Source organism: Podarcis pityusensis (genome assembly GCF_964106645.2).
Source record: "Podarcis pityusensis genome assembly, chromosome: 5".
In the NCBI taxonomy this organism is placed as follows: Eukaryota; Metazoa; Chordata; class Lepidosauria; order Squamata; family Lacertidae; genus Podarcis; species Podarcis pityusensis.
The window spans coordinates 62,611,917-62,756,095 of NC_138032.1; the positions used below are offsets into that span (position 1 = coordinate 62,611,917).

The 144,179-nt window shown below is 41.2% G+C and overlaps 1 protein-coding gene across 1 annotated transcript; it reads right to left on the reverse strand.

The window, feature by feature from the left end:
* Positions 1 to 26,173: 26,173 nt before the first annotated feature.
* DNTT (DNA nucleotidylexotransferase) lies at positions 26,174 to 120,444 on the reverse strand (the record flags this gene model as incomplete). Its single annotated transcript, XM_081006375.1, has 11 exons — positions 26,174 to 26,362; positions 42,796 to 42,879; positions 45,193 to 45,456; positions 55,282 to 55,384; positions 84,633 to 84,765; positions 87,694 to 87,817; positions 93,717 to 93,788; positions 94,457 to 94,627; positions 107,147 to 107,275; positions 115,358 to 115,526; positions 120,413 to 120,444. 11 exons carry the CDS (start codon positions 120,442 to 120,444, stop codon positions 26,276 to 26,278), a joined length of 1,368 nt encoding a protein of 455 aa, XP_080862501.1. The 3' UTR covers positions 26,174 to 26,275.
* Positions 120,445 to 144,179: the final 23,735 nt, after the last annotated feature.

The following is a 144,179-nucleotide window of genomic DNA, read 5'->3' on the forward strand; positions in this document are numbered from 1 at the left end:
ATGTGAGCCTTTAAACGTTTTTACTAAAAAGTAGCCTTTCAGCTACAAATCAAAATACAGTTACTCTCCCTTCCTCCTGCTGCATACTGGCCAACACCCCAAGACCACCTGCTCTGTGCATTTCTTTGCATGTCTGTGTCATGCAAGCAGCTCCATTTGCTTATAGAAATGCTAGCAGACACACTCAGGTGACAGCTCCTCTCACCACTGCCTTGGGATTTAACCTGTGATCCAAACATAAGACTCAGTGGCATGCCACACCTTTGAGTGGAAAAACATCAGCCGTATGGGGGGGAAATGGCTGCTCAATGCATTCTTTATAGCAATTTGACTACAATGCAACTAAAAACATTAAACACAATTCCAACAATTACAGCATAGGCTGAAATTTGACAGCCCTCCCTACGTGCTGCGATCCCAATCCTGGTCCCACTAGCCAAGAGCTTTTGATCATAACAGCCTAGGTCAGCTTTCACAAACCTGGACCCCTTCAGATGTTTTGAATGTCAACTCCCATCAGCCCCAGCCAACCTGACTAATGGGAAGGCTGGTCTAGGTTTTAAAAAAATGCTAGAAGTTATTACAGAATTACAGTGCTATGCAGTTAAATGCAGTTTCCTAAGGGACCATGTTGCTCCATATAACCCTGCCTGGCAATTACACTCCTCAGATGGGGCATTGCTGAGAGTATTGCATGTCCCAGAGGTGTACTTGTTTGTACTAGTAGCCAGGCTTTTAAAGTTGCAGCCCTCTGGAATCAGCAACCAGCTGAAATTATATAGGTACATCACGATGTTTAGGCAGCTCTTGAACATGTTTTTGTTTAAGAAGGCTTTCCCTGATGTGTGACCCAGTCATTTATGGAATGTTAATTGGTCTAATTTTAAAGTCTGCATCTTTAGTAATTTATATTGCTATTGGAATCTGTATCTTTGGGGTATTTTGCCCCATTTAATCTTATTGCACAATTGCTTCTGACAATGAAGCAGTTTATAAGTCATCATCATCATCTTTATTGAAACCCAAATATTCAGCAAAAGTTGAAGATAGAGGGGGATGTCGATTTTTTGTTTCCAATAAGCAGATTGCACTTTTCTCTCTACTGCCCATGGGTTCCATTGGAAGCTTGTGAGAGATGTTTATTTAATAGTTCGCAGACAGCGGGAAAACTAAACATTGCTTTGTTCAAACTGCATTAGCTCACACATTCCCTTCACACCTCATGGAGTCAGTTTCAAGACAGTTGTATGTGGCAAGCTTTCTAAATTACCTGTCAAAAGGAAGAAGGGAGATGTTACAGCGAAAGCCAAAATACATGATGTGACGTGACACAACTGGAGTGTTGTGCAGTGCTTGGTAGAAGACTGAGGGCCAAACAGCAAACATATCTATTATCTGGATTAAATAAAATATTGGTGGTGCAATCTCTATTCCTCCCATCTCAGTAAATTGGAAAATAAAGAGTGTGTCATACTGATGGCACAATTTATGTTCCTTCCATCTTAGTGACTTGAAAAACAAAGGGTACTATAGATGATCAAAACCTGAAAATCAGCAAGCCAGAAATGCCTTTAAAAATACATTGTACAATGTTGCAAGTGTATTTTATGAATGGCAGTGCTGGATAGAGGTATGCATCTACTAAAGAATTAGGGACAGCTAGTACTTCATCGTCAAGCTAGCAAGCCGTTTGTGACACCCCTCTCTCCCAAAACAAGAAATCCAGTGTGACATAGTGAGGGTGCTGGACTGGGATTGGGGAGCCCCAGATTCAAATCTATGCTTAGCCAGGAAGGTCACTGGTGACCTTGGGCCAGTCATGCTCTCTTAGCCTAGCCTGCCTCACAGGATAACAAGGGGAAGAACCAGGGCCGTCTTACCCATAGGCAATAGGGGTGCGGGGCACCCGGGCGCCAGGCTCTCAGGGTGCCAGGCCAAGAGTCCAGGGCCCGAGAGTTGAGTCCAGGAAAGAGTCCACCCATCGGTCAGAGCGCCGTGGTGGGCTCTTCTGCTGTGGGTGGCTCTGCGCCACGAGTTTGGGGGCGACTGAGCCAGTGAGACACTGAGGCGGCCGGCTGGCCAGTTCCGCCCTCCTTTGTGCCTGGGACTGGACAACCTGGGGGTGGAGCGCCGGGCAGATCTTTGCACCCCGGCACCACATATGCTTAAGACAGCCCTGGGAAGAACTGTGTATGCTACCTTGAGTTCCTTGGAAGAAAAGTGGGTTGGGGATTAATGATAAAATAAATGAGCAATAACTTGTATAAAAGATCATATTTGTCCATATAGTCCTGTCTATCTGAGCTGACTCTTCAGAGATTGAAGCAGACGTCTTTCACATCACCTGTTACTCAGTCCTTCTAAATGGAGATGTCAGGTATCGAATATATTACTTTTTTCATGTTGTAAGCCACCTTGAACATGGTTTGAACTGTTGAAAGGCAGCATACAAATAAAATTATGCATGTATAGTGGTACCTTGGTTCCCGAACAACTTAGCTGTTGAACAAATTGGCTCCAAAACGCCGCAAACACGGAAGTAAGTGTTCCGTTTTGCGAATGTTTTTCAGAAGTCGAATATCCGACGGGGCTTCCATGGCTTCTGATTGAGTGCAGGAAGTTCTTGCAGCCAATCGGAAGCCGCACCTGGGTTTTTGAATGGTTTTGGGAGTCAAACGGACTCACAGAACGGATTAAGTTTGAGAACCAAGGTACCCTCGTATTATAAACCAGGGACTGTCTGCATAAAAGGCACATGCTAAGACTCAGCTGTGGTTCGTCTCCCAAACATTGTACTGCTGTGAACTATTTGTCCATGAGAATCTTATTAAAGTCTGGCCTTTTCCATCTTCTCTTAATATGTCTCTGTCTACCTCAGAAAGTACAGAAAGAAAGTAGCAGAGCACATGCTTAAGGTTCAGTCCCCAGGCTCCAGGTGGGAGTAGGAAAGGTTCCTATGTGAAACCCTGGACAGCTACTGCCAGTCAGTGTAAACTATACTGAAGTAGATGTACCAATCATCTGGATCAGTCAGCTTCCTATGTTCTTAAGTACTATTTCTCCTCCAGAGGGCAGAACAGAACTCTGGGCTATTGTCACATGACTACCAGTTATGATAGTTTTGTGAGGAACATAATTCTGTGCATAAAACAAGTGTTTTGGATGGTACTGGAGTACAAAAGTAAGAGACTTGCTCTGTTTAAAAACAAATAAGCACCTGCTATCCCTCTTAATCCAACTATCCCAACTAAGACTCAGGACATATAACAAAAATATCAGGCACAATTCAGCCAAAGTTAAGCACTTTGTACAAGTAAGTACATAAATATTTGCTTAATTTTTCTGTTAGAGTCAAGCAGCCTTGGACTTATTTTTCTATGGCTGATCATGCCCAGTACAGTGGTACCTCGGGTTAAGAACTTAATTTGTTCTGGAGGTTCGTTCTTAACTTGAAACTGTTCTTAACCTGAGGTACCACTTTAGCTAATGGGGCCTCCCGCTGCTGCCGCACCACAATTTCTGTTCTCATCCTGAAGCAAAGTTCTTAACCCAAGGTACTATTTCTGGGTTAGCAGAGTCTGTAACCTGAAGCGTCTGTAACCCAAGGTACCACTGTATATGATAAAAGTCAAATTAATGCAATGGGAAAATGTAGGGACTGTTTTAGACCTTCCTTTAGTGGCCAGTAGGTGAAGACCTTTTGCAGTAATTTTGTTCCCTCTGGTAACAAAATAATGCCTTCTCGATAGAAAGATTCACACAAACACAACCACCAAGGCCTCGTTATTGATATATGTTTGTTCTGCAAAATGTTCCACATTACACTTGTGGCTAAAGGGAATCTTTCCCATGATTGTTTGGAATACTTTTGTGCACACTTCACTATGAAAAACATTACCATATAGTACCCAGATTTATGTGTCAAATTAAAAAAAGAAATGGAGGAAGAAAACAGCTACACCAAATAACCAAAGCACACATACACAGAAAGATCATTTAATCAATTATATTTCCCTCCTTTATGGTACACTTGTGAATTATGTTCCTTTTGCATTTATAGTTAGGAACCACAGAGCAGATGGTGAAAGCTTAGCTGAAAGTGATGCATCTATTAAAATAACCTCTGCTGCCAAGTGATCATTCATCTGAGCTGGAGGTTTTCTCTCCCCCCCCCCCATGCCTTTCTTTCTCTCTCATTAAGCTGTGTTGTGACTACATTCTAATACACTGGGCAGTAATGACACTTTAAAAATATTACTCTCAAATGATGCATTATAATAAGGTTGGCTGCAAAGAATTATGGAACAGGGACAGAAGACAGAGGGCCCTTTATTCTGAACACACTTTCCCCTTTCACCCAGCTAAGGATAGGGGAGACGTCAGTTCATGTTTAAAGGCAAACATGCAGAATTTGCAACTGAACTGGAACACAGTCATCCTTCAAAATTTGCATTTTTCTCAATTTTGCAAGGGATTTCTCCATCCAAGTAACTGATACAAGAATGCATATATATATCCAGCTAAATGCATGGGTTGGTGAAAATAACGTACAAGCATGTGTTTTACAGTTTGGGAATTCCTCCTAATGTTTAAATGTTACTTCATACTCTCAAACAGTAAGTTCTGACTGTAGCCTCACATTGCAGTAAATAATAGTTGATAATTGTCTTCTCCTTTGAGGACAGACTTAGCAATTCCCTATTTGAGATTATTTTTAGTTTTTGAAATAATAATAATAATAATAATAATAATAATAATAATTTATTTATACTCCACCCATCTGGCTGGGTTTTCCCAGCCACTCTGGGCAGCTCCCAACAGAATATTAAAAACACGATAAAAGATCAAACATTAAAAACCTCCCTAAACAGCCCTAAATAGCGCTGCCTTCAGGGGTCTTCTAAAAGTCAGATAGTTGTTTATTTCCTTGACATCTGTTGGGAGGGCGTTCCATGGGGCGGGGGCCACCACCAAGAAGGCCCTCTGCCTGGTTCCCTGTAACCTCACTTCTCGCAGGGAGGGAACCACCAGAAGGCTCTTGAGTTGGACCTCAGTGTCTGCCTACATCCAGTTGCTTTAGACCACGCCCTCATAAGATTTGTGTCCTCAGACCTTCCTTTTGATAGCTCTCTTCTCTTTTCCAAGATGCATTTCCAGAGAGGAAGATTGAAGGAGCATAGAGAAAAAAACATCAAGGCAGCAGCTGGGAGGAACTCGTTTTATGCACACAACATAACATAACACAACACAAGAGATGGAGCTAATGAGGCCTTCATCACTGAGCAGACTCTCGTGGCAGAGAACTCCCAAGGTAAATTCTACCAACTAGGATTTTCATAGGTCTTCAGTGCAATGACACAATGTTTACGTGTTACCTCTGTATGCCTTTTACATGACATGATTATCTGTTGAGGGGTTGTACCACAGCCGAAAGCAGAAAATTTGCGAACTCACTACTGTAGTTTCTTTAAAATATGTTACTTAACTGTTTTCACCCGAGCTAATTGCATGTCAGTCTGAGGTAGAGATTTTTAGCTAAAAAAAGGAATGCAACCTTCCAGCGTAGCCCACAGCAGGCAATGCTGGAATAAATGAGGTTCTGCAATACCAAGGAGGAGTTGGTTGACCCCATTGTTGGTAATATATTTAAACTAATTCCAATTCCTTCTACAAAGGGAATCTATATTAAGTAGGCTGGAGCATAAGTGGGCCTCCCTTTATTGCTAAATAGCTCGTGCCTGTGAAAAGAGGCACCTCTATTTTGTTGATTTGTTGGAGGGCAAAGAAACAGGAGCAAAAGTCTTTGCCTCCTTCAGGGTGACTGTTGCTACTTTAAAGGAAGCCATCAACATCTCTCTGTGTGTGTAGCACAGTCTTGCCCATCTCAGTCTTGACAAGTGAGAAGGGATGTGTGCTTTGGATTCACTCCCCTGAAGCAGCTGCTGCAACTATTCCCAATGTCACCTCTGGATGCAGAAAACATAACCTACCAAAAGAATAAGAAATCAAGATAAACTTTTTATAAAAGAATGGAAATGGTTTACTGGATATTTACAGATAAATTGTAAACAGATAAGAAAATTGGCAAGATCTTTGTAATAACCTGCAATTTCATAAGAGTATATATTTAAAGTAGATGAATAAATGAGCAAATTAATTTGGATATGCAGAAGATATTGAAAATAAATTTAAGGAACCACAGAAAGAGGGGGAAAGAAGTCAAGTTTTGAAATGTTAAAATGATTGTAAAATTAGTGAAATGTATAAACCTGAAAAGCATAAGTAAAACTTTTTGAATAGAAAAACAAAACTTATGAAAAATTGGCTCAGACATACAATTAAGCAATCTCTGCAAATATAAACATTCACTGGGGGGGAATATCATGCCTTGTAATTTGAAGTCACTCACAGACAGCACAAAGGTGGTGTCACTCAAATGTGAGAGAACATGTGACCATAAATAGCAAATGAATCCATTAAGGACATCACTTTCCCATAGCATAAAGGATCTTTACTCTCCATGATGTGCGCTCAGGAGTCATTCACTTAGGAGGACATGACAGAGGTAAGCTTGTTTGATTGTTCCCTCCTTAATCTGTACTGGCTGATGAAGCCCTCAAATGGGAAGACCACTTACCAGTTTTCTTCCATGGAGAAAATCTCTCAGCATAAGCAGTAATACTCCAAAATTTAGCTCCTGCTTTTGAAAATGTCAGTTTTGCCAGAACTCTTCCCCCCCAAAAGATAATTCCTCAAATCAGAAACAAAGGTGGGATCACCAGTGGCGTAGCGTGGGGGGTTCAGGGGGGGCCGGCCGCACCGGGCGCAACATCTGGGGGGGGCGCGCTCGCACTCGCAGCTCTCTGCCCCTACCTGGCTCACTCACTCTCTCTCACTGCAGTGCTGGCTGTGCGAATCCGATCCGAGCCGCTGGGTCGCCGCCCACTGTGGAGGGGGTGGGTGCCAGGCGTGCGGTGCGGAGAGAGAGCGAGGAACTATCTGGGGGAGGGACAGTGCAGCAGCCGCCCAGCGCAGCGCTGAGCACGGGAGAGAACCACACCAGACCAGACCAGGCAGCAGCAAGAAGAAGCTGGCAGCGGCGGCAGGTTAGGGGTTAGGGGGCGCAAATTACTTGCCTTGCCCCGGGTTAGGGGGCGCAAATTACTTGCCTTGCCCCGGGTTAGGGGGTGCAAATTACTTGCCTTGCCCCGGGTGCTGACAACCCACGCTACGCCGCTGGGGATCACTGGCTTTAACATCAGATAAAACATAAAGATTCACAAGAGATAGATGTGTATCAGCTGATTGCCCGGCAAGCTGCAAGGCATTTGTAGCTTAGAAAAAAGGTAAGGAGGTCTATAAAATTATGCATGTGTGGACAAGGGGATAGGTAGATACTGTTCTGGCTCTCTCATCACATTAGAATTTAAGGCCATCCCATGAAGCTGAAAGAGGAAGTGCTTCTCCATGCAGTGCCTAGTTAACCTCTGGAACTCACAGCAAGATGTGGTGGTGGCCACCAATTTGCATGGCTTTAAAAGGAGGTTAGGCAAATTCAAATAAGGCTTCCAGTGGCTACCAGCCAGGGTGGTTATGGTCTGTCTCTGGTATCAGAGGAAGTCTGTCTCCTTATACCAGCTGCTATGCACCAAATGGCATAACCCAACATTAGGGAATGCAGGGAGACACTCTAAAAGCCGAGCACAATGGAACAGCAAGCAGGTTTCTTGGTGGCTTGGTAGCCCATTTCTGATGTTGGAGTGGAAGCCTAAGCTCTCATCCTCATGCTGTCAAGGAAACTTCTTCTGGCCTAAGGGCTCTCTTTGCTGTCACAGTTAACTACAGGTAAGAAAATGGCCGCCATAATTGTTAAAATCCACCTGCCTTTCATTTCATGGACGCTTCTCTTTTATATATAGTTTGTTGAACTTTGCACCAACTTCTTTCTTTACAAAATATTATTTTTCCAGGGCCATGTTCCTCCAGCCCTTTTAGGTTTTTGGCTCTCCTGCCCTCAGGCACAGAAGCCAGGCACTTCTCTCGGTCTGTCAACCGCCAGCACTTCTTCAGTCTCCCAGGAGAGCAAAGCTCTTCTCTTCAGACATTCTGTTACTTCTCCCAACCTCCCAACCCCTTTCTGATTCTGCCTTCTAAAGCTCCATTTCTTTGCCTGGCTTATCAAGTATCCTTGTCTTTTATCCTAATGGCTGTCAAGCAAGATTTGTAAAAAAAAAACGGGGGGTTGCCAAAAAATTTAAATGAACCTGCTCTATTTCACAGTTGCAATGACCTATTCCCTGCACTGACTAGAAATCCTTCCAGAAAAACTGTCATAAAGAATGTTTGAAGCATTTCTGAAATTTCATCATGCACTATTTAGTAAGGGAGACACAAAATCTTTTTTTTTTTGAGGGCGAAGTAATTACAAGATAAAAGATGAGTGTAAAGTAACCATAAAGACATACATAACTATGACACCTCGTACGAAGGGATGTCAGAGAATTCCAACGCTATTCCTCCACAGCTGACAGAGAGATAAATAATGTAGTTTTGGGCAGAAGATGAACTGCAGCGGCGCAGAAACAGTGCTACATGCAACAAATACAGGAATCAAAAACGATGCCTTCTTATATCAGAGAGAGAGAGAGAGAAGAACCTACAATGGTACAAGCAAATAAGGTGAATTTGTAAATTGGGATGGTGAACACAGGGACCTCTTCATGTTACAGGATTACAGTTCCCATCATCCCTGACCATTGGCCATAGCAACTAGGATTGATTGGCGTTAGGAACCAACAACATCTTTTGTAAATGCTTCAGAGAATTTTAATTTTGAAATTTTTGGCAGGAAATCCCATCGGCCCCCATGATCGGCTGATGATGACGTCAACCAGGTGCACTGACAGGAGACTCTCCCCCCAGGTTTCCCATGGCAACACCAGGCTACAACGGCCCCTGCTGTTGAAAACGGTAAGCAGTTTTATGCTGATTGCATGAGTTATTTCACTGGCTTCTCAGCAAGGCCAGTATCGTCTGAAAATGTCCTGAAAAGAAGCCCATTTCTGAAGCATATTTCAGAGGGGATACTACACACAGAGGTCTGAACTTACACAGAGAACAAATTTTCTTTAAATTAATTGCATTGTCCAAAAGCCAAAGAAGGCCAGATTTAGTCTGATGAGGCCCTAAGCTACTGAAGGTAATGGGGCCCTTTATATATCCAGCTGTTCTTTGTCAACAACAAATTGTCACTGTTTTTTGTGTTGAATGTATGCTATATGGTAATTTATGGACCTACACAACACAAAACACTGTTGCTGTATGTAGGTTTTATTTTATTTGTTTTTTATCTTATATTTTGGAAACGTACATCCAGTTGTTGTTTTTCCTTTAAAGTTTTTTGGGGGGCCCAAGAGAGTGTGGCCCTAAGCTATAGCTTGTTTAGCTTATACATAAATCCAGCACTGGCCAAAGAGCTATGTTATACTCCCCAGAAGCTTGGGTACACAAAGTGGGGTTTTTTGTTTTATATTTTTTTCCATTGAACACTAGTTGGCCCTCTTAGCTGCCCTTTGGCATGGAGGCTTTCTGAGAAAGACAAGTTTCCTTGGGCCATAGAACCAGTTGCAAGCTGACAATGTTCAACAAATAAATAACAAAATGCAAAAACACAGTAAAAGAGAATACGACAAATAAATCAGCAATGTTAAAATCATATCAGATATTAAACCGTTCTTTTTTCCCATCTCATAAAGTAGTTCCATGATTTATGGTGCTTTGACCCTGCTAAACATCAAACAGGACAAAATGAAAGCATAGAAACATAGAAAGCAGCCCTTTGGCTGTATTTTCTACACTGACTGGCAGCAGCTCTCCAGGGTTTCAGACAGGAATTCTCTCCCAGCCCCACCTGGTGAGGCTGGGGATTAAACCTGTGACCTTCTGCATGCAAAGCAGATGCTCAACCCCTGAGCTACATCCCTTCCCCATAAAGAACCTATTGTCACACAACCATCTCAGTCCATGGAACCATCTAATGTTCCCACTTGTGCCCAAGGCCAATGCTGCTGAATTCCATGCAGGTCTCCCTCTTCACAGAAACATGTCTATACAATGCAATGAACTATGGTGGCCATGGACCAGGGTGGCCATATCTCCAAAGAGCTACCATCGGCTGAGATTATTAATATACAGTGGTACCTCAGGTTACAGATGCTTCAGGTTACAGACGCTTCAGGTTACAGACATGCCAAAGCATGCAGCTTTGCCACTGACTAGGTCTATACCTGGAAGCAGCTATTCAAAACACAGCACCTGGTGGCTTTACAGAGCTTTATACTGGAACACGGTAGGGTTTATTGAAATTGTATGGCCCAATGGCACATATGGCACCAAGTGGGGAAATCTCTTTGAAAAATTATACTTACGGTAATCTTAGCAAACAGTACGCAGACTACAGATGATGAGAAACATTTGATCTGCTAACATCTAGAATCTCCACTTAGTGTGTGCTCAGGAAATTAGACCGTAAGCAATTCCAGGAGTGACACAAAGGCCTTTGGAGTTTCTGTATTGTCTTGCTCTACTACAGACCACTGATGTCTTTGAACACTGAGTAGTTTTGTATAGCTACATTGCATGCCACTGGTGCTACACTGGGCTTGCTGTGTTTTAATCTGCAGCAGAGTGGTCAGTTTTTTGACCTTGGGCTATTTTTTCTTCCATTTCCTGAGCATTACGCTTAGCTCTGATGGTCCCCAGAGGCGTCTTTTCTGGGCCCAGCATTTTCCCTAATTTATATGCTGGCACTCAGAAGGCTAATTTGCTGGAAATGTACATGATGCTGATACTCTGCTATATCTTTCTGGAACAGCTTCTGTCCCTCAGGCATTCACAGTGATACCTCATTGTTCATCTGATCAGCGCTACAAGATGGGTTGAAATATTTTGGATTTAATTTTGAGAAAGGGTTTGGGCAGGAGGGTGAACCTGCCAGTCCAACCATACTTATTAGTGCCACACAACATTCCTAGCCTTCATTCAGTTAAAATGTGAAAAGGGGAGGGCGAATGAAAGAGGGGGGTGAATTGAGCATGCTGCCTTGAGGCTCATAGCCCAGCTTTGAGCAAGAAACTACCCACCAACACCAACCAGAAAAAAACCTGGACATGTCATAATACTACATGAACATATGATGCTACTTTATACTTGAGACAGATCACTGGTACATCTGACCCAATGTTTTCTGTACTGCCTAGAGGCATCTCTCCAGGGTTTCTGCCAAGGTGTTTCTAACATCTGCTTTTTAAAACTAAACACCCCCAAACAAATCTAACATGGTTGTGCAAAGGGTGTTCTCATTTACAATTCCTTAGGGGTGGAAGCAGTGCTTTTCCTGTAAAAGAAAAAGGTGCCAGTACGCACCATGAAGTTGTTACAGTAAGTCCCATACTTTTCACCAGTGCTTTTCTTCTAGGGGGAAAAAGATGCCAGTGTTGAGTACCTTGAGTATCCCCAGAAAAAAGGCACTGGATGGAAGGATCTGATTCACTTAGTTTCTAATTTTCCTAATTTTCAATCCAGTTCTTCACAATTTTGTCCTCAGAAATTTGTTTTTATTTTAAATCCTCTTGAAAATTCATCAGCATTTCAATGCAAATCTCCCCTGATAAACACATTTTATACACAGTTTTGATGAATGCAACACATTTTTGTTTCCCCTAATATATTAACTTAAATGCACACCTTCTCCTATTTGGTTTTTTGTTTGTTTGTAAACATTATTAGAGCACTGCATCTCAATGTTCGGATAAGTACTTCAGTTATGTGTTTCAGTTCACAGATAGTTTGGGAATGTTCAAACTTGATAGATTCAACTTTAAATGCCCGCTGAATCACATTTCTCCTCTGTCACATCTCCTCCCTATACACTGGTCTTTCTGAGTGTCAAACTGTAAAGCTGGAACTTCTTATTTTCCCATCTAGGCATACTTTTTAATATAAATGATTTTAGATCCCAGACCCCTTGGCTAAGAGCAGGAGTGAATGTGGCCCCCCAGGCCTCTCTATTTGGTCCTCAGAAATCTCTCCAGGCCCCACACTTCCCTGAAGACCCCCACCCCTCACTAGACCTTATGTCACACCTTGAGTGTTTTTTGCCTGGCTGGAATGTGTCCTTTAACTCTGATGATGCCTCTTGCTTATCGAGATGCGCAGTAGGGACGGTTGTGGGACCATGAGGAGAAACTAGGTTACTGTACAAAGGTAACATTTGCGTTTGTTGCTCCTCCCACTTTTGCCTCTGGTCCTGCCTACTCCTTGAATTCAAATGAATGTAATGCCTTGATTCTCTTTTTCATTATTAACTTCATTTCTCTCTTTTTGGATTAGCATCCCACCCCGGCTTGTGACTCTTGGAAGGTTGCTCAGAAGGGAATGCTGAAAAAAGGCTTCTGGCGCCTTGCTGAGAGCCACAGCATCTGTGGCAAAGGTACAAGACTTGGCTCCCTCATAAGCATTCAGCTGATGCTCATTTGCTAACAAACCGCACAACTGTTTGGCTATACTACAAATGCTGTCCCCTAAATTTGGACTTACCTGGAATGTGTCTGGCTAATCAACCAGTCCACACTCTTAACTGTTGCTATTCATCATGGACAGCTCTGACTTGAAGGCATGCGTCCCTTTCAAACTCCTATCTCCATTTTATTCCCTTCAGGCCACTTGGAGATGCCATTTTTTTGGGGGGGGGGAGTGTCTTTGTGCATGCACAATCACACCAGATTATTCTCACTTCCCTTCTTACCACTATGCAGTAACCACTTCCTGGCTAGTAAATATTAAGAGGTCTGTAAAAACACAAACCCACGTTCTTCTCAGAACCCACCTCGCTGGCTGAAACGGCGGGTCTCTCTAGTTCAGAGTGGCATCATTTTTCACCTCAGAACTGAGGCAGAGCTTGGCCTCGTTTTTCTGAAGACTCTGATATCATCTCTATTACTAGAATGGGGATATCAAACATTTTTTTTCCTTTTGCAGACTCAGTGAGATTTGTGGGCCTGGTTAGCCCCTTCTGGGTAAATGGAGCACACCAAATTTCAAGAAGGGGTAATTGTGCAAGGACAATTTTTAAAAAAGGATTCCTTTGTCCTTTGTAGTTTTGTAGGCCATTTGCTCTATCCTTCTGCCACCTCCATTCACTTCATGGTGTCTTGCACTGCCTGCATGGTATACTGTTTTGCTCTCTCTTATTTCACTTAAACTTTTTTAAAAAGCATGCTACCCATAAGTTATTGTCCCCTTTACGCCAACAGTAAATCTTCCACTTTGGTCCTTGAGGGTAGGCACATGTATCAGTAGTCACCCCTTGCAGAGCTGTAACACTTTCTACAAGCAGAATCATTTCTCCAGGTGAACTTAAAGAAAGCCATAATGTCCTCTTCAGTCATATTTATTAAAGCAAGGTAGCTTTTTTTAAAAAAAGAAGTATATTGTCAAATGCTACTTCTGAGGACTATTAGCAACAGCACATGAGCTAAAACTCTAGTGGAAAATATATTTTTTCCTGTATAGGAAAGTAAAATCAGGTATTTAGGGTTCATGGCATACTTTTTTTTTAATCATTTCCATTTCAACATAAAGTTCTGCCTAAGTTGCCAGCAGCTGCTCTAGGCAAGCCCAAGGGCTGGCAGACACCAGTGAAATTTTTGATTTTCTCCCTCCTTTGAACAGCAGACACCACCTGATGCCACATTACATACTGATTTTGAAACTCTCTGCAATTACATAAGTGGCTTGCTGTGAAGTGTGGCAGTGGAGGAGACGGCTGTCCAGGAAACAAGAGTCCAAAGTCGCAAGCATCCTGGCCACTGTCTTCAAAATCTCTTTCTCTCTCTCCCTCTCTCTCTCTCACACACACCCCAAGGCACACTAGATGTGGAGCAGCTGTGGACCTCAGCAGACTTGCTTTTTTCCAAGCAGGCACTTCTACAACCCAGGGATTTGAAGTTCAAGATTAAGATTAGCCCTTGAATTCAAATGGATATAATGCCTTGATTCTCTTTTTTGGATTAGCTTCAGGCGATAAGACACAGGTGTGAGTTGGGGATGTTGGCGAGAATGGCATTCCTTTTATTTGTGTTTCTCCTGTCGCTTGCAACATAAGGTGGTATTCAGCTATCAGCCTAAGGATTCCCACTTTTGCAACAGGACTTTCTCTCTTTCCCACGCCTGTGCCTCCTGTCCTCCCTGCAATTCTGCTAGGCTTTGAAGGAACCCCCTAGAACAGATTTAGGGGTTGGGGGGGGAGAGAGAAAAGGGAAGAACATTCCTTCGTGCAAGCAGAAATCCTTGCACAGACAGGAATGTCTATGTAGCAGTACTTGCATACAACCTATGTGGGAATACTCACTTCCATGGCATGCTACCATCATCTTGTGCATTTCCCTGCACCTCTCAGTGGCAGCCAATGAAGTGGGACAGGAGGTAAAGAAATGTGATACTGCCCAACCTGGGGAAACCAATCCTATGTGCTTCAAGGGAGAAGACAAGATGGTACCATGGAGGTGTCATTTTCAATGGCATCCCCATGTCATATATAACACATTGTTCCACTCTCAGCAAGCCAGAATCTTCAGTGGTTCCAGCCCAGGTTTTATTGCTCGCATTCCTCATGGACATTCTAGGCAGACATTCATACAAGATTTTGATGGCCTCTAGGATCACATTGCGTGGACAGGTGGAGTCCCCAGATCCCGCGTGGTCCCCCCGTCATGTGGAATAATGACTCATGACAACGTGCTATGGGATTAAATTGGCCACAACTTTATTAAATTTCAAATGTGGGTAGACCTTGGCTCAGGCATTGGGCGTTCTCCCTCCCCAGTCCCCAGCCAGGGACCTAGGGAGCATCAGGGTTATCCAGTGGGGGGGGGATGGGCCGGCTCTAGAGAACATATGTTCAAGCAGAGAAAGCCGCCCCCGTTACGCCGCCGCCGCAGGGGAGAGCAATGACGACCTTTCGGCGTACGGTCAAAGCCTCCCTTCAGAAACCCCTTTAACGGGGAACCCTGGTATCGCCGCCGCAAAGAGGAAGATGAACTAAAGGATTCCGCCCAAGGCCTGATACCGCCAAAGTTGTGACGTTTTGCTACGGGAAAGGCGAAACCTGCCAATGCAGGGAAATTCCTTTTCGGCCCTTTAACAGCGACCTTAACGTAGCAGCGCCCGCATACCTGCGAAGAAAAGTTAACCTGCAAAACCTGTGAAGAAAAGTTAACCTGCAAATAAGACATTAACTGAGGGTGGGTAGGGTGGGAGAAGCTCTGGAGCCAAGTGAGGATTCCCAGGTAAGATCCTCCCTCTATTGTGTGGGCCGGTAATCCCTCCCCTACCTGGCCTGGTCTCCTTGGCAACGCTTCCCCCAGGTGGGATTGGACAACTGACTGAGGTAGGCGGAGACCTCCAGGTATCCCACCTGAGGGAAGGCAAACCAAGCCTATGCTGTTGGAGCCGCTCCAGATCTAGGGGCTGCACGTGTCCACGCAAAGGGCGCCCCCCCTTTTAAGCGGGGAGCGGTCATTCTGGTGATAGCACTTCCCATGCCTCTCTGTGTAGCAACTTTACTCCTCCCTTTGCATGAGTGATCAAACAAGCCAGGAAGTCTTCGGTTAATTATAGCTTCCCATGAAGTTGGAACTGAAAAACTTTGTTTAATGACTTCCAAAGAAGCCAGGGTAGGAAACAATGGTATGAAAGAAGCCCCAACTTCCTGCTTCCATACACACTCAAGGGTGCACATGACTCATCCACCTCTTGGCTTAATAAACCCAAATATGAATATCCAAGCATGGTCATTTTTTATACTCCTGCTGGAAATGCTTCAATAGCATATTCCTTTGCACTGAAACCTCTCTGCACCTTTGCATGAAACAAGACAAAATTATTAAACTGCACATGTGATTCCATTCATGTTGCTTCTTAGAGGCTGAGAGTAGCACCCAAAAACATTTGCATGACTCAAAAGGGCCGCAGTTTAGTGGTAGGTTGTAAGGTTGGGCTGTGAAGAACTCCCACCTGAAACCCCGAGGAGCTGCTGCCAGTTAGTGAGCAAGATGGACAAGTGGTCTGACTCAGTATAAAGCAATTTCCTACATTCCTAAGACTCAAGCAGTAGTAAAAGGCACACTCACCTTTCCTCCCTCCAGCTGAGTTCCTGCTATATACCGGGATAAGAAAGGTGAGGCAGTAGGGGGTTGGTGAGGTGCAAATGTGGTGGCAGGAATGCTGGATTGGTTCCACAGGTGCAACTGCACTGCACCAACCTTGCCCCTGCTCCCCTCGATCCTAAAATGCAGCAGCAACTGAAACATAGGGTGGTCAGGTGAGTGGCACAGTCCCACCATGTCATCTGCTGTTGAGCTAAAGGTTTGCTGAACTATTCCGTCTCTTTTCTTACCTTGCTCATTCATTTATTCATTCATTTATTCATTCATTCATTCATTCATTCATTCATTGCACCCAACCATGTTCAGCTAGCTCAACTCCTAATTTGGCTACGAGATCCTGACTCTTGGTTTCAGCTCTGAAACCCTGCTTTGGGTTCACCACCACAACACTACAAGTGAACTCACCTGCCAATTAATTCCAAAGGTATTTGGAGGAATATTAACTGCAAATTATATGAGCCAGGGGTCAGCAAATTTTTTCAGCAGGGGACCGGTCCATTGTCCCTAAGACCTTGTGGGGGGCCGGACTATATTTGGGGGGGGGGTGCAAGAGCACCACAAGCCCCGGTGGCTGCTTACCTGTGTCTTGCGAGCGGCAGGGGCTGGCGGCGGTGGAGGGATGATGAGTGGTGTGCTAAAGGGCTCTGAAGAGGGGCTGCTTAAAATGGTGGCCACTCAAGCACTGCTGCTGCTGGCACCAACAAAGCCCAGCCCCCTTCCTCCTCTAGGCAGGGCGGGAAGAAGCCAAGAGGAGGGAGGAAGGAGGCGCCACCGCTGACGTCATGTGAGGGAGAGGGAAAGAACATGCGTGCTGGCAATCCACAAGGCGATTCCTGGACCGTCCATGGGCCAGATCCAGAAGAAGAAGAAGAGTTTGGATTTGATATCCCGCCTTTCACTCCCTTTAAGGAGTCTCAAAGCGGCTAACATTCTCCTTTCCCTTCCTCCCCCACAACAAACACTCTGTGAGGTGAGTGGGGCTGAGAGACTTCAAAGAAGTGTGACTGGCCCAAGGTCACCCAGCAGCTGCATGTGGAGGAGCGGAGACGCGAACCCGGTTCCCCAGATTACGAGACTACCGCTCTTAACCACTACACCACACTGGCTCTTGGCAATTGGGCCTGATCCAGCCCGCGGTCCTTAGTTTGCCGACCCATGGAGTAGCCTGCCAAGGACTGCCTTGAGAAAAAGCCATCTGGTCAGGATGTTGCATTGCAATTTCCTCTGCTATCTCAAAACTGCTTGCAGCTGAGTGCTTCCCTTTTCTGCAAACTTTTAAAAAAGCAGATGAATAATTTTTAACACAATATATCGTCAACATCGAACTGATTTATTCCATACAGTATCTGAGCATATTGCATACCACGTCAACTCTGCAACTTACATTTACCAACAGCTGTTTTTCTTTTTGGAGCAGATGGTATGTTGAGTGTACCGTGACATAATTCACATTTGCATTATCAGTCACAAATGCTAATGTGTTTGAGGAAACTGGATTTTTGTGTTGAGCTAAGATATTTTTAGTAGCCACAGCACTTTTTAGCATCTTTCTGAAATCTATTAGTTTGTTAGTGCAATCATCAGTGAAGTCCAACTTCTGCTTAAATTTTGTTGGTAAAAATTAGTTATTTTATTACACTATCTGTAATAAAGTAACACATTCGTTCGTTATTCCATTTAGGTCTGCTGCTGTTGCTGTTCACACATTGGCTTAAGTGGTCAGTATTCCTTTATCAGCAAATTGGAGCTGATCCAGCAGGAACATGCAGAAACTGTGTTTCTTTGCCACCACCTTACAGAAAACTGTGGTGCTAATTTGTTTCTCCAGCCTATACTTGCTTAACTATAATTGTATGGGACAGCACACTACTAAGTCGTCATTTACAGAGTAAATGCCACCTCTATTCCTGGCTTTCGTGATATCTGAGCACAGGAAACTTGTGCTGGTTTGGATCTTGTCCCTTCAACAAACTTCTCCATTCTTTCAGCATTCTAAAAGCTTTTGCCCTCCAGATGTTTCGAACTCCAAACTCCCATCAGCACCAGTGAACATGGTCAAATGGTCAGGCATTATGGAAGCTATAGTCCCAAACATCTTGTGGGTTCCATGTTGCAGAAAGCTGATCCGGGAACTCCAGATTTACTATTCTGAACTTTTTGAATATATATCCATGTAGTGTTTCTCCCCTTCTGTCATAGCTCATGCAAGCCAGCAGGGCTTAGGATGTGACACCAGTTGGGGTTAGGATTGCTCTATTTAAATTATATATATATATATATATATATATATATATCCTTCCTTTCCTAGCAAATTCAGAACAGCAGCATATTTAGAAACACATTGGGATGATTATCTGAATGGCATTGGAGCATTCACATTTATCTCATTTGCTGCCCAGTCTCTTTGCCCATCATTGCCTGTTCCTCCTAAGTATCCACTAACTTGATTTCGTCCTTACTCAACTAATGAAGATATTCTCAATCCCTAACCCTTACTTGTTTATTTTACTCATATGCAGTGCCATGGTTGAATTATTCCACTTTCTTCCACCCTTTCCCATATCTTTGCCAATTAAGTAATGATTTGCCAAAATTCCCATTTGCCTACTTTGGAGTGTGCATTTGCTTGGCTTATAATACTCGGCTGTATTGCAAATTGATTGCCATTTCCTAAAGACGTCATCCTCCACCTTAGAATGTTAATGAAGGTTCTGGATGTGTGCCGTCAGCATTCAGCAGTGCAGGTGCTTTGCAAATGTGTGCATCTTCTTCTGTGGGATGTCTTGTATGTTAACTCCTTCCTCCCAGTTCAACTCTTGTTTGCCATTCTGAGTTATGTAACCAACAAAGCAGACATTTCCGTGCCAATATTCTCTGTGGGTGCTGCTTGAGATCAAAACTCCTCTCTTGTTGTACAGTGTGTTTGTTGTAGGGGGAGAGGGTCAAGTTTCCAAGCTGCTCTCCTTTATGGCTGGTGCTTTGAGACACAGTAACTGAAAACAAACTACAATCCTTAGAGGTATTATGATAGTGTGTGTAAGTGTACCACTACAACAAGCAAGGAGAGACACTGCTTGGAAAACAGAAAAGTTTTTTTTCTGGAAAAAAAAGCTTTCAAATGCCAAAACTACTGCAAATCCAGACAAAGAGAATTTACCCAAAAAAAAGGGGGGGGATAACCAGAACTATGAACATTTTGTCAATATTCATAATTTATCTTTGGCACAGAATATTGTTTAGCCCAAACCGTGGAGTATCTGGGCACAGAGATGTCTTTATTTTTCTGGGGTGGGGCGTGGAGAACTCGAGCACATACAGAAAAAAGCTGGGTCAAGTACTTTTCCTCCTTCCCACATATTTGTAGGACCATTTGCCCCCTGCAAAATTGGAAGTAGATATCCAGTGACTTTCAATGACAAAATCCTAACATCTTTCACAAGCAGTCTTATATTGTAAATGAAGTTCTGAAGCCCCTTCTTGTTTCTTATACAGAAAAAAAAAAGAAAGGAACCTTCCTCATATTTAAAACATAAGGGGAACCCCATTTGCACATGAAATGTCTTAGAATCCCCATCCCAAGATCAAATCAATCCTCAAGGGTGTTTTGGCGCATGCATACCCACAGACACTCACACTAAATTCCAGCGGAAAAGCTGGGCTAAGTATTGCGGTCCTGCTTAATACAGAGGTCAAATAGTGATATCTGTTGTGCCATCAATGTTCATACATATAGACATCATTTGAATACACAAATGCTTTGAGCGCCCTTTGGATTATAAGCTGCAGCATGTTGATATTCACTCACAATCATCATCTTCCCTCTCGAAGGTCCTTGCAAATGATCCCTTGCATAATGACCTTCACAGCTGCAAAGTTCAGCTCTCACGGCAACTCCCCCCACCTACCGTTTGCAGATATGAAGTTCAAATCTGAGTGAGCAAGCAACCTCTCTGGCAGGTGCAGGAAGGAAGAAGGTGAATAGGAAAGATATTTTAACAGGCTGCAGACATTGGTTAGGAAGCAGCTGTGCTGTGGCTGTAGTGGGACCAACACCACGACCACATTGCAAACACATGCCGATTGAAGTACAATCTCCTTCAAAATTGGGGAAGGGAGCATTCCCCCCCCCCATTGATAAGGATGCCAAAAAACAAAGGGAGAAATCGAAATCTGGCATACAATGGCAGAATCTGATGCAAACTGCTTTATTCACTTGCCCATAAAGTGCTGCATATAAAAGTGCTGAGCACAGTAAACTGTGAACTGTTTCTACATGCTACCCATTTGGAATGTTACTGCTCAGTTATAACACTGATATCTCAATGAACCTTTACTTTTCCCAGTACATTTAAGTGACTGCACTTGGCTCCTGTGTACTGTTTTCATTTTCTAATCCAGGTTTGATCGATACTATAGATCAATAGAACTAATTACACACATTGTTTTGGCTGTACCTTTGCTAGTTATCATGCAAATGGAAAACTAAAGTGACTTGGTCACCTTTGGCAAAAGAAAAAAGAAGATCTAAGAGAAGGGTGGAGCTATGCACAGTGGTGGGGCATTGCAGCACGGAGGGGCGAAGCTAGCCCCCCTGTCTTCCATGTGTTGTCTGTGTGTCCCAGTCCAGCTTGTGACACAGGGTCTCCTTTCCGTCTTACAGACCAGCTTGCACTTCAGCCTGGAAAACAGGTTCTGAGAGAATCACATGAGGCACAGCCTGGAATTTCTTGAGTGAAAGCCCTAGATTGTAGCTGTACTTGGATGAAAGAAAAGCTTTTGAACCATATTTTTGGAATGGACAATTTTTATTTTAGGAAGAGACAGATTTTATTCATCCTGTTGCTTCCAAGTGCACAATATTCATAACCTCAATAAAGCTGGCATCCTTGCTGCCCCATCCAAAGTGACTGAAGCCGGTGTGGTTAGGGGAGATACCAACCCAGAAGCCCACAATTCATCCCATTCCCTTGATTTTCCTCGTCCTCCTTCAGAGCCTGCCAACCTAAACCCAATCCCAGCAGCAGTGTGGGGTCATGACAGTGTATGGATCACAGCAGGGCATTCCACTTGCTTCCAGCTCAAATCTCATTGAGTCTGATCTGTTTCTAACCACCTTTCTACCACTAGACTGATGGAAACCTAGTTACATTAAATCATCTCTGTGGGTGCAGGGAGGCAGCTATGCTGCTTTGTAACAGTCCCTGGAATAAACTAAATGTTTCTAATTCATCATTTGAGTGGGTTTGGTGAACCCAACCTGCTCTCCACCCAACTCTAGTGACCTCAGAGATGAGAAATGCCCTCTACTCCAGGTGCCCAGTAACATGGCATTCACTTAGATCTCCTCATAAGGTAACATAAACCTTATATGTTTATGATGCCTCTTCATCGAGGGCCTGCAACTCACGAGCATTTCCCACCCAGCATGACAAACACATCACTAGTGATGGATGTCAAGAATGTTCCAAAAGGGGGAAAGGTCTTAAATTCCATGCAGCGCTTGAAGTTTGTGGGTGGGGAGAAAAAAACTGAAACAGTCTCATTTCAAACAAAGCCATTCTCACCATTTTTAATAACCATGCAAATTATTTGATAGCAAGTTTGAGTTAGTACATTCACACTTTGAAATAGCTACGGCCCATTAGCCATCACTACCAGCCCACCAGGGAAAGAATGTTGCCAGTAAAGAAAGTCAAACCTATCATGATTGTGGCTTAATATTAGTCATGATGGCATCCCTTCAAAAAAATGCCATGATATTCTCATGTATTTGGCCTATTTCTAACCAAGGAGTGGGAAGCCTATGGCCCTCCAAGTATTTGTTGGACTACAACTCCCATCAGCCCATGTCAGCATGGCCAATCTCCAGGGACAATTGGAGTTACAGTCCAGCAACATATGGAGGGCCACAAGCTCTAAACTCAGCAGAGGCTCTCATGGATCTGGGATTGTAGTTGTTGGATAAAGATGAAACTGCCTTTGCTGGTATCTGCCTCTTCCAGCTCCACAAACAGCTCTGGCCTGGATCTAGTGACATTTCACAGTATTGGTGTAACCGTTTTCTGTACAGCACTCTGAGATGGTTCTATGACTATTGGAAAGAAGAGGGGTGCTTTTAGATTCACCTAAAAAGAAATGGGATGGCATCCCATGCCATCCTGGCTGCATGGACATCACACGTTTATATGCATCTGTCTTCCCCCAGAGAATCCTGGGAATTGCAGCTTGGAGCTGGGAATAACAGTTTTGTGAGGAGTAAACTGCAGTCCCCAGGATTCTCACGGAGGGCGAGTCATGTGCTTTAAATAGGTGGTTGTGTACACAACCTCTACCCCACTTCAAGCACTGAACCCATGCAAATAGCAAGAGATACGATTATTTTTAACAATTTGGCATTCATTTATTATGAAATCAACATAATGTAAAAGTTAACAAAATAGCATCACCTAAAATGTGATTTGTTACATTTTTCTCTTATCTGTGGTTTTCAGGTTCACAAGTTTTCTAAACAGCCAAGGCAGCCTAGTCATTCAGAAGCCTGAGTCTTGAAACCTAAGACAACTCACAGTTCTATTATGGCCAGGGCTTTTTTTTTCCAGAGGGAACTCACAGGAACTCAGTTCTGGCACCATTCAGGTGGGTGCCATTGCCATTCTAAGAGAATGAGGGAGGTGTTCATGGTGAGTTCCAGCACCTCTTTTTCTAGAAAAACAGCACTGATGGCAATCAGACCTTTCATGACTAAAGAGCTTTCATTTTAGCCTAGATGCAGTTATATAAATTAAATTATAGGTATATTTTTACAATCAAAAGTGGCATTTTATTACCCAAGTCTAATTAAATTCAACAGGAAATAATGGTGGGGCAGGCCCAAGTTTAAAATGGGACAACACCATAGTACAAAGAGTTCAACCTTGGCTTAAGACTTGGTCCACTTGAACTCATCCACTACCTGGGTTTAGAGCTGAATTATTTAGCCAAGTTTGCATATGCCAACTGTGTCTACACAAACCACTCTTCTTTCTTTTGTATATTTACTGTACATTTTACCACAGCTGTTCTTCACTTCCCACAGACCCTTGGTTCCACGAACAAGTCCATTAAACTAATTGGCTGTTTTTCTCATAAGTGAATGTTACAGGACAGAGCTTCCTCCATACCTGCCATATTGTAACTGTGCCAAGATTTCATTCTTACGAAAGATCTTTGGAATTTCTTATTCATTAAAATGAGGTCACACTTCACAGAAGTACACAGTGTGTTATCTATCTTTTTTAAAAATAAATTGGAGTCAAATTTTGGCATAATGAAATATGTACTGGAAGGATTTTTTTGACAGTCACAGCAGTACTTCTCTAGAGCAGCTTTTCAAAAAGAAAGAAAGAAATTCCAGATATTAATTACTTTTCAGAGCCACACTTCAAATCATATAATCAAAGATTATATTTGTACGCAACAACAGCAGCTAGAGTTCTGATAGCTCAAAAGTGGAAGCAACAGGAGATGCCGACAATAGGAGAATGGCAGATAAAGCTGGTTGAATACGCTGAGATGGCTAAATTGACACACAGAATTCGCAATCAGGAGGAGACAAAGTACCAAAAAGAATGGTGTAAATTTTTGATCTATATAAGTGAGAACTGTGCAAATTTGAAAACTTTGGCATAAATCTTATGTCATGTTGTAATATCTAATCAAAGAAACTGTGAACTATAGAATAGAATAGGAAAACTGATGGAAGGGAAGGACAGAAGTCAACAGCTCTACGGAGCATAAAGTAGGATATATGTAATAAGATTTGATGTTTTACTGGTGTTGGTGGGTGTTGGTGGGTGATCTTAAATCTCAATAAATTTTTATTTTTTTAAAAAAGTAACTGTGCCAAGATTTCATTCTTACGAAAGATCTTTGGAATTTCTTATTCATTAAAATGAGGTCACACTTCACAGAAGTACACAGTGTGTTATCTATCTTTTTTAAAAAATAAATTGGAGTCAAATTTTGGCATAATGAAATATGTACTGGAAGGATTGTTTTGACAGTCATGTTTACTAACACAGCAGTACTTCTCTAGAGCAGCTTTTCAAAAAGAAAGAAAGAAATTCCAGATATTAATTACTTTTCAGAGCCACACTTCAAATCATCCTTCCATTAATGCCATGGGTTGTTGTTTTTTGTTTTGTTTTTTGTATATGAGAAACCTTTTAAAGTCTAGTGTTGCCATGGAATATTTAAATATGGATTGTTATTAACATTGGGGATAATTTGATGGGCAGGATCCCTCAAGTCTTTGAATTCCCACTGTGAAACTGTAGGAAACAAGCCTCTCTGAGCATTAAGAAAATATGCAGCTAACAAGAAAGTACTTATCCAGTCCCAACCCAATGGGCTCAAATGCCCATAATTTTACAGTAACACTTTAGAAATCACTCTGTAACCTCGTATTTTGGATAAAGTAATGTCTTTGCTCCGAATAAGAATATTAAAGGACAAAATGTGCCACTTACCACCCCAGTAATTTTCACTGCAGCTAGTCATTCTGCCTACATCTAAGTGCCGACACCATTATTGGACTTCAGCTAGCTGACATCTGGCCCCATTGCTCAAACCACTTAGCACCAAAAAGTAATCATATACTTCTACAAGAGCTTTTGGCATCAAGTTAAACACCACCATTACTCAAGCCCACAATCCTTTATTTAAATCAAAGCAATAGCATTTGTTTAGCAAGAACCAATGTAATTATACATCAGTATTCATAGAGAAAAGACACACGTCAATTAGTAACCATACCACAAGCTTCTCTTGATCTGTGTGGAGGAGTGCATAGAACATGTATTTAGTTGAGTTGGGGTCAGCTGAATCGGGATAAAGACTACTGCCTGATACTTCCAGTCTGGAGCTGCCCAGTAATGTTTGCTGCATGGTGTATGGATTGATGTAAAAGAAAAACCAAAGCAAATGGCAATGGTGGTTGCATTTGACCCAGATGTGAAGCTCAAGGGACAGCGGCAGAGCATTCTGAATTTGTATTGTTTGTGGAACCAGCCTGCTAGTTTTGTGCCTTATGCTTTGAGCTATTCAGCAGTGGAACAGACTTCCACAAGAGATGGTGGGCTGTCCTTCTTTGGAGGTTTTTAAGCAGAGTTTGGGTGGCCATCTGTTATGTACGATCTAGCTGAGATTGAGTTGGACAAGATGACTCACAGGGTCCCTTCCAATTCTACGATTCTATTCTCCTAATTATGGGACATGCATAGCCTTGATTCTGAGCAAGCTCCTTTCCTCATCTTAAAGCACATGCAAAATGTCCCAGACAGTTGCAAGGCATTCTCAACATTTTCAATAGTTTTTATTCAGGTAACATTTGGTGCTGCTGGTAACATTATGGCGGTTGGTCACCTTGAATAATTCAAGCTTCCAAAAGAGAATTATGAAGCAAGTTGCAGGATCCATGAGACCAGACCCCCAAAATCTCTACACCACCTTAAATGCTATAGAAATCAAATGCACAATATTCAATTAAGGTAACAAACCTGTGCATGTCTGCTCATATGTAAGCCCCATTGCGTTCAGTGGGACTTAATCCCAGGTAAATCAGTAAAGGAGTGCAACCTTAATCTGTGTTTCACCTTCCTGATTCAGTTGTGTCAATATTACCTGTATATGGTATTTTTCCGTGTATAAGATGCCCCCATGTATAAGACGACCCACAATTTTGAACATAATTTTTAAATAAAAAAACCTAGCCTTATACACGGAAAAGTACGGTACAATACATTTTCTTCAACACTGTTTTTTTTTTTTTTTTGTAAGATGAAAAATACAATCAAATGTGACAGTTTATGTACAGATGCACTAAATTAATCGTCTTTCTTTTAACTATTCAGAGGATAATGACATCTACACCTGACTATCTATGTATATTTAATATGTGACTTTCTAAATAATAAAGACAGGCTTGTCAGGTAAATGCGCCTCTACAATGTGGGAGGTTTTTAATAATAATAATAAATGCTGTGAATTCGTAATAGCACTAACAAGTCACTCTATGCGTTTCTTTCCCATGGTTCAATGTAATCCAAACCAAGATGTGCAAAAATTTCTTCCTCACTTGCAGCTTTCAGGAAAATTTTCTGTAAAAATGAAAAAGAGAGCAGCATAAGCCTTGGGAAGGTAATAATTTTTGAAAACAAAAAACACACAATTCTATTTGAAATAACATTCTTAGCCATTTTATAATCCAACCCTATAAAATGTCTACTCAGAAGTAAGTAAAGGTAAAGGGACCCCTGACTGTTAGGTCCAGTCGTGGCCGACTCTGGGGTTGCGGCGCTCATCTTGCTTTATTGGCCGAGGGAGCCGGCATACAGCTTCCGTGGCCAGCATGACTAAGCTGCTTCTGGTGAACCAGAGCAGCGCACGGAAACACCGTTTACCTTCCTGCCAGAGCGGTACCTATTTATCTACTTGCACTTTGACATGCTTTCGAACTGCTAGGTGGGCAGCTCACCCCGTCGTGGGGATTCAAACCGCCAACCTTCTGATTGGCAAATCCTAGGCTCTGTGGTTTAACCCACAGCGCCACCCGTGTCCCTTACTCAGAAGTAAATCCCATCAAATTCAGTGCAGTGATTCCCAAGGAACTGGGTAGAGAATCACAGAGATACTACTGATCTTGATCTCATCAGAAAGAACCAGAAAATTCATCATCATGTTCTTAATGAAGGGCTATCCTTTTCTGGACCGACAAATGAACTAACTTTTCATAGAGTGTGCGGAAACGCAAAAATACAGAGGCTTCGCTTTTCTTTATGCTTGTAATGATATTTTTGTAACTCAGGATCAATTATTTGTGTCTGCAGGAACTCACTCCCTATCTTAACTGAGCAATTATTTCAATGAATATAAATATGACATTTATGGTTGCTAACATGACCATTAACTACACTTAATACAAAATGGCTGTTTTGCAAATGACTTCTGTCTATGAATTGCAATGCTGTATTTCTCATTCTGGTTTCAATTATCAATAAGACATGTGAAGCGTGAAGTGAATGATCTTCGTTAACATTTTAATCAATGAATCTTTGTTAGTGCACCAGGATCAGATTTCAAAACCACCTTTTAACTCATAACTTGTTTTGGCTTTGTTCTATTAATATTGCAAATGTAGCTTTTCCAAAATGATTTGACATACAAGAGAAATCTTAAATTCACAAATTATCTTTGCTGAGCACTTTTTCCAAAGTGCCCTTCATTAACTAGGTTGTGAATGAATGGCATACTGGCTGGGAAGGTGAGCTATAAATATATTCAGTTAAATACATTTATAACCCAGAGCTGTAGGATTTCTACTTTTTGTTCCCACTGGTTCTGATCTTGCTATTCTACCAGAACCACCCCCCAAGTATTTTTTATTTGCTTTTCTGTTATATCTCGCCATCAACACATACTCTGTTACATTCATGCACAAACCGAAAAGAAGCACGATAACATAAATATATAACATAAACATGTAATAATAATAGTAACATATATATATTCCTCCAAGCTGCTTAAATCCTATATATCTTTACTTTTACGTCCCTTCCACTCTTTCCTTGGTTTCCTATCTACTATCGTTTTAACTGTGTTTTCTTGTTCTTCTACATTATTCTCATTAGCTTACATTGTCTCATGTTGTAGCATATACTGCTGAGTATTTGTTCATCCAGTTATGATAATTTTCTTGTTATTATATTTTTTTGCATATAATCTAAATATAATATCCAGTGCTCTTTCGACCAGGAGCTTTAAATCACTGCTAAATTGAGACATAAGGCAGCCACAAATTCTCCTACCCATACCTATTACCTACCCCAACCATAATATATTGGGACAGTTGCATTACATAGGATCAAGGAGGAGAACAGAATGCAGGATTGAGAATGTGCCCAAGTCTCCCAATGAAGTAGAAGTTTTAAAAGGAAAAGGTGTCTCTCCAACATGCAACCTGGGAGCCCCGAAGCAAAGGATGACCTGATAACACGCTTCACGTGTTTGACGTCTCGTGAAATGCACATCAACATTTAGGCATGGCTTACACGACCTTGTGCTGTAATTTCACTCTGAGATATAAAATGTTTTGATGGACATTCCATTCTTCTGCATCTCTAAACAAGTCTTTGAGCTTCTTGTAAATGGCTCCTAGAAGGTACTCCATAAAATTAAATTGCCCTGAACAATCTGGCTCTGTAAGTTAAACGTTAAGTGCTGTGCACAGCTTTAAGAAAGATTGAAATTAGAAAATGTGCACATTCAGTCCAATCTCTCACCCCCTCTCTGTCCCTCACCTGTTGTCCCAACTTCCTCCCCCTTGTCTCCACCTGCTTTTCTCACCCAAGCCCTCCTCACTCACAAGTTTAAGTGGTGCCACTTTGAATACAGAAAGTGATAAGGTGACAGCAGAAACTGGGATCTCAATGGGAGAGGGAGAGGTGACAGCTGGAGCAGAGCACGGGGATCCTTCCTAGCACTAATGTTACAAATCTGAACCCAAATATTGCCCTTTGTGCACAGCCTTATTGAAAAGGAAATCATAGAATTCTATGATTTCCTTTTCAATAGGGCTCTGCACAAAGGGCAATAATGAAACCATTTCTTCCTGAAAGCACTTCAAGATTCATGCAGGTGGGTCAATCACAATAAAGATGAAGGAACAAAGTGGTTTCATCTGCCTATTGTGCTCTGAAGGCTGGGTCTTGCAAAGTCAATAGCCATGAGTAGTTCAGATAATAATGGGAAAAGGTATTCTGTTTGTAGAAGGCACAGAGACACTTTATGCACAAAGGAACTTCACCACTGGATTTGCCTTCCTGGACAAAAATCAGCCAAGAAGAGGTATGCAAGTGCACACCAAGAAAAGGAAGGCCTCCCTTTCATACAGTTGAGTTTGGTCTTCATCTCCCATTACCGCTAGCTTGCCTCCCTAAGAGCAAGACAGCAGGGACAGTAGAGGCAGTTCTAGAAGAGGAAGGATATTTCTCTTGCCCCAAACACAGCCAATTCTGCTAAAAGGAGAGTCCAAGGCCTCTTTCTCTGTGGAGCACACAAAGAGGCACTACCTCACAGGCCTAGGAAAAAGCCAGACAAGCTTGGTTCTGACCTCATCTTCCTCTTCCTATCTTCCCCCCATCATAACAATGAGTACTTGCTATGGTTGTTTGGGCCAAATCCCAGATCCTGATCCATTTTTTAAAAAATCTTCATGCTTGTTGTCTTTATTACATACACAACATAAACATTTTTCTCACGCTCCTCAGGCAAAGAAAAAGGGGGGGCTTACAAATGTTAAGATAAGACTCCCCCACTCTCTGGCTTAAAATCTTAAAGGCATGACACAAAAGGAAGGGAGGTTGGGAGAGGAGGAACAAAGCAAACTCAGGTGCTATTTCTTAGTTGCTGAGTTCTTGTCATGGCCAGCTGAAATGGAAAGATTTCCATGGAGATGAGGAGCCTCAAGCTGCTGGTCTTTCAGCAGAGCTGAGGGAGAGGTCCTGCAGTTTCTCCTCTCTCCCTCTCCTAGAGCCCATATATTATTGTTACCATCTCAGAGGACACAGCATAGGGCTAAGAGAGCAAGCTACAAACTGGGAAGTCTCTGGTTTGACTCTTGCCTCTGCTAGGAACTTGTTATTGTTATGGATGAACATTAATTTGTACCCCACTTTTATGTAACAAGCGACCCCCAAACGGCTTGCAGAACATAAAGCAAAACCAGCAAGTTGAGTGATTTGTGCACAAGAAAATCCTGATCCAAACTGAGGTGATTTTGGTTGAGCTTGGATTAGGCTGGAGCAGGCTGAGGTGGCCCTGGATCAGATCAGGAACACCTGGAGCAATCCAGGGCTGCCAAAGAGAGGGCTATGTCTGGGAGCAAGAGGTAGGGGGGGGATGCATGCATGCACCCTCAACCACATGTTTAACCAGGGTTTTCAAGCCTAACTAAAGGCTGTTCCCAACCCCTGATTTGGTTCGGAGCCCAGATCCAGCTTGGCCCCAAATCTCCATGGCCTCTTCAAAGGGTCTGATCAGGTCCTAAATTGGATCAGGGGAGCAAGAATATGATCAAACCCACGAAGAAATGTTGCTGCTTCCAACAATGATATGTGGTTGAAATCACATGAATGGATACATTTGCTCAAAATTCATAGCAGTCTAAGAGGTGGGGGAATAGCCCATGTCAAATATGCCATCATAAGGCAGGCACCAGAGAAAGTTTTACACTTGTAAGGAGATAGATGTACCAGAGCTCAAAAGGTTCTATAAAGTCAAGAGCCCACTGATATTTATTGAATGTATCAGTACACTTGTGCAGCCAATCCCAGAAACATCGCCACAGTCCATAGAGGTTTTTCTTGACAGACCAACAGTTATTACATGAAATACGTGTAACTGAAAGCCATTTTTTTGTTATCCCAAAAAGCCTGTGGAACAAGGAACACTCTTTTTCAGGGTTCAACTTGGGTCCCTTTTTTATTGATTGTATTTCAAGTAGACCCTACTCTGAGCTTACATGTACTGTGGGCAGCAAAGATGGGCAGAATCAGAAAGGATGGGGACAGAAAAATAACTTTCAACTAAATTAACCAAAAGACAGATGAAAAGTTTCACACAGAGCAGTCAAACTGCCCTCTTGTCCATTTCAATATAAAATATTTTTCTTTTGAAATTCTATATGCTGTTGGGTGGTACAGATTCATATTTTGCCACCTAAAGCTGCACATATTCCTCAAGCTACAAACCACTGTGCATTTGTCTTAAAGTCAATATTCAGACTGCACATTTCTCAAGTTACAAATGCAATTATCACGATCAGTTCATTGCTGGAAATTGCTAGGATGGATTTTCTATCTGAGACAAGAACTTCAGTTTTATGTAGATGAAGTGCCCGATAATGAGAGACACTCTCAAAGGAGCTTTTTTTTTTAGTCCTAGCACCATGAAAATTGGCGGCATGTATTGCAGCATTAACACCAATCCATCTGCGTATTCTGATGTTCTCCATCCAAACTTCTGATTCATTCATATCAAGTCATTCCGATGCACAACTGTGGACACTTCCTAATTTATGTGGGGAAATGCAAAAAGCCATTGGCGTCCGCATTATCACAAAACAGGAGAACCACATGTACAATGTAATATCAGAACAAGGCTTAAGTCACTAGTCAGATGCAATAAACTCAATGCTTGTTAATTAGCTCTCAGAATGGTTTGGATCCAGAGAGCCAATAAGGCAGGCATCCAAGGTTGGAGGAAATGAGCCCAGGAAAACAGAATAATCACCTGGGCTATGAAACCAAGCAGAGCAGAGCAGGCTTGAAATTCTGAAGCACACAAAAAAAGGACACAGGGTGAAGAAGAGGAGAAAACAGGATGCTGGACTAGATGGGCTTTTGGTCAGATCCAGGAGGGTTTCTCTTACACTACTGGCATCAGCCTCCACTCAGGCTTCTTTCATGCTCGTTCTTTTAGGATACCAAGGAATCAAGGATTCAGCAACCATCTCCAGGTAAGTCATTCCCACAGGAAGTGTATTGATTTCATGAAGGTACATTCTTTCACCTTTGGTGGACGTGCCCAAGGATTAAGGCTTTCTGGGAGATGATTTATAATGAAATAAAAAAGGTATTTAAATATACCTTTCCGAAGAAACCAGAGGCCTTTCTTCTGGGCATTGTCGGCCAATTGGTGCCAAAGAAGGATAGAACCTTTTTTATGTATGCCACAACAGCAGCAAGAATACTCATCGCAAAGTATTGGAAGACACAAGATCTACCCACTCTGGAAGAATGGCAGATGAAGGTGATTGACTACATGGAACTGGCGGAAATGACTGGCAGAATCCGAGACCAGAGAGAAGAGTCAGTGAAAGAAGACTGGAAGAAATTTAAAGACTATTTACAGAAATATTGTAAAATTAAGGAATCTTAGAAGGATGTTGGATAGAAACGAAGAAGTTTTTAGCTGTAATGCTTTAAGAGATATGAAAAAAGGTTTGCAATTGGGTAAAAACTTAATGGTAAGGATTTGCTGAACTAACAAATTGAACTGGAATACAAAAAAGGGAGGTATGAGGAGGTCTGGGGAAATAAGTGTAGGGAAGATAGGTTATGGAAAATTAATGTCTTTTTAACTGTCTTATTTGGTATGTTTCTTTTTATTTTTTACTTTTTTGTTATATTTTAAAAACTTTATTCTTTTTTTTCTCTATTCTGTATTTTTTGTATTTTTTGAAACTTTAATAAATATCATTTTAAAAAAAAAAAAGGAAGTGTATTGATTTCAGTACATTCACTTACAATGGCTATTATCCTTAGCGTTTCCTACATTGTTGAACAACATCTGGATAAAATCCAGTGGGGGTGGATCCGGTCTGGAAAGATGTATTTACCTGGTGCCTTAGTTCCTATGAGCTAAAATTCCACTGAGTGTAGCTTTTGGGCCTCAGAGAAAATTCAGCCTTACAGCAGTGATTCATATAAATGCAGTGGCATATATTCTTACTCATTAGGAATCTGCATAGTCCTTTTGACTTTTAAACAAATAAATAAATAAAAGTATAGCCCACCTTTTGGAGAATTTTCCACGAGTGAACAATAATATTTAAAACATTCCAATAAAGCACAAATTATTTCTTCCATGGAAAATGTTAGACAACTCTATCACCCCTTACTAGACCCATATATATGTGGATTATAATTTCACTTTCAACAGACTTATTAATGATAGTGTGCAAATTATAAGAAGTATATATGTTATACTTTAATTACTATTTTAATGAGTCACAGTTAATGGGGGAAGTGTAAGAGAATGAAGATAGGAACATGATCCAACCAAGATCACATGCACTTAACTCTTCAAAAAGTTGCAGTCAAACTTTGAAACCCATTGAAATTAAAAATGTTCAATGTTGGCTGATCATATTCCTAATCTTTTCTTCTGAAAGAATGCCTTGAATGGGAAATGTAATCAATAAATACATTCTCAGGCTCAGAGAATACTCACCTTCACAATATATACATGCAGGTGTGATTCAGGTATATATAGCCTTAAAATACAAATGCCAATTGAATGCTGAGCCTGAAACAATGATGTCCTTAAGTGAAGTTCTGAGCAATGCCAGATGCGGAAAAGAGTACAGATTATTTTATGCATTTAATCTTACACAGCAGAAGAGACATATATTGAAAAATGGCGCGCACACACCAAAAAGGGAAGTTCAGGCAGGAAAGGCCATCACAAAGGAAACATCTACCCAAAACTAGAACTGATTAAAAAACAACAACCATACACACACATTGCATTTGGAATTTAATATTCCTGGGTTTATGAACTTGCAGAGTTCCAAACATTTAGCAAAATGGAAAAGCACCATAGCACTGGATTTATCTCAAAGAATTAAAAGATAATTTGGTATTAAAAGTAAATTTTATAGCTGTTTGGTTTTTTTTTCATTAAACCCCTCAGCTGTGTGGCCAATTAGTCAACCTTGGCAAACAAGCCTTCAGAAAGATAGCCAAGTTGACAAATGCCATTCTGTAGCCCATGTCCTGCATCATAGCCCTAAGCTTAGTTTAAAGTAGAAGTCCCACTGAGTTCAATGGGGCTCACTGCCAGGTAAGTGAATATAAGATTTCAGCTGAAGTTCTATAATAAGAATGGGTGGTTGTGTGTGCCTAGAGCAGGGGGAGCCAGTGGTGCTCCACAGATGTTTTGGATTCCAGGTAGCATGGCCAATGGTCAGGGACTATGAGAGTTGTGGGGTGGGCACATTAACCTGCTCCAGAGTCAAAGGTTGGGTAACAATAAGGCTGAAATGTATGTGGGGCTTAAAGCAGGCCACAATGTTATTGATTACAAGGTATCTGGATTCAGGTAGGTAACCGTGTTGATCTGACGCAGTCAAAATATATTTTTAAAAAATTAAAAAATTGTCCAGTAGCACCTTAGAGACCAACTAAGTTTGTTCTTGGTATAAGCTTTCGTGTGCATGCACACTTCTTCAGATACACCAAAACAGAAGTCACCAGACCCTTATATATAGTGGGAGGGTGGGGTGGGGTTTTTCTCAGGAGGGTGGTAGGAGATGGGTGATTGACTCAATGGGTATGGTAAACCTGTTGACGACTGACTGTTAACGACTGCAGGAAAAAGCAAGGGATAGTATGCAGATGATTAGCATATGTAACGAGACAGGAATCCAATATCTCTATTAAGACCAGGTCTCTCCATAGTTTTCAATTTAGTGATAAGTTGTAATTCAGCAACTTCTCTTTCAAGTCTGTTTCTGAAATTCTTTTGTAATAAAACAGTTGCTTTGAGATCTTGTATTGAATGTCCTGGGAGATTGAAGTGTTTTCCTACTGGCTTCTCTGTAGCTGGAGCTGGCATTTGGCGAGACAGCATGGCACTGTGCCACAAAACTGTTTCCACTGCTAACTGGGGTCTCCCCTGCATTTGAGATCCCAACCAATGTCATTTCCATCACAAGGGGGAGGAGGAGGAGGAGGCATAACCAATTATCAATCATCCCCTTTGTCTATCCACTCTGCTGTAAAGGGAGATTCCGTTCCACATTATATCATGCAAGATAGGGAAGCCTTGAGCAGATTAAATTAACAGCAAAGGCAACACCAAACATCTCCCCAACACCAAACACTCTTGAAGGTTTCCCCCATTCTTAACATTGAGATATTTCAGGAGTTACATGCAGTCTTTTATTGCTGTCCAAAGAAAATTAGTAATTAATCAAATGGGATGTGCTTGGTTCATACACTTTTGACTCCCCCCAAAGATGGGTAAATCAGAAATGAGTTTGAATGGACTAAGTGATCAAATGTCAGCAAAACAAACACTACAGCACAAATAACTGGATGCTCATCTTATTGACATTCACGTTTCTACAAATCCCAAAACAGCACTTCTAAGTGATTATTTTCTTGTTCCTATCGATTTCAATTACACGTCCCCCAGTCCCATGAGTCTGCAGCACTTGGCAGCATCTTCCTAAAGCGCTCAGGATTGAATAATCCTAAATAAAAGCACAGAATGGAATATCCTACTGAGGAGGCAGAGACACACTGGGTTGGGGGAGGGAGAATTCTCTAGACAAGGCAATATCATGGGTGAAAAATTAGGCATGGACTCAAAGGTATGTTGGCCCAACAGCACAAGCCAACAAGATGAAAATGTTCTTCTCAGATATTTCACTGCACAAATATCAACATCAATACTTAGTCTTCAATTGAAATATCAGGCGGAACTACAGACTTCCCCAATTATTACGCATTTTATTCAATTGCAGAGGATACAACACAGATTAAACAGCTGCAACATCCAGTAAGACAGATCTAGTGCTTCTGTCTATAAAACTGAGTGGGAACATAATTTGATTGGATCCCCATGTCATATATATTGGTCTGGCTACTGCTCAGGACTACTCATTTGATTACCACTTATTATGGAACTTGCCTATTCTCTTCTCCCACCTCTATCCCTTGCTTGCTTTATACATTCTAGCTGAAAAGCTAGCTTTGTCTTGTATCATTTATTTTATGCCTTTTAGATTAGCAAGCCCTTTTTTAAAAAACAGATATTTTAAAGGTTTCCATTGGCAATCTGTAACTGAGAACTACTTGAAAATTGTGTCAGAAAACCAGAAATAATACAGAGCTAGAGTTTTTAAGCAAATCTCCCTGCTTTGTGAAGAACAGCACCTTCTTCCTCTAGAAGTCTGAACATCATTAAAAAAAAACAACGAGAAATTCAGACCACAAAGGCATTACTAATACCTTGGGATGTGAATTAATGGATGCAATGCTGAGTTAAACATAATGCAAGTTTGTAAATCAGATTGCAGAAAGCTCTACCCAACTTCTTTAATGCTAGATGGAATACAAATATTTGAGTAGCAACTCTAAACACTATTGTTGCTGCTGTACCTGAGATGATGATGATGTTGATGATGATGATGATGATGATGATAACGATGAGGTCATAACATCAATGTGCATGGTGCCATACAGAAAACCAGGAAATACGTTTCTTCCCAAGAGGGTTGCAGTATCACTTTTTATCAAATTTATCTTTACTGATACTCATTTATTAAATGACATCAGTATGAATAACTTACTAATGAAGAAAGTAAAAGATTCCTGTTCAGAAGACATCTTAAAGCATACATACCTTCGTCTATTTCATAGCTATTTGCCCAGAAGTTATACCGGCTGCTGGTGTGCGCAAAAATTGTACCCAATTATTGAAGCTTATTTGCTAAGTGGATGATGTGACAGATTTGGGACTAAGTTCCTGATCTTCAAAATGATTAACGGGTTGAAAAAAATGAGTCTGCTTAGCATGAACTGTGGCTTAGTGTGAACAAGCAAGTGTGCTGGTGTACAGTGAGAAAACCTCAGCCACTTTGGTGAGCCAAGAACAAACCTTGGTTACAGCTTGTGGTTTGTTTGGAGGAAGACAAACTACAAATCCACGTTCTGATGTAATGCTGAGCCAAACCATAGTGCAGCAGACCAAGACCAGAGGAAGAACAAAATGGCAAAAATATTCTCACCATGCAGCAGCACACTTGCTAAAATTTGGCTTATTGTTATGTGCAAACTGGGTCAAGTCTGAAAGGGCAAATGAGATAACGGCATGAAATTTGTGTTGGACGGGAGAAGAGAAGAGGCAATTTTGCACTGTATTGTATATGAGATATTTATATATGTTCACTTTGATAAAACAGACTCCAGGGGTAAACAATTTGACATGCCTTAGGCCTTATATTATACAACGAATGTAAATTCCACATTTAACTGGCATTTTGTTGTAGAAATATTCGCATTACAGTGCATGCTTTAAAGATCTAATCTATCCTTAATCCAGCTACAAATATAACGACAAATAAATTAGATGGAAAACCATCACTCTTTGAAATGACATTATAACAAACTCTGATTGAACAAGGAGTTTTCCGAACATAAGCCACTGACTCAAAGCCCTTGAGAAAAATCATGAGGAACAGTATTAAAATATGCAGTGGAATTTATTCTAAGCAGTCTAAGCATGAATACACTTTGAAGCAAATATGAACCAGAATTATGTACCCTAGTTTCATTTGATCATTGACAAGTTTTAGAATCATAAATTAATGAAGCCCTATATGTTTCTATAAATGATTTTTTTGTGATATCTATCCTATGAAAAAAATCACCTCTAATGTGCTTATTAGATAAAACTGATTTATCAAGCAAATGTTGGAAATAACAAGTATTTACAAATTGCTTGGCAAAAAATATTGCAAGCACATCAGGTTTATTCCCCTGTTCCTTGGGAATGATTATATGCTCACCATCTTTATATTATATTGTTATATAATCCCATGGGCATAGTATTTCCCTATGGGAGGATGTGGTGTCTGCAGAGGAATTCCCATAGAATGCAATAGAGCTCCTTGCTCCTCCCTCTCAGCACATAGAGTGCAGCAGATGGTTATGAGAAACTTGGTTTAGAAGAGGTGGATGACTGAATGGGAATATGGGGAGTATGTGTAGGCCTCTCATTCCCCCAGGCAACTCTGGTCAGCTGACTGCGCATGTGCAAAGTTGGAGGGAGAAGAAATAAGCATACAGGTATCCTTCTGCATGTGAGTTTATGCAGGGAAGAATTGTGCCCCAAATCCCATGTAAACTAATATATCTGATGAGAGTCACCTTTTCCTAAGTCTGGTAAAAGTTGTGTGTAAAATCCATGGCCCAGTCCAGCTAGGCTCCAAGGGCATGCACAATCATATCCCAGACCAATACACAATTGTGCATGTAAAGAGATATCAGACATGCATTTCCTCTTTCTAGGCCAATAAGCCAGGGCTGTGCATATTCAATTGTTCAAAGAATGCTGGAATTCCAATGGAAGGGAAAGCACATGGCTTCAGCTCCTGCTTCTTCACCAAACATCTGATGGGCGTGTTTTTAGCTATTTCTTAAAGATGAAGCCCTAGTGTAGGATCAGTAGATGCCACATAGAAGGCTGTTCTATGAGAAGGAATGAAAAGTTTAAGATGTGTTTATTCAAAATATTTATGCACTGCTTTTCACCCTAGTAGATTCCAGGGTCATGTACAAATCAATAAACAAGTAAACAAATTGACAAAAAATGGACCAAAGATAAAGACGGTTGCTGTCTTTATCTGCAAACCAATGGCAACATGTCTGTGGTATAGGACACATTCATACTCATGGGATACTAAACGTGGACATTTATATGCACTTAAATTCTGTTGAACTCAGAAGGGTACAAAATACTGCACTGGATTGTGCCCATGATCATGATGAAATTATCTAACCATTTTTCAGATGTACTTTCAGATAAATTACCCCAAAATGCCAACTGTGACAAGAGTATTAGCACCTCAGAGCTTCATAGCACGTAGATAAAGGAAAGCATAGGTAAAACATTTTAAGATACAGTATTCATATGAGAGCTACTGTTTTTCTATAACTCTGAAGCAGTGTTTTAGTTAGCTATTCTACTTTATAAGCAGCTTAGAGAAGTCTGTCCCTTTACAGCAAAAGGCTCTGAGGCTCTTTAAACCAATCTTAATCAGAATCCCCTTGGTATCAACACGCAGCAGCAAGCTTTAATTATACAAAAGTTGCTCGTGGACCTCAGAACACACAATCCATTGCCCCAATACAGTCAGTTGTGTGTCCCCATGGTTCAATGATATCACAAACACCATAATATCTGAGCCAATGGCAGTCATAGCTGGCTGACTTGTAAAGGGAATGAAGGCTCACTGTGACATGTGAAAGCCTGTTGCAAGCCCCAGGTGAACTGATTTGGTTTTATTGGCGTTAAAGAATCACTTGGCTGGAGTGAAAACATGGCAAGTAGACAAAACAGAAGCAGAGGCTCTTATAAGAAGTTATACTGCCCACCACATTGGTGGATTTGTCAGCTAACAGGTTGGCAACTGTTAGATTTGTGTTGTTAACATTTTCACAGTTTCACAGGTGCTTCTATCACAACCTTTTGTGCTGAACATGGGATTTCTATGTTTTTATCCTAAGCGAAAACACTACAGCTAAGAATTCTGTGTGCAAAGTAATTTAATTAGTTTCAGATTTAAGTGGATTTGTACATTGCCCATGTAAAAGTGACCTATCAATTATGAATCTCTAGCAATTAAAGTTACCAACTGGATTGCTGTGCAGAAAGCTTTAATATGCAAAACAATGCATGGTCATTCTTTTTTTCTTTTTCTTTTTTTGGGAGGAAGAGCTGAGATTATCTGAGCACTTGATTTCTAAAGCAGGCCAGGTGCAGAGAAAAACAAATTCCCAGAGTTGAATGCAAAATTGCTCTTCTGCCCAGAGAGATAAAAGCTGGGGAAGCACTTAGTAAGTGAAAGAATGTGCATCTGTTTACAATGACTCAGTGTTTAATTGTAGTAATGACTATGTGAACAACACCAATCACATTGGAAATCAATATTATAAATTTGGAATCTTTATGTTTACTTTATGGCTAATCCAGTCATTACTGCAGACATCTAAAGCAAACACTGCAGATGTACCATGTATAATTCATCAAGATGTTCTCTCAAGACTGACTGCCTCTCTGTTATCACCAAATAATTTTAGCTGAGCATCTGCCAAACTCTAGACTAGAGCATCCAGTTTTGCAAAGAACCATTAAAAGCCCCTCTTTAACTTGGCAAGCAAATCCACTTCTAGAGTTTCTTTGTAATAAAAGCAAGTATGAAACAAAATGTTCTGTGTTCCTACGAAAAGGCAACTGCCTTTAAAAAATGCAGGGGTATGTATTTATTTATTTATTTATTTATTTGTTCATAGTAGATAAGCAATATAAACACCGCCTGGAACCCAAAGAGCCTTTTGGAGAGTTACAGGCCATATTCATATGTTACAAGCCAGAGGACCAGTTTCAGATGGCATATATGAATCTGTCTTACACAGAAGAAGCCAGCAACTCCCCAAGGTCCTAGTTCTGCTACCTATGATTCTTTTAACTGGGGGGGGGGGAAGAACCTTGGGTCCTACAGTGTTGAAAGTAAATGCTCCCCGCCCCCAAAGCTATGAAACTACCGGTAATCTGGTGCAAACAAATGTTACACTGGATAGCAGCAGCAGTGGATCAAACGACCTCCCTTTACAGAGAGAAGGAATTAGAGTATACAATTTTGCACTGTGAATGGAAATAAACATTTTACAGTATCTGGAGGCAGCGCATGGAGGGTATAATCTCTATGTGAAGACATAAGAACAGTGCTCTCCCTAAATGTCTCACTGCTAGACATCCAGTTTAGTCAGCTATTACTTGTCCTTCATACTCATGAACCCAGAAAAATCTACCTGGTCGATGTTATAGAGGGCTCATCCAGACTTCCTTCTAGGCATCAGTGCAAGCTTTAAAGCTCCATGTCTGAAGAGTGGGTTTTTGTTTTCCTTTGTCCCGGCTCTTTTCCTGGGAAAACTTGCGTTTTACTGCTAAATTGGAGCAAATGGCAATAGGATTTTCCATAGGTTGTCATTTGCTCTGATTCATCCGTAAAATGTGGGCCAAGATGAGGCCTGAAAGGATACTAGGTTAGATTGTGATGCAAAACACATCCTGTCTTCTAAATTTATGAGCAACCCAAATGAGTACAGTGGTACCTCGGTTTTCGAACGTCTCCGTTGACAAATATTTCAGTTTTTGAACGCTGTAAAACCGCAAGTAAATGCTTTGGTTTTCGAACACACCTCAGAAATTGAACATGCCACGCAGCTTCCACTGAATGCAAGATCCTGTGACCTAGCTGCTGGCTATTGAGTTTTCGGTTTTCAAACATTTCAGAACTCGAACGGTCTTCCAGAACGGATGACATTTGAAAACCAAGGTACCACTGCACCTCTTACAAGCTTCTTTCAAGTTTTAAGTGAGATGTGGCCTACTTTCATTAATATTAGAGAAAGGCTGCAACCCTATGCACACTTTCCTATGAGTAAATATCATGAGAGACTGACTTCTGAAGTAAACATTTATAGAATCTTTATAGAAAACATCATCGCCATCACTATTATTCACTGAATTTGTTAGTCATTTTACTTTGCCCAGGGAAATCCAAAGTGACTTACAACCAACCAACCAACCAGACCAAAAAAACCTCACATAGATACATTAAAACCAAGAGGAAAAAGAAATACATTAAAAACATCCTGCCAACTTCTAAATGGTCATAGATAGTTAAAGGCCAAAGGTCTGGTTATAGAGGAAGGTTCTGTTATGCTCTGCTCTTCCTCAGAGCATGTTACCTCTGGTTCTCAGACTAGCTGTGTTTCAACAGCCAAACTGCACTATTGGCCTTTCAAGAATATTCTCTAGGCTTTGCTCTATTTTTATGAGAGTACATCTCCCTTCTTTGTGTGAGGTTTGTATAATTACTTAAGTCTCTGTTTGCAAGAACAATGTAAGCTCATATAATATATTCTCTTGAGGATTAAAGAAACTAGGAAAATGAGAATGGGAGCCTTTTCTTCTCTCAGGCTCCAGCTTCTATTCAAAAGCTATTATTATCTAACTACATGTTTGAGTGGCAAGGCTTCGGTTTTCAAATCCATTTAGCTAAATCAGATGAAAATGTTTCCATAGGTTGGCTAAGTGAAATTTATCCGTGATGGGCAAAGCAATCACTTTCCAAACTATGATTACTTCCTGATGGGGAGCTTCACTCCCCAACATGAAATCAAACTGAGGCTTTAGAAGTGGGTGGCAAAACAGACACGGGTCCAACTTTTGAAAGAAAGAAAGCTATCAGTCGCTGGTTTCATTTGGATGATCAGACTTCATCAGAGGTAGCCAAGATATGAAGGATTTTTGTGTACCCACACATAGCTGTGTTGCCCCTCCCTTTGCAGAAGCAGTGAAACAAGCCAGAAAACTCTAGTTAACTATGGTTTCCCATTGCATCCAAAACTGGGAACAACACTTAATGGCTTCCAAACAAGCCAGGCTATCCAGCCAATTTTAAACCATGGCTTCATATCCTGGTTTATTTGGAAGCCATTATCCATAATTTCCAAGTTTCGGTATAGCAGGAGACTATAGTTAACTGCAGCTTTCTGACTTGTTTCCCTCTTTGGCTAAGGGATGCGTGAATCATCTGCATGTGGATGCAGGAGGTTTATTCATATCTCAGTTTATTACGCTGCGAAATCACTGAAGTGTGGCCATTGCATCAGCAAACATAAATAAAAATATATAGTTTATTTGCACTTTTTGCATACTGCTGCTCTTGTGAAATATTTCACAGTAATTGCTTACTGACCTTTAATTAACCTAGCAATAAGAGGTCTATTGGCAGCCATTAGAGTTTTCTGGAAGTTAACATTCTTACGGAAAGAATTGGATGCCACTGTTTGATACGACTGGGTTGAGCCAAGACAGACAGCACACAACATAAGGGAAGCTTTATGAATTCAACAATGCCATTTGAAGGGGGGGGGAGAGAGATAGACAATACCTTGGTTTTATCATATAACGCGTGATTATCCAGCATCATTTTCTTTTCGTGGGTAGCATATCTCCGCAGGTCACGTTCAAATTGCTACACAGACAGAAAAGTCGCAACGATATGATAATAAGCCAAAATGAATCTCCAAATTCAAACTCGCTGAAATGACACCTTTTAAGAAGAAATGGTGTTTTCCGATTTCAGTAAAGGGGGGGAAATGCATTCACAGCATACGATTTACCAAAGGCTTGTGTTGCAACACACTTCCCTGACTTGAAATTGATGCATTCAACAGATCTCCATCAATTTCGGCTACTTTGAAATACTGGAGTAAGACTGATCCTTTAGAGCCGGCATTAAAAGAATGGGGAAGGCAAAGTCGCCATCTACAAGGAAGTCTGTCAGGATCCCATTACTGTACAGATAACATTAAGAAATATGAAATTGCGATCATACATTACCCTCTTCTCTGTAATGAATGTAGCCTGCAGTTCATGCGAGCTCCATAATGGATGCTCACCCAGAGGGACTGTCTTTTGACATGTAATACTACATCACATTAGCTTTGTCTGATACTAACTGCCTTGCCGATTGTTATAGTTTTATAAGAAGAGATAGTTTAATTTAAACACATACTGGACTCCATTTGCTTGTGACTCACACAATTTGTCTGAGTCTAAAAAGCTTAAGTGTTTGCACTTTTCCAGTGAGCACAGAAGTTTGCAAAGTGCTTGGCTGCAGCTATCTGCCTAAAGGCATTCACGCTGCTGCCAAAGGAACACACTGAACATAGCATTGTTTTCAGGCTTATATAGCATTCCAGTGCATGTCTGTTCAGAAATAAGTCCCATAGAGTTTGATGGGGCTCATTAATATCTGTTATTTCTTGAAAGGAGCAGTAACGGGGCATATCAGGTTCTCTGTCACAAACATGAATACTATGCAATATGGAAAGGGAGACATTAGGGTTTTCCAGTTCTGGTGCTTTCATTAAGGGGTCTTAGAAACTAGAAATTCCATTTTTAAAAGGATAACAATACTCAGCTGTCTTTTCAAAGAAATGCATTTGTAGTTCTCATGGTTGTTTGAGAATGTTTGGGAAATATTAGCTACAATCTCAGGGAAAAGAAATGTCTAGAGAATGGTCCCAGTTGGCTCATCATTTGCTGAAATATTTCAAATTCCACAAATCCCCAATGTGGCAAAGATTCGTGATTAACTTTAAAATTAGGACTGATTTTTTAACAACTGCATTTTCTAAAAATATAAGTGTCAGGGGTTCAGGGACAGAGGCACAGGGTAGGCAGGAGATGGAGAGCGATGGGGATGAATCCCAGGACAGTGAGGAAGAGGATGACAATGACTCAAGAGATTCTATGAGTCTTTCCAGCGAATCAGAGGATTCCCAGAAGGGGGCACCGGTGGTCAAGGCCAGGGGAGCCCCAGGGGGAACGTGTCAGGAGCAGGGGGCCAGCGGGGGATCCCAAAGTGGCAGCTGGGCGTCAGGACCAGCCTCCCCGCCAGAGTGCAGCGAAGGGGGTGGAGGTTCCAGTGTATCAGGGGAAGCAGCTCCGGCAGCAGAGAAGGGAGGGAGGTCGGAGCAAGCCACCCTCCCGGAAGGGGAGGGGAGTAGTGAAGGGAGTAGTGTAGCTGTCAAAAGGAAGGTTAGAGGTTGGGCGCGCGCGCCAAGTTCAAATGTGAAGGCGGGCGGAAGTACAGGGAGCCCGGAGGAGGGGCCAGGTCCCAAAGCCCGCAGGAGGGGGCAAGAGCAAGCTGGGGATTCCGCGTCAGGGGAATCCAGGAGGGGCGAAACCCCAGCGGGCAGGAAGACCCTGAGGAAAAGGAAAGAGAGGAAGAGGTGGAGCAGAGCAAGCCTCTTAAACTGGTGCAGGGGAGGGACTGACTCAGAGGGGACTTCAACGGTCTAAGCGTAACAGACGTGGGGCTGCGCGCCTCGGATGTGAAGCAAACGATGAACTACAATAAACACTTTTGTATATAAGAAGAGATTGGCGTTGGTCTTTTGTGAGCTGAGACCTGAGGCAGCCCTGACAATAAGCAATTTCTTAACACCGAGCACAACCTAGTATGGAACCAGTACTGTGTAAAGGACAGAGAACTGAACCTGCACCGGGGTGCTCTGGGTTTAAATCCCCAATAAACTGAAAAGCTCAATGACAAAACTTGGCCAGGTCACTATTTCTCAGACTACTCAGAAAATAAAAGAGCACTCTCAACTCTTGGGTAGAAGAATGAGATACACATTTAAAAATAAATAACCCCCACTGTGGACAATGGGAAACAATTAGAAAATGAAATATTGTTCAGATATATGGATCTTCCTATTATGCTGCAAATATCAGAATTTCGGCTCAGGTTTCAAATTAAGGAAAGGAGCTTACTTACCCTAGATCCACTCCATCCTAAGAGTGCAAATGCATATTGTTCAAAGGGGCTTACAACAAGATCCACGCGAATTGCTTTCCAGTCCTTCTTTCCTTCCTCAGCAGAAGCAACTGATATAACAGAGTTGCCAAAGTCCACTTTTCCCTTGGGTAATTTTAAAATTATAAAGCACTTCTGAAAATAATCTAAACCATCAACTTTTTTGCTCGGCAGCTTTTTCTTCTCAAATGTAGATTCAATGAGATCATAGTATAAGATCAATCCCTAGAAAGAACACACAATTCAGATAATTAATTAATAGCTGAAATCAGAAGACTAGCAATGTAGGTTAATGCTCCATGGACAGCAAGTCTTAGGACCACCATACGACTATCTAAGAGTCATCTTGCCCCAAAAGAAGGAGAAAGAGAAGACATAACAGCGTAATGAGGTGCCTCTCCATCCAGCTTTCCATTGTTCCAGCTGAGATGGTCACTTCCTCCTCCAACCATAACCATAAGGACAATCTCCCTCTGAGTGGATGGGTAAGGGAAAGCAGAACAACAGTCTAGACCACCATTTAGTTCCCACCAGATGAAGGGGCCTTTCCCTTCTTCAAACACCACCTAGAGCAGCCTTTCTCAACCTGTGGGTCCCCAAATGTTGTTGAACTACAACTCCCATCACCCCTAGCTAGCAAGGCCAGAGCTCAGGGATGATGGGAGTTGTAGTCCAACAACATCTGGGGACCCACAGGTTGAGAACCGCTGACCTAGAGACACAACTTTTCTGGAAATTTTGGAGCCATGGGGAGTTTTCCAGGTGGTGGTGGAAAAGAGGGGGGGGGAATAAAAATATGCATTTCTTATTTTTACAGCCCTTTAACTTATCGAATGTCACTTTGTTATTTCTCACATTTGAGTTTACAAAAGAGAGAACAATACATCCATGCCAATCACCTGCATATTGGCAACCACCACTATTCTACTAGCAGGATGCAAGTTGTGCTCTAAGTGTGGGGTTTTCAAGAGAACCTTTATTGAGCCATTTCTACCCATTTTTGTCATCTGCTGCAATGTTGCTGTTGCTTTTGAATTTTGTTTTCTGACATGTTGCAGTGCATTCTGATGCCTCAGATGGGCAATCTCTCTTCTGCTTGTGTTTCTGCAAAGCTGCTGTGTTCCTGCAAAGCTGCTGCCAGGGGAGTTGGAAGAGTCAACGTTGTGCTAGATGGGCAAATGGCATAGGCTGTTTCCTATGTTCCTGCCAACAAACGGCTCTTCCCCGCTCCACCCCTTCCCTCTTTAAATTAGATTTCAAATCTGTAGGTGATGGTTCATAATTTTATATATGCAGATCATTCCAATCTTATGCTCATGGAATGCAATATGTAATTAGCTCCATCCCCTGAAGTAGCACCTGGTTCTGTCCCAACCCACTACAGTGGTACCTTGGTTTACAACCATAAGCCGTTCCAGAGGTCTGGTTGTAAACCAAAAAAGGTTGCAACCCTAGGCGTGCTTTCGCCAATGGGGCCTCCTCCCCCCAAAAATTGGTTGTAATCCCCCCCAAAAAGGGACACACACTTCCAGTTTTGACGTCGTTGTAATCCAAAACGGTTGCAAACCAAGGTACCATTGTACTTTGGTTTGACTCTGGACAGTAAAAAAACAAAGCAGATCCCACAAATCTGAGTCTTTCCACTTGTTCCAGGTGCAAAATCCCATCACTGTGATTTTAAATTTTAACCACATTTTTGCAGATACCAAGAGAAACCCCTGAAATGATTCATTCATTACAGGAATCTTCACTTCCAGTTTTGTGGCTTGGACCCTTCCAGAGAGCACTTCACTCCCTTAATCCAGGCAATTATAGGCCATTAAATAAGTTAGCAATAAAACATAGGTATGAAACATTCTTTCTCCCTTGCTGATTTAATAATATAAACTCAAGTGGATACGGTTTCAGAATCTGCGGATGGTGCTGTGTGGCAAATATGATGAGAAAGGCATTTTGGGAATGAATGCCTCTAAGTTATTCTTTACTGCCTCCCTATCATTAAATGGCTTTGCAATTTGTAGAAGTAAGTAAGAACACACAAAGGCTAGAAACCTGCAAATAACCATATCATTGCTTTTCTTTTTCTTTTTCTTTTCTTTTTTAAAATGCAATTAGGCAACAGTTACACGGATGCTGACTTCAGCAAGCAATTGAAATCTGACTCAAAGTCAGAATGCAACTTCTAAACAGTAATCAAGGCCTAGGATATATCCATTGAGACAATGTTTCTGATTAACTTAATTTGACGAGGCACCGGACAATACCCTTGTTTCACATAACACAGCTGAAGCAGCACTTCTCTAGGTTACAAATGGGGCCTTTTGTGAAGGCAGCTAGCCGTGAAAATCTTAAAATGCTGTAATCTGAGCATTGTAGTCTACAGAATATGAAATAAGCAACACTCTTATGTCAGTTCCTCAAGCATCTCTCTCTACTCCCACTCCCATTTTAATATTCCTGCACTTGCAAAGGACTATATGCCAGATTTAAATTTTAGCTGAAGGTTATCATACAGACCATTTTAACGTGGAGTTCAATTGTTCTGCTCAGTGTTAATACAAGGCAGTATTTCTGGCCTTTGGATAGACTTTTTAACATTAAAAAAGGAAGTTTTTTCTTATATGAACCAACTGTTTGTCAAAATTGCCAGTTTTGTGTCAATTGCACTAGTTTAAACATTGAAAAGGTTCCTCATTTTTTGAGGAATAAAATTCTGGAAGCTACTGCAGGGTTAGCTTATTATCTAGACTAATAGGGTGCCATTCAGAATATGTCAAGTGACCTTACAGCGTTTGTGAAGACTTTAAATTGTTTCAGCCATTTTGTATTATGTTTTTAGGGTTTTGTGGTCTATTTTTAAGGTTTGGGATGGGAAAACCATTTCATAAAGTGTTGTATAATGGACAGATGGCATACTGATGTTATTATGTGATCGTATTTATGGATTCCAAATTGCATTCCTATTTTGTTTGCTGTGACTCACCTAGAAGCTTCAGTTTAAGTGACATACAGATTTAATTAATAGAAATGTGGTTCTTTTAGATATGGGCTGCTCTATGCAAGGGGGTGGAATATTCACAAGTTCAAGAGAACCACTGAAACAGAAACCTAAGGGAAGAGAATGAATCCTAAATACTAGAAGACACAGAAACATAACAAATTTTGTAAAATGTAAACTTAACCAGGTCTGTACTCCCCTTTGGATTGAGTAAAAGGGTGGGAAGTGGAGTTGAGATAATGTAAAACTAGCAAATGACATTGGGTAGAGAGAACTCAAAGTGTAGGGAAAGTCGGAGTCGCAATTAGGATGCTATAAAGAAATGGCAGAAAGCAGCCAGAAGGCTAGAGTTGATGTAGACTCCCAAAACATGACAAATGAAGAACAGTATTTGTTATTCCAGTGGACAGACAAATCTGGGACTCAGGTCCACCTTCTGCCACTGCCATCCAGCAAGCTCCAAGGTAGCAGTGAAGCTGGAACTTCAGGGTCGATCCTAGGGTCCCTTGTGCCCTTGGAAAGGAGCTGTATGGGAGGGGGGGACACTATCTCTTGTGGCCTTGGTACAGAGTTCCACCAAGGCACCCAGAGGAGCCTGCATGACTCACCTGGCCACCCAGAGAAGCAGAGGTCCCAGCCACTCTGAGACAGAGTGGAGAGGCTTGGTTTTTGCATGCACACACACACTGAGCCTGCACCCTTGGCAGGGGCCAACCTACCCAACCCTAAGGTACGCTCCTGAGAAAACCCATGCTCACTTATCTCTTAAAGGAAATGTGTATTAAATGGAACAAACTATGAAGGCAGACCCCATGTGGTGAGCCTGAGTTGGAAACTTAGTGGTTTAGCTGGAGCAAGCTAGTTTCTTCCCTGTACTGGCTATCTTGACCTGAATGCCTTACAAATCATACTCAATAAAGTTGTGGCTTTCTCATCCCAGAGCCTTGTGTTTGTCTCTTCATTTCAATTGCTGCAGCAAATGCAGGTGTATTAACCATCCAAGACATGATAAATTATTAGCAGTTGATATACTACTGGCCCTGCTTTGTAAGCCCTCACCCAGCAGAGTTTACACTAAAAGAAAAAAGCCTAGAGAGGCATCGTTCATCATCACAACATCTTAGAGCATGCCAGGCCTCAGCGAGTGTAAAATGGCAACGTTCCATTGGCTCCCAGAGACGTTGTGCCAAGTCAGACCAGCTGAGGATTTGACCTAGACTCTCTTTCTAGCATAGCTTGACAAGCACAAATGCATCCATCTTTAGACAGCTGCTAAATCAGTCGGCATGAGTGAGACTGTAATTGTTTCACGTAGCAGGAAACCACTGTTCTAGCAACAAGAACAGGAGAAAATTATTAGGCTGGAAAAAATTACAAACTGCATAATTTTAGGGTCCATCTAATGTGCAAATCCCAAACTATCATTTAAGAGTTTGTTTTCAGTGACCAAGTTACAGCTTTATCCAAAATTGATTGTGCTGCAGGAAAAAAATATTGCCTTCAGTCTGTGCTAGCAAAACTATTAAGATGATTGAAAAAGAGTTTTTAGCATCACTGGATTTTCAGACCAGCCATTCAGTTAGGTATGAAGACCTTTCTCCTCCCACCCATTCACCCCAAGGAGGTTTGCAATTAAAAACCTGTTCTAATTTAAGACAGGGCAATTTACACACAGATGAAAAAACCTAAGGATAAAACCATGCTAATCCAGGCATTTCTTTTTAATCACAATAGTTAAACAATTATAGGATAAAATTCCAAGAACCCATGTATATTTGTATCCTGCTTTTCCACAAAATGGATCTCAAGGTAGCCCAAATCAATGCTGCTACTACTACAATAAAATAATAAAATACAATATGAGAAACATAAAAAAAAGCAGGTAAAACACAAAATATACCATTGCTGACTATGTAAAATAAGAGAAATTATACAAATTTACCCAAAGTGGATAAATGAATTCAGTTTTCCTTGGTGACAAATATTATTTCAGCCCTGAATATAGGTAGCCCTGGTGATATTACACCAGTGGCATAGAAATAACTTTAGTGATTTTAGAAGGGCATACAGCAGTTTTGACACGTGGAAACCCACAACGCTGAAGCTCAAAGAGTTCCATGGACACACATTTAATTGAAGTTGTTTTCAGAGTACTCTGAAGACAATAGCTAAAAGCCTATAGATTTCCAATAGGACTCAAGATATTGATTTGAAGCCAAGGGCTATGCTTACAAAACAAAAGACATTATCCAGATGCAAGACTACCATTGACTTTCAATGGTGATTACTTTGGATATTATGCTTCATATTTCCGTTCTGAGGAAGCACATTATATGTAGCATGCAGTGGGGGAGAGGCAGATCAATGTCTCCTTCGAGCGATGGAGCCTGGTAGTACAGATCATAAAAGCAGGACAAGAGAGAGCATGGCTAGACAGTGGGAGTAGAGAGGCAACATTTTTGCTCTTGAGGTCTGTATTCTTTCAAGGGGGTCCTTCCTATCAGAGGGTCATGACGACTATGGGTAGAGTCGGGGCTAAGATTGGACAGGGCCATGATCTTTTATCTCTCATTTCTCTACCACCCTTTACTAAAGACATATAATTCTCCTACTCCAGGCCTCCTCGAGAGGGGTATTCTGACTGTGACAACAACTCCTAGAGGCCTCTATGTTATTATTCCAAGCTATGCACTGAAATATAACACCAAATATGAAGGCTCTATCAACTTTGCTTTTGTTGTTGGCATCTGTCTGTCTTGAGAAACAATGGAGTGTGCCTCCAGGGGTGAAGTGAAACCACTGGAGAATCACAGTGCCTGCTGCGGCTGCAGAGACCAGTAATTCGTTACTGCTGCCTCCCACGTTGTTTCTGCTGTGATACCGGCACTGAAATGACCTCTCTGGGGTGCAAGCCTGGACAGTACTACGGAGGTCCACTCATATGACAAGACCCCCACTCTCAGCCTCTCTGATGTGGTCCAAAGGAAAGCAGAGCAATACGTTTAGCACCAGCTTGGCTGCAGAGTTGCCGGAAGGAGGCGTACATGACTCCATCCAACCGTCTTAGTTCCTGGCAACTCCCAGATCATTGGGTGGAAGAACATTTGCTTTAAAGTGCATCAATATATACTAATGACTGGTCTATAGCATTCCAGATGGCAGCCCACAGCAAAGTCATTTTATAATGCCCGTGTGGCATGTTTATAAAAACATTATTGTAAAAGATAATCCATCAATTGCAATGCAGCTTTTCTGTTTTATTGTTACCCTTTTAAGTTGAGAGGTCCCTTTTTAGCCTCTGTTCCTAGACTCGCTTATCCCCAATGATGCCACATCAAAAAGCATCATAGGCCTGACTTACCCCATTTGTTTTCAACTGCCTTTAAGAGGATGTGACAATGTTAAACTTTCAGCTGAGGAAAAGCAATGCTCCCAAACTACTGAACTGATGGGAGGGGTAGGTTTATTCATTGTTTACAAGTTAAATGCTGCAGAATTCTTTCACAAGAAAACAGCTGAAAGAAAGTCGGCACTGTGACCTTAGTGGCTTTCTTTTTGATGCATTTTGGGCTTTGAAGTTGTTGCACGAAAGCAGGAAAGGAGTGAATACAGAGACAGGCTTGCTGTCACAAGTATAAAAGCATGCTTTCCATTTGCATAGCAATCAAAGATGCTTTTCAGAAAAGGCAGGGGGAGTATAGGTCTTTTTGTCTTTTTTTTTTTTTTTGCATTTTGATATTTGTTGACAGCCAATTCCTTCAGCCCTGATGGTAGGGAAAGGGCTTAAGAGGACTGAAACAGGGTTGCAATCAGCTGAAAGAATGGGCAGCAAGGCAGCAGGTTCATGCTTTACAAACCATGGAAATTCCAAGAAGAATAATTGATTTCAACTTTCCCAATTGACAGATCACTATGTTATCACATATTCTGCCTTACTGTCCTTGGCTTGGATATTTCATTCTCAACTCAAATCTTCATTCATGCATCTCTAAGTCTGTGCTGAAAGTGCTGAAAGCACATTCTTTCTACAATGGTTGTTGGCACCCATCTGTCTCTGCTTTGAAAATTACAGTCAGTTTAAAATGAGGTCTATACAGGACTGGCCCTATAATGTGGCATGGAGAAGCAGCAGCCTCGGGTGGTAGAAGTTGCTGATACAACATTCCTTTTTTAAAAAAAAATCTTTATTAAACATTCAACACATATTTACACAACAATTTACCATGCTAAAATTTATGCATGTACACTACACAGAAAAAGGAAAAATATATCGAAAAATAGGGGGAAAGAAAATAAAGACTAAAGATAAGAAAGATAAAATAAACTTCTGATTGTTCTCAAAAAAAATGAATCTCATTTGTTATTTTTTACACAGCATCATGTTATTGTACTTTGTTTCCTTAATTTCCTTCAGAGAAAAATTATTTAGTTTATTACAAGAATCATTCAAGGTCTGCCAGGAGATTTTTGCTATCATGGTAGTTTTTCAAATATTCTTTAAATACTATCCATTCTTTATTCACCCTCTGCATGGAGTACACTCTAACTCTCCCCGTCATTATTGCCACTTGGATGTATTCCGTCATTTTTACCTGCCATTCTGACTTTGTAGGTGTAATTTCACTCTTCAAATTCATTGTGACCAGAATCCTGGCTGCAGATGTTGCATAAATAAAGAGTGGTCTTACTTCTTTCTTGATTTCAGTTGACATTATCCCTAATAAGAAGGCCTCTGGTCTTTTTGTGAATGGGAATTTGAGTATCTTTTTTAATTCATTATATACAATGTCCCAGAACTCTCTGATTTTTTCACATTCCCACCACATAATTGATGCTACATTCCTGTGGTCAACCCACTTGCCCTGTTGCCTCTGCCACTGTTGGAGAAGCAGCACCAGAAATTCCTTAGGCTAAAACAGAGAGAGCCCAACTCAAATAAATAGGGGATCTCTGAAATTAGAGAAAAACTTTAGCACACAGTAGGACCTTTGAAAGGTACTTGGTGTTCAGTCTTGTAATACTGAAATGGTGAGCACTTAACAGACAGAGCAGTTGGGAAATCTGTTGAAAATCATTGAGATGGTGGAAGGTTCAGGTGAGTTCAAAGAGGAAGTAATGATTTGAGTAATGACAATCCTGATAAGAAAATATATAGCAGCCCCAAGCAACTTACTGAGAAGCTGTAAAGTAGACCTGAGGGCTAAATTAGCAGAGAGAGCAGATCCATTACAGACTCAAATCAAGGAATGTGATGATAAAATCAGAGACCCAGAGCTAAAGTGGCAGATTCAGCTCCTGAGACGAGTTTTCAGTTTCAGAGAGATGCACTAAGTCTCAGTAGAGACCAACAGAATGGGGCAGCTTGACTCTAACAAAAAGCATGGCAACTTTCACTTCAAAGGGGATATCCAGAGGGAAGAGAGAACGAAGAATTACAGTAGTGATATTCATTCTCTCCTGGTTAGGAGAGATAATAGATATAGAGGAGATCCCACCCTTGGCTATTCATAATGCAATGCAAACAGAATAGCTAGCAGAAAGGAGTCTCATCTCGGTAAGCCATCCAAGAAATACAGGAATAAAATTTATGAGCACTCTGCTGAGAAATGCAGTGTTACAAAAGGCAAGAACAATATAAAAAATTCGGAAGCTACTGTCCTTGAGAAATTTCCTTTAGCCACTCTCCAAAAGTGACATGCCTTTAAAATGGTGACTGTGTATCAAACTACAAGCCTGCAGCTATGCATGTGCTTTTTCTCTTAAACTCAAACAGAAGTGCAAAAGGGCAAATCTGGATGAGGCTCACACAGGGAGGGGAGGTTTAATTATGTCCTCCCTCCCCAGCTGCAGCTGCCTCCACAGCAAATCAAAACAAAACTTTCTCCTAGTACAGTGGTACCTCGGGTTAAGAACTTAGTTCGTTCTGGAGATCTGTTCTTAACCTGAAACTGTTCTTAACCTGAAGCACCACTTTAGCTAATGGGGCCTCCCGCTGCACCGCCGGAGCACGATTTCTGTTCTCATCCTGAAGCAAAGTTCTTAACCTGAGGTAATATTTCTGGGTTAGCGGAGTCTGTAACCTGAAGCGTATGTAACCTAAAGCGTATGTAACCCAAGGTACCACTGTATCTGATAGTTACATCATTTGTTATTATTTATTATTTATTGAATTTGTATACCACCCTTCATCTGAAGATCACAGGGCAGCTCACAACATAAAAATACAAAATGAGAACACAAAATACATAATAAAACCAAGAAACCCAATAACCTCCCCTTCCCAGCAACACATTTAAAAGGCATTAAAAAATAAATAAACAAAATCTGGACAATTTAGAAGTATGCTATTTTGTATTATTGTCTAACAATGACTGTTTTGTTTTGTTTTTAATTGCATTAAGGTACACTTATATTGAATTCATGGTATTATGAAACTCATAGAAAATCATAATCCAGACACTGACCAAACTCTGATTTGTCTTCAGCCCAATTTGTCTTTGTTTTGCTGCATCATGTGCCATTTCAGACCATCCCCTGTGTTTATCCCACCTCCTTCTGATGCCACTATTGCTCAATTCCTACTTTGCCTTTTATTTTCAATAACTCATCCTTTTTCTTTTAATAAAAATGCATGTAACTGATATAGACCATAAGGCTTATAAGCCATATCATTGCTCCCCATTCAGTGACCTGAGGCATTTTAGTGATGTCACTGCAATCTGAGTCAGAGGTATAGTGTTGTACAACTGGATTTTACTTAGAAAATAAACTTCAGAGAAAGAATGTAGTCATGTATCAACCCAGAGATTCTGCTGGTCATTCTGGCAAGCAAATGAGCAATAGAGTATCTCTGGTCAAGAAACAGCAAGATGAGCAGAATGCAATTAGTGCCCTTTTCTATTTAGCACCCCTCACAAATTAGCACAAGCCAATAAGTGTGATTGAAATTAACTTCTGGGGTGTTGATCGGAGCAGATAAAGTATTCAACATCTACCTACATTCATCAAGCTGAGAGTGCTGAACACAGTGATCTTACGACAATTTGTCCTACCTGCTTTTTCCAAAAGTCAATCACTAGGTGTAACAATTCATCCTCCTGACTTGATCCTGGAACTGTGATCAAAAAGTCTACATCATGTCCAGCTTTCTTGCCCCTGTCAATAACAAACAAGCAAAGCAGAATAAAACTCAGAGGTGCTCTGTCTTTGGGAGGAAAAAAACACCCATATAACTTTTTGCTGAGATCCAAGTCCAACTTTCAAAGACTCCCCCCACCCAGGCCTTATGAAAACAGCTTGCAGGATAAAATGATAGCAATGTTTCTTAAAACATAATCAAATTGAAATCTCCTATTTCTTTTACAAGGACTGTCACTGTTCTTTGTTAAGCAATAATTTAAAGGGCTTGATGTATTTCATCTCTTATTCAAACTAGATAATACAGATCTTTTGGGGCAAGGTGTGATGTTGCTTCTTTTTCTGTTAATCCTGAAAAAGAAGGCATTAGTCTTCTGTAAAGGAAATAATAATTGAGATACAGATACAGATCTAGACGTGTTTTATTAATCCAAGGCAGTAACTTCTGATAAGCCTGACAGACCTGTCACCATCTAACGTTCTGGTTTAAATGTTGATGGACATTTTAATTACAAAAAAAGTGTCTAGTTGCGGGTAATTTTATTCTCTTTCTTTTCTGCTCACAATTCAGGTATTTCTTTCCTTTTACAATATAGGAGTAATGAAGGTTTTTTGTGTTTCAGTATTAATAATAGCCTTAGTGGAGTGCCTCAAATTCTAAGCACATTTATTTATATACCTGTCTGTAGCCAAGTACAGATATCACCTGCTATTGCCATGGAAGAACAAAGATGAAGCACAAACACGTCTGCAGAGTGTTACTGAGAGGCTCAGCCTCACTGTCATTTTAAGTATGCCCCCTAACACCTTGGCCCCAGAGAATCCCCATGCTACCTGCAGTTGGTATATCCACGCAGAGGCTGAAGACCACCAAGGGCAATGTTGTAGTTTGACCCTGAATGATCAATGCAAAACTCTTAATACCAGGAAGAGCCCTCCAGAAAATGCAGATATATTTCTATTCTTCCTAACCTCTAACTAATCAAGTCATAACAGACCAGGCACGAAGTAGTTTGACATATTTAAGGAAATTCCATGCTTGGTTTGGCACTGCCGCCATTAGTAAGCCACATTACCACCCGTATGCAGTGCTTTTTTCTTTAAAAAAAAATGTTTAGAGGTACTCTCATTATCCTACTACCTAAATACATCACAGTACATATGAAGGACTTTCTACTCTTGAAATGCACTATATAAATGCTAAGTATTTTTATTAGTTATGTGATGGCTTCCAGAGTGAAGGCTTCATTGTTATATATAAAGTCATTTTCTTAAGGCATCATTGTGAAAGTATCACATGAAAAAGGAAGCTGAAGTAATTATCTCTTCAATGCAGTTTAAAGAATAGACGCTCACCATATTTAGCTGGAATTTGAAGGAGTGCTATTTCTCCCCTTAGCATATTAGAAAGAGTTCACTAATGGAAGAACTCAAACACTCTTTTTGTGAAGCATGACAATCTGTCAAAACCTCGCAAACTATTCAGTAATTTTCATGCTCATATAGAGTTCAAGTGCTTACAGGGGGAAACAATGGACTTCAATTTCTGTTCTTGCCTCCAGGTAAACTATCAGTTAGTTGTAAGCCCCCAACACTTTGAACTGTAAGAAAAAGAACTAACAAAAAAAAAGTCACAGGTCTGCAAGATTAAATGCTTACATTAACCAGATATGTGACAAGAAAACATAAACAGAACGTAAAATGCAGTATCTGCAGAGTAAATTCAAGATGCTTTGGAAAGTTCCAGTCTTTAATTTGTCCCCTTATGGCACTGAGACATTTCAGTCCCTCAGAAAGTTAGATGTTTTAGAATTGTAATTTTTAACCATTCCTTTTAATAACTAAAGATGTTGCTATGGAGGGTTATGCACGCCCGGTTCAATTTCGACTAGAAAGCGATCACTGCCCTTGCTAGGAGAAACAAGAAAAGCTGCACAAATACATATTTTACACCTCCAAAATATTTTGGCAATTTTATATTCCTGTTATTCAATATGATATACAATATATCCTATTTCGATTGCTTATAGATTTCAGTTGGAAATGATATTTATGGTGGATATGCTAGCACGATGGTTAGAATTTGTGTGCTATTAAAAATGTTTCACCCTACAAGCAGCATTTCAGATGCATCCAAAGCTATTCATGAACTTCCCTGAATCACATCCTTCAATATCAAAACATTTTATGACTTCTGTGATCTGAAAGCACTAAACTATGAAAATAATACATCATAAAGTATTTCATTACTACAGTGGAACCTCGGGTTACATACTGTCCTCCTTACGAATGCTTCGGGTAACGAGCTCCGCTAACCCAGAAATAGATGCCCCTAGTTACGAACTTTGCCCCGGGATGTGAGCAGCAGTCAAGCGCCGGCGGCACAGCAGCAGCAGGAGGCCCCATTAGTGAAAGCGCACCTCATGTTAAGAACACTTTTGGCTTAAGAAAGGACCTCTGGAACGAATTAAGTTCATAACAGGAGGTACCACTGTACTGCAGATGTAGGATATGCAGTTTCTTCAACTATACTACAAAGCATGATGCTCTACATTGCTCCTAAAATAGTCTGGTTTAGTTACACTATACTTCATTTGAGGATTTATATTTAGGCTGCAGCCTTATATATGATTACCCAAGGCTGGATTAACCATTAAGCAAAATAAGCACACACTTAGGGCATGAAGGTAAGGGGAGCACCAAAGAACTTTTTAATTGCCGGATTTACCAGGGACAATATGGTGCAGCTGAACCAGGTTCCACAAAAAAAGGCTCCCACAATATTTGTGTCATAAGTTCAGTGCAAGGGAAGGTTTTTTAATGTTTTGTTATGTTTTTATATGTGTTGGAAGCCACCCAGAGTGTCTGGGGCAACCCAGTCAGATGGGGGGGGGTACCTAAATCGTCATCATAATCATCATCATCTGCAAAGGTTACAGAGAAGGACATGAGAGCCTATCACAGCATTTAGGGCCAAACTATTCATGACACAAATCATATCATTTGTCCTTGAATGCAGGCCTTTTTCTTCCACAAATTGCCAGTGGTGGGCTGGGGTTGCGTCCAACTGGAACCTTGGTACAGCGTGGTAGAGGACTTTAGCACTCCCTGTTCCCACATTCTCTTTTTTTTTTTTTTTTAATATTTATTGGGGTTTACAATAGAAATAAACATAATAAACAGTGTAACAAATATCTTAACATAATTTCACATTTTCTTTGGACTTCCTCACATCTCCCGCTCCCACTTTCATCGTTATAACATTTTGCCAGCAATTTATTATCTTATTTGCATTCTTATATCCCATCTGTATATTTATAATCTTATAATTCTCAAAAAAATTCATATTTTCTCAATTTCACTTATTATCTTAAATCATCTAGTTTAGTGGTGCTCAATTATTTGTGATCTAGCATCCTGCTTAGCATTCACTCAAATTACAATGTTTTTGTAGATAATTCTTAAATTTCTTCCAATCCTCCTCCATCTTCTCTTCTCCCAGGTCCCGGATTCTGCCGGTCATCTCGGCCAGTTCCATATAGTCTATCAGTTGCATCTGCCATTCTTCCAGTGTGGGTAGATCTTGAGTTTTCCAGTGCTTTGCGAGAAGTATCCTTGCTGCTGTTGTTGCATACATAAAAAATGTCTGGTCCTTCTTTACCACCCCTTGGCCGACAATGCCCAAAAGAAAGGCCTCTGGTTTCTTAGTGAAGGTATACTTAAATACCTTTTTCAGTTCATTATAAATCATTTCCCAGAACGCCTTCACTTTAGGGCAGGTCCACCAGAGGTGGAAGAATGTTCCTTCACCTGTTCCCACATTCTCATTCTGGGTTGAAAGTTCTGTGCCAGGAGTTTTCACGGAAAAAAGCTCCCGCTTTCTCCATCCTTCATCCAACCAAGCAATAGGCATGATCACAGTTTGAGGACACCTGAGGAGGGTGTGGAAAAGAGGCAGTGGGCAGTGTGGCCTGGGGGAGAGTGGTCTAGAGCAGGCTTCCTCAACCTCAGCTCTCCAGATGTTTTTGGCCTACAACTCCCATGATCCCTAGCTAGCAGCACCAGTGGTCAGGGAAGATGGGAATTGTAGTCTCAAAACATCTGGAGGGCTGAGGTTGAGGAAGCCTGGTCTAGAGCAAGGCAGAAGAGGCTAAGCAGCGAGGCCTGGATGGTTGCTTTCAGTCCCTGACCTGACAGACACCCCTCCCCTATTCTTGAGCTTCTGGAATCATAGTTTACAGATTGCTGATGATGAATAACATTTTGAGTAAAGAGGATGATGAAATAAGTGTTAGATATAAGCAACATTGCATGCCTCCAGTCAGTTGAGAGCAGGGTCGAGACTAACAGATAGAGGAAAATACATGTTGTGATTTCCTACTCAAGCCACAAGCTCTGTCCCTCAGCCCCACTTTCTCCTGCAGGAGGCAGCAACGAAACTAGCTCTCACCTTGTAGGTTTGAAATCCTTGTAAATTTGAAGAAACTGGAAGTAAAGAATCTCTCCCCCCACCCCCATTACTAACAGGCCCTCAGTGTGTTTTATTTATTCTTTTTAAGTAATTCTAGTAGCGATGTGTGAATGAGGCAGAACAAGTGGTGGAGGGACTGTGTAGAGCCAGCTTTCAAGCTGTTAACACTGCTATAAACTATAAGCCACCCATTTTATTTTATTTTTTAAAAAACCCTAAGAATGAGAGCAGTAGCTGGAGTCACCTGCCCATTTCACAAATTCAAACTGCATTAGCAGTGCTAATAGATAGCTTTACCTCAATCATTTCAATGCCGATTGAGTAGATGGGTGAGGGAGAATCACCTGAAAAATAGCCTTCAGAAAATGATAGCTATTAGGCAGCTGAAATAATTTAGGGTTATGACGGGTGTTTTTTAAAAAATAAATAAGTTATTTATTCCACAAAGGAGCCAATAATCAGCCAGGACCTCAAACAGCTAAGTTACTCAGAATGTCATGTGTAGAGTTTGTACAAAGCCTCACATGCAAACACCAGCCAAGTTTGGATCTACTTTCTTGAATTTTAAAGAAATATTATATTAGAAGAGACAGTGATAAGTGAAGAGGATGAAATCAGACATGTGGAAATTTGGAAGAACTTTCACAAGTTTGGAGGGCATTGATTGCTTGTCATTCGTACTGGTTACTTAAAGAGTTGGGTTTATTCCCCCCCCCCTTCAACTTACAAGCTAATTTACTAGCTGGTTCAACCTATAAAATGAGTTCTACCGCTAGCAACTGCCGGAGTTAACTTGACAGTCTCCCCCCGCCACCTGGTGGGTTGTCTCATTCTGCGGTGAGTAAGATGGTCTCTTTCATCTTGATCTCTTGGAAGAAAAATAACATACATGGCTGTATGGAATAGACAGGGCTGTCTACAGCCACATGAGCCTGCCAACATGCTGATATCATCTGCCAAGGCCATTTTCAGTTGTGGCACCCTGCTTATGGAATCCTCGCCCCCATGGAGACTCACCTGATGCCCCCACTCAAGTCTTTTCAGTGCCTGGTAAAGGATTTTATTATCCCAGGCTTTTAAAACACTTTTTTAAAAACTTACTTTATTTCCACTGCTTTTCTATTTTTCACCATTCTGATGTTTTCTTCTTTCAATGTGTTGCGTATTTATTTCACAATCCCTGTATGCCACCCTGGGTATGATAACATAAAGGGTGAATTTAAATCTCCTAACCAATTTTAAAAATTATTTAGATGGAACCTGCTCAAAAATTATTTTCATTATTTTAGCATTATTTCCTCTGAAACTCTTTCTAACTAAAAACTGAGCAAGTTACTGAAGTCCATTTTTAAAAAAATCCAATAACCTTTCAAAGTATATCTTTATTCTTTATAACTAGAACGTATTTAACCTTATTGTATTTTGCATTTCGTAATCTTTTGGGCTCCAATCCTGTATCTGCTTACCTAGGAGTAAGCCTCATTGTCTTTTAATATCTAAATTGTACTCAGAGTAGAGCCACTGAAATCAATGAGCTGTACCCAACATTCTCTGCTAGCATTCTCTTGCACTAGCAAACAGGTAAGTTACAATGTTGTGCAAAAAAGGAATCAAATGCAACAGTTGGACAAGCAGGAACTCTTTGTGCAATCTATTGCGCAACAAAGTTACTAGCAACTTCCTTGTGTGCTTTTCTTGTGCAACAATGTCTGGCAAAAAATTCACCAGCGGAACAAGTACAGTGGTACCTCGGGTTAAGTACTTAATTCATTTCGGAGGTCCGTACTTAACCTGAAACTGTTCTTAACCTGAAGCACCACTTTAACTAATGGGGCCTCCTGCTGCCGCAGCGCCGCCGGAGCCTGATTTCTGTTCTTATCCTGAAGCACAGTTCTTAACCTGAAGCACTATTTCTAGGTTAGCGGAGTGTGTAACCTGAAGCATATGAAACCCGAGGTACCACTGTATACCATTAAGTGACTTTAGCTTAGCACCACACTGGATACAACCCAATGGACACAACTCATTTAGTTTGATGCAACGCAGTGAAGCTTATTTCTGAGCAGCGGTGCATAATACCGCACCATTAGTAACTTTTTCTAGAAAAATGAAAATTCCAAGATTCCCCACTCCCCTTTTCCATTAGGAAAGAACAAGCATTGACTCTTGCAAGGGAAAGCTGAAGAAGTCCACACCAGACTTCCTGTTCCAACAGGAAGTAGCATGCGCTGAATGGCCAGATTAAGTGTGGGTGTTTCTGGTCACATGGGCATTCAAGACAGCTCTTCAAAATAGCATTTGGATTCATGCTGTCCGTGAAATAGCTGCTCACATACTTTTAGAGTAAGAAAATAAAGGTTCCCTAAAATGCAAAACCAAACAAATCAGCAGCGTCAGTCCGAACAACAGCGGAGAAAAACACGGGAGAGAACAAAATGCAAAAAGTTGCCATTCTTCCTCCCCAGCTTTATCTTCCATTGTACACTTTCTGTTTGTTAATGAACGGGGAAGCAAAAGGAGAGAAAGAATTGTGTTGAGATGAAATCCCAGGCATTTGATCATATAAGCTCTGCGCTGAGCTCACCTGAGCATTTGCTGCATGATCTTTATTCCTTCATCTGCCAACTGGGGACAAAGATGCAAGATTGATGACAAAGCCGGAGGCAAGATTTCATTTTATAATTCATCATGATATATGGTCAGAAGCTACAGAGAACCATGAGAATATGGTGTACCAAAACACAGAATGACAAGACATCACAAAGGTTGTGTCTAAAATAATTCATTATAGACTCATACCTGCATTCTTTATACAAGGGGAGGGGAAACCTCTTTGTGGTAGGCTTGGGACTATCACAGAAGAGACATGCAGTTCAGAGTTTTATATGCCTAGAGCATGGAGAGGTATGGAGCAGTGGCTCTTATAGTACATAATACTGTAGCTGAAACAACATGTCAGCTTTGAATAAGCTGCTGCCATCTGATTAGATATGTCCCATGAATGTGGAAGGCCATTCCAGAAAATAAGGCTGTCCTGATACTTCGGCACCATTAAATCCTACTTATCTCCCAGGACTCTCTTAGCATTGCATATCCTTCCACCCAGTCTTCTGTTTAGAGTTCTGATACTGAAGTAGATTTCCTGCAGTTTCAGTGTTGTGCCTGTACCAAAGAAAAAGGAAAGAACCCTTCCAGGTGGAGAATGCTATTTAGGCCTAAACTTCTGTTTATTTCAGTGGAGTCAAATAGTTTATTGGCAGTGGCAGGCGCATCTTAATTCATTGTTGATTGCTCTTTCATTGTCTTCCTTTAACAAATTATAATTTTATTGTTTAAGACCCTACTGGCCTCAACACTTGCACATACTTTGGTAAACCAAGAAATCTTTAATAAAAAGTAGCTTTTTAAAAACAAACACAACAACAACACTGCAGTCTGCAGGTGGGCAGCTTGGAATTCCCATCACTTAGATGCTATAGAGAAACCTCTTTCTCTCTATTTGTGGAATGCTCACCCCAGGAAGGTTCACCCGGTGCCTTCATTATATATTTTTAGGTGCCAGGCGAAAATGTTCCTCTTCAACCAAGCCTTTGGCTGGTTAATATTCTATCTACAGCCTTTTAAATGTTTGTGGGGGGGGGGGGTTGTTTTGTTGTTTTTATTTTAATTTTTTACTTGTATTTTATCTTGTATTTTATTCTGTGAAGCGCCATGAAATCTTGTGATGAAGAGCAGTATACACGAACTTAATTCATTAATTCTTAATGGAGGTCCATTCTTAACCTGAAACTGTTCTTAACTAGAGGCGTGCTTTCGCTAATGGAGCCTCTTGCAGTCGCTGCACCACCAGCACATGATTTCCATTCTCATCCTGGGGCAAAGTTCTCAACTCAAGGTAACTCTTCCAGGTTAGCAGAGTTTGTAACCTGAAGCGTATGTAACCTGAGGTGTTTGTAACTCGAGGTACCACTGTATTAAATAGATGAGATAAATAGATAGATGATAGATAGATAGATAGATGATAGATAGATGATAGATAGATAGATGATAGATAGATAGATAGATAGATAGATAGATAGATAGATGATAGATAGATAGATGATAGATAGATAGATAGATATAGATAGATAGATAGATAGATAGATGATAGATAGATAGATAGATAGATGATAGATAGATGATAGATAGATAGATGATAGATAGATAGATAGATAGATAGATAGATGATAGATAGATAGATGATAGATAGATAGATAGATAGATAGATAGATAGATAGATAGATGATAGATAGATAGATGATAGATGATAGATAGATAGATAGATAGATAGATAGATGATAGATAGATAGATAGATGATAGATAGATGATAGATAGATGATAGATAGATGATAGATAGATAGATAGATAGATAGATAGATAGATAGATAGATAATAGTCTCAGGGGGGACCAGCTTAGAAGCAAACCTGAATAAGATTGCACTGCAAATCACTATATCTATCTATCTGCCTTTAGGCTCACACACTTTTTCTATACAAGTGACCAGCACCAACCCATCTGAATATGGGCACTAATGACTTCACTAATAAAACAGAAATGTTATTTTAATGCTCTGCGGGTGCCAAAATGACTGAAAGTGGTTCTATTTGATGATTAAATTTGGTCATAATTTCTACTTCTACTTAAAAGCTGTTCTCTTCAGAGTCAAAAGCAGCTATTTTCTTCCACTCAGCATTGACAAATTAAAACGTTAACACCTGAACAAACAAATATATTATCATGTACATTAACAGCTCTTGCATTCTGCGGTAGAAGACAATAATGTACCATCAAAAACCAATTTTGCATTAAACATTTTTTTTTCTAGAATTAGTTTTAAAATACCCACCTCCTATGTTATTTCCCTCTCGGCAAAAGCTAAGTGTAAATAATTTGTTTTTGATTAATACCACCTTAGCAATAAGTAAAGCTTGCACTCTGTGACAATGACATCAGCTCTCTAAACCTCCTGCACTAACATTACACTTGATTCACCCTCTAGCAGTCATATTTTATTTATTTATTTTCTTACATTTATATTCCGCTGTGGAATCCAAGGCAGCACACGTGTGAGTACTATATGATATTTATTAACAATACCACAGATAAATGGCAAGTATGCCACCTTGGCTTCCACAGTGGAATACAAATGTTGGGAAATTGAAAAAAGGAAATACTAAAGCTAAAATACACTACATTAAGGTAGTGCAATCGGTTTTGGGCACTGACATTCTTGCATAAATGGGAGCAGGCAAGCTTCACGGTCACTGAATATAATCATTGCTGCTGTCTCACTAGGAGCTGCACAATGCTTTTTGCAAGGGTTAATGCGCCCATTGGATTTGGCTGTTATGTTAAGCTAAGAATGAGATTTTCACTAGTAGACTAGTAGGCTGTTGCACAAGTGGGGATGCCACAGCTGAGTATCACCCAGAGCTTTTTTATAAATCAAATGGTCAAAAGCTGGAGAAAGTCATCACATTTATTTCAACATGCAAAATTATAAAGGATTCTTAGGCAGCCATTTTATCTGGGACTAAGCTGATTGTAGACTGAAAGGTGCATACTTTAAGCATATAAATGTTACGCTCTTTAATTATAGCCTAATGCTGGAGGCTGCTCCTGTTTGGGCTTTGGTTCAAGTTGAAGTTTTAACACTAAAGCTCCAGTCTACTACTAAATTATCCAGACTGGATAATTCCTAATTCTCCTGGAGTCTCTCCAGTACTTTACCATCCAAAACCAGCACCGTGCTTAAGCTTTGACTTGCTAGTTTCAGGTTCATGTAAATAAAACAACTGTACCTGGAAGCCATCCACAGAATTTTAAGCTTTTAAAGCTTATGAAATGTAACATACCAATCTGTCACTGTTTTATATGAAGTCATAAAATACATGGCTCGAGTTTTCCTTTTGCTGTCTTGGCAGATCTTGTAAATTGCATTCCTTTCCAATCAAGCATTTCAAATGACATCATGGCAACTTCCTGCATGCATAAATTTTTGTGAGTGCCAATCAATGCTGAAGGGATGGGGGGGCAGAAACCTTCTACTTGTTTAAATATATAAATAAAAGACATACACCCCGGTGAATATTGATGCATATTCGGGGACCAGCTGTACTCAGCTGAAATGTTAAGAGCATACAGTCGGCAATTCTTAGTCTTAAAACATCTATCTGGGTTTTGCATACACGCACAAAATAACTGTCAGCACATTTCCTCACGCTCTGCAGCAAATTTTCTAATAGGTGAAATGTCCTGTGTGACATGATAAAACAGACTGGACAATCCAGAATTCAGACCTTTCATTTCAGATTAATTCTGATCTGTGTTCAGACCTGGCCATGTGCCCAAATCAGCCTCAGTCACCCTGATGGATTACCTGTACTGAGAATGGGACAAAGGGAGTAGCTCTTGTCCCTGCTTCTCAATCACTCTGTTGTTTTGATGCTGTTGATCATGGACCAGTTCCATGGGATGGTTATTGGGGGACTGTCTTACAGTGATTTTGCTTCTTCCTATGAGGTCAAGAGCTCTTCAACTGCATATCTAACGCTGTACTGTTTTTAACACTTGATTGGGAGCCGCCCAGAGTGGCTGGGGAAACTCAGCCAGATGGGCGGAGTATAAATAATAAATTATTATTATTATTATTATTATTATTATTATTACTATTACTGTTGTGAGCTGAAGTGCACCATTTTATCCTCAGAACGATTTACTATTTTTATGCAGCCATATATGAATACTATTTAGTATTTATATGGAGTGCTCATTAGATCTGCAGCAAGGTGCTAGCACTATGCTGATGACACTCAGCTCTGTTTCTCCATAACATTTAAATCAGGAAAGCCTGTGCAGGGCTTGGACTGGTGCCTGGATACAGGGCTAGGCTGAATGAAGGGAAATAAACTGAGTTTGAATACTGGGAAAGCACAGGTTCTGCGGGTGAGTGGTTCCTGTGTCCAAGAAATGGGTCAGCTGCTTGCCCTGAGTGGGGTTGCCATCCCCCTGAAGCAGCAGGTACACAGTTTGGGAGGTGCTCCTTTATCCAGTTTTGTTGCCAGAAGTCCAGTTGACCCCTTGTGGCTAAAAGTGCCTTCCACCAGGTTCATCTGGTGCAACTTCTGTGGCTATTTCTAGACTGGGATAGCTTGACCACAGTATCCAAGCATTGATAACATCAAGACTGGGTTACCTCCCTTGGTGTTGGTGCTGAAACTCCAATTAGTGCAGAATGCAGAATTATTCTGTAGCATAACAGCCGGCAGAAGTGAGATCCTACCAGCACATTAGAGTTCTGTTCAAAGATCTGCTCAGGCTGCAGATTTACTAATCGACCAAGCTCAAGGTTTACATACTGATGGTGGATTAGTAAGATATTAAGTCCTTAATATCTTGGGACCCATTTACTTGAGGGATTATTGAATTATTTGAGGGATCACTGATCAATGAAACTCAGTGGGTGACCTGGGGCCAGTCTCTGAGCCTAACCTACCTTGTTGTTGTTGTTGCAAGGATAAAATGGTGAGGAGAAGAACCATCTACTTTCTTGGAGGAAAGGTTGGATATAAATGTAATGATAAATAAACAACAACTTCAAGTACACATGCTCTCAAACCATGTAATTATACAGCTCAACAAGAGCTGGCGTGCTCTGGTCGATGGGGTCACGAAGAGTCGGACACGACTAAACAACTAAACAACACAAAACACACAGCTGCACTCAAATCTTGGAGTTTGCCTTTGTTTACTATGAGCATCTCCCATTTCCAATAATCGCCTACCTGGGAGTAAATCCCACTGAACTCCTTGGGTAGTAGGCCTGCATAAGAGTGCCTTGCAAAATAAACCTGAATTCTGTATCCTGGGAGTGGGACATGCTACTCTAGGGTTGTTGTTTTTAATCTCTCTAGGCTCAATTATCATCAGCATTCTGCAAATCCTGGAAATTCACGTCCTTGTCAGCTCATTATGGTGAGGTTAAAAAAAGTGTGTGTTTTAACTTTTCAGCTAAAATACTTGTGCTTACCTCAGGAGTCCCCTGAGTATGAGGAGAGTACTGCCTTATTTTATGGTGGCCCAGTTTTGTTTCTAAACAGTTAGGCACTCTGCTACCTCAGTTTGCTGTTAATGTTAGAAGGAATGGTAGAACACATCTAGTAATGCCTTTTTAAGGCTTTTATTACTTTTTATTCAGAATTTCACCAGCAGACGCCTTAATTTAAAGACTATTTTTACATAATCTGCTAACCAAAGTTACTAAATTATAAAATGGATTAGTGGGAAGAGCCAGATTTGCTCAAACAATAACCAAGTGATTGCTCCACTTTCATTAATAATGTAGCTGTGGAAAAGAGAAAGGTCAGCTGCATAAAAATTATTTACTGAAATAAGTGGACAGTGTTTCAGGTTATTAATTATGAAAGCTCTGTATTCTGAAATTCTGGTTTTATAATGCTATTTGTTGCACTTTTTAAACAACAGCTAGAAAGGGGTTTTTTGGTGTGTGTTTTTTGAAGCAAGGCAATTTCAATTTACTAGTTCCCATTTTTATTATCCAAAAGAGAGTTGTTTGCTTTGGAATTATATTTCTATTCTCCTTACTCAGAATCTCTCTCACACACACACACAAATAAGTTTGAGCAATGATACTCTATTGCGTAGGAAGGAGGAGGAAGACATTTTTATTTATCGAAGCTCTAATAAAAGTAACAAATTTCTTAATGGCAGCAATGTTTGCTGGGTTAATGCAGTCTGATGTGCTGGGGGAAGTGTGCTTTCAACTCGAACCCCCTCTGTCTGCTTTGAAGGTTTTGAAATGATTTATTTCATTGTCTCACTTACCGCTGAAACTTCTAATATGCTCTTTTTAAATGCACGTCTATTTTAGCATGTCAACAAACATAGCAGTGTTGTTGTTTTTAATCCTTCAAAAGATAATGCTGTCAATCCATCGTCCCGTTCATGCTCTGATGGATCTGAGGCAACGGGGCGCTCCTGTGTAACTGGGCTTTCCTATTCCTTTTAATGAACAGAGAAGATCTATCTGCGTTCATGTCCTGCCACCTCTTTTGAATGGAAATGGAAACCCAGCAGAATATATAGAATATATTTAGACATCTATGCTGGTATCCAAAATACAAATCTCGCTCTCGCATTCATCTGAAGTGGACCAGCCCCATCAGAATCAGCCAACCATAAGCAAAATGGTTGCTATTGGCTTCCAGCGCAATTGTAGTAGAAGTTATGTAAACATGACAGCTTTTCTATTAAAGTGCTCTGAAGTGAAAAACAGATTACTTAAATTCAGCCAAATGAAGAAAATCACACCGGTTGGACAGTCCTTTAACATAAAATGGGAATCGTGTTCCTTTTCGCTATGAATTGGTGCAGGGATGGCAGTAATGAGTGCACAGCTGTTTACACAGCTGGTGAAGTCAATGAGACATGAAAGGGACTCGTTTTGGAAAGTTAAGTTGTCTAAACTTTGGGTTGTTTCCTTCACTGCTATTCTTTCTTTCTTTTTTTCCCAAAAAATAAATAGGTGCCTGAAATTTGATATGCTCCATCATGGGTTTTTTCCCCTCTTTACTTCCAGAAATGGGCCACCATTTTTGGTACAGTGAAGGTGATCTTACTTTTTAAGAGATTCTTTTAAATGACTTCATGATTCAATCTAAGTAGCGTTGTGGGTTTGCAGGGAGCAAGGATCCCCTAAAATTCCTGAGTGCCAAGTTCTTCCCCATAATCTCTGAAATTAGTAAATGTGGGGTTTGAAGTCAAGCCATCTTCCTCAGGAGATTGGGTTAGATGGGTGCTATCAAAGAACGTGGGAATATTTATTTCCCTAACGAAATGCAAAACATTCAGCAGCAGACAAGGAGAGGGTGAAGTTCTTCTCTCACTGTTACCAGAAGGAAATACTATTGCAAGGGGGAGGTTGCCGGGGTAACAGCGGTCATGATGTCACAACAGGGGGGAAAGAGGTGAGGTTTGGGGGGCAGGGGTTTCTTGGAAGGATGAACAGGAAGTGAGCAGAACTCAATGCGCTTTGGCTGGCAGAGACCAGGGACTGAGAGACCAGGGACCGTGGTTGGCTGCTGCTATAGACCCAAGCTTGCTGAAGCTATGAAACGAGCAATGAGAGACAATCTTGGGGTTTAATGTTCTGACCCCGCCCCCCTCATTGTTGGATGGCCTGGTGCAAAAGGCTCTTCTTCTTAACTTTTTGACATCTGTCTATTAATCAAAAGATGACCTCATCCCATATAGACCCACTCAAACATTGCAATCTGTGGAACTGTCACAAATGTTCATTCCACATTTGTAAGGAATCAATCTTTTAGTGTGGCAGGCAGCTCCTACACTGTGGAACACCCTGCCCATTGATATCAGCCAGACGCCTTCGCTGTATTCTTTTCAGTGCCTGCTAAAAACATTTCAGTTTAGGCAAGCCTTCCCAGACAGGTAAAGCTGATGTGTGTTTTATTCTATAACTTTAGCTTACGGTGTATACTTTTAACTGTGGATTTTCTTCGTTTTGCTTTTAAAGTTGATTTTTATTGACAGTTTTAATATACATTTTATATCTTTTGTAAACAGCTTAGAGGTTTTAAGCAGCATAGGAAGGTTGTTAAATAAATAAATAACATAACATTTTGGAGGGACTTGGGAATTAGGTCTCATACATTGGATGATAAACGAACTCCCGGTGAATTTTTGTACGGAATGTAATTGTTGTGGCTTCCGCACCATGCTAATTTGATTTGTGTGAATCATTTCCTTTAAATTGCTGTTGCTCTCGGAGGTCACAATTAAATTCATCCATATGGATCTACCAGCAAATTGGTTTCACTGAAACATTGCTAAGACTTCTTTGAGACTTATTCTCTCTTCCCCCTTATTCTCTTTGTACAGTTGTTTCAAATATTGCAAACAGCCTTATTCCACACTCATCTGGTCCTGCTTGTTTTGTAATATCCCCAAAAGGTCTTGTATCACAAAGCTGTCCAGGCGATATCTGAAGATGAATGCAGAATTCATCATGTAGAAAGCTGGCACTGCTTATTTGCAATGTCCAAAACTTACGCGAACTTATCCTTCTTTAAAGTATTACCAGGGAGTTAGAACAGTGTCTGTACAGAATGCATGTACACATTACTAAAATTCAGGGTTTCTGTTGTATTCTGAATGTGGAAGGTTGGACCCAGGCCAGGCTAAGTATTTTCCAATGCAATGGAAGCAATGGAAAAAATTGAATCTGTCCCTTTCCATATACAGAAACTGACAGGACAGCCAGTTGTATCTTATTTCACTGCCACTACGAAAGCATTCACGCAACCATACCTAAGGGCAACAGGCCTGCTCAGGAATGCAGCTCTGTTTTCCAAGCAGGGCTGGCCCACCTGTTAATCAAATAGAGATATTTGCTCAGGTGGCAGACTGGGAAAACCAGTGGATTTGCCTGGCCAGCCAGCCACCACAGTTTAGCACTAGGAACGCTGCTGCCATTTCATCAAAGTGATCAGTGGGACTCTTACATAGTTTTTTTAGTGGTGCTGGGTCACCCACTCCTTGCTATTACAGTCGTGCCTTGGTTCTTGAATGTAATCCATTCCAGAAGTCTGTTTGACTTCCGAAAACATTCGAAAACTAAGGCGCAGCTTTCGATTGGCTGCAGGAGCTTCCTGCACTCAATCGGAAGCCGTGGAAACCATGTTGGATGTTCTGGGTCCAAAGAATGTTCGAAAACCAGAGCACTTACTTCTGAGTTTTTGGCGTTTGGGATCCAAAATGTACAAGTATCAAGGCATTTGAGAATCAAGGTATGACTGTTTATGTGAGGTGGCTCAACAGAGTGCCTCCTTCACTCTAACATGGTAAATACTGCTTCAAGTAGTAAATAGTTTACTACTATTAAGCTTTAAATAATCCTTCAGCATCTGGTGTATTCACTACAGCAAGATACTGTCCGATGTGAAGCTCTGGAGAGCCTCAGCACGCTCAGTGCTGCTGCAGTGACAAAAGCAATGAACAGGGCCGGGTCAGGACATTTTGTTACCTGAGGCAAAGGACACAGTGACACCTCTTCCTTTCCACATTCAGAAACTAAATGGACTGGCAGATGAATCTTACTTCGGCACTGATGATCTAACAGTGCTCTGTATTGCATCTGAAGGCAGCCACTCTCAATCCCACCTTGTCTCCCAAGTCCTCTGCTGCCTGAAGCAGCTGCCTCATTCTGCCTAACGATAAGGCCGGCCCTGACAAAAAGGAGGATGACAGTGTTCAAGGGCAGCCAGGAGACAGAGGTGGCATCAGGTGTCAGAGTGTCTTGCACCAGCTCAGCCTCTAACACCTCTCCACTTCTCCATGCCCCACTGCCTGAGGTAGCTACTGTACTTCATTCTGCCTAATGGCAGGCCAGCTGTGATTATGGGCAAATCTGAGCAAAAATGAGCAATCTGACCATTGAGGCTATGATACCTATTTACTATTTAAAACATGGGAAGATAGAGTTGCATCCATATACTCAGAGCAGACCCATTGCAATTAATGGACCTAAGTTAGTTGTGACAATTAATTTCAGTGGGTCTACTCTGAGTAGGCCTATTGTTGGAAGCAAATTCCCTACTCAAGGAAACTATTTTTCTTGCAAAGCCTCCACAACCCTACAGAAATAAAATATTGACACTGAAGAAGGAATGTATTTATACATAAGATGAAAGAGGAACAAAACAGCCCTAGAATAGCAAGAACATGTCAAGCTTTTTGCTTGCATTGCTCAGGGGAAGGAATAAACAATGCTATTTAAAGATGAGAGGGTTTGTAAAGTGTAAATGGTAGATAGATCAGAAACAAAGAAGAGATGCCAGCTTGCTGCTACTTTTGATTAGGGAACTTAAACATTAAGTTTGCCCGTTCTTGACAATTAACTCTCTTAATCAGTCCCAGTGAGTAAGAACAATGTTAAGGGTGGTGACTTTGCTACTAAAGGCTACTGCTGATGGGGTTCTGGATCCATTGGCTCGAAAAAAAGGTGGCATTTCCTATTCTGCTTCTCCAAATTGCACACCATCCCATTACCAGGACACGGCTGAGGATTACCAATAAGGCAAATTTTGCAGCCCCTAAAAGCACAAGAGCAGGAGGAGGAGGAGGGAAGGAAGGAAGGAAGGAAAGATTGCCATTTGAAGCAGGGATGGGCAGGATACAAGCTTGCAGGATCTACTTCATTTTTTACTAGAACTCCAATATCTGACACCCACAGCCAAGTGCATAATAGTGGCTCGGGGGGTGGGGAAGCCAATGACCTCCTGCACCACATGAGCCATACACTGGGTTGGCCTGCACATACAAGCACATTAACCACATCTGAATTATTAACATCAGATATTCCAACATGTGCAAATGCTATGACTCACCAGCAGAGCTGCACAGAGCCTTGGTCAAAGGCAACCAATTGTGACTCTTATTTTTACAGGAGAGGGGTACCGATGGTGAGAGAGAAGCAATTAGCACAAGACCAGCCATGGAGGAGAATCATTAAAAAAATTAAAAAGCTATTTATGTTGGGCCTTATCTGACGTTCTGGGTCTGCTTGTGCAAGAATTCCTGAGCTAGCTGCACAGCAGACAGTGCAATCCATTGCCCAGCAAAGTTACCAGCAACCTTTTGCTCACCACTAGCACCAAACATTTCACCAGTGGAACAAGTATACTGCTAAGTGAATTTAAACTAGAGCTGTATTGGATACAACCCATTGATTTGGAATCAAGAGGGCACATGATGCAGTCACCTTGCAGAAATTAAGCTGGTCTGGGTGTAGTCAGTACCTGACTGGGAGACAGCCTATTGATCTACAAAACCCTTGCTGATCTATTGCAAATCACTCAGCAGATATCTACCTATCTATCTACCTTTTGCCCATCCTGGATTTGAGGACCTTGAATATCAGTTGCCAAATTTAGAACCCAAAGATGTGTAAATCTGTTTCATTCCCCCCCCCCCACAGTGTCCATTTAGCAGTTGGAACATTCCAATAATCTTCCATTGTATTGTCTGTTCTTACAGTTGTATAGGATCAAACTATGGAACATAGGAAGCTGCCTTGTACCAAATCAGACCATTTGTCCTCTTAGGTGAAAGCTGTTTCTTAGTTCTGCTGGATCGCTCAGTGGCTTTGATACCATTGACCATAACATCCTTCTGGACCATCTAGAGGGGCTGGGAGCTGGGGGCACTGTTATACAGTGGCTCCACTCCTTCCTCCTTGGCCGTGTCCAGAATGTGGTGTTGGGGGATGAGTGTTCAGACCCCTGGGCTCTCACTTGTGGGGTGCTTCATGGTTCCATCCTCTCTCCCATGCTTTTCAACATCTATATGAAGCAGCTGGGAGAGATCATCAGGGGGTTTGGACTGGGTGTTCATCAATATGTGGATGATACCCAGCTCTACCTCTCTTTTAAATCAGAACCAGTGAAGGCGGTGAAGGTCCTGTGTGAGTGTCTGGAAGCGGTTGGAAGATAGATGGCGGCTAACAGACTGAGGCTGAATCCTTACAAGACAGAAGTACTGTTTGGGGGGGACAGGGGGCAGGCAGGTGCAGAAGACTCCCTGGTCCTGAATGGGGTAACTGTGCCCCTGAAGGATCAGGTGCACAGCCTGGGAGTCATATTGGACTCACAGCTGTCCATGGAGGTGCAGATCAATTCTGTGTCCAGGACAGCTGTCTACCAGCTCCATCTGGTATAGTGGTGGCTCTCCAGGATATCATGCAATGGTCTTTCATAGCAGGGATTGAACCTGAGACCCTTTTGTGTGCAAAGCATAAGTTCTGCCTCTGAGCTAAGACTATGCAGGTCTAGCTGTTATGGTTTCCCCAAAGAGTGGAATGACTGCTTAACCACTTTAACATGCAATTGTATGAATGCCTACTCATGATCAAATGGGACTCATTCCCAGGTAGGTGATATAGGATTGCTGTTTGAGTTCAGAGCACGGCTAAGCTTTAAAAGTCTTTGCAGTCTGTCAGACAAGCATTACGTTACGTTATTTACATTAGTTGTATGCATAAACCTTGCCACAACATTGTGCATGCACTCTCACACCCCACAATAGTCAAACAAGGGGCACAGAGCCCCGAAAAGCTCCCTGGTGAATCCCTACAACCACTACTCTTCGTTTTGGTACTTTTAAAGGCCTACTTTTTTCTGACACCTTTTCAGCCAAGATTACTTATTGAATGAAATTTTAATGGGAACTCCTGGAAGAGCTTTGGTCACTGTATGGACTAACTCCCTCCATCCAAGAGATGTGTGAGATACAGTAAGCCTATCGCTTAAAACCTCAATAATCTTTAGTCTTTGATTTGATCCTATAAATAATAAAGTGCATGTCCTGAAAAATCAAAAGCTCCGGATCTCCGCTTTCCTTCTTGAAAAACTTGCAGAATTTCTCACTGTCTCATTCTTAGACAAAATAACTCTGCTGAGGCTACAAGCATGTAAAAGGAGAAATGAACAGAAGACCACTGCCCTCTTCAGATTACTAGAAAACCATTTGATAACAATTCTGTTGCAAAATACTGCTAATCCCATCATTGATCTTGGCTGAGGTTGGTTTGTATAGAACATCTTGACATTCCTCCCACAGATTTGAAAGTGGTACATTCTTCAGAATGATCCCCTTCCATTTTAATGTCAGGCAACAATTGCTTGTGCAGTCTCTCTTTAAATAAGAACAACATTTTTATGTAATTCAGATATTTTCACATCTGCCTTGGCAGTCACTCATCATAAATTATCGGAACACATGATCAGCAGACACTCAGTATTTGAAACAGAAATTCTAGCACTTAAATTCATCTCAATAATTCAGTTTTAGTACAATTGACATATACTTTAGCTGCAGAACCACCAAACCACCTTTAGTGCACCACACATTCTAATAGTGCCTGGGGGCAAGCGAGTTTAAGTAACAGCAGAGTGTAACATCTGAGAAGATAAATGTCTCAAAGCAAATGAGCATGGCTGATATGTTGCTTGTTGCCTGCTGAATACTTTCCTTTCCATTGCAATACAAAAGTGTAGGCAAACATGGTTGATAAGAAGCTGCCCATGAATACTGCCTGGGTTCTTCCTATGGCTGAGCCAAAATATCCCAGATACAATCAGAGTTCCTCAAAGGGTATCTAATCTGAACTTCTGTCAATGCACAAATGCACAACTTCTGTCACCTCTGCTGTAGCATCCCTGATAGGTTGCATTCTACCTCTGCTTAGAAACCTCTCATGAAGAAAAAGACCACCACATTCTGGTGGAGGTTTTCCCCCCACTGTCAAACTGTTTGTGCCAGCATCAGAAAGCTCATCCTAAATGTTCAATACAAAGCCCATTTCTTGTAACTTTAATCCATTGATTTCAGCTCTACTCTCCACCAGCTCCATTTGCTCCACCAACTTGGGCTGCTTTAAAAGGAGGATCAGACAAAATCATGGCAGGCAAGACCATCAGGCTCTATACTGCCTCCGGGATCAAAGGCAGCATGAAAGAAGAGGGAATAAATTTCACTGCTTGCAGTGCATGAAAAGAAAATATAATGAAAATGATGTGCAGATGGTATATATATAAAACACCAGTAAAACTAGCCAAGATTTACAAAACAAATAATAAATGTCGGAAATGTAAAGAAAAGGAGGGCAATATGTGGTGGGAATGTAAAAAAGTAAAAGACTTTTCATGATTTACAATGAAATTTTAAAAATGTTGAAATATACATTTCCAAAAAAAACCCCCAAAAGCTCTTTTGCTTGGTTTGGTAGGTCCAGAAATTCATAAGAATTATAAAAAATTATTTTTATATGCGACTACTGCAGCTAGTCAAACAACAATAGCAATAGTTACACAAAAATGGCATTATGTCAGACTTCAGTGCAGCGAAGTCATAGTCCTTTCGACATGCTTACACAGGCAAAGAGAGAGAACTCCATCATGTCAGAATTAGGGTTGTTGATTTCCCTGCTTGATATTCAGGCTTATATTTCTCTCACTATCCCCACTTCTAAGTACAGTGAAGGTTTTATCTCAGTAGGAGTCTCCACTTTGTACAGATGGTTTTGAGAGTCTGTCACAGAGAAATTAAAATAAAGCTGAAACAACGTTATTGTGAGCAAATCAAAGATGGTGCTGAACACACCAAAGGGTTGCAGTTGCTCTCTCAAAGTATCACCATAATGCCATTATTTATAAGCCTATGTGTCTTTAAAGCGCTTGAATTGGCTGTGAAGATATTCTATTAAATCGTATTACATGAACACAGAATAGTTGGCTATAGAAACCACAGGCGAAATTCTAACTTTGTTTTGAGATTGCACTATACGCAAGGTATAAAAAGAAAGAAAAGCTAATCACAGCTCTTTGCATTGTTAACTTGTTGTTTCCCATTCACGTTCGTCAAGTGATTTTAATTGAGCAAATCATTTTCTTTTAATAACATTTAACAGGCTGTTTCCTTTGCATACTCAACAGACACACAGAGATCCCTTTCCCCCCCTACCAGGAGTTCATTCACTAAAACAGGGATCTCCACAAGAAGTGCTATTCTTTTGACATTGCTTCTTAATAAATGGATTAAATGAGCCATGAATATTGGCATTTAACCAATAATAAAAACTATCTTTATTTATTTAAAACGTATCAGATTTGCTTCACCTAAAAAGGCTAATTGAAAAGGCTATTCAGGTCAGCTGCCGGTATTAAAGTCGACTGAATCACATTAAATGCTATTTAAAGGATGTGAACGGGCTAAAAGAAAAATTAAACCGGGGCCATTAAAATTTAATTTGACTTAGCAATGCCATTAACATTTTGGTTTTATGCAATGGCAGGCTTTCTAAAAATATGTCCGTATAATTTAGAAGCCCGGAGTTGTCAAGTGGATGGCCCTCATGTAGGAAAAATGATGATGTGTGACCTTAAAAGAAAAATTATAGAAAGAATCAAAGGTGATAACTTCATTGGCTCCTGTGGGTATTTGACAGCTTGCTCTTATGCGGTATGCAGATGAATGCATTCACATGAACTACTCACAAGGAGAGCTCTCTTTTCTTTTTTTAGACCCATTTCATTCACTCCACTCCATTTCCTGTTATTGCTTTGCCATCCTTGTTTGCATATCATCACCAACACTCTTTGAGACGCCACAGGAGACCACAGAGATGGGCAGTTATGCATTGAAGATAATTGCCAACAAGTGTGTGTCTCACTTGTAAGGGTCACATTAATCGGCAGCCAGTCCCTTGCAGAGCTTTTGAAGACGTCTGGGCAGTAATAAACATCTATCAGCTTGCTTGTGACAAAGAGCATTAAAGAATGCCAGTGAATTATCTTAGCATGCAAGGGACTGCAACTTCTCCAGTATGAAATGGAATAAGCTTCCAGTATGACAGTCACTGAATCCTGTACTAACTGCCTGAAGATGAAAGTGTCACCCTTTAGTGTCATTTATTAATATTATATTTTCATGGTATTTTATTGATTTTCTTATTATTGATGTGCACTTTTATGAAAACCGCTTTGGGTTCTAGTCAACAATAAACAAAGTGGTTTATAAGATTCTGATAAATTTTGAATGCACTTAAATACCTAACAGAAAATCCTAGATGTACTAGAGGTTGCAAAAGCATGGTTGATCTCAGTTCCCTGTTCTTCATCGCTCTCCTGTGGGAAATGGAAGCCAAGATCTGACCCAAGAACAAGGATGGAGAAACTGGAGTCCTCCAGATGTTGCTCCCTAGCCAGCTTGGCCAATGGCCATGGATAATAGAAGCTGAAGTCCATTCCCCATCCCAGATTTAGAAGGTTTTCAGAATGAAAGGAGCTCAGCTTTCTTCTCTCTTCCCTTAGAAGACGGTGCTTAACTCTGATCCTGGCTGGTTCCCAGCAGAATCACAGCTTAACTTCCTTCTCTCTACCACTGAAGGACAAGACAGAAGGAAAATAAGCATTACTGAGCAGGAGCTGTAGGGCAGGGTGCAATGCACCTCTCTTACAAGAGAGGTGCCAGGATCAGCCCCCTCCCGGAAAGCTCAGTTCTAGGAAGTTTACTTAGGGTTCATCCAAATTTCTGCATGTCCTGTGCCTAGAAAGCAAAGGTCCAAGGAGTTTTCCCTTTGCCCTGCTCCTGTCCCAGGGAAAACAGACTCTTTAGCCCGGTAATTTGCTGAAAATCTGATTGCTGTTTGCTCCAAATGAGCACCAAAGAGCTGCTTTCTACAGGGGAAAGCAGTGGGACAAGAGGAAGAGCAGATAAGCCCTTGGATGTTTTCAATGAAAGTGCCGGTCAGTACACAGAGTCTCTCTCTCCCTGGAGGATCACACGTATCACACAGCTGTTCTAGACTGAACCCACAATAAACAAATCACAACAACCATTTACATGGTTAATTGTGTAATGTGTCAAATGCAAAGTGGAAGTAGCCGAGTGAAAACTTCAATGCATGCTTCCAGGATTAAATGTATACACTTTCAACACACATTTTTCTTTCAGAAGTTATCATTCTTTTAGCAATAATTAACAAGGCAGTTCCTGAGTGATGAGCAGCTGTGTGGACCTACATTAGGGTTCAGCATTGCTGAGCAGTACCTGAGGCCAACACTCCATCTGTTGCTGCCTGTTCACCTGTCGTCTCTAAGTATTTGAGCAGTAATAGGAGCAAGAAGGAGAAGTATTTATCCTTCTGGGCCAGGAGAGAGAGGGCAGGTAGTGACCGTACGAAATAGATGCACCCACTCATGGAGGGAACCTCACTGAGGATATCTTGCTTAAGGGTCTCCCAACATCTGGCGTGGACAATGGTGCTAGGATAGGGTTTTCTTTTTCCTTAGATAAACACACACACATACTGCATTTTGGTGCATCGCGGTGTTTGCACTAGGTCAATGATGTCAACTCTCAAACAGGCAGCGGCTCAAGAATGAATGATGAGACAAGCTCAAAAGAGACAGAACCTAGGACTTTGCCGATCAGAAGGTCGGCGGTTCGAATCCCCGCGACGGGGTGAGCTCCCGTTGCTCGGTCCCTGCTCCTGCCAACCTAGCAGTTCGAAAGCACGTCAAAATGCAAGTAGATAAATAGGTACCACTTCAGCGGGAAGGTAAACGGCATTTCCGTGCACTGCTCTGCTTCGTCAGAAGCGGCTTAGTCATGCTGGCCACATGACCCGGAAGCTGTACACCGGCTCCCTCGGCCAGTAAAGCAAGATGAGCGCCGCAACCCCAGAGTCGGCCACGACTGGACCTAATGGTCAGGGGTCCCTTTACCTTTACCTATGCAGGCAACACCACAAAGGCAGCATAGGTAACGTGCATCGCGCTGTTTGCACTAGGTCAATGATGTCAACTCTCAAACAGGCAGCGGCTCAAGAACACAGAGCACATGTGATTTAGGTGGTCTGGAAGCACCAAATTAGCACATGCCCTTGTCTTGTGCACATGTCTCTTTTGAGCTTGTCTCATCATTCAGAGTTTGTCTGATGCTGCTCATATAGCTCACTGCATAACATGTCACTCAATTCTCTCGGAGTAAATTTTTGAAGACGCACCAGATCAGCAAGTTCTATTAAATGCATCTGCAAAGAACTCTCTAGACTGAGTCTGAATGTATTTTCGGTGGGTTATATGACAGAATGGATTGGTATGGTCCCTGGGGGGGAATCCCTGATGTGCAGCGGAGTAGTCTACCAGAGGCAGAACTGAGGGCATGGAACATGTCCAAAGGCTCTTCTTAGCCTCTGTCCTTCACAGAACAGCCAAATCCCACTAGGATTTGTTTAAGTTAGAGAATGTACAAACCAACTGATTGTCTCAAGCATCCATGCAGCAAAATTACCACAATGCTCCCTTAAAGTAGATTTGTTCCCACCAAAAAAACCGGGAAATAACAGCTTGATAACACAGTTGTCATCCCCAGAACTGCACAGTGAAGAAATCTACAAAAATTACTGTCATTTGCACTTGAGCATCTCAGTGCAAATTCTCTTTTCCTTTATTACAGCTAATGTTTCAGACAAAGGAAAAGGCGTAGAGAAATCGCAGCTAGGTACAAAGTGGCAACATCGTTTACTGTGTTAACATCCAAGTACCATGCAGACTTACCTCCCTGACTGAGATGGTTTTCAGCCAACGATTTACTTTAGATCTATACTATTCTGGCTGAGTGATATATGGCAGGCGGTACTCCTTTAATCTCTAAAGCAGCCTTTCCCAACCCAGAGTCCTTCAGATAGTTTGGACTACAATTCCCATCAGTCCATATCGCCAATAGCCAGGAATGATGGGAATTGGGAGTTCAAAACACCAGGAGAGCACCAAGTTGAGAAAGTCCTAGGCTTTGCCTTTGTTCCAAATTAGCCTTGAAAGAGAAGGGATGCCTTAATATTGTTTTAAGAGTGAGAAATAAACAAAGCTTCCTTAGTGACAGGTTTAAAGTCTTACACTTCTTGTTTGGTATAAGGTGGTACCTACCTATTATTCTACAGCAGCAGTACATAATATGTGGCAGTCCACATTGATAACTCATAAAATCATGTGCTGATTTTTAACAAAATGTGTCCACTGATCTGCTTTGTTCAACAGCCTTAATAAATAAACAATAAAATGCATTCCCATTGACGGTGTGGGTGGAAAAACAGGAGATATATTTAGTCTTTTATCACAGCTGTTCTAAATTTACACAAGACTTTCTGCTTTGCCATTTGTTTTTCAAAAATCACCCAGATACAAGTGTGATTGCTGAAAGGCATTTTTATCATCTCCCAGCCTGGTACACCAGACACACACAAGCTAAAAGTTGCAAATCACAAGAGGGGGGGGAAGAACATTTGAAATTCAGCTGGGTTTTTATTTCCACTACACATGCACAAGTAAAAGTACAACTTTCATGTAGGCTAATCCCAACCACATTTACTCATAAGTAGGGCAGGGGGAGATTAGATTCAGTTTGCCTTGAAAGGCAAACCACCCTAATTTGTACTTTTTGAAACAATAAGCAAAGCAAAGCACAGTCAGCCTTCAAAACTTGTGCTCCCGTTGATTTTGCAATGCAGTTCTCCAGTCAAATAATGTGTACAAAAGTGCATATACTGGGGCAAAGATTGCACAAAAATGCATATGTTAGTGAAATTCATATACACAAATACATTGTAATAAGGGAAACTGCTTTGAAAAAAAAAGGGTATTATTAGGCAAAATGCCATGAAACATATGTACGTTAGGAGAGATTCACACTGAAATACTAATGAATATTCATGACGGTGTTTTTTTTTAAATCACAAGCCGGTATGGAAATGTGGACTGGAAAAATAAGAAACAACAATGACATATTTGTCCATGTCTACTCAGAAGTAAGAGGGACGCAGGTGGCTCTGTGGTCTAAACCACAGGGCCCAGGGCTTGCTGATCGGAAGGTCGTGGTTCGAATCCCCACGACGGGGTGAGCTCCCGTTGCTCGGTCCCTGCTCCAGCCCACCTAGCAGTTCAAAAGCATGTCAAAGCGCAAGTAGATAAATAGGTACCACTCCAGTGGGAAGGTAAACGGCATTTCCGTGCGCTGCTCTGGTTTGCTAGAAGCGGCTTAGTCATGCTGGCCACATGACCTGGACGCTGTATGCTGGCTCCCTTGGCCGATAAAGCGAGATGAGCGCCGCAACCCCAGAGTCGGCCACGACTGGACCTAATGGTCAGGGGTCCCTTTACCTTTACCTTTACTCAGAAGTAAAGTCCACTGACTTCAGTAGTGATTACTTCTAGATAAGTGATTTCAGAATTATGGCCCAAGTCTGAAATCGTAAGCATGCATTCTGGGGAGTAAGTTCCAATGACTTCAGCTGAAAGATTAATACTTCACCTGAGAATTGTGAAGTGGTGCATTATTCACATAGCTTTCTAGATTCAGATTTACTTTTAACCTGCTTGCTTTCTGTACTTGACTCAGGCTGCAATGCACAAACCAATTAAGGCATTATATTTCAATGTAAATCTATTTTGGTGTTATTTACTGTCCATAGATTTGTGTTTCATATCTGCTTGCCATATTTTATTTGTTATGAATAAGAGCTAACCTGTGGCTGACATAAGCTACATTTCACTTCAGGTCAGTGAAAAAACAGCTTGTTTTGTATGTAGGCATTTAAGAAAGTAGAAATGATTGGTTTGGTTAGAAATTGCCTCTGTTGAAAAGTTTTGTGGCTTCTGAACTGAGCAGTGTGGCCTGATAGCTGACTCATGTGAAAAGATGTAAAAAAAAAAAGTGTCAGATTACTGTCAATAACCCATTTCCCTCCTTTTTTAAAAGGCAGTGACCTCTGGTTGAAGAACTAGCCATGTTTTATCTTATCACCTGAAGTCTCTGCCTCTCTGGGGTGACCTTTCATGTGAAGGAAATGTTGGCAAGAGAAGGAACCATACTTCAGCGCTACTTAGGGACAATTAACATGACACTTTTGGAATAGTATAGCATGGAAAGTGGTTGAATGTTAAAATCAGTGCTGAAATTATTGCTGGATTTCTTCACCACAAACAAGATGACAGGTCAGTACCACCATGGAACAACTGGCAAAACATTAATTTCCAACTCTGACAAACACTTAGCTAAAACTCAGCTCTTTGCAAAGCAGAGATATACAGTTAAACCTCAAGATATAAAAATGCAACACATGGGCTGAACAGATTGCAGAGAACTATCTTAGCTTCTGCTGTCATGTTTTGTTGATGTGGCATGTGTAAGAACCTTGGGGAAGAAAGTTGGATGAGTAATATATGCTTCACTTTCATATAAATGTACTTCAAAAGGTACAAAACAGAAAAACAAACAGCAATCACGTCTTCACTGTGCTGATAAGACAGCAGATTTACAGAAAACACGCCCCTCTTTCTAATACAACTAGGAAACAATGATCCACCCATTAACAAACTGTCTTGGGCTTCAGATCAATTTTCCTGAAGATTAATACTTTTGGGATTATCAGGCTACTAAGTAGTGTCTGTATTCCCTTGTCAAAAAAAGCAATATAGGGGAGAAATCATTTAAATAACAGAGAAGCAATCCTAGGAATCACGCACATGTCTGAATAAAATATAACATTGCAGCAATAGACATATCTGTCTCAGAGAGGTCACTCCAGCCTTCAGAGCTGCTTCGAGAGTGTTGCCCTCAATCTGTCCTGCCTCTGAGACAGGTGTACGTGTTGCTTCTATACACTGCTAGGTATTTAGATTGAGGGCCAAAATAGACGTGATGGCTTCCCGCCGCTTGCCACGAAAGGGTTGGTTGAATCTATGTGAGCTTTCTAAGTGAACACATGCAAAAACTCAAATGCACTTTTGCAGAGTCCTTCTCCCCATCCCTCAACCTCCTCTGAGTCTTCCCCTCCCCATCCCCCCAGTGATGTAGCTACATGCGCACAGAGGATGAGAATTCTTATCAGGAGGCAGTTGGAATCGGGGTGGTGATGGGTCCCCAAATCGCAAATGCAACACCCTATGGGCAGTAGATACCTGGACAATGGAAGCTTTTAATGACCTGGTTTTTGGAGCGGGGGAAGGATGACTGGTGGGGGGCAGCTTTATTGAGGCCTCGGAGGATGGACAGTATGTGAGATTGGTCCCAAGAGAGCTTTACCCCCCACGTCACCCTTTGGGACATGATGTCCCACAAATCAAAGGTGGCCAAAGGGCTCATGGTTCATTATACATACCTTCTGAAACCACCAGTCAAAGTTACCAAAGCACTGGGGGAAAATCTCTGCACAGATTCCTTAACAATTAGGCTTGCTGCATCTGCCTCTGCCTTAGATACACAGCTAACAAGGTCTTCATAGTGCAGGAATCCTGAAAAGCAATTTAAGTTTGGTATAATGAGCATAGTCTAGTGGACAACATATTAAGCTTGAAAATCTAGGAGGCCTAAGTTCAAGTCCCAGATGAAGCAGGGACTAATTGGATGTTGCTCAACTCACTGTCAGTCTTTGCTTGCCATCTAAGCTAAAAATTAGCTACCTCGTAGGCTTGGAATAATGATCATAATATATTATGGAAATGTACCAAGGTCAATAAATAACTTTCGCTAACAGTTCATTCACCATTGTTGTTTTCTAACCAAAAGCTGGCTAATATTCCATGAATGTAAATATGTGTGTCAAATTTCCTGCAAAGTAGTGATATCATTGCAAGAAAATTCCCCTAAGCGACAGGAGTCAGTGAGCTTTTGATCCTATGCTAAATGAGTGGCATTTTTCAACTAAATGCAGACATTTTACCAGGAAAAAATATATATTTTTAAATAGAATGCAGGGGAAAGGAAATATCCAAGATTTTGTTTTATTTTAAAGGAGACTATTTTCTTATGTGACAATTCTGCGTGTCCTCTGTTTCAAAATAAAAGCTCCATTAAACATCACTGGAAGATGCACAAGCTCCACAGGGTCAACCATTTTACAATATTTTAATCTGCCTCTCCCAGAAGGTTTCCTCATTAAGGCGGTTCAGATCCAAATACACAAACCTGCCGTGATGTTAAGATCTGCCATGCAGCCTTTCTACAAGTCCCTGCTTCCTATAATGAATGGGTGGGTAGAGATTTCTCTAGTGATCTTTGTCGTTGGAAAGTTTCACAAAAAAAGACTTGTTTAGCACTGACGTTGCTATTCTTTGGGTGGCAGTGTGTTAGTTTGTTTCCAGATACAGTGGTACCTTGGGTTACATACGCTTCAGATTACAGACGCTTCAGGTTACAGACTCCACTAACCCAGAAATAGTGCTTCAGGTTAAGAACTTTGCTTCAGGATAAGAACAGAAATCAGGCTCTGGCGGCGCGGCAGCAGCGGGAGGCCCCATTAGCTAAAGTGGTGCTTCAGGTTAAGAACAGTTTCAGTTTAAGAACAGACCTCCGGAACGAATTAAGTACTTAACCTGAGGTACCACTGTACAATGGATTCAATGATGCTTGCTTTGGTATGCAAGCATGCATAGGACTGCATTGTTAAGAGTGATGCCTGGTTTTATTCACGTTTTGTCCTTTTCCAGAGTTCTATCTGATTATTTTTGATTGGCTACTTTATACTGTTGCGGAAACTCAGCCAGATGGGCGGGGAATAAATAATAAATGATGATGATGATGATGATGCAACCTGCTCCATGAGGTTTCCTCCCATCCACACAAAAAGAGGATGTAAAAATATAGGTAATGATGTCGACTGCAATAAGACCATCCTTGTTTTCAAAACAGAAAAGTGAAGTCTTGAAGAATGAGATTTTTCCAGTTAAGGGGGAAATGTGGCTATCTATACCTATTGTACTGCCAGTGAGATGGGGGCAGCACAGGAATAAGAATCTGAAAGAAAATGGATGGCTAGCTCTGGTTAAGGAACTTGCACTTGGCACTCTCATGAGATCCGTGGCTCTAGGAGTCTTGCAACACTGAAAACACAAAGCAGGACTACAGAGTTTATGTAAAGGTAAAAGGTAAAGGACCCCTAAATGGTTAAGTCCAGTCAAAGGCGACTATGGGGTTGCAATGCTCATCTCACTTTCAGGCCGGCATTTGTCCATAGACAGCTTTCCAGGTCATGTGCCCAGCATGACTAAACTGCTTCTGGTGCAATGGAACACCATGACAGAAACCAGACTGCATGGAAATGCAGTTTACCTTCCTGCCACAGAGGTACCTATTTATCTACTTGCACTGGCGTGCTTTTGAACTGCTAGGTTGGCAGGAGCTGGGATAGAGCAATAGGAGCTCACCCCATCATGCGGATTCGAACCACTGACCTTCCGATTGGCAAGCCCAAGAGGCTCAATGGTTTAGACCACAGAGCTGCCTGCGACATTTGAGAGCAGGGAGCCTTGGGGGGCAGAACACACAGGGGAAGAAAGGGGCTGAAATTGTTCAGTGATTAGTTTTCATACAGAATAAACTCAATCCAAAAATGGCTTCTTTTTGAAACCAGACAAAGGGCCACTGAAACAGAAGGCCTCAAATAATAAGTCTATATTGTTGTACATATTATGTAAAAAGTATGCATTTTTTATATATCTTATGCAAAATGAGAGGTAACACACTGAGATGGTCAAACAGTTTTGAGTATGAAGTTTCATTTAAAATTCTTCCTGAAAACTGAACCGACAGATATTGTAAAATTCCGGAGGCCAGAACTCTATTTTCTAGCTCATGGTTGGCATTGAAGGACTGATGGTTAGGTTTTGTTTTTGCTGAAGGAAAAAGTGAACATTTAAGTAAGATGGAAGGGAAGAAGAGAAGATTATCATCAAGACAAATAAAACAAATAAATGGCACATTCTCTCTGAGCACTGAGCTACCAAAGAAACAGAATTCGACTTATTTATAGCATAAAATCCAATTTATGTGATTCTTGTGCAGTTATTTTGTGGCTTAGAACAATATTTGTTGGCAATACTAATTTATTTCATTTTAACAAGAGAATGCTTCCTATCAACATAATGTTTATTGAGTTAAAATATGAAACATCTCATTTTCCAACCTAAAACCAATCAGGAGAGTTTTCTTTATATTACCTAGGATGATTGACCTTGTAATTTATCATGGGAAATAGAGATCTTCAAAACAAGCATGTTCTGGTAAAAAATATTCAGCTTTATTACATATTCTGTGAATAGCCAATAAATATGTAAGACATATGTGGAGGAAATAGATCATATTTTTACACTCATCAGTAATAGCTATTCTGTTCCATGCTGCTTTCAAAACTTAACCTAGATTCCATGGTAACAGGACATTACCTGCTCTTTGCATTCTTGTCAGTTTTAAGTTCTTGTCGCATTTTACTTCTTCCAGTGTCCGGAAACCCATCCTGTACCACTTCTCAGATGTCTTCAGTCCCACTCCAAAAACAGAAGTGAAGAGCTAGATAGAATGGAATGATGCTCAGTTTAATGAGCTGTGGAGCTTTGGGATAGCTGTGGACAACAATGCTTCCATGTTTCCCTCTTTGGCATTTCAGCACAAAGGAAAGAGTCTCAATCCCATTGCCCCAACTCCATTGCAAATGATGACCACAGAGTTCATGTCTGGTAGGATTGCATGAATTATGGAGATGACAAAGACTCTTAATGCTGTTGTACGCAGATCTTCAGATTTTCCAGTGTCAAACCTTTCTGCCACTCTTGGGACAGGATTCTCCTAATACACCTCGCCAATGGAAGCCCTGCCAAGGCAATTTCCTCCCTCTCCTCTCCCATGTGCCCCCTCTCCTGCACTTTGACATTGGCTCGAGCGTGTTGGCAAAGCCCGCAGAACAGCACATGGGGGGAAGAGGAAAAGGGGGTATTGTCCTATCTGGCAAGCGACAATGTTTGCTCAGACAGAACATTGGGGAGGGTTTGGTGTTTAGACAGTATCATCAAGATATGCAAGTGGCCTTGGCCCAGTATACCTGAAGGAGCGTCTCCACCCCCATTGTTCTGTCTGGACACTGAGGTCCAGCACCAAGGGCCTTCTGGTGGTTTCCTCACTGTGAGAAGCGAAGCTACAGGGAACCAGGCAGAGAGCCTTCTCAGTAGTGGCACCTGCCCTGTGGAATGCCCTCCCATCAGATGTCAAGGAAATAAACAACTATCTGACTTTTAGAAGACATTTGAGGGCAGCCCTGTTTAGAGAAGCTTTTGATATTTGATGAATTGTTGTATTTTAATATTTTGTTGGAAGCCGCCCAGAGTGGCTGGGGAAACCCAGCCAGATGGGCGGGGTATAAATTATTCTTATTATTCTTATTCTTATTACTATTACTCATAAATTAAATAAACAAAACTCACTAAACTTATGTACGAGAACTTCAAGTCTTGCACTGAATGGAGGGGTGGAACTAGTTAGCCTCAAAAGTTTTACCAACTCTATGATTCTATTAGATATTCAAGAAACATCATATAGCTAGCTAGCCAGAAATAGGCACCACCCACTGGCAGCTTCTCCTGCACAAGTCTTACAGGAATTAACAGGACTTATTCAAAAGCACATCCATACTCTTGTCTGAGTCTTATTCCTTCCATTCACTGAAGCTTTTACAGGAGAAAAGTCCTGGTAGATTATTCCAAATAATGCGTTTGACTAATTGACAATTGCTATAGTAATATTTTTATAGGAAAAGTGAAGTACAGCAAACATGTCCAGATATGAATCCTACATGAACAATGCACTTTTATATCTATTTTATCAATGTGGTGTTTCCTCAATGCTTCACAGTCATTCTTTCGTCTTGAGACCTGTCTGTAAAGTCCCATTATAATTCTCTTCCTAGTGAGTCCAGCCTTTGAAACATGGTCCATGCTAATTTTATCTTGTCTTTCTAATGAGACTATTTTTTTAAGCAATTATGATAAAGAAAAGAAGGGGATGGAAATCCTGGACAATTTAAAATACATATTACTCGACATTTAAGATATAAAGAGTGAAATTACCTACTCTTTGTGGGCAGCTTTCTGTTTATGAGGAAGAGTAATTGTATTTTGTAATCTCATTTTTCAGAAATTATTTAGATCCTTATCTATTAATTTTTAGTACTTTGTTTGCTTAGCAGTGTTTTAATGGGATCTGTAGGATTCCAAGAAGTTGTATTAGTTCTTGTGTAAAGATTAGAATGGTTTTCTTTTTTATATAAAAAATGGGCTATCAATGATAGTAAAAGGAAACAAAATTAAAAACTTTTCTTCCTCTAAAGAATATTGTCTCTTTTAAAACTGTGAGTCAAGTTAGATTCACTGATAACTGTCTTTCTGTTAGTGAGTAGTTTTACCTGCACTTACACTTCAGGACAAAGAAATTTCCTTTGAAATTAGTCTCAAAGGAGCCAACTAAACTTACTCACAAGTAAAAATTAATCCTGATAACTTGTGCTTCTGCTTTCTGCACCTTCAGTAAAATGGGATGGAGAAACTTGCACATCTCCCCAAAACCTGATGTTCAGATTAGTATGAATTTTGTACATCTTATCACAAATTTGTAAATTTCCATTGTGCCATCCTTGGGGCCAGTCAGCCTTTAGCTCCTGGAGGCGGGCCAGAGTGAAGACTTCTCCACTCAGGTCCACCACCCAGGCTCCACCCCCACCCTCAGCTTGCCCCTGATTGGGCAAATTCAAACACCAGGATGGCAGCCAGCCGGGGAGGCGTTCCAATGGCAGGCCACCATGGTGAAGTCAATTTGACCATCAGGTGTGTGAGGGGCTGCCGTGCTGGGCTGCAACCACTGCCTACCTTCCAGGCCAGGTAAGAGGCCATTACCAGAAGAACAAAAATCAGAAGTCAATTGTGAACAAACCCCTGTACAAATTCATTTACAAGAACAAGCAGGCTGAAATACTATTCAGCACCCGCTTGTGGCACAGATGCCTAGGACAGAGAACTACAGGGACCATAGAGGAGTTCACAAAACAAAATTCAGCAAAGGAGACAAGGATGTTGTCATGCCACTGGAGTGTAGGGCATGTGCTGTATAAAAGTGAAAGCACCCTACTTCCCAAAAGCATCCAAAGCAAGATTACTCATTCTTTGGAAAGTATCCACAGTGACATTTGTGAACCCAAGAGGACTCACATGCCAAGTGGGAGCAAATACCTGGTGACCTTCATGGAAGACTATTCCAGGCACACTGTCACGTCTCTCGTGAAGCAGAAAAACGAGATGCTTGAAAAATTATTAGAGCTTATGGCAGCATCCAGAAACAAGTTTCAATGGAAGCTGCAAACACTCTGCACAGACAATAGGAGGAATACAAAGGAAAGGAAGTGAAAGCCTATCAACAGGAACAGGATACGAAACACTAGAGAACTATGCCATGGCCATCTGCTGGATGTGGAATTGCAGGGGATGCTTTTTCCCCCTTCCTATCGGGCAGCAAAATGTATTGGGATGGCCCTGCAAAACTAGCATAGCAATGGGTGCCTGGTATTCAACTGGAACAGCCAAAGGTTTTGCCAAGAGAGGGAAAATGTTGAAATTTCACCCTGCAAAGTAATCTCAAATCTGCCCAACAATGAGGCCAGGAAGCAGAAAGAGGCAACAGCAGGAGAGAACCAAAACCTTCACAATGATAAGACATAGATGCTCACCCTGTTGCTACCTGGACGGAAAACTATAGGATGTAAATGGACATTTAAAATAATACGCAGTGCAGAAGAGGTGTTCCGTTTATAGATTTGTGGCCAAAGAATATGATGAAACATTCATCCGAGTTGTAAAGCACATCACTATAAAAGCACTCCTAAGTGTGGCAGCCAGAAGGGGGATGCAAATCAAGGACCTAGGCATAAATATTGCCTTCTTGCCTGGAGCCGTAAAGGAAGACATGGACCAGCCACCCCATTTAAAGGACAAGAACCTCATGTGTAAACCTCAGAAGAGTGTCTATGGAATTAAACTGGCTGCTGGAGCACGGAATGAGAAAATAAATGAAGTACTTACCAAGGAATGATTCATACAAGGTAAAACCAATCCAAACTTGCACTCCAGAAAACAAGAGAATAAATGGGCATATGTGGGCTGCTTTTTCATTGTTGATATAATGATTTGCTTTTAACAAAAGTGATACAAGCAATAGGATAATATGCAAATCAAATCAACATTTTGAAATGAAAGACCTGGGAAACATCACAAATCACTCTAGCATCCAGATGGAAGGAAAGGAGGACAGGAGCTTTAATTGGAAACAAAAATATCTCAATCATACTGGGACATTTCAGCTTGGAAAAGATACAAAGGTCCACTCCAGATTGTAACTATTTTGTGGGAGGAATTCAATCACATACCAGCAAATTTAGGTTTGCACAATTAAAGTAGGTTCAAGTACTCTGGCACCCTTGCACTACAATGTACAAGTAAAAAAGCAAGGAAACTGATGGGGAAATGTGCTAGAAAGTGTGGGACAACAACAATGGATTGATGGAAAGTCATATAATTTCCACACAAACAAATCAGAACCATTGCTCAGTGAACAGCAGACATCACAGAACCTCCATGCAAGCTTTGTGCAGAACAAATCAGGATGAATGCTCAAGTGAGGCGCTCAAACAAAGTGAAAACCACCATAGAAGTAGGCTGAAGTAGGCAGGGATATGGTAACCAAGGGGAATATGGTAAACAGGGATATATATATGGTAAACAGGGATATGGTAGCCAAGGGGGGAAAATCCACATGAAATTGCAACTGCCAGCAACTGTAGATTAAAAGAGAATTGGACATGTGGAGGCTGACTAGGCTGGGGGTGCCACCACTCTCAAGTCCATCAACATGGGGAAGGAACTATTAGCTGGACCAGTTGAAAGGATGCAGCTGATGCACCTCCCTCAATGGAAGAATAATTTGTCGCAGGTGCAAAAGTACATCAAGAAGCCATTTAGATTAAATTTAAGACGGGATAGACCTGAACCAATATCAGTGTTCAAGCACAATCAAGAGTCTGAAAAGGTTTAGCAGGCATTAACAAGAAATTGTTGACATTCAGTATTGTCCACCTGAAGAAAAGATTGCAGATGTGCTCTGGAATTTACAGAAGAATGGTACACCTACCATTGAAAAGAGATGCAGAAAAAGTTACAATGTGCAAAGAGATTCAGATCATTGGTCTTCAGTCCATGGGTTGGGACCTATTATTAAGTGTTAGCTTGATATAAAGTGAGTCTTGGTTGCAGTGCTACCGTCATATAGATAGATGATTAAAAAATTAAGAAATGGGTCCCAAAGGCATGTTTGGGTTAAAGGTGAGTTCCTGGTCAGAAAAGGTAAACAAAAAACAAAAACTACTGATCAATGTATACTGTCTATGAACATATTCTGTTCTTTCCCAACAGTAGGTGAGGCTGTAACATGTCTTGTGAGTTGGCTAGTGCTTGTTTGTTTCTCTTTTTTCTCTGATCCAAGCATCTTCCTTTCTATCTTTTTGCTCATTTTGTTCTTCTGATGTCAAGCTATGCAATGCTACTTGCAGTTTCTGGTTGTAGTAAACTATTTGTAGAATGAAATTCTGTTACGTGTGTGTGTGTGTGTGTGTGTGTCATTTTTTTCACAGCTGTATTACCACCCCACAAACTGTTGAGAATCTACATTTTCTACATGAGGAAAATAAGTGTGGTGTAATTGTTCTGAAATCTTTTTAAATATATATTTTTAAAAACCTTGAAATTATACTCAGTTTCTTCTTAATAGCCATTTCCCCCAAATCCAACTAACCTCTGTGTGTGAGAAGGAGAGAAAATGTTGCTCAGTTGTACAAATGTTGACATATATAATTTGGACAGTCATAAAATTCTTCTTTGAAGCCAGGATTTATGTGTAAATGTCAAAATTCACCAGACTTTGAGCATTCATTGTAACATATTTTATATATTAACTTTGTATGTCAGACACCTCAGAATAACTTTGGCCCTGAAAAGTGGCATTGAAATACTGTACTGGAAATATATATATATATATATATATATATATATATATATATATATAAAAATCTAAATTAACATTTAATATTTGTTTTCTTATAGTTTCCATCTAGTAATTCTTACAGGATTGAGAACTTTAATAGACATGTGATGCTCCTTTGCCTGTAAAAGCTATTTCATTTGTTTCAACAGAGAGAACATGTACACTTAAGCAGTCATTTTCTCATTTGATCCATTGACTGAAATAATAAGATTTCCCTTCTTGTCTGAAACCAAGCGATTGTGCACATTGAATGGAAAGGAAGGCAACACATTAGGGGGGCAAGCTAGAAGATCAATTCTATGTGCAAAAGAAGAAAAGAGCAAAATAGACTTACTTTTATTGATCTATAGTTTTCACTGTTTAACACAGCATTCACTCGAGGACTCTCCCCATCTTCTATTATATCCTGTATATATGAGATGCATACAGATCTTTATTGTAGAAAGGTTTTTTTATAGGGTTTGTTTATAGGAGAATAAAGTCTGATGAGGTCATGTTTACAAACTTAACTTCTAAAAGCTTGGCAGTTTTCTTTTAAGATGAAGGCTGCCATAGATGCCAATTCCCTGGGCCATGGGTACCCAAACACCCACAAAATTCCCCATGAAGGGGCCAGGCACCCACAAATTTCAGTGCCAGGGCCATGCATGCTGCACAGTCGCGGGGCCAAGTTGGCACCCCTGAAGGCTGCAGTCTAAGTCGTGGAGTCAGGAGAGCTGAAAATAATGCCAATATATTCTACAGCTGGCAAACAATGTCCCCCCTTTGGTTCCAGATAGGACATAGGTAGACAAGTCTAAAAAGCCTGGGCATTAACTCTGGAAGTGTATACTCAATTCTGACCAAACTAAGTCTCCTATATATATTTTGCTCTAGGAGGCTTAGCTTGGTCAGAATCAAGTTATCGCTAAATGCATTGTCCAGCGTTTGTAGCCTTCATTTAATTGGGTTTATTATTCATCCCACAATACCTGTTCTTTAATTGTTTTCTACCTTCATTCGACAATCCTGCTAACATCAAAACACTAAAAAGACAGTGTATCTGTGTGTGTTTTTAAAGGCATTATAACTTACCTCTATGATAGCTTTGACTTGTTCTCCCATCCAAGGCAATCCTTCAATATCACTTACTCTAACGACAGCAAAAGGAAGAAATTTCAACACAGAAGCAGCTCTCCTAAATGCAAGGCAATGCCCTTCATCTTCTCTGAACTCATAGTTTTCAGCCAGTACTTCAAACGCATCCTGGGGGGGGGGGGCAAGGAATGAGGACAGAAGCAGAGAATGAGTTGTTAAAAAACTGACACTCATACATTCCATACACAGAAAGTTTAAAACTTGCAAGCTGATGCACAGACTTCCTTAGACAGCAGTGTATGTAACGTAGCTAGTAACTGTCTGTGACATTTTGCTCTTAGGTACACTTAATAAAAGGACCTTTCCATGAACTGCTTTGTGGCTTTTTGACCTAAAGAGGAATAGGTGACATATCACCACCAATTTGACCAAAACACCAGAGGCAGGAAAGGTGAAATACTGCAGCTTCTGTAATACTGAGAAATCTGCCCAAATCCTCTTTGTCAAGTATGTCATGGTGTGACATCTTTGTTTCTTCAAAACAATTGAGGGGAGGAAATGGTGGGTGAGGGGGAAGAGTCAGTAGGTACAAAAATTGATCTGGGGCTCTTATATATTGAGCATTGGTCCTGATCTGCTTTCACAGTTCTTGTCTTTATTAAGCATGCATTCTGGTTTGTTTTACAAGAAGGCTATATGGCAAGGAGCATTCACACTGAAGTCATTTCCACATCATCTCCCTAACCACACAAAGTCCATTTCTTTTTTTAAAGTGGGCTTGTTTTGCTAGGACAAAAGAGTGCTTTAATCCACTAACTGCACAAACCTCCCACAAAATGGTAATAGTCTGAAGGTGCCCAGGGAAGTGCCCAACGAAGGGAATGAGGAATATAAACAAGCACAGCCTGAGTATTTCTTTCCTTTTCTTTGATAGGGTTCCAACTTCAGGCTAGCAGTTTAAATGGAAACACTTCTTTGCAAGATGATGGGCACTTTCTATCAAAAAGTTATAAGCTGTATTTCAGCTAGCTGAAGACCTTTCATTAAAGCTCAATGTGTTTTATGAGTCAAACCTATGTGAGCACTGTTGTGTTCAGTGGAAATTACTCCCATGGAAACTATACATAGAATGACGTTGTTCTGATCCTAATACATTGGTTGTTATCATGTAGTATTGCTGTTTGGGAAGGCAGTGAATAAATAATGGCTTGACACAGCTGTTTCCATTTTTGGGGTTAGGGGGGCTTTCATTATTAGCTCCTTCACCTTCACTTCAAAATTTACCACTACATGACCATGGTTTTGTGTTAACTGGTCCTCCAATGGGCCTAAGAGTGTTATCACATCTTATCTAATAACATCTGACAAGCCTAATGATATCTTGATTGTTGGACCCCTTTTTTACAATTAAAGCAAGAAAACTCAACCAAAGATCTGTCTTCTACACAGACCTTTAGCAGCCATTGTTCTCAGTGGACAATATAATGTGCTGTCTCAGTTCAGTAAACGTGTTATCTTGGCAAATGTGAGTTTGGAGAAATGCATTTGCCAAGATAACATCTTGTTGCCGCCTCAAACTAATTTGGGAGTCCAGTTTGGGCCACTGAAATGCAAGGAAAGTTCGCAAATGTCAAATCCTTTCCTGTTAAAGTGTACCGGACTAAGACGGTGCATTATGTCTGTTGACAACAATGTATGTTATGTTCACTCATTGTCGAGTTATGTTTTCATGGGGGGGGGGGATAACCTAGATAATGCCAGGCTTGTCAGATATTAGGCAAGGCATGACAAGAATCTTAGGTCTGATGAGAAAACAAAAGCACAAACCAAAAATGTCTAGGGCACACTGTAACGTCTGGCAAGGTTAGATAACATACTGAAATGTTCAAGTGGCAGATCAATGTGTGTGTTTCTTTAAAAAAAAACCTTTCAAAACTTTTTAAGTATACTAGTTTCTCTTAAGATGATCAGTGTTTGAAACAAAGTACTTAAGTGTCACAAAGTTCACTGAATTTCTGAACTACACCAAAAAGAAGTTCTCATAATTGCCAGGTAAGATGAACCTAAATTAAGTTCATTCTGGGGCAGTCTCTTATGTTCTTCTGTCAGAGGATGATGGGAATTGTAGTTCAGTAACATCTAGAAGGCCATTGGTTAGCCACCTCTATTTTAACTCTTTGCCCCATCACAGTCCCAACTAGGACCCCTCACCCTATAGGAGGGAAACTCACCAGCCCCAAGTGCACCAGCTATTCATAAAATAAAGAATGAGTTGTAGAAAAGCAGACAACATAACAAATGTCATGTCTAGTTTGGCTCTTGTACACTATTCATCCAAACCATGTTGTTTACCTTGAATGGTAAAATATGACTTCTGCAAATTGCAGTATAAGAACTAGATTACAGAACACTTTGAAAATAAAATGAAAACTCTTATTTAAGCTTGTTTCTGTCTCTTTCACATACTTAGAAATAATCGGCTCCCCCCTACGCATTTGACACCTGTTTTCACTTCCATCATAGAAAAACATGGCAGATGTTTCACTCAGAGAGCATATTATGTTTTGGGAAGTCTCATTTGCCTCCCTCTGCTTTTTTGCACTTTCAGTCAAGGTAGAAGAAAGTTGATCTTGCTACATTTTGACCCAAATACCTCTGTTTGTTACTAAACTGCCTGTGTGGGTGTGTATTGAACCTCAAACATTTGTAGGGTCTTTCCTTGAGGAATGCATTATTACAATGATTCACATATTACCCTCTTAATGGGGAAACACTTGTAATAAAGACCTGCCCTGTCTGTACTAGCCACTGGAAGGAAGGAGCAGATGCAGTCCTCCAGATGCCAACGCAAGTAGAAATGGCTGGGAAACGCATCCAAGCACACTCATGCTTGCTTCACCTTGCCAGATGCTCTTGGCAAATCATGAGTTCGCCAGCTGCTGTTGCTGCTACTGACTCACCTTCCACGAGCTCTATTATTTTCCTATTTGCTCTTGCAGCGATTGCTTCCTCCTGAGCAAATGAGGATATTACCGTCACCCCTTCCAGTATAACTTCATGTAGAGCACAGAGAGCAGAAAGTACTGCTGACAAATTTTATTCTCCCTTTGGATTATGATTACCAACCAGTGGGGGGGGGGGGGATAGCCTGTCCGTTAAAATGAAATGGGCCTCTTGTCATATTTGTGTGTGTGTAGAAGCCATAATTTCGGTCTTTGCGGAGAGGTCTCTCTTCTTTCTCTTCTTCTTCTTCTTCTTCTTCTTCTTCTTCTTCTTCTTCTTCTTCTTCTATATTTTTTAACATTACAAACATCCATTGAAACAAAACATTCAGAAACCAAAGTGCGGCTTCCTGCAGCCAATCGGAAGCCCATTCGGACATTCGGCTTCCAAAAATAGTTCACAAACTGGAACAGTCACTTCCAGGTTTGCGGTGTTGGGGAGCCAAAACATTCGAGAACTAAGCTGTTCGAAAACCAAGGTATGTCTGTATCATGGAGAGGAGTTATCCAGAGGCAGAACTTTTTCAAATAATGCCAGTGCATGATGGGTGTAGCAAAGGACATCATGGTTCGCACAAGAAATAATTAAAGCTGCCTTAAAGAACAAAGGCAATCTAAGTGGAAAAAAGAAAGAGAGGGAAAGCAATGGCCCAGTCACGTTGCACTTGCTTAAGCTATCAAGTTAAATGACAGAAAGCATAATGCCATTGCTATTTTAGGTAGGCTACTCCTTGCTTTCTGCTAGTGGGTGGACAGGTCTTGAGGGAAAATGTGTTACTGCCTTAAACTGAGAAGAAAACTAAAATGCCACGTCTACTCAAACATTCTTGACAGTCAGCTAAAAGATGTCATCAAAGCCTTCATTTCAGTGATGTTTTCATTACTCTGTGTTTTCTCCAACTACCCAAGAGCTCATTAAGACATTTTAAATAAACAATCAGACTAACGTTTGAATATGTATTCCTCCCTAAACAAACCACTGCCAGCAAACGCTGAAAGAAATTGTAGGACTGCCTTTTCCCTGTAAGACACATTTTGGCATGTTTTGATTTATTTGCTCGGGATTAGAATAAAATAAAAATCTGCTTCACCACCTCTATCTCTTCTCACTGCCATGTAATCAGAATCAAGGGAGAAGGAAAGCACTGCTAACTGTTTGGATTTAACAAATATTTAATTGGCTTGTATCCTAGTAGGATACCACATCAGTATATGATACGGATAATTTTTACTGTCTGTAAAAATTCCACACTGTGTATTAAAAAGCAACATAGCCAAACATCTTAATAAAAAGGATATCTTCCATACTGTGTATTAAAAGCAACATAGAAAAACAGTTCATTTACATTAATCTAGTACAGAGGAGAACCCCAGATTCCTGCAGTGCTGTAATATTTCTGGTCCATGCATCACCTCCAAGAGATTTTAATTAGTTGCAAAGTTGATCCAGTTTTCACCTCTTATAAAAGCATTTTACAGATGTCTCCAACTCTAGAAGTTGGCCATAAAAAGATTACAGTTTCTGTTTTTGGTGTTAACTATACAACTAAACAAAACTGCATGCTTGTCATTTGCATATTTTTTAACTGCAGAGGAGAAAATGGCCACAAAGTCAGCACCAACCATACCTCAGAGGGGGAAAGTTTTCCATAAACGAATCGAAGTTTGCAGAAATAGATCTCAAGACTTTGTCAGTCATTTCTTTCATAGGCTACTTTCCCGGTGGATTGGGCCCCTCGTACAGGACCTTCCACATTCAGAGCAAGCAACTTCTACATAGTGCTAAGGTTCACAGAGACCCCTCTATTACTTTATTGTTTCAACACATCAGTTTGTGAATTTCTCTTCCCTGAACACTTTCTACACTACAAATAAAATGTTATTTAGAAGATATTGTCACCAAGTTGTCAGATTTAAACTGCATTAAAAATAATTTACTTGTTTACCAAAGTCAGTGACACAACAGACTCTTTTAGGGATGGGGACAAAATAATGAAATGCTACGTTAATGGAAAAAAAGAACAATCTCCCATCACCCACATACCGGATATAGTAAGGCAATTGGTATTCAGTCTATAGTCAAACATCCACTTTCTTATTCTCATGAGTAATGGCCCAAGGCCAGTACAATTCAAAAACTGTTTGTAATGAACCACAGGATTGCTCCGCCCTTTGTGCCAGCCTTAACTACTTTCTGTTCTCAGAATTAAATTGTATTTGTCTATAAGAAAAATGTCCTTCTGCATTTTATTGCAGTTCAGTATTAATATTCTAAGCTAACCAACCTTCTTGGAGGGTTGGGGAGAGAATAACAATGTTTGTTTTGGCTCATAAAAATCACACTGCAGGCTTGAGCTGTGCCTTATGGAAAGAGACAGGAAGGCAACAAGGTCTTGGTGCTTTAATGTGTGAAGAATCCTTTGCTCAGAGAGGGTAGCCGGTGACCATGTTACTGATTTATTACAGAAGCAGAGAAAGAAATTAAAGACTCTCCAGTTGAAAACTACCATGTGATTTTACACTCTCGGACATTTATTAATCCTTCATCATGCAAGAAGACACATAGGGCTGCTGTGGAACTGCCTACAGGTTACAAGTTACATTTTCATTTTTGAAACTTAAGTAATAGGTAAGGCACAATTAGCAATCTGAAAATGCTACATAAAAGTGGGGGGTGGGTCTGCTCAAAACCCATCCACCTTGCACACATGTGTGAGACATGCACATCTGTCTACAACAGGTCTGGGCAACCTTTGCCCTCCAGACATTGATGGACCACAACTCCCATCGCATACTCTCCAAGTGCCCCTATTTTCCAGGTACAGTCCCAGAATTATGAAAGCCATCCCAGCTTCTGATCTGATCCCAGAATGTGCATTTCCACACACACCCCAGCAGTGCCACCGCCACTGAGCTCAGGGAGGAGGAGGAGCTGGCACTTGTCCTGAGAGGCAGTGGCTGAGAGCGATCATCTGACCTCCTCCCTTGGGCAGCTCGTAGCAGTTTCTGGAGAGCAGGCAAGGAGGAAGAGAAACTGCCACTGTGGAGGCCCAGCCCATGCATAGCCATGGCAGGCTAAGGCAGGGTGGAATGGGGAGGAGAGATACAGTTTGATTTGGGGAGCTGTCTATTGTTTCTAAGATGCTGGTCCTGTGCTGGACAGCACATGACATTGTCTGGATATTTAGGTTGTATCTTTGATGCTTATGTTCTGTTTTCAAAGAGCGCCGAATAATATTTTTATGGGTCTGAACCATGATTTCTTCCCATAGGAGTCAGTTCTTACGCTTCCAGTCACTTCAAACTGTGCAATATTAATATCTGCTTTCTTTCTCAGTCCTCCCCCACTGCTCAGTTTCTCCTTGGGCCATCCAAAATGGCCTGTAGCCGCATCTGCAGCTCTGGCCTCCTTTATTCCATCTGGTTGTCAGGTTGGCTGATGAGGTCCCTTGGCCTACATTTTTTATTATCCAAAGCATTAGAGCTTGTGGCCACTCTGCCCTGGTCCACACCACAGTGTGGAGGAGTGTGGAAATGTTGCAGCCCTGGGCATCACCTGACAATTATGATTTAGGATGTAACGTAGCACAAGTTTTATCCCTAGAAGTAGACGCTGAAAACCACTACTTGTAAGAAAAGTAGATTTCTTCAGCCTCATTACATGAGAGTGGCTGCGGTGTTAGCAAAACACCTGTTTTCTTGCTTGACTTGAGAGTATGGAAAATGGCACATTTAATTGCCTTTACAAAGCAACCGCTATTCTACAAGAGAGCTCAAAAATGGGGTTTGAGAGTCCCATGGGTCACTTCTAAGTGAAAAATCCCTGTCTTTATCAAAGACCAACACAGACTGCGGTGCTAACATTAAAAGCTAAAAATAGCAACAGCAAGAAAAAAGCTATTGCCAAGTTACAAAGGGAAAGAAAAGGCAATATATTTATATCTTAAAATAAAGTGGTTATAACAAGATGCTATCACCAGCACATAATTCAAGACAGTTTGGACCTAATTTGCAGGCTATGTGGCATTCAGCCAGAGACAATGCGTCATTTAATGGTTGGTTGCCCACAGCTTGTATAAGTAAATTATACTGCTGCCTCATCGCAGCTCCGTATTTGCACAGAATATAATCTTTCAGGACATCTTTTTTCTGAATGTATGAATTACAGTCAAAGCACAGGCCCCAGATAAAAACGCTGCGGGACAGAAGTTTAAATATAAAACTATTGCTATGAAAATCCTCCCAGTAAATGCTGTTCTTGCATTGTTCTTCACCACAAGATGTTAAGTGGTCCCACTGCAATTTACTCGTCATTTCAAGGTATATCTACTGTGCAAACCTATTGCAGTTTTGCACCTATTTAACTCGTTAAGGTCTCTCCTGCACTGCAAAAAAAAATCATGGAAATCATAGCATGCAAAGATGGTAAGAATTATCTGTTGAGATTCCTAGAACTACAGCTCCCAGAGTTTCATGGGAGTGCAAAATCAATTTATAATGTTAATGTAGATGCTATTACATATGTAGAATTAACATGCAGGTGGGAGGGGATCACAACAAGTGGGCATTGTGCTAATTCTTATGTTGCCCTCTAGTTGATCTGTTGATCTGTCAACAACTGACCAAGCCTTAGCATCTGTTATCCTGCATTGACTGGTTGTTCTGATGTAGAATATCTAATCTCCGAGAAGGAAAAAAGCCCGTTTTCTGGCCTTGCTCTCTGCCATGGCACACTAAGCCAGGACTGAGGAACCACTAGCTCACAGACCAAAGATGGTCCTCCAGACCTCCTCATTTGGCTCACGCCGTTTTCAGGAAGCCGTGCCCACCTAAGGGCTTCAAAGGAACAAATGGGAGCTGAAATCTCCTGGTTATTCCTTTGATTGAGAAAGGTATGTTCCCATCCACCCAGGGGGGAGTACACCTTCAATCCCCCACCCCACATATTTCCCCCATTTGGAGGAGAAACCTGGGGGGCACATCTGAAAGACCTTTGTAAACATAGCTACTGAAGGATGTTCACAAAGCCCCTGTAGTTCACAGGTAAAAACCATCTGACATCGCAATGATGGCTGTAGCACTAGCAGATGATGCAAATGACTATCTGTCCACCTAAGAAACTTTAACTGCAAGTGAAGATATTTGCAAAGTGAAGGGCTTATATCTACCATGAAAGAGACCTCTCCCCCCTTCACAGCTTTTCAGAATAGTGGAAGCTCAGGAGATCCAAAGCAATAAAATATGCTTCAGAATGCAGTTTTATTACTTGCAATGAACTGCTTTCAAATGAAGAGAACATAATAAGTAAAAAATAACAGTAAAAAGTATCACACAAACTTTTTTTAAAATAAAAAAAACTACACATCTGATTTATTGAGGTGCTACAAAATGACCCACTGGGGTGTAGTCATCAATTGTTTAAAACTGCCACTGTTCAGCCTTTCAGAGTTTAATTTTACTGACCTTTAGAGTGATGGATTTGAGAGCCAGCTGGACTATATTTTGAAATAAGAAGAAAGACATCAAAATTATATGCATGTACAGCTGCAATGGACTGACTGGGCATACCCTCCCCTCAGAGGCATCATCTTGTTTTGCAATGTTATTGTTCATTATGGGTCACTTCCACTACCATGTCCTGTCATGGACAGTGCTGCTTGTGTAGCCAAAGCAGCAACATCTACACACAAGAGGGAGATATCAGCATGCTTAGAAGAACCCCAATGTACCAAAAAAAGGTGGGGAGAACCCAAAAGGGGGAGGCGAAAGACGGATGAGGACTGAGCATTCTCAGTAGCCGCTGGATGCCGACTAACCATATGACCTATTATTGAAGGAGTAAATATATAACATTTTATTTGACATCAACATTTATAAGACAAGGATTAGGCCTATTCTCAATGGAGGAATTTAATGCCTCTTCACTGTAGAGGGCAACAAACAAGGCAGGAAAAGTAAAACATAGAACATGAGGCCTACGCAACGTGCGAGTCACCAAGACAAATTATTATTACATTTATACACTACATTTTCTCCAAGGAGTTCAATACAGTTACGTTGTTCTCTCCTTGGGAACAGCTGCTATGAGCATATTATGTCAGCCCTTCCCTGGTTGGAACAGCTCCCAGCCTATTTCTGGGCCCAGTTCCAAGTGTTGGTCTTGTCCTTTAAATCATGTCCAGCCTTGGTGCCAGGGTGCTTGAAGTATAACCTGCCTCCACATTTGCCCACTTGGACATTTAGGTCCCCATCAGAGGCCCTTGCTTGGACATGAAGCTTGCTATGCAGCAGCAGCATTTTAAAGCGGTCTGCCCTAATTTACTGGTCCTGAACTTACATGCAGATCAGCGGGGACTCAGGCGGCACAAGAGGAGCTTGGGCAGAACAGCAGGGGGGGGCGCTCATTCTGCCACCTCCCCAGTCTGACACTTGAGTCGAGAGCAGGGTTGCCACCTTTGGTTGGGCAAAATACAGGGCAGGTCAGGGTGGGAATTGGGGAGCTAAAAATTACTTTACCTGGTGCAGAAATGACTTCAAAGCAAGCCCTTACTCTCTCTAGCTCTCCGACTCTGAGTCTCTGTCTTCAAGCACACAAAAACTCTTTCCACCTGCTCTCCACCAAAGCCATGCATACCCCCTTTCTTGTTCTCCAAGTCTGACCCACTCTCTGCCCACACAGTTTTGAGGAGGAGGATGAGCTTGAAAACATGAAAAAAGGCATCCAAACAGGACACAGGACACTTTTCTCTTTAAAAACGGACAATCACATTTTTCTAGGGGCAGGTGGCAAGCCTAGTCAAGAAGCTCAGCATGGCTCATGGCGGGTTATGTCTTTCCCAAGAAGGTTGTAGTTCCTCACCTCCACAGACTTTCTACTCACATTTATTCTCATTACCACTTAACTAACTGCTGAGCAGACTTCTGGAATTCATTGGAAATACCTATACAGTGGTACCTTGGTTTACGAACTTAATCCATTCCAGAAGTCCATTCTTAAACCAAAGCTTTCTTAAACCAAGGTGTGCTTTCCCATAGCAGTGGGGAACTCCATTTACAAATGAAACACACTCAACAGGAAGCGAAACATGTTCTGCTTCCAAGGCAAAGTTCACAAACCAAATCACCTACTTCCGGGTTTGTAGCGTTCTTAATCCAAGTTGTTCATAAACTAAGCTGTTCTTAAACCAAGGTACCACTGTATATCTATAAGCAGTTGCTTGCCTTCATACAAAGTAGGCCTCATAAATGGTTCCAAATTATGCTATAGCAGGCTTCCCCAACCCAGTGCCCTCCCAATATTTTGGACTACGGCTCCCATCCTCCCTAGGCAGACCACCTTGACTTAGTATTACTTGTGGAAAACACAAAAAGTGTCATGGCTGTTACTTTAATGAGGGACATGAGAGAGATGGAGATTCTGCAAGCGAGTTCAGATGCGGCATGAAGCAGGCACAAAAACTATATAATAAATGCCCTTGTTTTGAGCTGTCAGTTTAACGAGGTAGGGGGGAAATGACAAAAGAGCTTAACTTTTAAAAAGCCAAAACAAAGCAATAAATCTTTATGTTTAGGCATATCTGAAATAATATTGTGGGGGTAATATTCAGCCAATGATTGCAGAGGAAAATTCATAACTAAGGAGGACAACACAGCAGCTTGAACAGGCTCTGAATTTTGAGTGGCTCAGGAAAATGAAATTCAACATTCAGCTGGAGTCAGTTGCAGTCTGTAGCCCATCATAGCCAATCTGTTCCTCATTTTGCTAGAATGATTAGAATCCTCAGGGCCTAACAGAGGATGCTCATACTCACTTGACATAATACAGAAAGAGCAGAAAAACTTTACTATCTGAAAGCCCATTTCCCAGCTATTGATACCGTGGGGAAAGATTCCTTAGAAAAGGACATTTACATGGCATTTTTCACAAGTTCTCAAAAGGTTACACAGTCCTCAGTAATGTTTCCAACCCTATAAAGTAGGCCAAGAGTAATTAACAACAGCAACAAATGTTACAAATTGGGGGGGGGGGGGAGGTTTTGGCTGAGAGAGAATGGTTTGCTTAACTAAGCTGAGCTCACTGACCAGAACCACATTGCAACTAACCACGCACTGAAATGAGGCATGCGCTTGTTTCGGTGTTTGCCAATCACAAAACAGAACCATTTTTTATTCCCATGTGGCAGGAAAGCTCTAGTCTGAAAAGGTTAATTGGTAATAGCAGTGGTGGGACAGAAAATGTAGGTTGAAAATGCCAGTGAGGCACACATTGAAATAATCACAAGCTACCATCTGTCCCAACCCATTAAGGAGAAAATGACAATGGACCTAGACACTAGGTGGTTGGTGGTCTCTCTTGTACTGGAGGCCTTTAAGCAAGTGCCTGACAACCATCTACTGGGGATGGTATGCCTCTAACTCGAGGTTTCCTACATCAAACAGAGGATTGGACTACAAGGTCCTCTCCAACTCTATGGTTATATAACCACATGACAGTCGTTTTTACTGTGTCTATCAGGAAGCATAAATTAAGTTGCTACAGCAATTCTTGAAGCAGTTTACAAGTCATTTTCTCTCTCTGTCTCTCTCACTCATTCACACATACAGTGGTACCTCAGGTTAAGTACTTAATTCGTTCCGGAGATCCGTTCTTAACCTGAAACTGTTCTTAACACCACTTTAGCTAATGGGGCCTCCCTCTGCCGCCGGAGCACAATTTCTGTTCTCATCCTGAAGCAAAGTTCTTAACCCAAGGTAATATTTCTGGGTTAACGGAGTCTGTAACCTGAAGCGTATGTAACCTGAAGTGTATGTAACCCGAGGTACCATTGTACAAACAAATACACACACTGAGCAGCATAGGAATTACTTGATTTGATTTGATTTGATATTTCTGTTCCGCTTTTCCAACAACAAATGTTGGGCTCATAGCAGTTCGCAATAATTACAAAAACATTTTTTTAAAAAACCAATAAACATTACATTACTTCTCCACGACATGATCCCATGTTGCTGGGAATTGTGTGTGAACTAAATAGCCATGTGGGGAAAAGTTGATTGTGCAGCTCTTGATCAATTGAGAAAAACCCTACCCACAAAGTTGTTTGACCCACGCACAACCACCAGGAGTGCTTCATGACACCACAGCAAGGTTGTGTGAGATCAAGAAGCCATTCTAAAGGAACAAGTGCTTAAAAAAAACCCACGGTTTATTGATTAGCTTTAAAAAAAAAATGTATTCATTAACTAGAATTGTGCCAAAGCTCTGTGCATATTTAGAAATAGTTCCCATAAAAGTAAGCAAGATAGGCTTCTTAATAAATATGTCTAGGATGGTTGTTCATCCTCCGACTTAGCTGTTGCTGCTTCCTGGGCAGCTATACAGTGATGCCTTGTTTTGCAACCGGGATCCATTCCGGAGGCCCGGTCACTAGCCGAAAAGGATACGGGGCAAAGCGCCACGTCTGCGCACTTGCACGGAGCGGTTGTGCTTCTGCGCATGCGTGAGTCATTCTGATACTTCCAGGTTTGCTTGCAGATGTTTGCCGGAATGGACGCTACACAAGGTGGACGTTTGCGTAGGTATTACTATATGAACAATGTATTTTTAGTCTATAACTAGTTCCTCAAGGTGCCTGTGGTTTAGTGTGACCCTCTATTCTGAGAAGAAAGTTATTATGTATATTACCGTGAATTTTTTGTTGTAATTATTTAAAGTTGTCCTCCTTTGACAGGCATACTGGGAGACGCTATCCGTACCAAGAACTGAAGTATCCACTGACTGCATGGATGAAGTAGCAGAACACTTTTCACCCACCTAGAAAGAGAGAGGAAGGGGAAATGGGCAATTTGTCATTCTAATAATTACCTCAAAACCTGATTGCCAAGTTTCTATTTCTATAGAATATATTCCGTTCCTTTCTCGCCATGTTGCAAAACATTTCAAGCAAACAGCCCCTTCTGTTTCTCTCGTGGAGACAATGTGCTTTTGAACAAACCCAGCCATATTCTCACACCATCTTTCTCTTATTCTGACAGCAACAGTTTCAAACTGTGATGCTCCCAATATAGAATGAACACCACAAACGCCTCTTACTGCCAGCTATGGGAGATACCAAATGACCGCAGCATCATTTGGCCTGTGTCTGAAGGATCCATAATGGGACCAACACCACTGATAGAACTTTCATATTATCTCCCATCATTCCCAGGCATGATGCTTTTTATTCAAGTATTGAGTTACCATGGAAACACAGGAACCCGCCTTATATCAGATTAGACCATTAGCTCAGTATTATCTAAACTGACTGGCAGCTGTTGCCCAGGAGTTGTTCCAGGAGATCCCAGGGTTCATACCCAGGGCATGTAGCCCTTCTCCCAGAGGGCAAACTTTACATATGCCATGAAAAAGTTGTTATGAAAAATGTCTCTATGGTGACCAAATGGCCATAAAACACAGATTCTGGAGAAATATAGGGATAGACCAGAAGGGTGGAGAAACATACAGCCTGTGGGTCCCATTTCCTTCTGGGCAACGTTCTCAGATTCACATATCACTAGTGTGGAGGGTCAGAGACAAAACTGGGCAAAACAATGAATATAATTTTTTTAGCTTTGTAGTACATTAGGCTGGTTTCTTAATGCAACACACACCTCTCTCTATCCTCCAGCAAGAGTCATTATTAGAGTTCAAGGACACATTCCAACCAAGCAATACTAAGGCAGGATGTAAATCAAGGGCTGGTAAGGGGCGTGGCCTCTGGAAAGAGGGTGTGGCTAGGGAGAGCCACACAAAGTGACCTGGAGAGCCACATTTCGCCCCTGAGCCTGAGGCTTCCTGCCCCTGGGTTAGACTGGCTAAGTCATATTGCCACACATGCTCTGACTAGTATTAAATCTTCTCCATGCCTGTGTTCTTTATCCCAGCCAGTACCCAAATGAGGAAAATACATTGCTTCCTCCTTTCCAAAGACAAGCGGGCCTCCATGTTGAGCTGATACTGTAACATGGTAAAGTTGTCAACTGAATCCCAGCTGTCCAGCAAGAGAATCAAAGAACAAGTGGCTTATAAGTGGTTTCCTCTTACGAAAAGCAGAGTTTGACAAAGAATCAATTCTTAAGGTTGCTTGAGAGCACCTAGTACTGCTCCCCTTCTTAATAAATATGATTCACCAAGTCAAATTATAGAACATCTCCGTTTGGGGGGGAAAGCACCCATTCCAGATTGGTTCATTCTGTATTGACACATTTAAGGACAAAGATGTAGGAAACCAGGTATAGCGTGAAAAGCTTTCTTCCATGTCTACATCAGAGACATGACTATAATATATGGGACAAAAGACTTTTGCCAAATTAGATAAGCCCTTCCGCTAATAATATTTCATCTAAAAGTTGCCATTATATATGATCCAGTGGGGACTAGAAATTCATTTACTTGTTCAATGGCATTCGTATTAGGATAATTTCTAATAGCAGTAGTAAGCGCAGCTTTCTGGTAATTTTTGCTGTGTGTTTTGAAAGGAGGAAAATTAGTGTGCGTATGTCTGAGCCTGACTTGGCAAATAGCCCAAAGGGATTCAGTAGGCTGCGACAAAATCATTCAGACTTGATAATAATACAATCTGTGAATTATACTTTAATGGTGGATTTTAAACTGCAGACATCATATCACAGCTAAATGGGCTGCCAGAGACCCAATGCCAGCTAAAGAAATTCAGAAGACAGTAGTGCTGCGTGGGAAATTTCGGAAGTTAAGTCATCTCTTAACTTTGTAAAACTTACAACTTCTGAGTTCTCTAGTTTCAATGATTTTATGCAAGAGCAGGCTGAAGAATATGTCTATTATGTGCAATTTATGACCTATAGCCTCAGTTTGCCTGGTACAACATGATTAAGTATCAACATGGCCTGGAAAATAATTTAATCACCTTAAACAAGTTCCTTTCAATATAAAACTTATACTGTACTCTCTTGATATTTTAGATAATTCCAAGAGCCTGTTTAGACAGAAGATTTTGTAACATATATAATCAGTGATGCTACATTTTTGCAACAAGGAAATTGCCAGTTGCACATGCTCCAGTCACTTCCAGATTGGACTAATGTAATGCGTTGTTCATGGGACTGATTTTGAAAAGTGACCGGAAACTCCAATTGGTGCAAAATGTGGCATGAAGACTTATGGTAGGAGCCTGGTCAATTTATTATATTACACTAATACTGCATCAGTTGCATTCTGCCAGCTTTTGAAGACACAAATAGACTTGAAACAGAAAATTGCCTCCTTGCTGGGACCTGCAGGGGATGCTGAGATCACAAAATTGTAGAACTGTAGAGTTCAAAGGAACCCAAAGGCTCATCTAGTCTAAGTCTCTGAAATGTGGGAATCACAGCTAAAGAATCCCTGATAGATACCCATCCAATCTCTGTTCAAAAACCTCCAATGAAGTTGTTGTGTTCTAAGCTTGGATCCTAGAATAATAGGCAGGTAGGATCCTAGATGGTGACAGCAGCCACGAAAGTAAAAGACGCCTGCTTCTTGGGAGAAAAGCAATGACAAACCTAGACAGCATCTTAAAAAGTAGAGACATCACCTTGCCAACAAAGGTCCGTATAGTAAAAGCTATGATTTTCCCAGTAGTGATGTATGGAAGTGAGAGCTGGACCATAAAGAAGGCTGTTTTGATGAGCTGCAATAAAGAGCATGAAATCACTACGTAACTCCAAGTATATTTCAGAAGGAAAGTCCAATACCCTCCAAGCTAGTTTGTTCCACTTTGAAACAGCTCTTACTGTCAGAACATTCTTCCTAAAGGTTAGTCAGAATCTCCTTTCTTCTAATTTGAATCCATTGGTCTTACCCTCCACAGGTCTTACCCTGTGAAGCAGCAGAAAGCAAACTAACTCCATCTTCCATGTGACAGCCCTTCAGCTATGTGAAGATAGCTGTCATATCACCTCTCAGTCTTCTCTTCTCCAGGCTAAGCATACCCAACTCCCTCAACCGTTCCTCATGAGGCATGGTTTCCAGACCCTTGATCATCTTGGTCGCCCCACTCGGAACAGGGATGGTTGCCCAGTGTCTGATCCTAGCTCTGTGCAGCTTCAACAGAGCAAAATCACAATGGGACAACCAGGATATTGTGTAGCTGGATGTGAGAGCCAAATGATTTTTTTTTTTTTTTTGTTTTAATGCTATTGCTTAATGTTGCCGAAAATCTGCCACCCGAGATAACCGCCTCATTCTGCCCAGTTGTAGCATTAGCTCACTGCCTTGTCCCTCACCTCCTGGCTACTCCTAGCCTTTCCTCCTCTCACTGGGCTCCCCTGCAGTGGCAGAGTCCACACTCCAGTAGAGTCCATTATTTTGTCACTGACCCTTGTCTAAAATTAGCTGATCATTGTAAAACAAATCTCCACTTCATGTTGCTCCAATTAAATTACAACAAAATTAATTTGAAAAACCCTTAAAAACCAATTAACCTTTATTTCAACTCTTCCTTATTCCTGGAGGCAGCAGAAAATCTGAAAGACCATTCTGGTAGCAAAACGTCATGGGCTGGTTTTAAACATGCTTAAGGCAAGGGCTTCCCTGCCTTCTGTTCAATTTCAGTGTTTGGTGTGTTGTTGTTGTTTTTAATTTCATTAAAATTCTTACTGCTTTGATATGTGTCTTGATTATGAAAAGTTTATTTGAGATGGATTCTAATTAGCCGACTTGTACAGAACGAAGCCAGAGTTGTTCCTACACGGGTAAGCATTTAGAGCATGAAACATTTGCACCTTTTAAGCCATGGGTAGGCAAACTAAGGCCCAGGGGCCGAATCCGGCCCAATCGCCTTCTCAATCCGGCCTGCTGATGGTCTGGGAATCAGCGTGTTTTTACATGAGTAGAATGTGTCCTCTTATTTAAAATGCATCTATGAGTTATTTGTGGGGCCTGCCTGGTGTTTTTACATGAGTAGAATGTGTGCTTTTATTTAAAATGCATCTCTGGGTTATTTGTGGGGCATAGGAATTCATTCTTTCCCCCAAAAAAATATAGTCTAGCCCCCCCCCCACAAGGTCTGAGCGACAGTGGACCGGCCCCCTGCTGAAAAGGTTTGCTGACCCCTGTGTTAAGCCATAGAGAAAAGGATTGTGTTGCAGCACATAAAGCATGGGAAGAGCATTGCATCAGGTCTGAGAGAAGCCACAGCCTGAGGAAGGAAACAGTGGTGTGTGGTGAAATTTTTCGTAGGCGAGCAGTTAGGGACAGAGGCGCCAGCTTGTGAGGGCAATTGGGGAGGCGATATCACAACATCACAATGTTGTACATGTGAGCATCGTGCCTCCTTCTCTAAGCCAGGCTGAAGCTTCCCAGGCCTCTGACAGAATGCTAGGACCCTGCTGCCTCCTTCCCAAAACCGGGCAGGGGGGCTCTTGGACCCCATCACTGCATCGCACCTCCCTCCCTAAACCAAGCAGAAGCTTCCTGGGCTTGGTTGGTTCATTGAAATTAACGCGCCTATGGTCAGATCCACACCATACATGGCCATCATTATCCATGGGTCAACTCTGAGTAGAACTAACCATCTCAAATCTTTGACATCTGTCCTGTAGTTTGGGGCATAAGTAGCGCAGTTGAGAGAAATTGCTACCATAAACTTGGAAAGCTCAATTAATATACATCAAATCCCTTAATTGTTATGCAAATGTATATAATATTACTGAGTGTTTCTCTCTCTCTCTCTCTCTCTCTCTCTGTGTGTGTGTGTGTGTGTGTGTGTGTGCACTCACATACATACATACATACATGCACGCACACACAGAGGGATTTTCATTACCTGTTCCTGCATTACATCATCTCTCCCTGAGCTTTTAATCTTTTAGCATAGCCCCTCATGTAAGCCAATACCGAAGCTTAACCTGTATAAATCAACAAATGTATTGACATAAACAGGCATTATCCAAAGTATTGACTATATTCTTTTCTTCAACAAATCCATTGGCAATATTTTTTTTTACAAAAAAAAATAATATAAGCGCTGTACAACGTCCGGTGCCTGAGAGCAATATCGCCATCTGGTGGGCACATGTGGATTTTGCTAACACAAGACTTGGATTGTCAACTTGATTTTAGACACGTGCTTAGGGCTCACCCAAAATAGAGTTGTTCCTTCTTAATAAAGTTTAGCAAATTATCCAGGGTGTGCAACACCTGTACTGAACAGAGCGATCACAATATCCGGAACAAATCAGCCAACTGCAATATCCCAAAGTAATCCGGGCCCTGCAATATCCTGAAGAAATTAGGAAACTGCAATATATATTTTTTATCTGCTCAGGTGATAGAGACTTGCATCTCAGCAGAGTGTTTAAATTATTGATGATGCCAGATCCATATTTCTTGATCAATTGTCATTCCCTGGCTCTGCACTCACAAGAGCTAATTCATCGGAAACTCTGCTCCAGCTAGCATTCTCCAACTATGAGCCATCCAGGTTCTGTGAACAAAAAGACTGAAGTGATACTATACATTAACAGCTTGTTCACACTTAACGGTGCTGCCACTGTTCTCTCCGTGTAATTATGCTCTGACTTGCTCACACCCACAATCTCTTAAAGCACAGCATTCACTTTTGTAGCTGGACAGCCTTGCAATCCCTCCTGTAGTCATGATGGCACTTGCTGAGCTTGCCATGATGGCAGAAATTGCACTTGCTTTTTATGCCCATTCTTTGGGCATTGTAATTGACATGGGATGAGGACTACACATAAGGCGTTCCAATAGCAGGGCTGTCCTAATTCCTATTAAGCAATTATTTTCTTCAAGATATCCACAGAGCTGCATTAGGCTTAAATGAATAAGAACAGTGTCTTGCTTGTGGAGGCTGGCGTTCTGGGCAGGGCAGGGAGGAAGTAAGTTGCAAACTCAGCTGGGCAGATACACTTAGTGGTGTGGTTCTCTGGCTTGTGGCATGAAGCACATTACTAAAGTTATAGGGGAAACGACAGTGCTACAATGTTCAAGACAGATTGGAGAGTTAACGTTGTGCTCACACACAAATATAAAGTTCCTGCATTGAAAGCATTCTGCAACAGAGCAATATTACGGTGGGGGGGGTTGGGTGGACAGGGGGGTCTTTAAGAAGCTACCACCATGTCCTCTGTTCTGTCGGCTAGCTGTGTCCTGACCCCCTCAAATATTTTAGGGGAGGGGGTGAAGGGACCTTGGCCCCTAGGAGTTGGCTCCTATGTCTTCAGTCCTGCTTTGAGGGACATGTCAGCAGAATGAAGGGGCTTAGGATCCATGACCGCCCTCCCTACATGAAAGGCAGGGTAGAAAGGGTCTCCCAGTGTGGTGTGGAGAGCCAGTGTGGTGTAGTGGTTAAGAGGGGTAGACTTGTAATCTGGAGAACCGGATTCGCGTCTCTGCTCCTCCAACATGCAGCTGCTGGGTGACCTTGGGCCAGTCACACTTCTTTGAAGTCTCTCAGCCCCACTCACCTCACAGAGTGTTTGTTGTGGGGGAGGAAGGGAAAGGAGAATTTTAAGACACAAGAACTTCCCACGCTGGAGGAATGGCAGATGAAACTTATGGACTATATGGAATTGGCGGAAATGACTGGCAGAATCCGTGACCAGGGAGAAGAGTCGATGGAGGAAGACTGGAAGAAATTCAAAGACTATCTTCAGAAACACTGCAAAATTAAGGAATGTTAGAGTGATGTTGGACTAAAAACAAGTGGTTTCCAGCTGCACAGGTTAAAGTTAAGGATAGATTAAGATTAAAGATCAAGATTAAAGATGTTTAAAGAAATGGAAATTTGATAACAAAAGGGAAAAATTTAAAGTTGTATGACATTAAGATCAAGGATTAGGTTTAAAAAAGTGGAAGTTATATATCTTAACGCTTTATTAAATTAAAGATTGGGATTAAAAAAGTGGAAAAGAAATTGCTGGACAAACAATGTAGATTGGACTACAAAAGAGGGAGGTATGAGGAAGTCCAGAAAATAAGTAATTTAAAATTGGAAATGGAAAAGAGAGTTTGTTTTTAATTGTTATGTTTTGTGTTTTTATTGTTAAGCTTTGTATTGTGTTTTTTTTGTGTGTGTTGTTTTTCTTTTCTTTTTTTTTTTTTTGTTTAAAAATTTAATAAAAAATTATTGCAAAAAAAAAAAAAGGGAAAGGAGAATTTTAGCCGCTTTGAGACTCCTTCGGGTAGTGATAAAGCGGGATATCAGATCCAAACTCTTCCTCTTCTTCTTCCCAGGCTGAAAGACTGGAGAAGAAGTGGGCTTCCAGGTGGGAAATGGGAGAGTCCACTTCTCTGTATGTGGATAAATGACAGAAAATGTGTTTTTTTAAAAGAAAAAAGATACATCACCTGGTCTCAGTGGCAGCAGCCCCCTAACCACCCAGAAGCTGACCAACTCAGAGTTCGGCATTTGGTAATTACATGTGCACCACCATGTACTTTGCCATAGATTATTTATTGATTATTTACATTTGTATGCTGCTTTTCCAAACAAATACGCTCCAATATCATCACAGCTGGCTATCAGGGAAATTATGGAGGTGGGTGGTCAGAAGGGCAGAGAAGATCATGTGTACCAGCACTGACTCTAGGCCATTATCTGTTTGCTTCATATTTCTCAGGGGGCTTCCACAGAGAATGAGAACAACCCCAAGCCATGTTTTGGCAGGAGAATAAATTAGGTAAACCAAGTCCGGCTGTGATTCAACAAGCAAGTAAAGTACCTTGGATTTCAGCCACTTTGGATTCAATGAAGCAAGCCTTCAAATCCATTTACACCTAAGTATTCTGGCCCGATCATCCATTATTTGTGGTTTGACTTTTCCAACATGTTGCCCAGCCTGTTGATCTCACACTGAGATCTCACACTTTACTTACAAGCCGATATTTCTCTGAATCCACCGGCCTTCCCGCCTCCAGGCAGGCTGTCAACCACGAGACGTCCAGGATCCTGAATCTTGCACTGTCCTCCACCTTCTGTGCTTGTAGCCATTTCAAGATCTCAGCGCAGGAATTATTCTCCGTCACAATGTGTGTGACAGAATCACTAGGAAAGAAACAAACAAAAAGGAAAAAGTGTTTCGCCCAGTTATCAGGAATAACCTGGAATTTTCCTGTCTACAAAATGAACAGGGGGAAGTGATTTGCTGCCACGATGCTTTCGATGACACCTTCAGACTGGACTGTCCTCTGACGCTCAGTATCAATTGATGCCCTTAAGGCACATGTTTTTCCCCCACCATTGCCTGCAGCACTGAAAACATTTGGCCTGCCCACATGCTGTTGCAATGAAGAGCCTCCTTAAGGTTATCTGACAGCCTTGAGAATTAATGGTGCGCCTGTTCATTGACTTGGAGCTTCATAACAGTTAAGAGACAGTTGGGCTAAACCCTTCAAGCAGTGCTACTGCTGGTATTTCTCAATAAGCTGTCTGTACTTGAGCTTCTACATATGGCAGCTGAAAACCAGCACAAGCCTTGTGCCTGATGCCCACAGGCTTGTGATCTTCAATATACCAGTCCTCTGGTTTAATCTAGGCAGAGCAGGGACTGCATAGTGACTATACCTTTAAAGGATATTTGAAGCACATTCTTTCCCTCAATGAATTCTGAGCACTGTGGTTTAAGGGTTTCTGGGAATCATAACTCTGTGAGATGTAAACTACAGGGCCCAGAATTCATTGAGGAGGAAATGTGCTTCAAATGTCCTTTTCAAGGGATAGCGTGCTAAGCCGTTTAAGACACTTACCAAAACTTGTTTCTAAAATTACCGCCCAAATAGGATAGCACCTTCTCGCATAATTTCATGTGGCATAAGCCATATGTGAAATATATGATGAGTCATTAATTTACCAGATGGAAGCAAGAGCCAATCAATCAAATTTAGCTGCAGTGGCACAGTGACTTGACTTGCCACAGCAGCTAACAACCAGCCAACGCCTTCCAGAGAATGCTGGAATATGTTGCAGAGCAGAAAAATTAACAATTATTATGTATTTATTACATTTCTGCATTCTCCACAGCCTCCAGACAGTCTTCAAGGGCAGCCCCACATAAAGTGCATTGCAGTAGTTCAGACGAAAGTCACTACAGCATAGATTACTAAACCCTGGCTGCCCTGGTCCAGGAACTGTAGCTGTAGCTGCCAAAGCAGTCTAGTATGACCATAAACACCTCTAGGCATAGAAGCCACCTGGGACTCCAGTGACATGACTGGAATCCAAGAGAACCCACAGGCTGTGAACCTGTTATTTCAGAAGGATTTCAACCGCTCCCAGAACAGGTTGTCCACCAAATTCCCAGATACAGGAACTGTCCATCTACAGCAACATCTGCCTTTTCAGGATTCAGCGTCAGTACATTGGTCCTCGTGCACTGTGTCACTGATTTCAGGCACCTCCTGATTCAGATGGAATGGAGAGACAGAGCTGTACTAATGACCTGGTGCTGCAAAAAGCCAAACAGCAGTTCCCAGTAGTTACATACAAATACTGAATAACATGCCTGGTGTGCTCTGGTCCATGGGGTCACGAAGAATCGGACACGACTAAAGGACTAAACAACAACAACTGAATAACATTAGGTGACTGAACAACCCCCTAGTATGACCTTGCAGGTAGGAGTGAAACCATCACAATACAACCAACTATTGCCTTTGCCACTGCACCATGTGCCTGAGCTGGGTCAATACTCACCACTATGTTCCTATAACAGGACTCATTGTCACAGACACAGAAAACTTGGTTTGCAGTGCAAACTGCAGGCTGCAGCAGGGAGGCGGGTAGGAGCCCAGTCCAGTTAACAGGGCAACTGGGGAGAGAGGGATGGTGCACTCAAGGGCAGAACTACACAGTGAAGATAATGTGCAGTTTGACCCTAATACATCTTGAAATGCCAGTTCTGAAATTCCACTAGTCAGGCATATTATAGAAGGGAGGATCCAAAGAATTGCCATCCTGCTTCTGCTTTGGATTATAAATTGTTTTAATTGCTTGTTTTTTTGCTTTTTTCCATTGATATTGTAAGCTCAGTTTTTTTAGTGGAAAGATGGGATATGTTTCCTAAGTTAAAAACATATCTGAGTAATCAGATTCACTGTGCATCAATGTTCTTATCAACACCGAGCTAGGTTCTGCCTTGTTGTCTCAACAACAACAAATTTCAGTTAGAGATGTTTAACTTCTGCTTCCTGTGGTTTATATCCCTTTATATAAAATGTGCATATTTAATGTATATGTATAAAGCTGACGATCTGGGAACTTTGCCATTTCTGCACTCACAACAGCAGCAGCTCAGCCAACAGTGCCACAGTTTCCTCTGATACTTTTACAGCTGCATCATCTTCTTGGCAAAAAAAAATAAATGTAAGAAGTGCGGGATTTCCACAGATATTGTTGACAATATTTTAAAATTGACGGTTAAATGGTCTTGGCTGAAGTGAATTCAGAACGGATGCAGGAAAACAAAGCGATGCATTCCATTTCCTCACTAACAATATGAAGCATATTTGCAAGATTTTCTTTCTCCACCTTTTCCTTGCTCCAAGGGCATTACTCTTCCCTCACACACACACAGGTATCTTTCCTAGCTTGGAAACTTAATAACTTAATGGAGCCTCCAGGAACCACCCCAGCCCCCATTAACATAGGTTTGCTTTGAATTCTGTATCTTGGTCACACTAGAGCAGGTATGGGAACCTGTGGCTCTCCAGATGTTGTTGGCCTACAACTCCCATCATCCCTGATCATAGCTGTCAACTTACAGATTTGAAAATAAGGGACCAGCAGCCTCGAAAATAAGGGATCAGCACCCAAAAAAAGGGATTTTAGTCAGCCAGCTGAAATACGAAGTTAAAAGGGACCAGATAATTTGGGAGAGCAGCACCGGTTTTTAGCCCTTCATTTCCAGAGGTTGCTGCTCAAGACACCAGCTGATGAAACACTGCAATTAAAAAACTACAAGCAGCAACCACTTTTCGCGCAAAACAAAGTCCAAGCTACGAAGATGCTGCTGCAGTTCTGTATCTTTTCTCTCGTGCTCCATCTGCAGCTCTCAGTTCCATCAGGTGGGGCGGGAGGAGGGGGGGGAAATAGCGCCCGAAGTAAACCCGCATATCAGACCATCTATGCTAGTCTACCACTACAAATCTTTCCCTGGCCGGCAGGGAGGGAGGGAGAGGAGCTGCTTCCTTTGAAACCCGGGAAATTTAAGGGACATCATCAATAAGGGACAGCAGTGGGACATGGCACTGGGATAAGGGAGTTTCCCACCAAATAAGGGATGGTTGACAGCCCTGATCCTTGGCTATGTTGGCTTGGGATGATGGTAGGACAACATCTGGAACATCCATTTCACATTTCTGCACATTCTTTTACATATGCAATTGGTATTTGTTAGTAAATAAGGTACAAGCATGTTTGATTAAATTTCATCATACCATCATGTTAGGTCAGGAACCATTGCCGGTATGGAAGGAGATCAGAAAGCCATTGCGAGATGAATTAGATGCACTCCTAATATTCTACTTGACTTGAGAGATACTATTTGAAAGAATTAAGAGCAAAAATTATAAGCAATTTTGCTACACTGGTGCCCTAAAGCATGGGAATGACAAAAGAGGTCAGACAACTGGGACAACTCGTCATACAAACGTTAGTCACCAGTCACATGATGGCAAAGAATGCACACAGGCTGTTGTGGATGCCATTGACCATGATGTACCAGAAGAGAAAGAGAAGTATGTCTGTGTTTACTCAAAAGACACAGGAAGAGGCCTTTATTTGCAATACTCTGTTCAGCCCAGATCAGAAAAGATTTAAAAATAATGACAGAATGGAAATCTGTTCAACTCCAAAGCACACCAGCCTCTTAAAAGGTGCATATGAAAGAACTGCCTATTCAGACTCTAGCAGAAAGGGAGATAAAAGATTTTATGGGTGAACTCTACAAATACATTTAGCTGCAGAGTTTAGGGATGTGTCGGCACATAACAAACGGAGGAAGATAAAGTGTGTGTGTGTTCAGGCTGGTGATCTGAAAATTGTTTAGAAACCAATTTATTCCTTTATCATTAAAAGAATGAAATGTCTGAATTACTGAGAAGCAGTAATGTAAAATGAAGGACTCTTGTTGCTTCAGAACTGATACAGTAACTTGTCTCAGGAGGATTTCCGAATCTGAAGCCACTATCATTGTGGTTCCCACATTTTCCTATAATTTTTCTAAATGGCCTAGAAGTCCATTGAGGGGGGGAAGGTGGGAGCTCAGTCGGTAGAGTATGAGACCCTTAATCTCAGGGTTGTTGGTTCAAACCCCATGTTGGACGAGATCCCTGCATTGCAGATGTCCTTCTGGTCCCTTCCAACTCTACAATTCTATGATTCTATGCTGAAAGCTAGGAAGAAGACTCACATGAAGGTCGTCTGGGCAAGGGCTGAAGCTCAGTGGCACTACATGCTTTGCATGCAGAGGGTATAGGTTTAATCCCCAGCATCTTGATCACCTGAAACTCAGGAAAGCCGCTGCCAGCCAGTGTTAACAATACTGGGCTATATGGACCAGTGGTATGATCCTGTATGGTGCAGTTTCCTATGTTCCTATGGGATACTAGTTTCTTGCAGCAGTCAAGAATTGTAGCCTATGCATATACGCAGAATACACCTCTGTTGAACTAGAGTGCATTTGAACATTCATTTCCTTGAAGCTATATAGACATCAAACTAAATATGTAACTCGAATGCTAAGTGAAGTTTCACAGAAATGTTGCTAAACAGCCCACTTATTCCACTTATTATTCAATTCAGATCTCTTTGCTTCGTTATCTTCCTGTCAGTTTCCAAAACTTTTAAGCGACAGAAAAATTACTAAAAGACAGCTACAGAATATCTAAGCACATCCTTGCACACTAAGGCTGCAATTCCATATCCCTACTTACCTGGGATAAATTACTTCTGAGTAGACATACATAGGACTTCACTGTCAGCAAAAGATGTTAAGCTCCAAGTCTACATACAAAAGAATCTAATGAATGGTGAGGGTGGAGTGGTGGTTTTTTCCCCCATACCTTAGCTCATTTTCTACCCTGAAGCCTTTTCTTCTTGCTAAATCCATCAGGAATGTCCTTCTGCTCATTCCCATCTTCTTCTCAACAATAAAAATGATTATGTCATTGAACTGTATTTTGTAGCTGCTCACAGGAGCTGAAAGTTGCATCCCTTTCCACTTCTTCCTCATGGGAATAAGGCCTGTAGCTCTGATCATATTCATGACACAATGCAGACTTTGTCTTGTTTGTCTAAGCCAACGCTTCACTCAGAAAAACCAGCTTGCACTCAGTCTGTCTGCCCAGCCAACAGGCAGCTTTTGATGGCACCATCCAGTGATGTCATTTTGCTCTATTTCTCTTCCAGGCTCACAAGCTCAAAGCTATATGGGAGTAAACACACCAGGCTTTTTTCAGACTCCGTGTGATTCACGCAACTTTTACAACTTTCTCTAAAGTCAGAAAGCAGAAAAGGTAGTGCAGTTGTCACTCCCAATTCTGTTTGAAAAATCTGTCCGAGAACATAGTGAAGCAGCTTCAGAAAACTTTGGTTTCAGCTGGTTTTGAATTAAGAATATCACCAGTACAGTGAAATGTTACTGCTAGGTTTCTTTCTCTTAAGCTAGGAGTGTGCCCCAGCCACACGACTCAGATCAGATTGCAGTTTGGTGCTTCAGAAAACAGTCTGACTCAGTCTGAAACACTTTGCAGGCTGCACAATTTGGCTCGGGATCTGTGGCAGAGTCAACTTCAGGAAAAGCAAAGCAATTCCCCCTCTCCATTCACTATTGGGAAATTTTAAAAATTGCCATGGGTTTCGTGTGCAAGCTTTAAAATTAATTGGAGGGGATCAGAACTGAAACACATTTGCTTTCCTCTTCCAAAGCACTGAGGCTAAAACTTGGTAAAATCCTATCCTCTGATTGCAAGCTTGATCTAGCCACCAACAACAGAGTTCTCCTTACTCTCTCTCCTGCCACAGTGTTTTGCTTTATCTAACCCCTCACAGACATCTCCCAATCCTGGTGTTTTCCTTTCAGCAGTATGTAGTACTGGGTGGTCCAATGTGCAGCCCACAATTGTGTTCTCAGTAAAAGCATGGTTCCATCCTGACACATTTTGCATTGCACTACCTTGGATGTCACTAGTCAATTCACAACCCAAGAGCAATCAACTCGTACTAGAGAAACTCTTCTGAACAGGCCAAATACAGTCTACAGATTCATGGTTTATTATTATGGCTTAATATTCTCAACCTTAAAGGCAGTTAATTAGGATACACACCAAAGAGTACTGTGGCAAAATGAACAAGACCTCCATCTCATATGATCCATGACATCCCTTGACCCAATACAATATACCAATGGGTCAATGCACTATGGACTACTGCTCTGTGCAATATTGTGGACTATCATGAATGCTGGACACATTTCCTATATTCAGATCAATACATGAACAGAGAAAGATGGTTATATTCCCAATGCATGCTGAAAGACCACACAAATATTACATTAGACTTTCAAAAAACACTCTCCCTTTATGACCACTTTCAGCAGCTGTGGAAGCAAGTTGTCTAGAGGCTGGCGGGAAGCCAACCTAACATGAAAACATCCCTACAAAACTTCCAGTTATCTGAGTCACAGCACCATATGCAATATCTTACTCTTCACCACCCATGACTAGTAGTACAAAACCATAATGGCCACAGAACTGTTTGTGGTACAGGGTGTGTCTTAGACTTCCCTTAAGCCTTTTGTAAGTGAAGCTGCTTGAGTGCTGTGTGCAGTGCAGGGATGATAAGGAACACTCAAAGCTTATTTAGAAGCAAATAGCCAGGCTGTGGGCAGAGAGAAAAGAGTTCCACAAACATTTGGACCATTAATAGCAACTAACTTTGGCTGGGTTGTGCCCAGCCCAAGTCTTACAGTAAGCTGTATAAAGTTTGGGCCTATACAGAACGGGGACATAGGGAGCTTCCTTCATCCTCTCTCTTTCGCAATATTGTCTACTTTGACTGGCAGAAGCTTTTCAGAATGTCAGGTGGGGTGTTTTAGTCACAGCACAACTGTTCATTGGTGCAGACTATCGCCATCATGTTATGCTGCTGCTGTAAGAATTGCACGGGCTGCCAACTAGCTCCCAAGCTAAGTTCAAGGTGCGGGTAGAATCACAGAATCATAGAATTGCAGAGTTGGAAGGGACCCCTGTGGGATTCTCACCTAAAGCATCCATGACAGACAGCCAACCAACCTCTGCTTTAAAAACTCCAAGGAAGGAGAGTTCACAACCTCCTGAGGGAGATCGTTCCACCAGTAGTGGTGCACAAAGCTAATATTATAATGCCACTATTAAAATCTATGGTGTGGCCGCTTTTGAAATGCTGTGTTGAGTTGTGGTCGCTACACATCAAAAAGAAAATTGTGGAGTTGGGAAAAGTTCAGAAGAAAAGCTACCAATATGATGAAGGGTATGGAGCAACTCCCCTGTGAAGTAAGGTTATAGCATTTTGGCCTTTTTAGTAGTAGTAGTAGTAGTAGTAGTAGTAGTAGTAATGATGATGATGATGATAATTTATTATTATTTTTTGTACCCCAGCCACTCTGTGTGGCTTCCAACAAAGATTAAAAATACATTAAAGAATGTAAGAAGCGACACGACAGAATTGTGTAGAATTATGCATGGTTTGAAGAAAGTGGATAGGGAACTGTTTTTCTCCCTCTCCCGTAACATTAGAACTCAGGAACATCCAAAGAAGCTGGCGGTTGGAAGATTCAAGGCAGGCAAAAGTACTTCTTCACACAGCTCATAGTTAACCTATGGTGATGGGCACCAAGAAGATTGGCTTGAAAAGAGGACACGACAAATTCATGGAGGAAAAGGCTAACAGAGGCTGCTAAGCATGATGGCTATACTCTGCCTCTGTGGTTGGAGGCTGTATGCTTCAGAATACCGGTTGCTGGAAACCACAGAAGGGGAGAGTGCTGTTATGCTTGAGTCCTGCTTTTGGGTTTCTCTGGTTGGCCGGCGTGAGAACAGGATGTTGGAATATATGAGTTTCTGACCTGATCCAGTAAGCTCTTCTTTAGATAGAATTTTAGAAATGTCTTGGTTCAGTAAGCCAGTGGTGTAGCGTGGGTTGTCAGCACCTGGGGCAAGGCAAGTAATTTGCGCCCCCTAACCCGTGGATTTGCGCCCCCTAACCCTAACCCCCAGATGTTGCGCCCGGTGCGGCCAGCCCCCCCTGCACCCCCCACGCTACGCCACTGCAGTAAGCATTATCTGAAATGTTCTGAGTTATGAACAAGTTACTCAGGAATACATACAAGTATCTGTAGGTCACTTGGTTAGAGCATGGTGCTGATAACGCCAAGGTTGCAGGTTCGATCCCCATATGAGACAACTGCTTATTCCTGTGTTGTAGGGGGTTGGACTAGATCAGCCTTTCTCAACCTGTGGGTCCCCAGATGTTGTTGAACTACAACTCCCATCACCCCTAGCTAGCAAGGCCAGAGCTCAGGGATGATCAGAGTTGTAATCCAACAACATCTGAAGACCCACAGGTTGAGAACCGCTGGACTAGATGATCCTCAGTGTCCCTTCCAACACTACAATTCTGATTTCAACAGAAAGCTCAGGTGCCCATACAGACTTTGGCAAACATGGACCTGAGGGTGTTTGATCCATGTGTTTGTTATTGCATTCCGTAAGAAACCTTGAGAGAGTTTTACACTTATAAAGCAGCCAACCAACTTTTCTAATAAAATACATGTATTAAGAAACAATGCAGCCTTTGCCAACCTGGTGCGCCCACCCCCATCCCCACCCCAATTCATGCTGGCTGGGGCTGATGGAAGTTGTAGCCCAATCCCTCTGGAAGGCATCAGGTGGGTGAAGACTGAAATGAGACACCCCTTACAAGGGAATTGTGGGAAATTACATGTGCTAGAACGATCTGTGAAGACATGGCTCTAAGTACGTTGTCATCTCTTTCCTCAGATGTAAAGAACTCTTAGCATTTTCCAGTGTCTCAGAATATCTTCCCCGTCATTTTTGTAGCCCTTCTGTCACTTGTTTCTCTTACGAGACTTGCTGTTCGTTTGAGATCTGGTTTTTATTTACTGCTGTGCATTCCATCTGTTACCAGTGCCGGTTCTACCAAAGTCTACACGTTTAGAAGTAGCTTGCCACTGGTCCTTTTCTTTGTCTTTGACTAAAATCTCAGAGGAACAGATTTAGAACAGGGATACACGTGTTATAGATAATGGGGTTTTTCAGGGGACAGAGGTGCATATTGCTTTGAATAGGGCGAAGTCATACACATGCAAACCAATAAATATAAGCAAGGTATAAGACTGATAAATAAGATGTACTCTAAAGTTGTTTTCTGTGTTTTCTTTCTTTCTTTCTTTTTGTTTAATTTATTATCACTTCAGGCATCTGTTCTTATTACCACCAGGGAATGATTCTGCATTCATTACAGCTTGAAACTTCTGTTCGTAATCCAACTCTGTCTGGGTAAAGTGTTAATTAGTTGTAGTTGCTGTCATTGTTAAGTTGGCAGCCCCAGGCCGCAGCAAAATATTACCAGCACATCAGGCTCTAAGGATATGGATTCCACTAGGTGCACACAAAGGATTTGCATGACTTATAGCTCTGATCAGATGTATTGGACATTAATTGCTGCATCAGCAAATACTCCCCCTGAAAAGCACACCATATGTATCTATTTCTGGAGACAGTGTCTCCCAGCATTTTCTAGTATAAATTATGATAAACTGCACACAGAGGTTTCATTCAGGCAGTAGGATATTAAAGAAACAAAGCATTATCCTGCTACTTTAAAATGATTATGGCTTCAGAAGTGAGCTAGCACTAGAGAGGAGCAAATATCGAGAATATGCACAAGCCTTTGTTCTAAATATAAGATGGGAAAACTTTGGTCCTCCAGTTGTTTTTGTGGTTGGACTCAAACTCCCATCATCCCTCACCGTTGGCCATGCTGGCTGGGAGTAGTAGTCCAATAATATGTGACTAGACAGGTTCTTGTTTGGCTATATCTGCTGAACCTGTTTGATTTACTGTGCTTCTACTGCTGAGGAGGTATCGTAAGGAGTCATAGGGCATCGAAGCCAAATGGGTCCCATGTAATGCTGCTCAACCAGCTTGCTAATTTCTGAGGCATTGCCCAAACAATTTCTGGCTTCTGCACTGAAGACAACTCTCAGGCAGCACATACCCCTCAGCATGCAGGCCCCAGCCAACTCCAGAAACCCCTAGCCCTACTCCTCCTTGCTGATAATGTCTGTTCACTTGCACCCTCTGTGTGAGGAAGCTGATAACAGTGAGAAGAAAGAGCAGCTCTCTCCACTCACCTTGCATTTCCCTTTGACCAGCCATTGGATGAGATAAGGCCCAGGAGAAGAGGTCAGGTGAATGGGCAATGCCAACAGTGGCAAGGAGGAGGGTCCCATGGTGCCCTCTTCCCCAAAGGTTCCTAAAGCCTGGGTCCAGCACAGACAAACTCCATGGTTTTGGGAGTGTTTGTATGTAATCTCAGAACAAATACATCCCTACTTATGCTCTGACAAAACAATGCCACCAAGAATTAGCACACAGTCCAATATCTCATTGACTTAAAACAGTATTTTATGAAATTTTATGTTAAAACACTATTTTCTGCTTGACTTCATGCTGTCTCTAGTGCACTCCAGTAAATATCAAGAAGACTGCTACATGTACCTAATAAATCTGCGTCATTGCCACATTTCCAAAGTGCACATTCAATTAATGCTTTGACTAATTTTGTTGAAAACACTTTTCTCTGTGTGTTGTCTTATTATTATTCTCCAGATTAGCAGAGTTGTATGAAGATCCAAACAGTAACTGATTACAATGCATTATGTGCCACTGATGGTGGAAAACATATGACACTTCGTGAAGATAGGTACATATTAATTAGTGGAAATGAATGAAAACAACCCAAAGTGTTGGGTTTAAATAAGATTTGCAGTGTAAAAAAAAAAATACCACCTTTTAAAAGTAATTCTTTTGAATATATTCCCCTGGGGATAAATGACAAGTTTCTGTAAAGTGTACAATGCTAGCAGCAGCAGTGGATGGTGTTTTGGGGCAGAGGGACTTACCTGACCTCCTGGCAGATGAGTCACTACAGTTTACAGGGAAGCAAGAGGTAGAGGTGAAATCAGGGTGCTGCAAACACACAAGCAGGAAGGCTTGATTTGTTCAGCCAGTGTGTTTGCACCACACCAACCATGCCACTGCCTCATCCTTCTCCAACCTGATAAACAGCAGCAATGACTCACCTGCTGGGAGATCAGATAATCACCTCCATCCCACCACGCTGTCCGCTACAGATTACAAGGTAATGTGTGTTTTCAGTGCAGTCCACTTAGTATGACTATGTCTAGATCCAACTTAACTTCTTCTTCCTTATATATCAGCATCCAGTTTCTGTAAGGTGTCTTCATTTTATTGTAGCTGGCTTTGTTTTTTGAAGCAATCACATGGTTCAAAACTGTAGTTCAGCGTTAGAGAGTTCAAATGGATGGTGTCTGCTTTGTACTCTCCATTCAAGAGAGATAACAGAAATTGCAACAACAAGGTTGAAAGAGATACATGCCCCTTTCCTCTTGCCTTAGAGAGAGCAAAGCAGGTGTTCAACTGTTAGATGAGATGCAGGAGGTTCTTGCTCCCAAGTGAAGGTTCAGAATCAATTAACTGCCTCTTATTCTGTCAATATGAACCAAATGGCCCGAGAATGCACTAGGAACACCAAAGGATCCCCAAAGCTGCTGCCGCAGTACTTAGAAAAGTCATGCTTAACTAATATTGCAGTCCACGTTGCTATATTCTCAGGCATTTGATCTACTGAAGGGAGGCATTTAAATATTGTTGAACTAACTGTGATGCAAAGAAATATTGCATGCTGCTGCTGTGCCAGCAGGAGAGAGATTATATAATTTATCCATCTGATTATTTTCAGTTCCTCTGTCCTGTGCAGCCCAAGACTATTCAAGTTTACTCATAAGCTCAGGGCCCTTCCAGACTGGTGGGTTCCTCAGGTTTCTGCAACATGTCATAGATGCAATAATAGTCTGTTGAGGTGGATTAATAATTGTTGGAAGAAAGTACTTACTCACACAGGGAATAGTTAAACTATGGAACTCACTGCCACAGCAGACAGTAATGGCCAACAACTTGGATGGTTTTAAAAGAGGATTGGACAAATTAATGGAGGATTGGACAAATTAAAGGCTATCAATCGCTACTAGTCATGATGGCTACGTACTGACTCCAAGGTTGGAAGCAGAAATGCTTTTGCATAACAGCTGCTGGAAACCACAGGAGGGGAGAGTGCTTTGGGGCTTGGGTCGTGCTTTTGTGTTTATTTAGTTAAGGTCTTAAATTACTATTAAGCCAGGTTGATTATTCTTAATTATATTTTTAGACAAACAGAAAGATGGGAAAGGAATGATCCTTTTAATCGTGAGAAAGAGGAAGCAGTCACATAACAGGGGCGGCTTTGTGGAATATTCATGCCTTAAATAGGGAAGTTTGGATTCCTTCCACCCCCATCACATCCAAGGATGTGTTTACCACATCTGCTGTAGAGGAACACCCTGAACAACTTTTAGATAATGAAAATGATTCCCCTGACCATAAGTGACCCAGAGGGTTTCAGCTGAATAATGTGACTTTTTAATCACCAAAGCTATTCACTGGGAATTATCCCATATATCAAATTTACTTTCCACTTGTAATATTCAGAAGCAATGTAGAATCAGTCAAAGCACTAAGATTAGAAAAACAGAATGAAAGCAATAACAAATAAGAAAACGGTAATTGTGTGAACCGCTATTGCAGCCTCATTTTTCTACAGATGCATACATTACATATATTTAAAGCATGTGACTTGCCCCAAAGAATCTTAAGAACTGTAATTTAGCTCTCACGGAGCTACAGTTCTCAGTACCGTTAACAAACTACAGTTTGCAGGATTCTTTCAAAGAAGGCATGCACTTTAGATGTATGGCGTGTTCACAATCCAAAAGCCAAAGTCACTTTCAAAGGTCACCTTGTCCAAACCTTCCCCCAAAGTCAGGGCCACCCAGCCACCAGCCCCTACAGAGCAATGTACACAATCCAGATTACAGCATACCACAATAGCAAAGCAGGTGCACTCCCAAAGCTGCCTGCAAAAGTAACTGGCTCCAGATGAAGAAAACCACACCATAGAGAGAAAGCACAGAAAGGGAAGGGAAGAGGCTTCTTTACCAACTGTCGATGGCAAACATGTGAGAACAAACATAATAATCACCTTGCTGGACCAGACCATGAAATCCACTCCAAGCCAGATGCCACCTCAGCCCTTCCCTTGAATGGTCACATTTCCATATTTTAAGCAACAAATCTACCCTTTTCACACACAAAGATACATAAGGAGCAATGTGCTGGCAGCCTTCTACCCAGTTTCTTGGTCAGAAGTAAATCCATTCTCAATTCCAAAATGTTCCAGTCCTGGCCAATCAGTTGCAAGGCATCAGGATGGCTGACAGTAATGTGGCGGTTGGCAGCTAGCATTTGAAATAGCTTTAACGGAAACATAAGATAAGAAGTCAGGGCCATGGAAAGAGTTGGATTTTGCTAGAGTCCTATAGGGACTACTCTAAACAGAGCTACTACCATTTCCAGGCTAGACGCAGTTTCCAAGAAGACCAGTTGCTGCCTAAGAGAATCCTCTGTGTGTATGTTCTGTCTTTCCCCGAGCTGGCTGGCCAGGCTCCACTGAGGGTGCAATGCCTCAATCCTGGTCCACCACTGCAAGCGGTGTTTCACTTTTAAATAGCCATTACATTGTGGTAGTGGCAGCCTTTAGAGACACCCCCATATTCTGTAGCATAGAGATAGACAAATGGTAGACTAAGCTCCACTGGTAGATTGTTAGGCAACACATACAACATATAAGCAAGTAAGCAAACCTCTATCAATAAAAGGGCTCCACCATCATCCAAAAATCAGCTGTTAGAATTCTTGATGTAAGATTGTACAATTCAGATGTAAGGGTGTTCTTGTTGCATACAGGTTATCCCAGTGTCTTCTTCTTTGGCGATCACTCATAACCGAGTAAGACTGTCTTCCAAAACAGGGTTTTAGCAGTGAGTCCGTATGTGACGGTGGAGGTCAATTCTGGATCCACACATCCTTCCACAGTGGGGACAAAGGTTTCCGGGTGGGAGTTAATCATGGTGAGGGTTTGCCAAGCATGCCTTCCTCTTAGCACGTTTCTCCCTTTCGTCCTGCGTTTGGGTGTCTTCGAAGTCCGTGACACCTTTGGTAAAGGCTGTTCTCCAACTGGAGTGTATAACTCATGTGGCCAAGTAGACAATTGCTTCCACCACCACCCCAACCACCGAGACCAGCAATTCACACCTGGTTTTGGTTCATGGACCTCAGAGTTCTAGCAAACAACAAAATGGCTCCCCAACCTTGCAGTCTTCCCATGGCTGCTTTAGAATTCACCATTCCACCTTAAGAGGCCCCCTGTCACCGGAAAACCATCGGGACTGCAGTCTTCTGATAGATTTCCTTGTTTAGAATTTCACATATTCTCAGTTTAAATTGATATTAATGCCCATCAAGTACTTGCTTGGAGAACAGCAGTTATTTATACCAGACAACCCTATTTGTTTTGACTAGTGTAGTTATCAGCTGGAACTCTGCTTTCAAATAATTCAAACCAAAAAAGGAAAAAAAATAGTCCTTGCTGTTTTATAATTTAGAGGCAATTTGGTTCAGCTGCGGTTTTTCATTACACCACTATAGATACACTAATAATTCATTATCGTTCTTTTCATTTGCTCCTGGCTGAAATATCATGGGACGTACAAATAAACTGCCCTTGAAAATCTTGTTTTTGACATAAGCAGGAATTCAGTGCGCAGCTTGAAAACTAGAATGAGACCCAACTTCTCAGAGTGGTATAAAGCAAGTTAAAATATATTTCTGTTCCCTATCACCACCATTAAAAAAGCTGAAATATGCTGCACGGTGCCTACACGTCAACATGTTATATCTGATATAATCACTAAGAACAAGAATATCACAAATGTTATTCCAGTAATAGCTCAACATAGTGATAGTAATCAATATGTAGACCTTTTACTGGGAATATCATTTGCAAATGAGGTGACTACCTCAATCAGCTGATTTTGAGTTAGCAAGCAAGAGCAGCATTTTTTTTTATTACTTTATTATTGTATTTTTACTGCCAGGGACAGGGAGAGGTACTTGTGGGATTTTCTGCTGCGGTTGTCAAAACAATTCCTTGGGGTACAATTCGCTTTAACTTTGTGAGCCACCTCAGGCACTACAATGTCTTCAGCCAACCAGGATTCAAACCAAGACAAGAGCTAAATGCAAAAAAAACTAAAAACCAGGTCAACTAGTTTTTATGAGTTTGTAGTACCTGGTCTCTTATCATGACGTAGAGAAGGCTGGAAGCCAAGTTATAAACTCTATATATAAACTCAGGAATGGGGAGACAGAGGCTCTCCAGATGTTTCTACAACTCCCATCATAATCCCTAGCCATTGGTCATGCTTGCTGGAGCTGATACAGTTCAATGACATCTGTAGGACCAAAAGTTCTCAATCCCTGTTCAAGGTGATCATCGTTTCAATCTGCAGTGCAGGGATGAGGAACCAGATGTTGTTGGCTCTCAATTCCTCCCAGTCCCAATCAGCATGGCCAAGAGTCAGGATAATGGGAGGTCAAGTTCCCCAACCCTGCTGTATTGCAATCCCACATTTATTCCCTGAAGGGTGGAAGTTGTCTGAGATTTTGCTGTGTTTTGCATGGTTGAAGACATCATAGCGAGGCTGCTCACCATTGTTAAGAGGCTAAAGATGTGCACAAAAGTTTATATCGGGCTTCGTGCCTGTGATAAGCATGCCACTTAAGTCACCTTGTGTTAATTTGATACAACATTTAAAGAAGAAATGAAATGTACTTAATTATAAGCCAGGTAGGTGTAGGTTCTCATTATAATTACTTTCCTACTAATGGAAGATTTGCAATAATTGATCAATCTATTATATATCTTGCAGATGTTTTATGAGACAGAACTATGTCAGCTGGCACCTCTGGCAAAGGAAGGGCATTGCAGATATTAATTGTCCTGTGGCACACTTTCATAGATGAGTTAAAGCAACACTAAATTATCCTCTGCCACTCTTAATTATATTTGCTTTGTTCACATCCTTCTGTGCCCATCTGGTGGCTATCCAACAGCAATGCATGCAGTGTTATACATGTTGGCAGAGTTAAATGCCCTCCGATTGGTGTTTGTGTGCACATGTTAACACATGTGTCCATTGGCACTGCTGGTGTAGTTTCTTCAAAGATTTGGAGGGGCAGGTACTATACAAAGAGTGGCCAGAGATTATGGTTGTATGAACTAAGTCATGGTTCCCTGTTATTATTCAGGGAACTAGGGTATTAAAAGGAGGAAGGTTGGTTATAACCACAGTACAGCTGGTGTGGGGGACTTTTGGTCCTTTGGAATTTGTGAATTACAACTCCCATCATCCCTGGCCATAGGCCTCACTTGCTGGGGCTGATGGGAGTTGCAGTTCAGCAACACCCTGAGGACAAAAGGCTTCCCATACCTGCCATGCAGGTTGGGAAAAGATTAAACAAACCTTTGTTAATATCACTGACAAATATAAACCTCAAGTATCAGTTTCCGCAGTAAAACTCCATACCCTTCAGCATCAAAAAAGGAACCTCGTGAATTCTGACAAAATGAAGATTTGGCCAGAAACAGAGCAGGCCACATACCTTTGAAAGAATGCATATTTGCATAGTCTAGACAAAGAAGAGTTCATAAACGTCATGATAACTTTTTGTAAAACAGGGGTAAACATGTACTTAGAAGTAGCTCAGTCAGAGACTCGTTTTGGAGCAAGCAGGCTATGTGAATCAGCGCCCATCTAATAAAGAGCACCTACACTTTGCTGTCCAACAAGATCTGCTTCCTGCACCTGTGCAGGTATTTTTGACAGTGCCGCATTTTGTGTTTTTAGCTACTTACTCTCTTCAGTTGTGACTCTCTTCAAGATGGTTTAAACTACCTTTAGAGTCGGTGTTGGCTACTGTTCCTGCAAGGGGGAAGGAGACACAGGAAAGTCCTGGAGATGTTTTCCAGGTTGGCATTTGATAATTTCAGTGAGTGATCACATTTGCTCATTGTTGATTTCAGATTGCATTGGACATCTGAGCCCCAAAAGACAAATGTTGACAGGTAAGAAGGTAAAAATTGTATCGCTAAGGACAAGGGCAGCATACACACTATATACACTTAACGCTCTCACACACCCAAAGAAAGAATCTGGGGAACTATAGTCCACCCCTTACAGAGTCCTTAACAGGATTCTTGGGGATGGTGTGCTTTAAATGCACTTTAGCTGTATGGTGTGTACTCAGTCACTAATATATCATCCAATCCCCTTGCATGACATTCACATGGGGCAGAGCCAGATGCTTTAAAGGCCATTTGCAATGGCACTGAGCCCTTAAAGAACATTGCATTGCTAAATGATCACTTCCATCTGCTGAGGAACATTATTACCTAGGAGATATATGCTCTATCTACCCTAGGTAATACCCATTGATCTCCCATGTGTTTTGTGTGAAGGTTTTTTTTAGTTCCACTTTCTTCTTCGCTATAACTCTGAATTCCAAATGGGCATTATCTCTTGCCAGAGAAAAATATTTCATGATTGCCATGTTATGATTGCCATACGTTAATTTCACTCACTCAGTGCCATTATTACACAAATGGGGGAAAAAATCTTTGTGTGTTTCTCCGGAACCATTTTCCAATGGCCTGAAGATGCCAAGCTATGCATTCTTCCCAAGATGTAAGATCCATTGTACTCACTAGGATTTACTTTGACGTCTAAACTACAAAGCCTAGGGCTTGCCGATCAAATGGTTGGCAGTTCGAATCCCCATGACGGGGTGAGCTCCAGTTGTTCGGTCCCAGCTCCTGCTTACCTAGCAGTTCGAAAGCACGTCAAAGTGCAAGTAGATAAATAGGTACCGCTCCAGTGGGAAGGTAAACAGCGTTTCCTTGTGCTGCTCTGGTTCGCCAGAAGCGGCTTAGTCATGCTGGCCACATGACTTTCTGCAGACAAACGCCGGCTCCCTCGGCCTGAAAAGCGAGATGAGCGCCGCAACCCCAGAGTCGTCCGCAACTGGACCTAATGGTCAGGGGTACCTTTACCTTTAAACACACATACAATTGCTCTGTAAAGAGACCTTTGGCTATTTTTTTTATTTATTTTCTCTACCTCCAGTAATCTGAGCATTTCAATCTGATTTGCAATGGAAATTCTCAGTACCTTTAGATATCACCCGTAATTATTGTTAGGTTAACTTGGGATAGAGGAGAAAGCTGTGAAACAAGAGGGGCATCTAATAATTTTAAACAAAATATGTTAGCAGAGTTCCACAACAGTTTAATTTCAGTTATACTGAATCAGTTGAATAGTGAATAAATACCACTATATGGTACACGTGGGCATGTGAATTCCATATAGGATCAAGAATCATTTTTAATTACTTAATTTACTACCAATCAGGAACATATAAAAAGCATTTACTGCTATCACCTGGTGGGTAAATTTGTTCTGACTTTTAAATCGCTGGGTCACAGAAAATGAAAGCATCGCTTTCGCACTGACGAGGATCGCAGAGCAAGCTCGTGATCTCCCCCTTCTGGTTCCCATGAAATCTGCACGGAACGCTATGGTTCCGCTTTTTGCATTGCTCCTTCCCTATTAAAGTTTGTGAGGGAGAGAAAAAACAAAACTGCGTGCAGAAGAAAGGAGTCAAACAAATAAAGATGCATCAGCAGGTGACGAAAAAGGATGTGTCCAATCTTCTTAAGCACATGTTGGGAAGGTATCAGATGTTCTCAGGTGGTTTGACATTCCCTGCTAAGTATGTTAAACAATAATAAACCACTGGGTGTGCAAAGGGCCCAGTTACAAATGACCTGCTGTATTTTAAAAGTAGGTAGATCTGGACCTACAGGTAAATCTTGGGTCTGTAGTTAGTGGACGCTAATCCATTAGAGCAAATAGGACATTGCCCCACCAACCTCAGCCAAACAGGAGTTTCTAGTCCAGCGATTTTAATATCCAAAACCAATTCAGCTCTTGCTATTTGGCATTATTAAGTTATGCAATCTCCCTAAGTGGAGGCTCCATTTAGCAATGATAGCTAATTCTCAGGCAATATTTCCTAACTCAAATGGATATTAACTTACTGATTGATTTTGCCTCAAAATTCTAGAACCTTTGATCATTCCATGAAGTTGATTTGCAATAACTCTATGACAAAAAATTTAAAGGAAGCCCTTTTTTTCCTTCTGAACTCATAATTCATTGTCAGAATTATGCTTTGGCTGTCACTGACATTGCCCACCCAGGAAAGAATTTTCAGCAAAATCCACAGCTTGCAAGTAACTTAAAAGCACCATCCAGCTGTTAGAACAATCAAGAGCTGTTAATTCGCTCAACAATCTGAGTGACCAATTGCACCTTCTTTAAAATACTTAAGAACAAATTAAGCCTTAGTTTTCTCTTTGGGGCACGAAGCCATCATTTCTATTCCAAAACAGATGCAGTAGAGGATGCTCCCTCACTGCAATTCCTACATCAAAGTAAGTTTCAAACAGTCAGTCTGGTCATATTCTATATGTGGAATGAGATGGGTGCCATCTTGTCTTTTGCCTCCGGCAGCAATCTGTCTTGTGCTGGCCTTGGGCTGAGGGCCAGTTCATAAGAGCATTTGAGCAATGATCTCCCCCACCCTGCCATCCAGTTACATTTTCCGGAACAGTGAAGATAATACTTTTTTTAAAAAAGTTAAAGTACACACAGGGGAGACACACAGGGGAGACAGCAAGTCACCCCTGACCACCCACCCACAGAAAGACCTCCATTGGCTCCCAGTACATTTCTGAGCACAATTCAAAGTGTTGGTGCTGACCTTTAAAGCCCTAAATGGCCTCAGCCCAGTATACCTGAAGGAGCGTCTCCATCCCCATCATTCTGCCCAGACACTGAGGTCCAGCTCTGAGGGCCTTCTGGCAGTTCCCTCACTGTGGTAAGTGAGGTTACAGGAACCAGGCAGAGGGCCTTCTCAGTGGTGGCACCTGCCCTGTGGAATGCCCTCCCATCAGATGTCAAGGAAATAAACTATCTTACCTTTAAAAGACATCTGAAGGCAGCCCTGTTTAGGGACGTTTTTAATGTTTGATGTTTTATTGTGCTTTTAACATTCTGTTGGGAGCCGCCCAGAGTGGCTGGGAAAACCCAGCCAGATGGGCAGGGTATAAATTATTGTTGTTGTTGTTGTTTAGTCATTTAGTCATGTCCGACTCTTCGTGACCCCATGGACGAGAGCACGCCAGGCACTCCTGTCTTCCACTGCCTCCCGCAGTTTGGTTTTATTATTATTATTATTATTCCGCAGATTCCCAGATTTCATTGTTTTAAACAAGGACGTTTCAAGCATTTGTATAACTTCAGCTATTATAGAAAATGCACATGCACTCTTGTTCTCAATTTTTCTAAGAAATCAGCCTGACTTCCCACTTTTAATGTTTTTATTATTATTATTTTTTAAATCCCTTGTGGGGGGGATCCTGCAGATGCTCCTGGTTCCCCATCTACTCTACAAACATGGAGATGGCTGTTCAGCCAGTTTTGTAGTGTGAGCATTTCCTCTTCCTCCCACCTACCCACCCACACACACAAACAGAAGAACAGCCCTGCTGGATCAGGCCCATGGCCCGTTTAGTCTGGTATCCTGTTCTCACAGCGGCCAACCAGATGCCTGTGGGAAGCCCAGAGGCAGGATACGAATGCCTCTTTTCCCCTCCTGCACTTTCCAGCAATAGAGAGCATTTCAGTATCTGGGAGCAGCAGGGACAGCCAGAAAGGCCAGCTGTCACCACTGACATCTCTGCCTCTCGCTTTCAGCAGCTAGGATTCACCCCTCTTTCCCTTAGAGGCTGATGCAGCCAACTGCTCTGCGAAGAAGAAGCCAGCTAGGCAAAATGCCATAGCTGCCACCTTTTAAATAAGGCTATTAAAAACCATATGCATTTATTTATTTATTTTACTTGGTTTAATGATGTGCTATTTCTTTTGCTGTGCTTATTATGCACTGGAGTATGGTCAACAGGGTAAAAAAAAAAAAGCTTAAAATAAATAAGTCAGCCTACATAGTTTATTACTGATTTAGTAACTTCCTTCTGCAGCTTGGGAGGCAAGGTGGGAAACCTTTATTGCTTTATCCTTGGGCTCTTCCTGGTTTTCTGAAAAAAAGCAAACTTCAGCAGCATAGAGAGAGCAGCGCATATTATGACTTTACTGCCCAGGTTACTGTAATATCTTTCACAGCAGGAGATGTGCATTCCAATAACGTGCTCTGTAAATATGTAGTTTCTTAGAATGCTTCCGGACAGGCACCTAATATTGCAAATAGGTCATTAGATTGTAGGCAACCAGTGTGGTATTTTTAACATATCACACTTTTAGCAGAAAGGGTATATCCAGGTTGAATAGCGAAGGGAGCGGGAGGATGCAGGCTGCCATTTTGCTGCCAGTGACATCTGTTAGTTAGTGCTAAAGATTTTCATGCATTGGGAGCACCCGTCTCACAATAAACCCCCTGTCTGGAAGTACCCCTCAGTGGCAAGTTCAGATCCAGTGCAATTATTTAGTTTTTTCTTTCTACACGGACGGCCCTGTCATTAGGCAGAGTGAGATGGTCACCTCAGGTGGCCGATGCTGAGGGGAATGGAGCGAATACAGACTCATTTTCTCTTTGTATAAGAACAAGCACGAAGGAGGTTTCCCAGCCCACTCTCAGGTCCTTATAATATCAGTGGAAACAGTTGGTCCTGGCGAGTATTAACTGCTTTCAATTTTAACCTGAGGACTGTCATTTGTTCAGTTTTAATTTTAATTTTAATTTATTTGAATTAATTTTGGGATGCATTTTAATCGATTGATTGCTGTTATATGATGTTATAATATTATATAATATTATATATTGTATTACTTATATGATGTTAGCAACTCCTAGCCCTGCTCCAACCAGGGAGGGCGGGGTACAAATAAAAAAATATATATTATTTATATTGTGCCATGACCTGCACTCTCTTAGATACCTTCTGCATTTGAGCAAGCATTGTTTTCAAGACCTTGGCCCTCTACTAGGTGTTGAAGTGAGGTTTAAGTGCCTGTTAGATCCATTTGCATACATGAAAGTGGAGGCCATCTTTGCCTCAAATAACTGAATTTCTTGAGCCAGCCCTGTACACACAGGAGAATGATGTCTGGTGTTATTCAGATATACTTTGGCGAATTTTGTTTTATGCATCCATCCATCCTTCCGAAGCCAGGGCTAATGTATTTTTTTAAGAGAATGTTTATCGAATCAAGCTAACAACAACCATTTATCATCTTATATCAGTCTAAATTGTTGTGTGAGAGAGAGGAAAGAGAAAGAGAGAAGGAATTGTTTTAGCTAATCAAAGCATTTGCCAGAGAAAGATTTTATTTCCGTGAAGTGTACTTGCTAAGGGCCTTCATTCTTCACAATTGCACTAGCTGTAATTTGTCGGATATGGAGAGTGGCAAAGGCTTGGCAAAGAATGTTCTGTGTGCACATCCAGGACATGTTTATCAATTTGAAAGATCCAAACCCAGACAATGTCCCCTCTCTAGTTTTCATGCCCCCAAACAAAAAAACCAAATGAATGGAATGAGCAAGCATTTAAGATGTGCTAAAGCTGCTGTAATCTGAATCAATGGCGCTATTACATAGTCAAGCCATGCAATATCGCACAAATGGAAAGACCTCTTTGCAGGCCAAGTCAACACAAGACCCTTTTGTGCAGTATTTTCTGGTGCAGCATGCAACCACCTCAGGTGGAATGAGCAAAAATCAAGAGATTCTCAAGAGAACACCAAAGAGATTTCAAACTGAAATATAATTTTGTGGCAAACAGGATGGAATTAACCTTTGGGGTCCTCTCAAGAACGGGTGTTTGATCTGCAAAGCAACAGGTATAGCAACCAGAGTCCACTGAACTGTCTAGCAGGGCCAGAGCAAGGGCTGGTTATTCCCTTTTGTGAGGAAGAAGTCAAACAGCTCTTCCTAACTGTGGAATGAGAAGAAGAGGTTAGGGGAAATATTGGAAGGGAAAAGGGCACCAGAGTCGTGGAATGAAGCGTATATTACACTTATACCGAAAACAGAGACTAAAAAGACTCAGCTTAAGAACTACCGCCCCATATCATTACTTAATGTGGATTACAACATTTTTGCAGATATTTTGGCCAAGAGATTCAAAAAAGTGTTGATGGAAGAGATTCATAAAGACAAAGCTGGCTTTCTCCCGGGCAGACACTTGTCTGACAATTTGAGGAATATAATTAATATTTTGGAAAAACTAGAAGTGAATATCAACACTAAGGCAGTTTTGATATTTGTGGACGCGGAGGAAGCTTTTGATAATATTTCTTGGAGTTTTATGAAGAAGAACTTACAGGGGATGGGGGTGGGTGAAGGATTTGAAAATGGTATAGGTGCAATTTATTCTGAACAAATGGCCAAGTTAATTGTTAACAATGAGGTGACGGAGGAATTTAAGATAGAAAAAGGGACATGACAAGGCTGCCCAATCTCCCCATTGCTTTTTATATCAGTCCTGGAGGTTTTGTTGAATATGATTAGAAGGGACCAGATGGTTAAAGGTATACAAGTCGGAGCTAGACAGTATAAATTGAGAGCTTTTGCAGACGATTTAGTATTGACATTACAGGAGCCAGAATCTAGTACTAAAAGAGTTTTGGAACTGATTCAAGAATTTGGTCAAGTTGCAGGATTTAAACTGAATAAATTAAAAACAAAGGTTTTAGAGAAAAATTTAACAGTGATTGAAAGAGAAAGGTTTCAGAATGAGACAGGTTTAACAGTGGTTAAGAAAGTGAAATACCTTGGGATTAATATGACAGCTAAAAATGGGAACTTATTTAAAGACAATTATGAAAAATGTTGGACGGAAGTGAAAAAAGACTTAGAAATTTGGTCAAATTTGAAGCTTTCACTGCTAGGCTGTATTGCTGCGATAAAAATGAATGTATTGCCTAGAATGTTATTTTTGTTTGAAACATTGCAAATTTTGGATAAGATGGATTGTTTCAAGAAGTGGCAGAGAGATATCTCTAGATTTGTCTGGCAGGGCAAGAAGCCTAGAATAAAATTTAAAATATTAACGGATGCAAAGGAAAGAGGCGGATTTGCCCTGCCAGACCTTAAACTTTATTATGAATCAGCAGCCTTTTGCTGGTTGAAAGAATGGCTGCTTCTTGAAAACGCAGACATCTTGGACTTAGAAGGTTTTAATAATGTATTTGGATGGCATGCATATTTATGGTATGACAAGGTCAAAGCACATAAAGCATTCAAAAACCATATTGTCAGGAAAGCATTGTTTAATGTCTGGATAAGATATAAGGATTTACTTGAAAATAAAACCCCAAGGTGGTTGTCACCGATGGAAGCGAAAGCACTGAAAAAGCTCAATATGGAGGCCAAATGGCCGAAATATTGGGAAATTCTGGAACAAGAGGGAGACAGATTGAAACTGCAGAGTTTTGAGAAACTAAAAAATAAAGTGCGAGATTGGCTTCATTATTATCAGATAATGGAGGCATATAATTCGGACAAGAAAATTGGCTTCCAGGTGGAAAAATCAAAATTAGAAACAGAACTGTTAGAACCCAAAACTAAGACTTTATCAAAGATGTATAACTTGCTGTTGAAATGGAATACTCAGGATGAAACGGTGAAATCTGCTATGATTAAATGGGCACAAGACGTTGGACATAACATAATGATGGCTGATTGGGAACAGTTATGGACCACAGGTATGAAGTTTATGGCATGCAATGCCTTAAGAGAGAATATTATGAAAATGATATACAGGTGGTACATGACACCAGTCAAGCTTGCAAAAATCTATCATTTGCCCGATAATAAATGTTGGAAATGTAAAGAAACTGAAGGTACATTCTTTCACCTTTGGTGGACATGCCCAAGGATTAAGGCTTTCTGGGAGATGATTTATAATGAATTGAAAAAGGTATTTAAATATACCTTCCTGAAGAAACCAGAGGCCTTTCTCCTGGGCATAGTCGGCCAATTGGTGTCAAAGAAGGATAGAACTTTCTTTATGTATGCCACAACAGCAGCAAGAATACTTATTGCAAAGTACTGGAAGACACAAGATCTACCCACCCTGGAAGAATGGCAGATGAAGGTGATGGACTATATGGAATTGGCGGAAATGACTGGCAGAATCCGAGACCAGGGAGAAGAGTCGGTGGAAGAAGATTGGAAAAAGTTTAAAGACTATCTACAGAAATATTGCAAAATTAATGAATGTTAGAATGATGTTGGATAGAAATTAAGTGGTTTTTAGCTGTAATATTATAAGGGAATATGAAAAATGGATTATTAATAGGTTAAAATTCAATGTCATAATATTTTAAGATTAAAGACTAGGATAAACAAAGAGGGGAAGGATTTGCTGAACTAACAAACTGAATTGGAATACAAAAAAGGGAGGCTCGAGGAGGTCCGGGAAACAAGCCAATGAAAGATAAGTAACGGAAAGATTGAGTTGTTTTTAACTACTTTTATTTTGTATTTTTCTTTTTTCTTTTTTCATTTTGTAATATTTTGAAAATTTTAATAAATATCTTTAAAAAAAAAAAGAGAGAGAAGAAGAGGTTAGGGAATGGGGGAGATTTCAAAGCCCCATCTCCAAATTCACTTGTCAAAGGCAAGTTTTTGGGGTGAAAATCTTTTAAAATATAATTAGCAAGTGTTTTAAGATGTTTTTAAAATTAACTATGGTTTCATGTGGATGAGACGGAAAGAACAAATAGTAGCTCCCACTCATTATTTGTTTGGGAGTAAAACAACTCATGAGCTCTGGTTCACACATGATGTAAATCCAGCCTCTAGTTTATCCCCCCTGCCCTGCACACCTCCCTGTCCTACATGGCAAAGTCAGGAGTGGGAGTGGAATAAAGCAGGGATCTTTAAACAGCATGCAGCAGCACACTGCTTATTCACATTAAACCATATTTTAGAGGGCTTTTTTAATGAAAGTTTTTTTTATCAAAACTTGAAAAACAAAACATAGTTTCATTTTTAACTATGGTGGTAGCAGACAGCACGGTGTGAGTGCCAGTACTCACCTGGCCTCACCTAAAGCTGAGTCACTGCCATGTCATCACAGCTTCCATGGGATGCAGGTGGCGCTGTGGTCTAAACCACTGAGCCTCTTGGGCTTGCCAATCAGAAGGTCGGCGGTTCAAATCCCCGTGATGGGGTGAGCTCCCATTGCTCTGTCCCAGCTCCTGCCAACCTAGCACTTCGAAAACACAGCAGTGCAAGTAGATGAATAGGTACTGCCGCGGTGGGAAGGTAAACTGCATTTCCATGCGCTCTGGTTTCCGTCATAGTGTTCCATTGCACCAGAAGCGGTTTTGTCATGCTGGCCACATGACCCAGAAAGTTGCCTACGGAAAAACGCCGGCTCCCTTGGTATGAAAGCGAGATGAGAACCGCAACCCCTTAGTTGCCTTTGACTGGACTTCACCCTCCAGGAGTTCTTTACTTTACCATCACAGCTTCCACTACTGAACTATGGGTTAACCTTGCATGAAGACAAGGTCACCAACTCTAGGGCTCCTTGCCAAAAAGACTTAGACCTTCTGTCCCCAATGCTGGTATCAGAGTGATACACTGTGATAGACATCTTTTGGTGACAAAATGTCCTCGATAGAAACAAACTTACTCCATGCTTTAAAATAAAAGTTTTGTTTTTGTTTGTCGATATCCTAAACTGGCAAATGTATGAGCTCCCTAAGGGGTATGGGGATTACACTTTCCTCTCCGTACTGAGGTAATAATGTAGAGCTGGCGCTTCAATACAGCAGGATACAATAATTCTGAAATGTAAATCCCTCCCTGACCCATTAAGGATCAACAACAAAAGAGATAAGAGAGTTAAAAGAGAAGAGAATGGGTATTGACATTACGCAGTTCCAACATTATTGGTTTTTGTAAAACAAAAATAAAAAGAATCCCTTAACATTGATTTTTCCCAATGTTCACTGGCCAGTTATTCATTGATTATCATCTAGTGCATTTTTACACACAACATAAGCTAACAAATTTAACAATTGGGCTTGTCAGGGAGGAAATACCACCGCAACTGTTCTGGCAATATTGGTCAGTATAAAGCAGTAATGTGCTTTTATGTTGTTTTTATTAGATTCACATGAAATTTTTACTGTTCTTGTAAAAGGCTTGGTGGAGATTAAGGTATTATTCCTAGCATACTGTTGACACAGCTTTTTGAACCTGAGCTGCTGAAGCAGAAAAAAAGCACGTGGAGCAACTGCAATCAGAGCTCCTTTAATCCCAATTCCCTGGCTTTAAAGTGCTGCTTAATCAATCAAAACACTGTGTTAGACGCCATGCGGCTTATAACCAAGAGCTACATATCATCTTTAAATAAAGTCTTAAGTTGAAAGCTCATTTCATGCTTAGCAAGAATTTTCTTGCTGAATCGATATTGCCATTGTATGTGCCCTTTGAGCAAGCGCCAATGGTTTCCAGCTACAACTTTGGAGTATTGCAGCATTGTTGGCTGAAGGATCCTATAGATGTCTAGGCCACGTCTAGACATCCTAACATTTAAGCTGCCCCTTTAAACAATCAGGGCTTCTCCCAAAGTATCCTGGGAACTGTAGTTTGTTAAGAGTCCCGAGAGTAGTTAGGAGACGACTGTTTCCCCCCAGAAGGGTACAATTCCTAGAGTGATTTAACCATCAATCCCTCTTCACAAGAAACTCTGGGATCCTCCAGCCTTCTTCAGCAGATCCTGAGGGTGCCCTTGGGGAGACAGGGAAAAGAAAAGGATAGCAAAGCACCAGCAGAACAGCTGAATTAGATACTACCCAAGGTTTTCAGGGACGTGACTCTTGAATAAAAAAAGTACAGTGTTCATCCCACAAATGTTAACAGGAAAACATTCGGCACAGCCCTGTTATTTTCACAATACTTTTTTTTTCTTTTTTTATCATAGATTTTGCAAATTCCTTTTGAGTAGGGTTTTGATATCAACCAATTGCCATAAACAGTATATACAACAGAGACTCTGAAAAGCCCAAGACATGACTGCAGCCAAAGAACAATATAATTCAAAGAAATTGCCCAATTAAATTGAAAAGCACATTGAAATACACACGCACACAAAACCACAACTGAGCATTTCAGCAACAATCATTAAAAAGTGAAAGATGAAACGGAATTCTTGATGCATAAGTAGCAAGAGGGTGACGGACATTTTTTTTTCCCCCCAGCTGTACTAACTAAACCATGAATTTATGATGGAGTAGTAACTAAGGCAGATTACAATGGTTTTAACATTCACCTGGGAACAAGGGGTACTAGCAGGATTTTCTGGGCCCAG